The 144179-nt window shown below is 41.4% G+C and overlaps 2 protein-coding genes and 1 long non-coding RNA gene across 5 annotated transcripts; 2 read left to right on the forward strand and 1 right to left on the reverse strand.

Annotated features, from left to right (window-relative positions):
- Window positions 1–40091: 40091 nt before the first annotated feature.
- On the reverse strand, window positions 40092–52003 carry AP5M1 (adaptor related protein complex 5 subunit mu 1). Of its 2 annotated transcripts, XM_065593849.1 has the most exons (9): window positions 51433–51570; window positions 46793–46882; window positions 45451–46093; window positions 43638–43865; window positions 43183–43322; window positions 42295–42380; window positions 42085–42200; window positions 41524–41620; window positions 40092–40352 (listed from the first exon to the last, which is right to left on the reverse strand). In XM_065593849.1, coding segments are annotated over exons 2-9 (1395 nt in total). In that variant the 5' UTR covers window positions 46795–46882; window positions 51433–51570; the 3' UTR covers window positions 40092–40269. The 2 variants fall into 2 exon arrangements, with proteins under 2 accessions (XP_065449921.1, XP_005295573.2); XM_005295516.5 differs by lacking the exon at window positions 46793–46882 and having other exon boundaries at window positions 51433–52003.
- A 377-nt stretch (window positions 52004–52380) lies between these two features.
- Window positions 52381–92905, forward strand: EXOC5 (exocyst complex component 5). 2 transcript variants are annotated; one of them, XM_008170938.4, is made up of 18 exons: window positions 52381–52550; window positions 61254–61348; window positions 64634–64781; window positions 67254–67448; window positions 73029–73093; window positions 73503–73531; window positions 73673–73782; window positions 74044–74088; window positions 74212–74352; window positions 76063–76145; window positions 77388–77597; window positions 80125–80272; window positions 82541–82649; window positions 84207–84327; window positions 84917–85003; window positions 87808–87916; window positions 88532–88747; window positions 90660–92905. In XM_008170938.4, the coding sequence occupies exons 1-18, from the start codon at window positions 52524–52526 to the stop codon at window positions 90846–90848; spliced, it is 2127 nt and encodes a 708-aa protein (XP_008169160.1). In that variant the 5' UTR covers window positions 52381–52523; the 3' UTR covers window positions 90849–92905. The 2 variants fall into 2 exon arrangements, with proteins under 2 accessions (XP_008169160.1, XP_008169161.3); XM_008170939.4 differs by having other exon boundaries at window positions 52414–52550; window positions 64666–64781.
- Window positions 92906–98234: 5329 nt separating this feature from the next.
- On the forward strand, window positions 98235–100394 carry LOC135983229 (uncharacterized). Its single transcript, XR_010600828.1, has 2 exons — window positions 98235–98835; window positions 99773–100394. It is a non-coding gene; the product is annotated as an uncharacterized LOC135983229 (long non-coding RNA).
- Window positions 100395–144179: the final 43785 nt, after the last annotated feature.

Genomic DNA, 144179 nt, shown 5'->3' on the forward strand with positions numbered 1-144179 from the left:
ACCAAAAGTCCCTAATTTACTCTTCAGTCCTGGGCCATATACTGTAGAAAGTAAGGAATTAGATTTTTATCTGGAAAGACATGTGGGTAAAATAAATCACATAATGCTAAACATAAGCTGAATATCGATTAGTTGTAGACCTAAATTTCATATTGCCATGCTCCTGTGAAATGCAGACCTAAGTCTGAAAACAGTTTAAAGGAAGAATCTCTTTTAAATGGGTACAGTCAGTAAGATTGTACATAGAAGTGGACTTACCTGTTATAGTTATTATACAGGTGACAATCCCCATTTACACAGGACCAAATCCATGGTTTATTGCCAAAGTATTGAAATCCTTCGGGTCAGACAAAGCATTATGGTATGACAAGAACAAAAGCTTTCTGATAAGCTTGATGTGTGCAGTACCAAAAGCCCGAGGAACACATCTTCAACAAGTTTGGGGGCCTTTTAACATCCGCTAATTCTAGGCTCCTGTATTTCTTTGTAATCATATACTCTATTTAAGCTTATTAATTAGTACCTGTCGGGACTTGTGAGAATATCTTGTTATAGTCTTTTTCCTTTGTCTTGTTTTTAACTAGCATCGTTCCTTCAAAAATATGCTCTAAGGAACAAATGGAGAAAGCAAACTATATGTTGCTTACAAGTAAACCATAAATGTTAACTCAAGAGTTAAGTAAAGAAAAAATAATGTAATAGTAACCGAGAAAAGCAACAGATTAAAATTGCAAAGTCACTTACAAAATAGATTCTAAATGCCCGTGTTAGTGGCCAAATCCTTTAGAAAGGAACTGTGGCAGAATAACTATAAAGCTCTGCAAGCCCTCTTTTACTTGAAAGCAGCGCTCTGAGCATTTTTGTCTCATAATAGGCTGGAGTAGCACAGGAAAGATAGATGGATAGCCATGGAAACCAGCACTGCACTGATGACAGGATGCTCAACATTACTAGCAGGTATGTGATAGCCAGGCCGTATCTGAATATGTTCCATGCTTGAATAGTTCAACAGAACATATATAGTATTTAATTTTACTTACATGCATAAGAAACGTGAAGCCAAGCCATTTGAGCAAATGAGTTGGTCCAATTTATATTTTGGAAATACATGCATCTAGAGCTGTGCCTAGGACCTTATACATTATCTGAAATACGTGCTTTGTACAGGAGACAGCAGATCTGAAACCTTCAGGATTGAGAAAGAGCCAGGCATTCCAAATGAGCAATGTATCATTTTGCTTTTTGGAAGCTTTGTTGGAAGGTTGTAAGAACATTTAGAAGCAAACGTTTAGCTTTGCCTTCTGATTTTGCATGCCCACTGTTTTCACATCTGAACTGATTGCACCTGCAGAAGTGGGCCTGTGCCTAATGTGCATCTACAAATGGCAACTTCCAACATGTGTGTCTTTGTTTGCAAACATAAAGTTATAGAGAGGCCCAAACTAGAACCCTGCATCCAAACCACCCTGAACTTGGGAGAATTCATATTTGCACCCATCTCCATACTTAGCAGTTCAGATCAAGCTCTAAAATGGGTCCAGACTGGAATCCTGAATCCAAATACCTCTGGACACAGGAAAGTTCAGCTCTGAATCCAGATCCTCCAACTGAGCCCATCCTGTGGAGTTACCTGTTATTAACATTGTAAACTCCATAATGTCCGAGAGTCATTTCGAAGCTTTTATGGGTCTGTTATGCAGCACTCATGTTCACTGTGAATTGAAAGAAACAGGGGCTCAAACAGCTTGTCTGCTGGGCCTTGCAGTTGTTCTCTTTTCAATGTACTGTCTTAGTGCAAGGCGAATCTAGGATTTGCCGTACAGCATTAAATCACCCAGTATCGTGCCTCTGGTGCTAACCAGCGCTGAATGATTCAGAGCATTATGGCAAAACTGATTTATTGTGGTAAAAGATCTGAGATGGGATAAGAAGGAAACAAGCTACAGAAGCCACACCCAAAAGCTTCTTGGGTGAGGTGTTTACATTGTCAGTGCTACACTGAAACCTTTGCTCTTAAAAAGCAGAAGTGACTTGCAAATCCAGGAGGTATTGGCTTCCCTTTATTGGACCAGGGAGCCCCCAGAAGGCTTGGCACTGAGCTGAGTAGAGTCTCATTTAACACAAAGTGAATTTAGTGTGCTAGAAAAAGACAGACACACGCCAGGTCTGGCCCCAGTGTGTGTTGGGGACAGAGAAACAGTTTGGTCAAAGATCTTGAACTTGGAGCTTTACTGCTGCTTCTGCTGTCTTTGGGCAAGCAGGTAAATATTTGTGAATAAAGCCCCTTTGGAATAGAATATCCTGGGGCTGTGCCAGCTCTTCTCTTCCAACCCACACCAGAAATCCAAGACTTCTTTAATCACTCAAAGGCTGGGACAAAAGGAAGACTAAGATCCCCCAGTTGACTCAGTACATAGTGCAGTGTTGTCCAAGAGGATAAGTTCCTTCTTGAACTCTGTGGTGATCAGCTTACACCTGAAGTGCAACAGCTGATTATCCTTGTCCTAACAGGCAAATATTACTTATGGAGTCTTAGAGGGGCAGAGACCAGATCCTTCCTTCTTTGCAAAATTAGCCGCTATTGTGGAAAAATTATAAAAGGAAGAGAGATCGTTGCTCTGGGGATTCCCAGAGACACACCAAGCACTAGGGGGACAGATCAAGGGGAGGCCAGAGAGGGGTACCATATTTACAAAAGAATGACAGTGGCTGCTGGCTTGGGTCTCTGGGCTGAGCTGCCTCTGGGTAAGGTCCTGTCACTTCTACATGCCCTTGGACATACCAGGAAACAGGCGGAGTGACTTTCAAGGATCCAGCTGCCACTAAAAGAGGCAAGGAGTGTACAAAGCTTGAACAGGGGACTTGTTGGTGGGTAGTGTTGTCTGATGATTACTATTTTATTACAGAAATGTATAGAGACCCCCAACTGAGATCAGTGCCCCATTGTGCTAGATGTTGTATAGACAGAATGAGAGACAGTGCCTGCTCCCCAAAAGCTTACAATCTAACTAAACAAAAGATTAGAGAAGAAACAGACAGGAAGATATTTGCCTGAGGTCCTATGTCAGAGCCTGGACTAGACCCCAGGTGTCCTGATCCCAGTCCATCACAACTCGGCTGGATGGATGGCAGGCAAGAGAGTCAGATAAGCCTCCAAAACTATGAAAACAGCTTCAACATTTTGACAGGTGTTCATGAAATTTCAAATATTGATAAAAAAAAGAAATGTCAAAATCTTCATAACATTTTCATCTTGTTCCTAGCCCAGCTCTGATTATAGATTGATCTGAACTAAATCTTTGAGCCTTTTGATGCTCATCTATGACTAATATGTCTCAGCAGTTTAGCAGTAGTGGATAATAGTTGTGGGACATTTTATGTTCCATTGACATGAGTTTGTGTGGGTCCTGGTCTGACTAGAGCGTGGGCCTTTTGTTATGAATGCTGCTGTTCTCTCTAAAGTAGTAAATACTTTGTGAAGATGGAAATAGGTCAGAGTTATAACTTTTGCCTTTGTTTGCAAAACCCTTGAAGATAAGCTCTTCCCCCAGTGGTTTGGTTCCCATCATGAAAATACACACATGCTTAACTTTAACCACATGAGTAGAATTGGGCTACTCGGGTGCTTAAAGCTAAGGAAATGCATAAGTGTCTGGAGGATCAGGGACTAAGGCCCAGAGCCTCAGAGGTATTTAAGCACCTAATTCCCATTGAAATCAATGGGAATTAGGCACCTAAATGCTTTAGAGGATATAGACGCAAGATCATAACATCTTTATATTAGTGTATCTATTTTTGGCCCAAATTATTTGACTATGTCCCTTTAATAAAACTGAACAATAACAGATGCAGAGATTATCACAACCTCAATGGAGCAAAACACTTTTTTAAAGAAAGACGGATGGGGGCAGGTTTGTATGTCATCACTGCCGTTAGAATAAACAAATATTTGTTCCAGTATTTACTTATGGAGCTTGAATTTGATAAAATACCCAAACACTAGAGAACAGTCAGATTCAACATTTTTTTTCGTGTCACACATTTTCTCTTTTTCTTTGTTATATTAATTTAAAAATTACCTAGATATTATCTGAGAAGGGAAATGGACAGAGGAAGCGATAGAAACAAAGGAGAGCTGAAGACCGTGACAATATGTATGTGATCTGTTTGGTGTATGCCACTATTTTGTTTCTATGGTAATGCAACAAAACAGGAACTGCTGCTAGTGTGACTTTTTGTTTTTCAGTGAAATTGAGATGTCTTCTAGATGTGAATAAGTGATTAGTCTTTCTGAAACTAAGAGGAAGCGTTAATCTAGATTTCCTTTCTGTATGAAAGAACTTGTCTGTATAAACTTCGTACCATTCTGGTCCCTATTCAGATAAATCTTCATTTTGATATACCACCTGACTGCAGCAATGAAGATCCTAGCAAACTGACAATACTTAGGGTAACTCGCTTCTTGTGGGGAATAAACAGTGTTTATTGTTCATGTTGGGCCATGTTCTCCTCTCACCTGAACGTCACTGAAGTCAATGGAGCAGCATAGATGGGACTTGAAAACCCAAGGTAGCCCATTACCTATAAAGATAGTGAATTAATTCTGGTAACATAAGAGTTGACTCTTTGTACACTGCCAAAACCCTGTAAGTGTTGAGGAAATGATTCATTAAAAGACCCTTCAGGTAAGTTCTACCATGTTTCCAACTTTCTTCACAGTAGCCTCCAGCTTGCACTTATGCTCTTTCAGTGGGGAAGAATGGACTTGTGGTTAAGGCACTGGGCCAGAGCTGTGGGTTTGGTTCCTGGCTGTGCCATGGAATTCCTGTGTGAACTTGGATAAGTTACTTAGGCGCTTAAATATCTTCAAGGGTTTGGCCCTAACTCCCACTGATTTCAAAGATCTGGGCCTTAGTCTTTCTGTCCCTCAGTTCCCCCTTTAAGGGCTTATCTACACTACCGCGTGGGGTCGATCTAAGATACGCAACTTCAGCTGCGTGAATAGCGTAGCTGAAGTCAACGTACTTAGATCTACTCACCGCAATGTCTTCGCTGCGGTAAGTCGACAGCTGACGCTCTCCCATCGACTCCGCTTGCACTCCTTGTTCTGGTGGAGTACCGGAATCAACGGGAGAGAGCTCAGCAGTCAATTTATCGTGTCTATACTAGACGCGATTAATCAAACCCTGCTGGATCGATTCCGGTGGGTAGTGTAGACAAGCCCTAAAAAGTGGGGATAATAATGCTTCCTTTGTCTATTTAGTTTGTAAGTTATTTGGGGCAGGGACTGTCTTTTCTCTGTGTATGTACAGCTCCTAGCACAACAGGCTTCAAACTCTGTTGAAGCTTCTAAGTGTGATTATACGATCAATAATAACTCTATCTATTGAGAGCCGTCAAAAATCAGCCATCTCCCAGAGACCCTAAATAAACTCCCTCCCTTACTATACCATCTCCCTCCCCCCACACCTGCATACAAAATGCATTACTTGTATTCCCACCTCATTTTAAGATCTATTTTAGAGTCCAGCTGTTGTCAACCCTGGGCCACAGATTTCTGCATTTTACGACTTACATCCTTTGAATTTCGGGTGGCAATCCGAGTTACATCAAATGCTCACTGAATTTAAGGTGGAATTACACATGGCCTGGTGAAGAGGCACCTGAACCCTACCAAAGATCTTTCAAGATGGGGGAAGCTGATAGAATTACAGAAAGGGCAGAGGTCAGGTGTGAGGCAAAAGAGATGATGGCAGCCCATTGGAGAGCTAGGGAGGGTGGCAGGGTCAAGATGCGGGTTCCTCCGTGAGAAGAGAGGAAGTGTTTGTTGGAGAATAGGGAATGAAGTACAAGACTGGAAGTTTGATTAAAGTTAGAATAATCATTTAAACTTCTGGATGCTCATTAATACTGAATTCTCTCCCATCGCTAATTATTAAAACCCTGGTTCAGCAACATATTTAAGAATGTGTCTAACTTGAACCTTAAGTGTAGTCCCATCATGCTTCTGGAATTAGGGCGTAAATGAAAAGAAACCGAATAAAACAGAGGCCTACGGTGAAAAGGTGCAATCAGACGTCCAGTAAATTGCTAACCTTTTCCCCACACTGTATTGTAAAGCACACTCTTGTGGTGAAAGGGTGTTAATGCGTGTTTGAATGATGCCCTTTCATCATACTAAGGCAGTGGTTCCCAAACTTTAACAACCTGTGAACCCCTTTCACTAAAATGACAAGTCTCGTGAATTAATATTTCCAGGGATTTTCTCCTTTACCTGAGTATAAATTATAAAAAGCAGTGATCTTGGAAATATAAAATTTGTTTTTATGACATGCTTATTACACACCCTATTTATTATTAATTATTATTTATCATTACAGTATTTTTATTACATTATGAAAATGGCAACACTGTTCCAAGATCTCACTTTCGTAGCTTGTATCATTTTGAATAAGCCTGTTATAAGACAAGGCTCCTATGTTTCATCAAGGAGTATCAGATGTAAAACAGCACAAAGGTATTTAAGAATCCAACTCAAAGAGTTCCTCCTACACATGCATTCAGGTCTTGAGCAGTCCAGGCAAACAACGCATGTTACAACAAAGCTTAAACTTGTTCTTCATAATAATTTTAAAAACAATACTAGCTGCCTATTTAATTTTAAAAACAGCAAAAAATATCCACTTCCCTTTCCATTTCTTATAAGGAGTCTTGAAGTTTAAATCTCCTCAGTGTGATAGATATGCTTGCTTTGATCTGCTTAGCTCTTGGAAGTCCAGGGGCTCCGGGCAGCTGGTCCCATGCCATGGGGTCCCTAGGGACAGCTCTGTCTGCCATTAGGGATTTTTTCCCCCTGAGAACCCCCTGTAACAATTTGTGAACCCCCAGGGGTTCATGAATCCCAGTTTGGGAACCACTGTACTAAGGGAATAAATATGCAGGAACAAAAGCAATGCTGTCTGTCTTCCCTTTTTCATAGGGTGTAAGTTGGCATTGAATTTAGGCCATTGAGCAAACACCAGTTGATAGATTTTAAGGCTAGAGACAACAGTGTTTATGTACACTAGTCAGAAATATGTAGTATTATTATAATAACTCATAGCACTTATACACCACCCATCTTCTGTAGATCTCCAAATGCTTTATAAAGCTGGGTGAGCATCATTGCCCCCATTTTTCAGATGATGAAACCTGAGTTCTCAGAGAGACCGTGACTCACCCAAGGCCAGTATGTAATTCAGCACAATTATTATACTCCCATTTCTGCAGCAGAGTGTGTATTTCTGGGGAAATGGACAAAGTGGGTATTGGACAACAGAGGGGGTTATCTGGAGACCAACTCACTTAGCAGGAATTGTATGAGAATAAATGTAAGTGCTGAAATGTAAAGTCACCACCATGAATATTTAATTGTATCTTATATCCCTCATCCTCTCCAAACCCCTTGAATCTGATTTTGGGTGCCCAACTCGAGAGATCTTATGGGGTCTGTGTAATGGGGTTGCTGCTCACCACTGGTGCATCTCCTTGCATCTAGCTCTGGCAATGTATCTGTCACTGCATCAAGTGCCTCCTTGCTGCTCGCTTGGTGAGAATCTTTCTTCTGGTAACTTGGTCTCTGGCTAGGTCACCATTTAATCCACCTCTTCTAGGGTTACAAAGCCAAACGGGACCACTGTCCAAATGCCATCTCCAGATGGAGTTTAGCCCCAGCTTGAGGGTCTATGCCCCTACACCAGTGACTGGCATGGAAAACTGATCCCAGGGTTCTGGCCCAGGGATGTACAACCAGCAATCCAGGTCTGCTCAGGCCATAGACAACTGGTTTCTTCCCATACTGGGTGGGACATAATCTAAAGGGGATTGCCCCACATGTCCTCTGCCCAGTGACTTCCTCGCCCTGTGCCATGCCCAGGGCCGCCACGCTCTCCGCGCCACGTTACCTGCGGGGGAGAGGTGGGGGGAGAGAGGAAGGGCTCTGGCCTTCTCTCCCTATGCCTCCCCCCCAGCACATTCGGCTGCTCTCCCTGGCAGCCGGGCAAGGAGCAGGATGAAGCCGCTTCTGCCTGAGAGAGCCTAGCTGGGAGACAGTGGGCTTGGCTGCCAAGGACAGGGGCTGAGTGAGCTGGAGGCCCCCTCCCATCCCACATGCGTGACCCCTATCCCCAGCAGCCGAATCTGGATAGGGAGTGGGCCACTGCTGCCTCCCAGCCAGGTTCCCTCAGGCAGAAGTGACTCCCTCACACTCCCTATCTGGTTGCCATGGAGAGTGGCTGAAAGTGCTGAGGGGCAGAGGGGAGGCATACGGAGAGAAGGACAGAGCCCCTCTCCCTCCCTGCCAGGCCAATCTGGGGGGGCACTTGTCTCCCCAGCTCCCCCAACACATTGCTTCTGGCTCAGACCAAGTCCCTGTAGCTATTTCCCTGGGCTCCTTCCTACCCAGACTCTGTCTTCTTGCTTGTTTCTGGGTTTATCACTGGAGCTTACTCTACTCCCTGTGGCCACTTCACCCTTCCTATCCTTTTACTAGACTCCTTACACCAGGGCAGAATCTTAGGGCTTACTCTCCCCTCCTGGACTTCCTCCTTGTCCCTGACAGCCTCCCTTCTCCCAAGGAGTGACTGCAGCCTCCTTTTCCTCAGCCCTCTTCTTTTTCTTTTCTGAATAGCCTGTAGGCGCCACCAACAATAATTCCTCGAGACTTAGTGGTTCATATTCTCTTGCTCTGCTCTGTGTTCTTCAGGTACTGTAACAACGCCTTTGTACTACCCCATTTCCCCGATATTTTTACTAACAACCATAATGTAACTTTTGTGACCTTCAGATGGTTACATTCCTCAGAAAGCTTTTCCCTTTCTTTATCAAAGCCTGTACATACCCATAAAAGGTGTGCCATTGTTTCTTCTACCTTATAGAGTCACAGGTCATCTCTGTATCTATTTATTCAAGAGAGATTTTTGTTTAATTCACAAGGGCCAGTTAGTATTCTCAACAAAGTCACTTCATCCAGGCCCTGAAGTATGTCATTATCCTGAATTCTAGGGCACAATTAAAAAGAACCTTTTCTCTTTTGTCATTAGTTCAAGTTTGCCATTCCTCTTTTAATTTTCCTGTACTAGGCTTTTGAATTGCTGTTTACTCAAGGGTATTTTTATGCGAATCCTTCCATTTCTTACAGTCTTAAGCTGTTTGTCTGCCACTTCATTCCCGGTTATCCCGATATGCGCTGGGATCCAACCCAATGCTATGTGTACCCCACCTCTACTCACTGTTATCAGAAATATAATTTCATTGATTATGTCATTTCTACATACGGAAACACCCTTTATCACTATATGGCCTGAGATTTAATTAAAAAAAATTATTGGGTGGTACGTCACAGATCTAATTTAGTGCTACTGTGGCATAATTGCTACGACTGTAGTTCGGCTCTCATGATAGCTACAAAATCAGAAATTCTTTTAGATTCCAAATTTTGGTATACAATAAGCTGTCCCTTCTCTTCTTGTTTTTTCTTTATTTGGACCTATCTGTATATATTTGACAAAACCAACTCCACTTTTCATCCATATACAGGTACACAATTTTTAATACCTACTGTCTCCTTTTTATGCATAAGTTTATAAAATAAATATAAATCCACATTTGGACATGCCACTTTCCATCCCTAACTGATTTTCCCATTACTAAAAGTTGATGTCAATTAGCTTTTTCATGTATTTCAGCTTTCTTGTCTTCAACTTATGCAGCCATTCTTTCACTCGAATGGCATGTGGAGTTCTAACATGTTCTAACAGTTCACCTATCGAATTCCTAACAATCTTCATGCATTTGTTTAGTACTTTCACTATTACAATTCCCACTAACTTTGGTCCAGAATGTTGGTAGTGTATTTATAGCGAGCATCTAGGTGTTGTAATAAATGCACTGGGTGCAATTCATAGTGCCTGGGCTTGTATTTACCGTATCTAATTTTTTAACTTCTAATTTTCATGCTGACCCAAAAGTTTGGCAGCCATAGTCAATAACCAGTCTGATTAAGGCTCTGGATACCATCAGTGTTTTCTTATCTGCTCCCCTAAATTAGTCCCAGCAAAACGCTTAAACAGATTAAATCCTTCCTGTACATTTATCTTTAACATAGTCTATATCAATGGTTCTCAATCCATGGCCTGCTTGTGGCCCAATCAGCACACAGTTGCAGCCCATGTGACATCCTCAGGGCCATACAGGTAGTAAATACATTGTGTGGATGTGGCCCACATAACACATAGAAAGCTGCATATGCGGCCCACAGTGGTAAATAGGTTGAGAACCACTGCTCTATATGATCTTTCCAAAGTAATTTAGTATAAATTATCCCTAGGAATTTAAACCTTTTAACTATATCTATTTGTTCTCCATACAGATATAGTTTACATTCCTTTGTAACTTTCCTTTTTGTAAAGCACAATCATCTGCAAATAGAGTGACTTCTACTCTGGCATTTGTTTTGGGAGATCGTTTATCATAATATTAAATAACGTTGAGCTAATAACTCTTCCATGTTGTGTACCATTTTTAATAGTAAATGTAGTGCATTCCTCTGGCTTCACCACATGTAATTGGTCCATCCGACCAGGTGTCACCCCAGCAGACACATTGAGGACCTTTCTGTGTTGCGTAGTCCATAGAGAGTTGACTGCCAACATGTGCATTACATATAGTATTCAGCATTTAATATCTTAAAAACACTGCCCAGCCATTAATTAATTCTCTCCATTTCCCTGTGGAGAAGATCAGCATTAGAATCCTCATTTTGCAGCAAGGGAAGCTGAGTCACAAAGACGTTATGTAACTTGTCCAAGGCAATACCACACGTCAGTGGCAGAGCCAAGTTTAGAGCGCAGGGGTTCCTGCTGCCTAATCCCATGCTCAGCTCACTAGACCATGCTGCCTCTCAGGACAGTTGCCATGAACTTGCAAATGGAAACATCAAATCTTTTGCACCATTAGCCCCTTCTTCTGATGCGGGGCTCCTTGAAGGGCTAGGTATTAATTATTCTATTTAGTATTTATGAATAATGCCGCCTCACTTTTTTCACGTAGGATCTGCCTCTCAGTCGTTGCACCACAAGCATCACTTGTTTTCCATCTAGCTGAATCTACCGATTTGTGTTTCCCATTGATTCTGCTGTATTTATCTCTGGAGTCCTGTGACAAACAGCAAATAACTCCAGGCTGGGTTACATTAAACCATAAGAATAGTCGTACTGGGCCAGACCAATGGTCTATCTAGCCTAGTATTCTGACAGCGGCCGGTGCCAGGTGCTTCAGAGGGAATGAACAGACCAGGGCAATTTTGAGCGATCCATCCCCCTGTCGTCCGGTACACCAAGGCTTGGCCGACACAGGGGAAATCTCCCTTATATGTCTAATCAGTTTTTAAGCTGGTTCATCTGAACCAGTGATGCTTGTCTCACATAGTCCTTTAACTCAGGAAACCCTCTTCACTCACAACAGGGCTGGACACAATCTTTCCCTTAATTAGGTAGGAAAGATTCTGGATTGAGGCCACTGCTCAGGGCAGGGTGAGGAGGGGCTGTTTGTTGGCAGCCATGCCCTGAAGCATTGTGCCTGAGGGAGCACTGTGGGAGCAGCCTCTGCCACCTCATGCTGAGGTATGTGCTTTCCTCTGTGCTAGCCCAGCTCCACTGCCGGAATACGGGAGCCTTGGGGAGTATGGGGAGAGGGGAAGTTGCCGTTGCCTTCTTCTGCCATTTTGGGGTGTGTGGAGCCACTGTCCATGCTAAACCTCCTCAGTCCTGTAGCAACTGGGAGTGCAAGGACCAGGATGGTAGCGGGAAGGGGAGACAGGGCCGACGAGATGGGGGGGAAGCCGGTACAAATTACCGGGGCCCAACAGTCCGGAAGGGGGCCTGGGGCCCAGCTTCCCCGGCTCCCCCCCCCCCCCCCTGTCGGCCCTGTTTAACCGGTCCGCCCTTGCTGGGGGGGACGAAATTTTTTTTTCACCAGGGCCCAAACCCGCTCTCGGCGGCCTTGCAGGGAGAATGTCCCTTGCCCTCTCCCTCAACGTGTGCACCTGGACAGAGAGAAGCATTGAGAAATGGGTTGTGCCTACCAGAATGATGGGAGAACCTTGGGTGAGCAACATGGAGAAAAGCAAGGCAGCAATGAAAAGATTCTCTATAGTCTCTGTCCGCCATCTATGGAAACCTGCACAGAACATTTCCACGCTCCATCATCTCCTCAGCTGTCCAGCAGGGGCTCCCTCTACTCCTCAGGGCAGAGATCACGACAACCAGATCACCCTCAACCTCGGTTTGCACTGACAGCTAATCTGTTTAAATTAGAAACATTGATGTTTTGAACATACCGGGTATTTAATCTCATGTTACCATTAGGGATACTAATGTACCAGCTCGGCTGCTTCTATTGCCACATATATTATTCACAGACCCCAGCAAGATTGTTTGACAGTATAATTTTAGCTTAAAAAACATCAGCCCAAACAAGTGCTGAAATCTTTCCTAGAGTTATAAAAACTCCTTATTTAAAAGTGCATTTGATCAATAAACGTACCAGTGGCTTACAAAAATATCATTAAAAGATCCAAGACATTCTGAATCTTATATAAGGGTTCTACATATTAATTTTTTATTTTCCAGCTACTGGAAACATGCCATATTTGCATTTTTGAGCCTGACTAGTTTTAATTCAGTTTTTTTATTGTACAAGCTAAAGAGGAACATTTACTTTGTTTTCACTGATTAGTTATACAATTATTGCTTTCAGATACTACATGAACCATGAACCATCATATTATATTCTTTGCTAATGCATTCTGGCAGAGCTATTTACATGAAAAACACAATACACAAATGTAATGAATTTCTCAAATGAACACATTGGTAATATAAAGTAATCACTTTTTTATACAACAAAAATTCATTAAACTTTTCTCAATTAGCAAAGTGACTTTTCTAAATAAGCTAGTGAGTGAGTGACAGCCACTCACACAACCCTGCTGGATTGTATGATATTGCTTGGTGCATTATACTAGGAGGACAGGAAAAGAAAGAGTTCATCTTAATGAGCTTCAGATAATGCTGACTCCCAGAGAACTAGATACATATCAAGTTCCTTTGTTTTTTTTAATGTAGCTGCTTTTAAAGAGTGACTGGATTTTATGAGTTCATACATTGTAAGGTCACAAGGGATCATTTCGTCTGACCTCCTTCTCACAGGGTCCACTCATCACTAAGGGCCCCTCCTCCTGGTCACTCTGGGGATTAGCTCCACTCCAGTTGCTGCACCCTTCTCTTGTGGTGTGGCCACCTATCTCTGCTGTCCCTCTGTAGCCACTCTTGCCCCAGGAGCTGCAGCTTCCTGTTCGTGACTTGGCCCTCTGGCCAGGTCACTATGGTCCTCCCCTTCTGGGGTATCAAAGTCTTCCAAGGGAAACTATCCCAGGCAGTCTGTTTTCCACTGTCAGGTCTGCACCACTTCCCCAGTGTCGAGGAGGGGAACTTGGGCCCACCCTCTTCTTTGGGTTCCTGCTCAGGGGCCCTCATTTCAGCTGCCAAGGTCTGCCCACCCCATTCCTTGCTGTCTTTCCCCTGAGCCTTTCTGGCTCACCCCCTTCTCCGGGGTTTGCCAGCCCAAACTCCCTCCTCCCAGGAAGTAACTGTAGGCTACCTATCTCTACAGCCCTAAACACATCTCCCTTCTCCCAGGGAGTGACTGCAGACTGCTTCCCTGCTGCTCCTGTCCCACTGAGCCTCATTTAATCAATCCCTACTCCCTGGCTCTTCCTCCAGGTGCAGCCTGGGGAATTAATTGGCCCACCTGCCCATCTTAACCCCTTCTAGTCTTGTTTGGGGTGGGCACCCCATCACATTCCTAGAACCTCCCCCAGTAATTATGGCATCAGGCCCATCACTTTTGTTTGAGTAGATCTTAAAGAAAGCCATCCAGTCTTGACTGAAAGACTTCAAGTGATGGAGAATTCACCACATCCTTAGAGAGGTTGTTCTAATGACTAATTAATTATCCTCACTGAGGAAGGGGCAGGAGTTCAAAAATCAAAAGACAGACCAAACAGATGGCTTTTGATTTTTCAACTCCCCCTGCCCATTCCTCAGTGTATGTGGGTGTGATGACAATTCGTGTTGCCCCCTCTCCCAAATGTATTGGTTAAGGTAATTTTGGTCCCACTGAAAGAGCTCTCACCCTCCACATCTGCTCATCCCCTGCCAATCAACTGATTCTGCCCCCCCACCCCAGCTCCCACCAGTGCAGCTCCCTACCAGTTTAGGCTCCCCTCCACAGTTCACTCCCCCAACCCCTCAGTTCTGCCCCCCTCCCAAGTTCAGCCCCCAGCCTCCCCCGCTTCTCATAGACTCATAGACTAAAGCTAGCAGGGCCCATCATGATCATCTAGTCTGACCTCCTGCACCTTGCAGGCCACAGAACCTCACCCACCCACTCCTGTAATAGACCCCTAACCTCTGGCTGAGTTGCTGAAGTCCTGAGATCATGATTTAAAGACTTCAAGTTACAGAGAATCGACCATTTATGCTAATTTAAACCTGCAAATGACCCATGCCCCATGCTGCAGAGGAAGGCAAAAAAACTCCCAGAGTCTCTGCCAATCTGACCCGGGAGGAAATTCCTTCCCAACCCTAAATATGGTGGTCAGTTAGACCTTGAGCATGTGGGCAGGACCCACCAGGCAGACATTCGGGAAAGAATTCTCTGTAGTAACTCAGAGCCCTCCCCAGCTAGTGTCTCATCACCAGCCATTGGAGGAGGTATTTGCTGCTAGTAGTCGCAGATCAGCTACATGCGATCATAGGCTGTCCCATCCTACCATCCTCTCCTCCATAAACTTATCAAGTTCAGTCTTGAAGCCAATTAGGTTTTTTGCCCCAACTGTTCCCCCGGAAGGCTGTTCCAGAACTTCACTCCTGTGATGGTTAGAAACCTTCATCTAATTTCAAGCCTAAACTAGTTGATGGCCAGTTTATCATTCATTTGTTCTTGTGTCCACATTGGCGCTTAACTTAAATAACTCCTCTCCCTCCCTAGTATTGATCCCTCTGATGTATTTATAGAGAGCAATCACATCTTCCCTCAGCCTTCTTTTGGTTAGGCTTAACAAGCCAAGCTCTTTGAGTCTCCTCTCATAAGATTGGTTTTCCGTTCCTCAGATAATCCTAGTAGCGCTTCTCTGCACCTGTTCCAGTTTGAATTCATCTTTTTAAAAAATGAGAGACCCCAGAATTGCTCACAGTATTCCAGATGAGGTCTCACCAGTGCCTTGTATAAGGTAATATCATTTCCCAGTCGCTACTGGAAATACCTCGCCTGATGCATCCTAGGACTGCATTAGCCTTTTTTCACAGCCGCATCACATTGGTGGCTCATAGTCATCCTGTGACCAATCAATACACACTGGTCTTTCTTCTTTTCTGTCACTTCCAACTGATATGTCCCCAGCTTATAGCAAAAATTATTGTTGTTAGTCCCTAAATGCATGACTTTGCACTGTGAAATTTCATCACATTTCTATTATTCCAGTTTATAAGGTTCTCCAGATCTTCTTGTATTATATTCTGCTCCTCCTCCGTATTGGCAATACCTCCCAACTTTGTGTCATCTGCAGATTTTATTAGCACATTCCCACTTTTTGTGCCAAGGTCAGTAATAAAAATGTTAAATAATATTGGCCCAGACCTATCTCTGAGGAACTCCACTAGTAACCACCCTCCAGCCTGACAGTTCACCTTTCAGTATGACCCACTTTAATCTCCCCTTTAACCAGTTCCTTATCCATCTTTCAGATATCATATTAATCCCCATCTTCTCCAATTTAACTAATAATTTCTCATGAAGAACTGTATCAAACGCTTCATCACCCCCCCTCTCCAGGCTTGGGGGGCTGCAGGATTTGCAAGGAGGGGCAGACTAGGGCTGTGTGTTCTGGCCCCATGCTGCTCCTAAACCCCAAAGGAATGCTCCATGGAGCCATTGCAACTTCGCTGTGGCTGCTGCATGCCACCAGCCATCCTGCAAATAAAAGGCCTTCAAATAATGGTCATTGCTCATCCATTACTACCACAACCAAAGTGAAGGAGCTACCCAAGCGCCGGTTGCCTCCAGAGTCCCTTTCTCTGGGCCTCATTGTAAATATTGTTGTCTAAATAGTAGCATAAACCCTGAATGTAGCAACATTCCAGACACACTGCAGCTGATGAAGCAGGCCAACCCGTTGGAGTTAGAAATATCGTTTCTGGAGTGGGGACAGTTGCTCCTGACAATCTACTCTAGGGCCAGATCCCCTACTGGTATAAATCTTTGTTGCTCTATTAACGTCTGTGGAACTGTGTTGATTCATAGTAGCTGAGGATGTAGATCTACTGAGATTAATTTTTTCAAAAGTGAACAAATTCCACGTGTTTTAAAATCAGTCTTATTGGATTCAAAAGAATATATATATTAGATTTCTTTCTAAAGGCATGACTGTCTGAAACACCCCGTCAACTCACTAGTGAGAGTCTGGATTTGCTATATAGACTGCAACTTGAGTAGATAGCTATGTAAGATGCTACTTCTCGGGGAAATAAAATCTTCCATCCCGCTTTTGAACACACACACACACACACACACACACACACACACTTTACTGACTACAATAAAATACACCTCTAGCCCGATATAATTGTGTCCTCGGGAGACAAAAAATCTTACTGCGATATAGGTGAAACCGTGTTATATTGAACTTGCTTTGATCCACCGGAGTGTGAACCCCCCCCGGAGTGCTGCTTTACCGCGTTCTTTCCGAATTCGTGTTATATCGAGTCGCGTTATATCGGGGTAGAGGTGTTATTACAGAGATCACCACTTCCATCTAGTTTGCATACATTGGTTCATTTCTGCTTAACACAGAATGAAAGCAATTCAGTCCTTTCTGAGCAATATAAATGAGATTTTCAAGGAGGGAGGGATAGCTCAGTGGTTTGAGCACTGGCCTGCTAAACCCAGGGTTGTGAGCTTAATCCTTGAGGATGCAACTTAGGGATCTGGGGCAAAATCAGTACATGGTCCTGCTAGTGAAAGCAGGGGGGTGGACTCAGTGACCTTTCAGGGTCCCTTCCAGCTCTATGAGCTATCCCTATCTCCATATATTATTCTTACTTTCTAGACAGTAAATCCATTGCTGGAGTTAATATGATTGATGTTTATTGAAATCAAAATGATGGGCCAAGTCCTGGCCTCCCAGTAAGTCAATGGGAGTTTTCCATAGGAACAAGATTTAGCCCAAAGTCAGGCACAGTGTGTAAAAAGGAATAACAGCTGGTAGGAGTTTGGAGTCTTGATACGGAGAACACCTTCCTATGCCTTTTACGCAGATCATATTGTTATTATCATGGGCCTGACCTACTTTGCTTTAATAAGCTCATCTGTGTGCAATGAAAAGATAAGCAAAAACACCCTCCCGTTCCAAAAAATCTATGCTATCTATATGTGCCATCCTTTTTATGGGTGCTGATAAGGACCCGATTGTGCAGTTGTCATGCAGGCAAAACCTTCACTGACATTAAGGAAAGTTTTACCTGCACAAGGGTGGCAGGACTGGGGCCTGTAATGGGGCCAAAAAGGATGACATCATCAGACTCTGTAGAGATATTTGGAACTGGAATAATGCTGCATAACAGAATCTGTGTATAAAGCACCTGAAGATGCTCTCTACATCAAGACACAAGTGGCTTCAGGGGGAGATTTTCAAAGGCACAAGGGGCAGATGCCCTCTTCCTGTTGAAAGTCAATGGGAGTTGGGCCCCTAAATCCCATTTGTTCCTTTAACGATCCCTTCTTTTATTTTCAGAGGTGCTAAGCCCCAACAGTCTCGAAAGAACATCATTTATCTGCAACAGATTTAGGCCCCAGTTCAGCAAAGCACTTAAGCAGGTGCTTAAAGTTAAGCACATCCCTAAGTACTTTGCTGAATAGGGATGGAGCTCACCATAGGCTTACGCACTTTGCTTAATCAAAGCCTTATGCCCAGATCTTCAAAGGTATTTAGGCACCTAACTCCCATTGAGGATCTGGGCCTTAGTCATTTTGTCTAGATATGACACAACCTAACATAGCAGATAGGAATAATGGGCCAAATCCCACCTGGCTGTATGTAGCTGAGACCTGGCCTGAAATGAGTGATTAACACATGGAGGGAGGCCCCAATTCCTGAATACCCCATTACCCCCCCCCCCCCCCCCATTTGAGCCTGATCCACTCAGCATAGCAGTGCTGTACCTGAATGACAAAGGCTGGGGTTGAAGTGAGTCCTGGGGAAGCCGATTGGAGAGAGGTCTCATAGGGAATCCCAACCATATAACCTCACTGAAGTTAAGGGAATTACACCACAGAAGAATTTGGACCATCACAGTTTGACAGTGATGCGAAGCAAGGCAGAGAACTGTCTCTCAACTAGCAGAACTACAACGGGTGGCTTTTACATCAGGCAATAAATGCCCACAACACTTAAGGGCCAACAGCACCTTCACTTGCTATTCCTAATGTTAATACTTGGTACTGTGGGACATCTCTAGTTCATGTTCTTTCTAGTTAATAATAGCCTTTGTGCAGGCCTTCCTTTCCTAGGAGGGAAGGCTAATGCAATACTCACTGAGTTGCAGCTGCTGGCTTGGAATCGTCAATAGGTCATAAACCTACCACCACATAGGAAAGACAATGAGATTATATATACTCCTACTACCTCCAATTATAGTAAGAGCAACAATTATAAGGCTGTACTCCTACAGCCACCCTAGGGAGAAAATGAGAGGAAAATGTTCCATTAGCCTAATGAAGAGAGTGTACTAGAGCTACAGTCAAATTTTCTCACTATTAGCCCCTACAGCGTGCCACTAACACACAAGGGAAGCAGGAATCATAGGGTAACAATTAAAGTTCCTGACAATCGGCTCCTATGATGTACATGCCTCTAACCTGATGAGAAAATTAAAAAGGGTCACATTTACATTTTCTCGCCATTAACTTCGGCAATGTACAATGCATCATTTGCCGATGAGAGCACGAGCAAATACAAGTTCGTCACGGATCAGGTGTGCACAATGCCTATACAATGCCATCAGACCTGGGCAGCGTAGCACTGTGTGTCCAGAGTCATTGTTAAATGTTCTTGCTAGTCCTGGAGTCACTGGAAGGCACACAGAGAGGGTTACGATTTTTGTTATTTAACAGAGATGAAAAGAGTTGCTGTTAAATTTTCACCCCACCTAGTGAGGGAAAAGGTGGACAGAAATGATGTGGGTAATTTTCTGTGTATACTGCCACTGCAATAGCCTTATAAAAGAGGAAAAGCAAGAGAGAGAAGGACTAGAGCAGGGGTCAGCAACCTTTCAAAAGTGGGGCGCCGAGTCTTCATTTATTCACTCTGATTTAAGGTTTAGCGTGCCAGTCATACATTTTAACGTTTTTAGAAGGTCTCTTTCTGTAAGTCTATAATATAGAACTAAACTATTGTTGTAGGTAAAGTAAATAAGGTTTTTTAAAATGTTTAAGAAGCTTCATTTAAAATTAAATTAAAATGCAGAGCCCCCCGGAACTGGTGGCCAGGACCCGGGCAGTGTGAGTGCCACTGAAAATCAGCTCACGTGCCACCTTCGGCACACGTGCCATAGGTTGCCTACCCCTGGACTAGAGGCTTAGGAGATGGAAAAAGTTGGGCCCTTAATGTGTGCGATTAACAATGTAGGGACAATCTCAACCATCGCATAATTGGATATACTACCCATTGATCTCAATGAGAGTTGCATCCTTTTGTACTGGGGTGAATCTGGTCCATATGATAGCCAAGATTAAAAGCCAGCATTTACCAAGAATGGCCACAACACAGTACCTGACATACCCCAGTTATTACCTATTATAAAACCAGGGAAATCCTGCAGTATCTCAGATATCACAGTGTAGGTGGAAACTGACATTTTGATGGTGACTGCTAAGTGACACAGTGGATTAGGTACTTCACTTAAAAAGCCTGGGGTGAAATTGAGTCCCAGTGTTAGTGGGCACAGCTCTGTTGGGAGAGTTTCCCCGATTTACACTAACGATAAATTTGACCCTATTTTCCAGTTGCTGCTCAGGTGACAAGTTGCAATTGGCTGGATGGTTGCATCATCAAGCCAGATTTACGTCGGCGATGGAGCTGGTCCATCATCTGTAATGGCTTTATTTCCACATCCCTTAAAATGTAAAGTGGACAAACTACCATGGCAGTAAAATCAGTGCGTTTAGCAGGGGCTGAAAACGCTTCCCTGGCCAGTTAACTGGAGACTTGGCTCAACAATTAATCCCCAGAATTAATGTGTTCAGTTTGCAGTGCTCACCGCACAAGGTGATCTGCACATGTACCATTCCGTGCGGCCTGTGAAAGACTATGCAGATATCCTGGCACGATTGTAGTTCATTGTGAGTCACACCTGAGGTCTTCATTGGCAGACTACCTCTCTGATTCAAACTTGGCGGTAATTATCTCAGTGGTTGCTTCACCATTGTGAAATAAACAAAGACCGTGGCATGCTAATTTCTTTGTGCAGCCTTTGATAATAATCTGCTCGTACCCAGAGTTTTCACAGTCCTCGGTTTCTCCAGTTGGCTGATTTTTCAAAAATGGTTTGAGTTTCAAAACCGCCTAAGGGATGTAGGTGTACAAATTGAATGGGAGTTGTACATCTAAATCCCACAGTTTATTTGGAAAAATTCAAACATGGCTTGTACTTCATCATAGGACCAACATCTGGAAAACCTGAATTGGAACCAGACTTTGCTCAATGGATTGATGAAGAGTGAATGCATCCATACTAGTGCCTGTTATCTTTCATCTGTGTCTCCGGTTAACAGTTTGGAGCCATATTGCTTTAAAGAAGCTTTTTGTTTGAGCTCTAATACTGCAAAGCCAAGAGCTGCACTGACAGCTTCTGGAGAAATTATAGGGTGTAAAGAAAAAACCCTCTTCTTGTCCCCACACACCTGGAGAAATGGTGATCCACTGAGAGACCAAGGGTGAAGGTTAGAAATAGAGGGAGATGGAGCAGAAGGAAGGAGTGGGTGGTGAGAGCAAATCTGAATCCTCTCCTGGCATCTGCATTAGCTAATGGCAGTGGTGTGAAAAGCTGGCTGCCCTGAGTGATTTATGTGGTGATTTCTGAGCCAGTGAGCGCTACGTGGTAAAGCTGAATTCCACTTTTAACCCAGTTAAGAGATAAGACATTATTATTATTATAATTACTATGCTGTTACTTTATTGGTTAAATTAACATTCAGTTGTTGGGGTTGCTGTGCAATATACAATATTATTTCACCTACTGTGCCTTCAAAGTCATCTTGTCACAGCAACAGCATGGCAGCATGAAAAAAAACCTTTTAACAAATAGGTAAATACAGGCCTCTGGGGAATGCAGAGGGCTAATTATGTCAGCCTCTGTACATTTGTGGATGGAAAAAAAAGCTAAAAATAAGTTGAGCTAAAAATATTAGAAAATATCTAACATTTTTCAAAAAGTTGCTGCGATAAAAAGGTCCAGAAAATGGCTTTTATTTCCATGTTATTTAATTTAACCAGTCCCACACCTGGGGCCCACTGAAGTTGATGGGCCAGAGCTCTGGCTCTGATAACATCCCTTTAGACCACTAGACTATAAATGACAGGTTTCAGAGTAGCAGCCGTGTTAGTCTGTATCCGCAAAAAGAACAGGAGTACTTGTGGCACCTTAGAGACTAACAAAGTTTATAAATATAAATATAAATATAAATATAAATATAAATGCTACTAGAGAGGCTCTGTAGCTTAGTAGATTCTGAAGCCAGGGATAGAGAAAATTGGCGTTCTAGAACTTCGTTGAATTTTTATGCATCAGTTTTCCCCATCTGTGAAATGGGAATAATAATACTCACCTCCTTTGTAAAATGCTTCAAGAACTATTATTAAAATAATCTTAAACTTGCCCCAAATGGGCAGCTAAGGACTGATTAGTTAAAATGGGCATTACAGTCTCTTCTTAATGAAATCATACTTTTGAAAAAGAAACTCCAGGAACAAGCTTCCTCCCACTTTTTTAATGCATCCATTCTTAGTGCATCAGAAACCTGGGATTGCATCCAGTTGAATTGCAGTATATAACATATCGCAATACCGACATTAGAAACGGATAGATTTTATCAAAACATCGTCTGGATTAGAGCACAAAATAGCTTTGTATGTTGATGGTATCTTGTCATATTTGCAGGATCGAGAAGCATCATTCAGAATTATAGAATAATTGATTTTGGAATTTAGGCAGGCAAGAGGCTTCAAAATAAATTACAATAAAATCTGAAATTTTGGGAATGAATATTCCTGAAAGGGTCAAAACAAACTGTTGTCAGCTACAGACATTTAAATGGGTAACAGGATCTTTAAATATTTAGGAATAAATATTGTGGAGAAACAAAAATCTTTTTACAGCAAATTGCCCTCCACTATGGAGTAAAATAATAAAAAAAATTGGCGGGAGGGAACAAATAAGAAATTTCTTGGCTAGGTAAGGTAGCCTTGGTAAAGATGGATGTTCTCCCAAAGTTATTATTTTTGTTTCAATGCATCCCTATTGGTATCCCTGACATTAAAAACATGGCAGGATGCACTATTAAAATTCAGATGGAAACATAAAAGTCTGTGACAGGCAGGGCTTTGGAGCGGAGCCCGGAGCTGGAGCGAGGAGCAGCTCCGGAGCAGTGGAGCTGCAGGTTTTTGCCTGGAGTTGGAGCGGAGCCGGAGCACAGCTCCAAAGCCCTGGTGACAGGGCAAGCTTCTGCCCCTGCCTTCTGCTGTGTCTATACAGACTCAGAGACCTTCAGTTGTTAAACACCCTGGTGCAGTTAATTTGCATTTTCTCTTCCCACCACCTTGCTGAGCCATACACCATATTATTTACAGTTTCTCCTTGGTTCTCTGCCAAGAAAGGAGAGTCAGCCAGTTAACCCTCCCTGTGCCTTCTTATATGTCCTGTGTTAATGGGCCAATTTACTCATTAGTCCTCCCCAGCCCATTCTAATCCACAAAGTAGGCCCATCAGGTCCACCCTGTGGGGAATGAACTGATGTTTAAGTGCCCAGGGTGCTGTCTCAGCTGTTGGTTCCCAGCACTCTGTCACGCAGACAACGGGTGAGTTCTAAACGTCTATATAAGCCTACAGAGCAGGAGGGACTAGCTTTCCCTAAACTGGTTTTTTATTATGCATCACACTTAAAGATGGGATCTGTTGGTTTAACAATAGATGATCCAAACCCTGGGTAAAACTTGAACAAAACTGGAGCCCAAATATAGCTATTTATAGTCATTGTTAGGTTAAAAAGAAATTTAGAAAAGAAATTTAGGTCACCCCAAATAATAAAACACCCGTTCAACCAGACCACTGTACTAGCTTTGGATAAATGTTATAAACTCCTGCCACCAAGTCTCTCTCCATTAGCTACTTTCATTAATAATCAGGAGTTTATTCCTAGGAAACATTAAAGTGGCTATTCTTTGTGGGTAAGAACTGAGATTACTCAATTTGGACAGCTGTTCCCAGGTCCTGATTTCAAATGATACCAAGAGATATGTAGTAACGCAAATAATACAAATATCTCGTATTTTCAGTATTTACAGAGCAAACATTTTATTGTGAAATCCGGGTACAAGGCAGCTTTATCTAGACCTTTAACAACACTGGAGGAGTTGACCCAGGACCAAGCTGAAACAAAAGGTTGAATTACTAATATATGTACGATGTTGATTGAAAAAGATGTTGAAAAGAAAAGTATCCAGACGAAAAGATGGAAGAGGGATTTAGACAAAGAAACTGATCTGGATGAGTGGGTCTCTCTATGGGAAAGAGGATACACATCTTCAATTTGTGTAGCGCAGAACAAAAATGTTTATAAATTACTGTAGCGGTGGCATTTGACTCCAGTTAAGATCCATCGATCCAGGAATAAGATGGATTTTGGGGGGGAAATTATGAAAGAGATTCATCTGATGACAAAATACCAGCTTCCCAGAGATCCCCTGACCTACTTCCTTATTGTTCTAGAAAAGGATCTGCATTTTAAACAGAACGACAAATTCATTTCTTTTTTATTGTTAACAGCAAGACTTTGTATTGCACATTATTAAAAAAATGTGACCCCGCTTCCACACAGAAGTGTGGTATAGTAAAACGTGGACTGTCCTTATAACAGAAAAGCTTTCACACCATGTACGTAGGCAAGAGACGTGCCAAAAAGAGGATGGGCATTTAGAAATGTGGTCACCTTTTCTAGCATACTCAGTGGTGGAGGGCAAGCCAGCCAGCAAGCCAGAATCTTTAGTCAGGTTCTTTGAATATTAACCTGATCCTGAATAAGTAATAAGAAATGTACAACGAAGTATGGTACCATTTTATTGTACCCTTAATAACAAGTTTAATAAGAAAAAGAAAAGAAGCAGCCGATAGATTTTCAGCATGCCCAGCTCATGTGGGTTGCTGTTGTCTAAAGTGTAACAGCAGCTCTCTCTGAGCAAAGATGTAATTTGGGCAATTGGCAGCACGTATCCAGCTCTGATGGGAAAATGATGGTAATCCCACCTGTAGTGCAGCTCCTAGGATCGTGAGCCAGCCTGCAAAATGTGAAGTGTGTAACTTTCCTCATCTGAGTAGCCTCAGGCTGGGTGCACTTAAGGGGCAGGAGGCAAAGGAGGCCCTAAGCCACCTTTCTACCTCCCCTGATCCTAGGGCCGGCTGAGAGCCAAACCGGCCCCTGGCACAAGCAAGAGCAACTGAAGCTCTGTGCTGCCTGTGCCGAATCAGAGATATTCAGCACTCCCACTTCCACATTCAAAGCACTTGACAAACAGAGTAAAGGCAGGGCCAGAGCGCTAAAGGCTCTAGCCATTCCTGGCTGGCAGATGGGGTCAGACAGGATGCTACACCCCCCGGCCCTCAGGCTACTCTAATCTGTGCTGGAGCTAGGGCTGAGGCCAGTGTACAACTGGTCCAAGGATTAGGGGGCTGCAACCAGCTTCCTTTTGCTCCCTTCTCCCCACCCCCCATTGCATCTCAGCTGTGCCCAGGCTCAAATATCAAGAGGGCAAAAATGAAACTGACCAAGTCAGAATCCATCCATTTCAATTAGCAAAGACTATTCTATTTAATTAACATTCTATTTAATTAACTAAATCTTTAGAACAATGATACTCAGACTGAGGCTGGCGAGCTACAAGTGGCTCTTTAATGGGTCTCCTGCGGCTCTTTGCAGCACATGATATTAAAGCCCTGTGTGACTGAATTATTAACTAATCTAAGTTATTAACCAATCAGGATGCTTTTACTAGGTTATTAACCAATGGTAGTTGATAAAATAATAATTCTTGGTCAGTCATTTTGCTGTGAAAATTATATATATATATATATTTAAACAGCATGACAGGGCAAATATTTATTTTATATATATACATATATCTATACATACATACATACGCATATAAACTAAATATTTGCCATCATACTGTTTAAATATAACTATATAGTACTATAGTAAAGGAAACAATGACTTCATACGACTGTGGCTCTTTTAGGTAATGCTGATCGTTTATTTGGTTCCTGAACCACTGAGGTCTGAGTATCACTGCTTTAGAACACCCTAAATTAACTGTGAAACGAGGGGCACAGAATGATTTTACCAATGGCATGTTTTCCAGGTAATCCATACAGACACGGCTATAATTAAAATTGCTTCTCTCTCTCTCTCTCTCTGTATATATATATATGAAATGTATGTGTTTGCTATTGTTGGTTAAGTGCCCACAATGTTCTCAGTGCTGTACAAGATGCAAAATGAAGACAGTCTTGCCCCCAGAGGGCTTGCCATCTAATATATACAAATGGAGCGGATGGAGCACTCTAGGAAGGCCAGAGAAAGGAATAGATTTCTCTGATCTATTGTTGCAAAACACACTAGAGACAAGTGGTTCAGCTAATGAAGAACCAACCACATCACATCATCTCATAGGATGGACAAGCTCTAATGCATCAAGACACAGGGCTTCTGAAACATTGGTGAGCCAGATCTTGAGCTAGTGCAAATTGTCCTAGCTCCACTTGACATCAGCAGAAATGTGCTCATCATTATCATTTGGAGAACTGGCCTGTATATAATTTTCTTTTGACCAGAGCTGAGGATTCTCATTGTAAGATCATGGAGAGAATGGGGCAGGAGGAATAGATATTGTTACTCTAGGGCCATCCGTACCAATGCAGGATTCAGAATCTTTATTACGAACAACCTAATGAATAGTCTTTAGAATTATTATTAATGGCCATTGGTTTGGGCACTTAATATGATGCGTTTTGTCTAGTTTTTAATCGTTTTTTTTATTCTACAAGCTAACAGTGTTATTGCAATGTACAATAACAGCTGGGAAATGAATTTGGTGGAAGGACATATAGATGAGATGCTAGCTCTCGTCTGCCACACAATTCAACCCTCTACTGCTCTTTTACAGGAAAAGGGTTCAGTGTAAATTGCAGTGTAACATGCAATTATTCTTTCTACAGGCTAACTATGAATGTTTTCCCACGCATATTTGATCACTATATTCAATTACACATCCACTTAAACAACACACACTCGTTTGCATTTCTGTGAGGCTTTGATTTTTCTCTTTGAACAGATTGTTTGCTATGCATGCTGAAGATCAGCAGGACAATCGCATGAAGCATGTGTGAAGTCTTGTGTAAAATTATCTTATTTTCAAAATAACTTGATTTATTGTCTGGAAAAATCTCCTTCCCTCCCAATACGCACTCCTGAAAAGAATAATTTCTGGGGCAAGCTCTCTCTAACGTGTAATCTTCAGACCTGAGTTTGCTTTCACTTGGTTCGCTGCGGGAAATATGAGCAAAATTAGAATGCTTTGGGGTGGTTGTTTTTTTTTTTTTCAAAATAAAGTGCTCATTTCTGTTAGCAGTTCTGCACAACAAGGCAGCCCCTTCTGTGAATTTGAAGATGCAACTAATAAATTTCCAACACTTCAATAAATAGAATTTAAATGTTAGTCATTATAATGCCTCTATTGTTAATGCCAAACCTGGATTTTTCAACCTCTGACTCCCAGCAATGACGAGTTGAGTAGCAACAGCGTAGTGCTGAAAGAATTTTTCAACAGCAATTTGCTTGTTCCAATTTGCTTTTCAAGGTTGGTGATCAGGATTGCTATAGAGCCGGTAAAAGGATCTAGTTCTATTAATTTGGCCCAGTCATTTCTCTTGTTCTAGTCATATTTAGTTTCTTTGGCAGTTCCACTGAGTAAGTTAATTGAATCAGTAGTGCCACCAGTAGCCTGTGTGCAGTTCTACGGTTTCACATATAAAACCTGCTCCGCTCTGCCGCAGAAATAGATACGCTGCACCTGTTGAGAAGGTGAAGAAATGTGGAAATGACTGTTTTAGAGACATTTCTGCACTATATCTTAAGTTGCTTGTTCCTCCCTTCCTCTTCCAATAGATCATACAATAAAACAGTGTTTTACGTTTTGCACGCTATGTAATATCAATTATACCAGAGCACTATTCATTGGACAAAACGTAATGAAAAAGGGAAATGTAATAGACTAGATTTTTAGTAGAATTGCACTTTAACTAATGAAGGGATTCTGTAAAAATGGCAAGATGTCATTCCATGTTGATTCTCTCTCTTTGCTTCTAGGTCAAATTTGCCCAGTTTACTACTGCAAAGATTTTTTTTTCCAATTGCCAACTCTGCAAACTCATCTTGGAGTCCTTCCTGCTTCCACAGAACTACTAGTAATTATATTAAACCTGCCAAATTCTGCCCTTGCCTACATCATAAATAGGCTTGGAAGGATTAGATTGTTGTTGGTAAATGTCGGTAAACGTCCATTTCACCATGCACACACAAATCAATGAAACATTTCTACCAATAATAATCAAAATGTACAGATAGGCAAAGAAATAGAAAAATGTTGGTTGAGAACTTCTTAGAGGTTGATTTAAGGATCTTTACTTTGTATATTTTAACATGTGATGTTGACAATTTGTGTTTTAACAGTGAGCAAGCTTTAACTGTTTGAATCTCAGCATCTACGGTCATTAAATAATTTCTACCTGACCCTGCCTATTGTCTGAGTCCCCCATAATTTCCCACACCTGTGTAAATTTAAATCGATAAAATTGTAAAAAAAATTGTAAAAAAAAACCAACAAAAATTTTAAAATCCATAATTTTGCTAAACTGTGAAATTCAAATAGATAAATGCAGAAAACAATGCTTTAAAATATCCATTGAAAATATATAAAAAAATTCTGCTGAGCCTAATCATAGAAATGTGAGGCTGGAAGGGACCTCCAGAGGTCATTTACTCCAGCCCCTAAACTGAGGCAGGACCAAGTAAACCTAGACCATCCTGGACAGGTGTTTGCCCAGCTGTTCTTCAAAATCTCCAATGACGCGGATTCCACAACTGACCTTGGAAGCCTATTCCAGACCTTAACTACCCTTATAGAAAGAAAGTTTTCCCTAATAGCCAACCTAAATCTCCCCTGTTGCAGATTAAGCCCATTACTTATTCCCCTACATTTAGAGCCCCATCGTCTTCAAATTAAATATCTAAAACCCTCTTGCTCTCAGCAAGTTGCAACAGGTGTAAATAAGGGGAGAATTTGGCCCTACGCTACTTAATTAACAATTCTACAAGGGATTTGCAAAATCACCTATTTAGGAGCCCAAATCCCATTGAAAAATCAAATGAATTTATGCGCCTAACTCACTTAGGGCCAGATTTTTAAAGTTATTTAGGTGCCCCAAGATGCAGATAGATGCTTAGTGGGATTTCAAAGACACCAAGCTCTCTAATTTCCATTGATTTCAACAAATCCCATTCACCTAGGCTCAATTAGTCCCATTATTACCCCTGCCTTAACTGTCCCCAAGTCCTTAAGGCCTCACCACCCTTTGGGTGAGGAGGGCAGTGGATTTGGAAAAAACTCCGACAAGAACTCCACACATTTGCTTAATTATGTGCGTCAGCCACTGTGGCTCCTGGCAGGTGTAATGCTAAGTGCATGCACAAGCGTCTGCAGGATCAGAACCGTGGTGACGTGAGGCATTTCTGCAGGCTCCGCTATCTCTAAAGATAAGCAAGCTGTGCTTGTAATACTGCAGGCAAGCACCTTTCAAATGAAAGAGCAATAAATACCTGAATAAACCAAGGACGGGGAACTGAACAGCTGAACCTGGCCTGACAGAATACGTTGGCCCATTTTAGTGATCAGAGAGACATCATAAACTTGCAACGAAAACAAAACGTTCTGTGTTTGTCTGGTGTCTAGCACAGTCGTATCCTGATCCATGACTGAGGCGCTTAGGAACAACAGCAATACCCATCAATAATAAATATTCCATCGTTCTCATCACTTCTGCAGTGGACCTTTTTTTTTTAAATGAGTAGTTTTTTTCACCACCGCCAGGGGGCAGAAAAGGCCTGTAAAGAGTGTAATTTTCCATGAAAGCCATACTCCTAACTAAAATTCTTGAAGACACTACAGTTTTCCACTTTTCTAAGTAATCCCTACCCCTTTTACAAAGAATGTGTTGACCCGCCATATCCTACAAAGTTAAAACAGTGGCCTGTGTGAAGGATGATGCTTTACGATCTATATAATCCAGAGGTGTTACTAGCTGATCAACAAAGAGATATTCTAATGTCATGAACTATTTATTTCTTAAGAAATTAACGAATGTTTTAACATTAATTGGGATAAAAACTTTTAACTTAATAAGGATGGAGTATCATCCTTAACCTCGTAAGTTTATTATTATTTGTTTGGATTTATTTCTATTGGTAAGGAACTGACATGCAAATACACCTCTACCCCGATATAACGCGACCCGATATAACACGAATTCGGATATAACACGGTAAAGCAGTGCTCCGGGCGGGGTGGGGCTGCGCACTCCGGTGGATCAAAGCAATTTCGATATAACGCGGTTTCACCTATAACGCGGTAAGATTCTTTGGCTCCCGTGTTATATCGGGGTAGAGGTGTACCTTAAACACAATACAGCTGTTCAGTAACAGATATTTTGCTTCTTGATTACACATACAGTACAAACTAATGAAGCCACTGCCCCTTGCTTTCTGCTCATCTTGGAGTGGTACCGTTTGTATTATTCATATAGCTAAAATGAATTTTCCTAAATTGTTTGATTTAGTAATTAATGATCTTAATTTAGAAACGAATTATCTAACATCAGCTAGACTGTAGAAAGGTCAGCGTGGGTTTCATGGTTTGGTTTTTTGTTTTTGTTTCTTTAAGTATGTCACAATTATTAAGTCACTCTGAGTTCCTTTCTCAGAACTGAGGAAGAGCTCTGTGGAGCTCGAAAGCTGGTCTCTTTCTCCAACAGAAGCTGGTCCAGTAAAATATATTACCTCACCCCCTGTTGTCTCACAATTATTATGCAGGTTAAATTCTTGTTGGATTATTTTCTAGGTTTAATTTCTCTTCTCTCCCAAAAATGCTATGAAATTGATATCACTACAGTAAATACATAGAATACGTTGATACGTACACGCGTTTTTAACTGAATAATGAATACATGTAACATTTTATTTACCAGCGACCCTAACAGCACCCTCAGCAGCCTTTACAAACTCTCATGTAACTCCAGAATTTGGCATTTCTTAAAAAGGGATTTCTTTTTTAAATCCACTACACTGTAATGGCTCTTAAGAAGCTGTTACTGTCTAGAGTGTAAATCCTTCTTAGTGTGTGTATTATTGACCTGATAGACTGTGATGGAGCCTTCTAGGAACCATTGTGTTGATTCAGCTGTGAGGCATGTGCAGTAAGTCTGCGTTCTGAAATCCGTCTGAAATTTTCCCTCAACTGAGGCGGGGGACGGAATCCGAATGGAATATCCAAGTCAAGTTTATTCCCCGGTGCCCTAAAACACTCACGCTACAGAGCAGCTGTTTACAAATTCAGGCTTTTTCAAGTAATAGAATACTAGCCAAAAAACGCATTTTAAGAACTTTTTAAAGTTCAGCCATGAACTTAAAAGTAGCCACACATAACTTCTAATGCCCTGATTCTGCAAAGGCTTAAGCACATCGGCCCAGGCCCTCGAAGGTATTCCGGCTCCTAACTTCCATAGAAATCAACCTTTGATGATCTGGGCCAGGGTTAACTTAATTTATTGACCTCAATGGGAATGGCTCGCAAGGCATAAAGTTAAGCAGGTGCAGGATCAGAGCCTAAATCAGGAATAAAACAAATGTTCTCTTGGGCTAACCTATATGATTAACATTTATTTATGTGCAAATAGTAAAGCCTTAAAATGAGAGCTTATAGAGTGAAAATGCTAGCAGCCACCTTACCTGAAATGGCATAAACAATATTGCCTTCCTTTTCTTATTTCACTAAAAATAGATACAGCGTGAGGTCTCTGGCCTGCACTGAGAACCCACAGTGGCAGACGCAGCTACAGAATCAAGACCTTATTCTTATACTACCATCCATGTCTCATAGTTTGCAGATTACATTAGTACAAAGTTATTTAATAAGTCAGAAGAGAAGACAGAGAGAGGGACGTTAGAGAATGCGTAAGCAAGGGCGGGGAAATAGATTCAGATGAGAGACCACCAACAACTCTAGGTTTGAAATATGTGATTCTAATGAACTTTTTTTTTTTCTAATCAGTCACAATATGTGTTCCTTTAAAAATATTTTATGGCACAAAATATAGAACTATGCATGTATTGAATCGGACAATAGCCATGTAGATACAGAAGGGATTTTCCAGCCCAAGACAAGAGGTCAACACCACACTGGACTTCTAAGGGGGAAAAGCTTAATAGATTAAGATAGAGAATTGTGTGTTGCAATATCTTTTTCAAAACCGTGGATCCTTCACACACACCACATGCTGCTCGGTAATCAAATGGAAACTGGAGGACGAGCTTTGCAGAACAGAAGCACTTCTCTCATTATAAGACAAGGCCCTTCCCTTGAGATACATAATGCAGAATAGCGCATGTAGCCAAAAATACAGTTAGTTCAACCATCTTGTTTTGGAGAAGAAAAGGCCTAGATTTCCTAAAATCATTATTGTCGGAAGCAAAGAGGAGCTATTTGTCCTATTATGTAAGAAACAAACTTTATTTGGTATTCAGTTGACTTTCTAACTTAGAAGAGAGGACTTTACATCTTCAAATGCAGAAAAGAGATTGCATTCTTGGCCCTTGCTTGAAAAGGTTATGGAGAATAAACGCACACCCTGGTAGCGTTCTAGTGATCTCCCTAATCTCAGTTGCACTTTGTCAGAACGAGGTAACTGGTAGTTAAGTGAAATACCCTAGATCAAAGGGGGATTAATCACCAACTGAATCCTTGCTGAATAAACCTGTCATTCAAGAAAATTATTTCCACTGAACTTAGCAGAGGATTGAAGGTATTTGCATAACAGGGACCAACGTACTTCAGCCAGGTTAAAAGGTTCAGAATTCATCCAGTGTTTAGCTTTTTGCCTCCTTTTCCTTTCAGCAGCCTTGTACAATGGCTTCTAATCTGATAATACAGCTAACTATCTAAATGATGTCAGAACAGGAAAGTATTGCAAGGTTTGGATGAGGGATGGATCAATTTCACTTTCAGTAACTCCTAAATCTGATTTGTTGGAATTTAAGATGTAATCCTTAAAAAAAGTCCCTTAAACCTGAGGGCTGTTTATTAACATCCTTTTTTTTTTTATTTGACCTTTGTCTTAGAAACTACTATTCTGTACCTGCCAGCCTCCGAGGGTCCTTTCTGATAATTTCATATGCATTTACTTTTAATGACTTATTTTGGAGGACAGCTATAAAACCAGTAGGGTTACATATACAATTTCAGATTTTTATTTTAAAGCTTGTGTTGCTGAGTTAATGAATTCATACAAATAGAAGCAGGACGGATAGGGTTAAATAAATGAAAACAACAGGCTTCCAGCATTTTCCAGGAACTATTTTCATAAGAGTTTCAGACACCTACCTTTCAATGTGTAATCATACAAAGATTTTTAAAGCCAGTAAATTGTCTTTTTTTTTTTTTTTTGGCAGGGAACGCAACTGTGGTGGAACAGAAGATGAGGAGACTAAACTGGTTTTATACTGCTGTGGCATTCTTAGTCTGTGCTATGAAAACTTTGGAAAAAAATATGAAAAAGATGCAATTTTTGTGACTGCTTTTATCATCAGTCTCAAGAAAAACCTTTCCCTGTGCTCATTTTCAGGCGCTTTCCACCTCTCTCACCTTTTGGATACATGGCAGGAAGTTTGGATACATGGCAGACGTCAGATTTCATAATCAGATTTTGACACTAAATGGAATTTAGCCACTTTTGCGTTGAGAATACGTTTGACACCATTCAGGCTTTCAATAGACGCAGTTCATATTCATTGCAAACTCAAAGCATCTTTCAAGTTAAAAAAATGGCAAAGAATGGTTATCAAAGAAAATGAATAAAATCCATATTGAGATAATTTTTTAGAAAATGATTGAAGTTTTAACCCAAGAAAGGACTCTTAGAGTTTCTTATAGCTTAGAATAAGAACATGTCAATCACGATTAAGCTTCTGGAATCGGAATCCCTTTGAAATGCAGCTGTTTCTTCTTTAATTGTGGCAGCGGACTCAAAAGAAAAGAAAGGTCCAGCCTTAAAGATGAGTCAGGAATACAAAACAGCTCAGGATTAGTTGTGGAGTTCAAAGGTCACTAATTACACTAAGGAGTTCCCAGACACAGGGAAAACATTAAACAGGTCACCTACCAAATGGGAAACAGACTTTGTCTTCAAAAAAATTATCTTGAAGAGATAGGTTTCTAGACAAAATCAAAAAGCATCGCACAGTGAGACCAGCTGATCTCAATGGGATGAGAACTGGAATTGGTTTTAGTTCTCTACTGTTATGGATGGCTACAGATACCCTGAAGATTAACAAAAATTGTCTAGATTTCACCCAGCTTTCTAGAAAACTCTATTAAGGCATGGGGAAAGGCCTTAGCATGAAAAAGATGATTTTTACTTACTGCCCTTGATCTGCATCAGTGAAATACAAACCACCTCTAAGATCAATAGTTGACCTTGGCACTTGGCTCATTTAATTTTACTGAAATGCCTATAAAATTGTTCAGCTGGTAGAGAAATTTTAGCCTAGCCTGTCAGATGACTCTGCTGATAGCGCTATCACACAAGAGATGCTAGTTCAGGAATGACCTCCGGGGGAGTCTTTCTCCACCAGTGGGGGCTAGAATCGGCTGGAGGGTAATGGTTTCCCTCAAGGTCTCTTCCCAAGAGAAAAGTCCAAGGAGCATTGTTTGTTGGCTCTGCCTAGCAGTTGATCAAGGGGAGGAATAAACATCAACTGGGGATGAAGACAGCTGTTCTGCAACCAGGTGTGTGCAGCAAGAATTAGGAAATCATGAAGGGAAACGGGTGACTAAGAATGACAGTGGGTGGAGGCAACAGGGAGATTTTAATGACCAAGGCCCAGATTCAGCAAGATACTTACGCAATACCCAACTTTAAGCATTGACTTCAGCTGGACATGAGGAATCCCATTGATTTCAACTGAAATCCATGAGACTAATCACATGCTTAAAGTCCAGCACATGGTTAAATACCTTGCTGAATCAGGGCCCAACAGTCCCTTGTTGTCAAAAACTGCTCATTGTCATTGCAAAGATTTACCACGACAAGCTATGCCTCATTCCACGTGGAAGGCCATTCCTTCCCTGGAAAGCCTTAGAGCATTCAGTTTAAGGGGGTGAAGGCAGGAGGAAATCTCTCACTCTCTCTCTCCTTAGTTTATTGATTAATAAAGTTATTTACATGAGAACAGGATCTATTTCTTCAGTTCCCACTTTCCCACCTGAAGTCACAGTCCTGTTCCTGATATTGCAATCGGTGGATCTTAGAGCAGAAACAGATTTGTGGTTTCATGGAAATAATGCAAGAGAATTGCAGAAAATCTGCTAGGTGCATACCTTAGTGGTTTACAAAGAGCCCGTACTTGCTCTTGAAGTCAACTGAAGTTTTGCCATTGACTTCTATGGAGCAAGATTGGGCTCCAATTGTGCCATTATCCCCTCCCTACACATTATGTGGCAAATTAAGAGCTGGTGCCAGGGGAGCTAACCCATAAACAGGCTATGCAGCTGCAATGCAGCCCCTCCGTGGCAGTTATCGACTGTAAGAGCAAATGCTGCATCTCTTCTGCTGAGGTTTGGAGTTACTGCTGTGACGGCTTACCCCTGGGGTGCCACTTGGAACTGAAGTACCCTGAGCACACCTGACCCACCAGCCTGGGCTCCCTTTACACTGTACTGCTGAGGCAAGCCAGCCAAGCCCTTTCCCAGGCTTCAGACTACACTTTACCAGCACACATACAGGTAGGGACACACCCAGCTGCAGCTACACAAACAGATGCTGAGATCAGCTCTGCATGGGAAGGCTCAGCTAAGGAACTGCCCAGTTACTCAAGTGCACACCCCCACTGCTGGAGTCTAAATCCAACATTATACGGTCTTGCGCTGCAAAGAGAATTGTACAGCATGAGCTCATGAGATTCGCCCCCTCCCTCAATGTGGAGAGGAATCAGGGCTGGCTCCAGGCACCAGCCCAGCAAGCAGGTGCTTGGGGCGGCCAAGGGTAAGGGGCAGCACGTTGGGCTTGAATCCCTTGGTCCCTCTTGGAGGGAAGGACCTGCTGCCAAATTGCCACTGAAGAAGAAAGCGGTGCGGTGGAGCTGCCACCGATCGCGGCTTTTTTTTTTTTCGCCGCTTGGGGCGGCAAAAACCCTGGAGCCGGCCCTGAGAGGAAATAAAATTAAAATAAATTAATGGAGATATTCTATATCCTAGAACTGGAAAGGACCTCGAAAGGTCATAGAGTCCAGCCCCCTGCCTTCACTAGCAGGACTAAGTACTGATTTTGCCCCAGATCCCTAAGTGGCCCCCTAAAGGATTGAACTCACAACCCTGGGTTTAGCAGGCCAATGCTCAAACAACTGAGCTACACAGCTTTCTGCACCCCAGTTATGATTTCCACACACTGGTTTTAGACAAAACAAAAACAAGTTTATTAACTACAAAAGATAGATTTTAAGTGATTATAAGGGATAGCAAACAAATCAAAGCAGATTACCTAGCAAATACAACAAAAGCAATCTAAGCTTAATATACTAAAGAAATTGGACATAAGGAGCAAAATCTCACCCTAAATGTTGTTTTAGGCAGGTTGCAGACATTCTTGAGGGCAAGCTACACTTGCTTGCAGCTTAAAACTCCTTTCACAGGCTAGGAAACTCTCTAGCCTGGGTTCAGCCCTTCTCCCCCCAGTTCAGTCTTTTTTTCTTAGATGTTTACAGCAGTAATCTCAGGTGGGGAGTCAGTGAAGAATGACTCACAACCACGTTACTCCCTTGCCTTAAATAGCTTTAGCATATGGCGGGAACCCTTTGTCATCCAGTTTGATTCCCATGCCTGGTCAGTGGAAAAACACTAGTATTATGATGGAGTCCAGGTGACTTGGTCACATGCCTCTGTAGGGCCATAGCAGCCATGAGAAAGAGGCTGTTTGTAACGTCCTCAGGAAGGCTTCCCAGGAAGGCTCCCCAGTGGGAGATTAGCATCTTCAAAGTCCTATTGTTTTCCCTAAATCACTGCTTCCCAGGATAGAGTCCTCCATCCTGTAAGTATGGCCTACAGTCTTTGTTCCTAGATGTATGGCTTTACATTTGGCCACATTAAAACACATATTGTTTGCTTGTGCCCTGCTTACTAAGCCATCCAGGACGTTCTGTAGCAGTGACTTGTCCTCTTCATTATTTACCACTTGTGCAAATTAGGTGTTATCTGCAAACTGTAGCAGTGATGATTTTATGTTTTCTTCCAGGTCATTGATAAAAACATTAAACATGAGCCCAAGAACTGATCGCAGCAGAACATCACTAGGAACACACCCAATCGATAAGTGCCCATTTACAATTACATTGAGATGTACCAATTAGCCAATTTTTAGTTCATTTAATGTGTGCCATTTTGACTTTGTATCGTTCAGTTTCTTCATCAAAATGTGCAGTACAAAGTTTATTACAAAAACACTAGTAAGCTTGTTTAATAAAAGTATGTAATCAAAACAGATTAAGTCAATTCCATTATTTTGCCCCAGATTGATGTCAGGCTGATAGGCCTATAATTACCCATGTTGTCTCATTTGCTTTTTTAAAATATTGGCACATTAGCTTTCTTCCTTTCCTTTGGAACTTCCCCTGTGTTCTCAGACTCATTGAAAATAAACATTAATAGTCCAAAAGCTCCTTGGCCAGCTCTTTTAAACTCTTAGATGTAAATTATCTGGACGTGCTGATTTAAAAATGTCTAGCTTTAGCAGCTGTAGCTGAGAGAGAGGTGCACATATGGAATCACGAGAGTCAGGTCTCTTCCTCTGAGAAAGAGCACTTTGTATAAAAAAAGATTCTTAAAACTGCCCTTTGGTAGAGAAAATATTGAGTAATTATTTGAAGTAATTATTAAATGGATGACCTTATCTTGAAAAAGAGGCTTGGTACATTATTAAGCAACTAAAGGGACATCAACTTGATGTCTAGTTAACATCAGAACAAGTTAGTAGTAGTTGCAGGAACTTTTTATTTTGTGGGTTCACAATCACATTTTCCTGATATAAAAAAAGTTTCTCTCGCCGTTATTGTGTCTGAAAGACCCACACAAATGAGGAAAACTGATAGGGAAACAGTGAACCTGGCTAAACACAACATACCATGAAATACACAAAGTAAACAAATTGAGAAAATAGAGAATTTTTTCTCTAACCTCTCCTGTATAGTAATCTCACTGGGGGCATGACATTTTCAGATAGCATTTCCATTAGGTATCATGGGGGATTGTGGTGGTTATAATTAGCAGTAAAAAATCAACAATACTGTTTAACATTGTTCATGCTGTGGCTATCTCACAATCACCACAACAGAGAGAGGTCTTGTGACTATTAAACAAAGCTGTTTAGCTCAGACATGCTTGGTCTACCTCCGTTTGTCTTTTACGCTGACTAGTTCATAACTGCTTTCCAACATATGGGCCAAATCATGCTCTCAAAACATCCCATTGAAGGCCAACGAGCCACATTTTGTCTGACTAGGAAGGATTTTTCTGCCATGGGATGTCCATGGTTTCCAGTGAGGTGAGAGAGGCTGGTCATGGCCTGAGGAGAGACACCACCTGCACTATCATCCCCCTCCAAACCTTCACTGACATCCGCACGTAAATTAATCCTGCCAATCACTTTCCCTTCTTGCACACTGAAGTCCTCCTCACTTAGGGAGATTTGGAAGCATGGACAGGAGGTGAACCAAAAGGAGCATAGCTTGTGAAGCAGCCCTGCTTTCATGGACAAGGGAGCTTCTCCTATCACACAATGAATTCCTCAGCCTCTGTTGATACTCCAAGATACACAGATTGTCCTGGAGATTCTTGGACATCTGTGAATACAAAGGTAATGCCTGCTATGAAGGGTGAACAAATCCCCTTTCCCTCTACTGGGATGGTGCAAAGCAATCCCCACAAGGTGAAATTCAGATTCATGGCCTTTCTGTAGCTTTCTTGTACATAGGGAGGCGGGGGGCAGACCATGCCCTAACTTAAAAAAAAAAAAAAAAAAAAATCTTTAATTTTTTTTTTTTAAATTCTCTAGCCTAATCTGAGCACAGTGTCGGTCTGTATGTATGACAGGGTCTTTGGAGGGCAAGGGTGGGGGTCAAAACTCTAGGAAATTTATGAATGCACTCTTTGTCCAGTAGTAAAAATGAATGCAGCATCTTTGTAAAATGGGTCATTTTAATTCCACCATACTGTAGCTGTCCTTTAGAAGTTTGCATAGCAGTTTCAGCTGAGCTGCATGGTTCACATAAATTAATCTACTCTTTAGAACGTTTAACCAACCAATTAGATTACTATCTCAATCTAAGCATATTTAAATTATAGCTTAAAACTTTCCTCCTTATATAATCACTAATCTTATTTATCACACAGCGTACAGTTAAACAAGAGGTACTGTAGCAGCAGCCCCGGTGCTCAGTTATTAGAGGCGGCATTCTTCTCTTCTTTTGTGTTGCTCTCCAGGTTCCCATCTTTTCCCCCCCAGCCTTTCACAATTTGCTCATTTCCTGATATCTCTCTTAAAGTCCGGTTCCTGTGTTCCTGCAGATACCAATTTTCTTCTCAAAATTAGAGGTCTGCCTCTGTAAACTCACACTCCCTTGCCTTTAAGCCCAGTTTTCCAACGAAAGTGGGTTAGTGATACTTTTCAGCACGTTAACAAACTTGGATAATTTTGTTAGCTATTTTTTGTTAATATTCTGTGATTTGTTTTTTAAACTGTATTTGCATCTCTGTATCATCTTTGCTACTGTCTCCTATAACAATGCTATCTAAAAGGTAGATTTCCAGATTATTGCTATCAATGTAATTATGTGGTTATTGTTCCCAACTTTAAAAGCACAATACAATTCATTTGCCACTACTAAAATATAAATGAGCTAAAGTATTCATATGTACTTCATACAGAACCACACACAAAACAAATGGGGAAGAGCAGCTGTATGAAGACAAAGATAAAAAGGATTCTTTGCTATTGGACTGCCCTATTAACTTAGGGTCCAATCTGACTCCAACTGACTTCATTATAGGAGTAAGATCAGGCACTTTATGTGGGCCTGTAAGTCTGTGTGTTGATGGACGCTGGCGCCTACGCAGAAACTGAAGTCAGTGGCATTCTCCATCTGAACAGGGCTCATCCATACCAACTTGCAGCATTGGATCTTTATTTTGTAAAAGTTAATAATAGCAGGAAGATGTGTGTGGGGTAGAGATGGAGGGGTGGAATCAGATTTTAAAATGTATTCTTTCAAATAGTATCTAGGACTAAAAATTTTAAAGCAAACAAGATAAATTTAATTTAATTGAAATGTTTCCCCCCAAAACAGGAACTTAAATACAAATATATTCATTAAAAATACTGCTTTCCCACCTCCCCCTTTGCAATATATTAACATCACTTTTGATAGCGGTCTTTTTTTGTTCAAATACAAAAATTCTTCACAGGGAAATTAGAAAAATAATGTTCTGTACACTACAGGTGCTGGGGCTTTGGAATTCCAGATGTAATAATCGGAGGAAATCAATTCCCGGGCTAAAAAAGATAGACAAAATAAACATTAAATGGTATCTTGCATTAAGATATTACTTTATTCAATTTAAGAAAATATTGATCCATTCTTACTAATTGACAGAAAAAATGTAATGGTCTCTTTACATTGTAATACCCAAATTATTATTTGAAAATTGTTTCTGAAGAGGAGATATTTAAAGTCTCAGCTTCAATTACCTCTACTAATACATTGGTCACAAGCTAATAATTCAAACAGAGGTTAACTCAAATTCAGGTGTATGGTTTGGATTTTGTTTAATAAATATAAACTGCGTATTCAACATAAATATATATGGTATAACAATTAAGTGCTGTGATGAATGGTTTGGCACCACTAGAGTTCTCATGAGGAATTTCTGGGCTTCTGCTGAGGTACTTGGAAGAAATTACAAAATAAAGCAGCAGCAAATAAAACAGTGACTTTATTAGTCACCGCTGTCTGCTCACATTTAATGAGTGTCTAATATTTGCCCAACAGTGGTACTTTTTTGGTGAAGACTCAAGAATCTTAAGTGTTCAAACACAACGGAGAAAGAATGGCCCACTGTTAATTGGGGATGACAGCACTTTCCTACATCACAGGCGTGCAGCGAGGATAAATATATTAAAGAATATTAAAGACTGTGAGGCACTCAGATACTTTGAAATGGTGGCCATATAAATATTTAAAATACAGAGATTATCCACTTATGCCATGTGCACATTGTTCCTTCTATAACCCTTTTTTATTAGGTACATGTTATAAGAGAGTCTTAAAACAGACATAATTTAGATTGGAGCTAGAATACAGTAGCTATTCTACATGGAGTTCATAATTCAGTTTCCAAGTGTAGTTCATAATGGTGTATCTTGTCAAAAAGACTGCACTATTTACTGTAAGAGCGGGTATGATATTTCTAGTTACCATGTCACAAAATTTTTACATTCTTGTCGGGCTCAGTCACATCATTTGATTAAAAAGGTACATTAAAAAAATAAAGAGTTGAGAGAAGTTTTTGGCTTTAGTGACTTTTACACTGAAATTCACTAACTTTGAAAATCGTATTTAATAAAATCAACAAAAAATAATCTAATTTTAAAACTCAGCCAGTTATTTGTACTTCACGACTCCACTTTACCGTTTCAACTAAATAATCAATAATTTTGAACTCACATGTACTTATTTTTGGTTTTCCTGATGAAAAGACCTGAACAGAATGCTGGTCTGCATAACATCCAGTAAGTGTGTAGTCTGGGATCCTAAAATAAAGCTACAAAAATATGGAGAAAACAATCAGATGCATATTTTTATTCTTACTTCAGAAATGCTGGCAATCTAAGTTATGTCACCCTTGGTGTGCAAAGATATAAAATTGATAGGAAAGAGCATCCTAGAGAAAATAGAGAACAAAGATATTGATTATGTGTGATGCAAATCAATGTAGTTTCATAGCCAATTTTAGTTATAGAAATAGAAATTAGAAATTAATGGAGATATCCCATCTCCTGGAACTGGAAGGGACCTTGAAAGGTCATCGAGTCCAGCCCCCTGCCTTCACTAGCAGAACCAAGTACTGATTTTGCCCCAGATCCCCAAGTGGTCCCTTCAAGGATTGAACTCACAACCCTGGGTTTAGCAGGCCAATGCTCAAACACTGAGCTATTCCCGCCCCCACACACCCACTTTTTAGTTAATAAAAAGTGATTACTAATTCTCATACAGACTACAACTCACTTTTACATATGCAGTACTCCCACTGCAAATTGGATCAACTGGTTGTTCTTTGCTCATAGAACCAAAAGTCACAGTTCCAGTCAGAGAAATTTCTAATGATTTGGGAAACTTTTGTCCTAGAAACAAAAACAGCCTCAGTAAAAATGTAGATAAACAAATGTACACAAAAATGACTCTAGAAAAAAGAAAGATGTATTTTATTCAGCTTACCTATCACCCAAACCAATAAGCTTTTCTCTCGAGATACATCTAGCTGACCATAACTAACTTTGTACTCCAAATGAGTGACTGGACCCCTATTGTAGAAAAGGGAGTAAAATGTCATTGGAACGAACACCATACAACTATTTATTGACAGGTATTTTATTGAATAAAGCAACAAATGTATTAAAACAAATGCCACTATTTATGTGTACACAGACAAATCACACTGAACTGAACATACTGCTATCTTGTGGAAAGAAATTACAGCGTTTTAACGTATTAACTGCAGTAGAGCTTTTGGTGATTTTATTTCATTGACAGCATTTTACCACTGCTATGATCAATGTCAGCAGCTTTGTAGAATAAAATGCTAATTATATGACAATATACTCATAGCAATTGTCAGATAGGCTTAATAAAATTGTAGTTAATTTTAAATAACTATATTTGGATAAGCTGATTTCTGACTACGATTAGAAGTCTCTACAACTGGGAGATCCTGGTTCGGAAGCAACCTCAAGACTTACTCCACCAGGTGGGTGGTGGCTGAATTTGGCACAAAGAATGGTAGAGGAAAATAGGATATTCAACAAAAGTGCTCGAAGTTATCCTTTCAGAGTAGTAGCATAAATCTGGTTGGAGAAAGCATCTGTCCTGACTGTTGGTACCACTGATAAAAAAAAGAAGGCTTCCTGAATCAGGATCCAGGTGAATATCCTGAGTATCTCATTTGAGTTTGAGTACATTTTAGGTGATTTCTTAACTCTCAATGACAGCAGCCTTGGGCACAAGCTTGAGGGAGAACAAATCCTGATATGTTGATCCATGAGATCCCCATTCTAAGAAGACTATTAGGGAGGTGAAGAAAATTATTTAGGATTTCTTTACTCTTACCTGTTAAAGAAAGGTATACGAGCTTCACAATACTCAAAAGCATTTTTTACACTTTCATGAAGTTTTAAATTAACTGTTAATTTTAATTGCAATTCTTCTTCCTTCAGCTGGTAAAATCCCAAAATTGGTGGTACAGGCACCTGAAGAGAATACATTAAATTTTAGGAATAATTCAGCAATACCTTCAAAAAGTTAGTTATGCTCTTTAATTTATGTTGAGAACTGTATATTTTTAATGAACCTGCAAGCCAGGCTTCTCATGTCACTTATGCTACATAGATTTGTGGTGTGCCAGGAACAGTTCTTGGCACCTTATCTTTGCTCTACTGTGTCAGAGTAAAGTTTGCTAATCCCTGAGGAAGCTCACTTAAACTTTCTCAAAAATATAGATTTTCTCCCACCTCCAAACCCACTTGAAAGAGTGGTAAGTTATATGCATCAGGGAATGTAGTTACCTGGGAAGTATAGTAGCACAAATTGAATAAGTCAGAAGGAGGAGTGAAAGGAAGTTTGTATGGCCCACTAAATGCAGAATCATCCATGACATCAACGCTACAGGAAGTAAGAATTGCAGAGTCAAGGGAAGTCACACAGGGATGCACCAGGATATCCTGGAGTGGAGAGCCATTGGCAGGGAGGTTCAAGCTGACAGTCACATTTGATGTAGCTCCTTCCAAATCACACTTGGAACACAAAATGTCAGGAAATTACTCAATAAAATTTCTAAAATCAGAACTAGACATTTGAAAATAAAACAAAAAATAAACGATCCCACTAAAGAATTTTAAATCGACTCGCATGTGAAGATTGACAGATATACTTTCAAACCCATGTCTTTTTCCCAATTTTTAACCTTCTGATATCCTAAGGAGTATTAACAGACTCTTTTATAGAACAGTCTTTTAATTAATAAGCACTCCTTGGCAAAAGATGCAAATGAACCAAGCACATGCAGTAACAGATACATTATTAAGAATTTGATAGACATATTCAATAATTGTATGTCCAATTAATTCAGTTATTCATACATCATCAGTTTAATAGATTCAAACATGCTATTAATGTCCACTGAGATACCATTTCAGCTTTCTCACACTGATGGCCTGCAGTGCTATCCACTGTCTAGTCACTTGGTGCGCCAGCTCAGCAGTGTGTGATTACGCCAATACTTTCTTTTTATGGCTGGCTCTCTACTCTGCAAAGTGACCCAGAAACCTGCCCTACTGAGAGCAAGAATCTCTCCACCAAGATAATCCCCACTAGCACAACTGGGGGGGAAAAACCCAGTCTTCAAGAGCAGTAGACTTTGGTCAGCTTCCCTATGAGATGAGCATGTTAACACTTATTGCTAATAATTAAATTACCATGATGCACTTTATCAGAATTTCTTTTCTCCTTATCAAACAATAGCAGCTAAAAAGTGGTTAGTTATAATAATGTCACACACTTCTCTAGCACAATTTATGACAAAGAAGAGGAACTTTAAATCATTTGATACAGCTACTGGATTCACTATTAAAGATACAAATATTAGCATGTTTCATAAAAAATATTATTAATCTACTTAACCAACATGCTTCCTCATTTTTACTAATAAAAATAAACACCTGAAACACACACAGAAGCTATTTAAAACAATCATAAAACTGTTTTCTTTCATAAGACTCTATGTCCTTAGATTTAGCAATATTAGGAATTACAGTATAAACAGCATGTGTGGATGCATGGTTTTGTTTTAATAGAAGAAAGCAAGATATAAAATTAAACTTTCATTTACTAGAAACCCACCAGGCAATTTTTAAAGTGCTAATGCAAAGACACTTGTAACATTCTCATTTAAGAATTTTGTTTTTGTTGATCATTACTAAACAAGACATTTATTAGATGGCTGGGGTAAATTTAGCACTATAATTGTTATTTCTCATTCCCTGTCCTTAAATGCAAACACTTACCATTTCATTTAAAATAATAAGAACATTGTAAAATACTTTGGAACTGGATGATGCTTGAGAGGAGTGTTGGTTTTATTTCCCATAAATAGCTAGTGAAAAAAAAGTGTGAAGAATGCAAGAAAATAACAGTAAAGCAACATTTTTATTCTGATTTAGCTCACTAATCTAATAAATATCCTCTGATATACATTTAGGCATAAAAACTATTTAGTTCGATTGCCCCATATGCCAAGGTAAAATGAACTGAATTTTTACTTTTCCTAGTGCGTTCATATGCTAAATAGGTCAGTCAGATTTGTACCAGAAATATCCTCACCTTACAAGTCACAGTTCCATAAACTTGCCACATATCTGCAACATCCCTTTTGTCATATTGCATGGACTTGACTTTTTCAGTGATACAAACATTAACCTGAGGTTTGCCTTTGTATGTGCTAATTCTCCAAACTGGTTGTTTCTGTGTGTGGTTTGTAGAAACATGAATGTTATCTAATAAGCCATTCAAGTTTGTATCTAATGGGGTGCCAAGTGGACAGGCCTGCATGAGCAAACTTGGAAGTTGGCCCACTTTTGCACTCATCTCAGCTTCATTCTTCTGACTGGAGTTAATGAAGACCAGCAATCCTGATAAGACAGCGAAGGCTGGTGAGATTCCACTAATGCTAATAAGGGGTGGGCGTGGCTTCAAGGATTGCTCAACTAGGGGAAGACAAACATATATCAAACCACTCTTCTGAAAGGCCAGGACAGGCCAAAGGTCCCCTCCTCCTGTTGGAAGCGCATACACTGAAGTCTTGTTGATTCGAGAACAGCTATCCCGATATTCCACAAAGTTCTTGTCTGGATCTGTCAGCTTAAGTTCAAAAAGTAATGCTTTAAGAAAAACACTGTCCTCTGGTACGGTCACATAGCTTGCTCCATTGAAGGCTTTTGCTCGTTTTTCAACCGTGGGGTAACGCCTGTAATACAGAAACAGAAATTCATTAGCATTACTCATCTTACCCTGCCCATAAAACAAAACACACACACGTCCTGATATTTATTGTCTGAGCTATACTTTGTCTTTTCTAATTAGCTAAACGCAGAAATTCCGCTGCTGCTCTGAGAGGGAGTATTATAAAGAACTATGGAAGATAGATATAGTCAGGGTTGAGGTTCAGTCAAATATAAAAGCACAGACAGAACATTTGAAGGCCCTCATCCTGCAAATTATGCTGTGCTCACGGACCGCTATGACACCCCAATGAAACATGTGGGTGAATGGGTCTGCCCACCCGGAGCAACTTGCAAATTAGAGCCTAAATCATTGCTAATAATATAGAAGATTTTTAGCAACAAGTGGATTTTTATTGGAAAGTCTGAGCAAAAGTATTCACCCATTTTTGAATAAAGATATGTATCTTTTCTGTTATAAAAAGATGCAGACTATTTAAAATAAAAACAAGCATAAATAACACCTGTGCAACAGAACTTTAAAAGTTAAAACGTTCCAGGAAGCTAGATCTCAGTCACTGAAGACTAGTTTCCAGACAATTTTCCAGGAAAAATGAAAAATAAGTTTTGCATTTGTGCAATACAAAATTTCTGTTTTAGTGTTGTTATAATAATATTTATAAGACTACAGAAGAACATAAATACATAATATCAACGTTACTTACATACATGTAGTTTTGCATTGCTATTCCACTGTGGACTTTCATAATTCTGTAATTCCAAAACTGCACAGGCAAGAGCTTATATAATAAAATCTGTAGAATGGTGATTACTTAAATTAATCTAATATTAAGGTTAGACAGCAACTTTTACTTTAATATACAGAGGACTTTCAATAAAAAAAAAAGTCCATTGTTTTCAACAGGAGTTGTATGGATTTATATGTGGGCAAAATTGGATTCTAAATTGTATGGACAGTGCATCTGAAGAAGTGAGGTTCTTACCCACGAAAGCTTATGCTCCCAATACTTCTGTTAGTTTTAAAGGTGCCACAGGACCCTCTATTGCCATGTACAGTATGTGTAATTTAAGACTACTGTAACAACTTACTGTCATATATGCATTTCTTGACTGTTTAAAAAGTTATAATCTTAATATTGCATTAAAAGATTTTATATATTTTAAAATTTCTATTTTATATCAATGTTCTTTGCATATTTTTCTCTGATTCTCTAGTGAGAGTATTTGAGAGAAACCAAGCAGCTCTTTTATCCTCAAGCAGTATTAATTTATGTATTTGTTTTAGGAGGGGGAGGGAAATCCCTATTTTCTTCTTAGGCTAATTTATATCCACCAGGAACAATTGAGGATTTGACTTTTTAACAATTGACAAAAGAGGAAGAGTGTTGTCACTGTGTTCTTTTTTTTTTTTTTTTTGGTTCACTCCATCCCCTAATCATCCTGAAACGGATTCCTATTTGGGCCAAAAGTTTTTTTTGTGTGTGTTGTTCTCAGCCCCACCTAAAAGACCGCTTTAAGCAACAGGGGAGCAAAAGTTATTTTTATAGATTAAAACAGACTATTTACATGATTCTACAGAAATTAAAAAGATAGGATGACAGTCTCTCAGTCTTTTTGCACTTCATTTTATCTGTGCCTTCCATGTGTTCTTCTCCCTTTCTCCCTTTGATTCCTTGTTCCTCAGGTCATTGTTCTTTAGTTGGAGGGTTCTTCTCCCATTGGCTGGCAGACAGCTCCAGTCCCTTTTGGTTCCTCTCTTGGCAGAAGCCCTCATTGGAGGCAGCTATGCTGGCTTCTCCTGGTTGATTTCAGCTGTTTTTTACAAGCATCTAGGCCTTTGTAGTGAAGAGCCTGGATGCCTGGATAAGAAAGCATAACAAAAAGAGAAGCCAGAACTGTGTGATTTACACATGGGCCACAGGAAAAAGTTTGAGAATCATCTCTCCAAGTGGTCTCATATACATGATGAACAGTAAGGGGAATGGATCTGTTTCACAGCTTGAATTTTTCTCGGGACTTGTTAAACATAATTGAATAGGATGGGACCAAATTCTGCCTTGGAGATTACCTCTTGGTTTTGGCTGCTTTTTTGAAAATATGGGAAGAGGAAATGCTTGGGGTGTAAAGTTTTGCATCACTAATATCCCAGTCTTCTGCCAGCACACTTCATCTGCTTGAAGTTTGTCAGCAAGCCACAGTGATCTCATTCTATGCATGGGGAGTAGAGGCTTGGATTCAAAGCACTGATGGTGTTGACCATCAGATGATTATATTGCTTTACTGACTTGCTGGTCTCTCAGCCTTGTGGTTTTCCCTTCAAGGACATGCTGACAATTTCATGGATTTAAAAGTTTTCACTGGTGAATCAGCTGTGGTGGTGCACCTATCTTTATAAGATACTGTAGAGTGAATGCTCTGATCTTTGCCTGGATGTGGATGTGATCAGAAAAGAGAGTGGAATGTTTGTGATGTCTCCAATGTCCTCACTTATGCTGAACATCAGATCCAGCGTGCATCCAGCTGAGTTCATGAGTCTGGAGATGACTTTTCTGAAACCCAGGGTTTCTAAGCAAGATAGGAGACTGGATGTTAAGACATTCTTTGTATTATCTATGTTGAAGTTAAGGTCACTGATGATAATGAACTTGGGTATTCCAACACAACTATGCCACAGATTTATTAGTTCCCCTAGAAAACTGACAGGATCTTTGTCTGGACATCACTAGAAGTCTAAGATGCTCTTTGCCTCTTCCATGCAGTTAACTGGGAAACAAAGTGTTTTCATAGAAAGCAGTATAGTCTACTGAATAGGGTACTGGACTAGGATTCAGGAAACCCGAGATCTATTTCCTGGCTCTTCACCTCTCTCTCTCTGTTTACTCTCTCACCATTGTCCAGCTTGTCTGTTTAGACTGTAAGGTTTTCAGAGCAGGGACTGTTTCCTACTATGTGTTTGTACAATAGAGCCCCAATCTTGGCTGAGACCTCTAAGAACTACTCTAATACATATAAGAAGAGAAATTTCTAGGGTAAAGCAGTCTTCATCTGAGGTTGGAGGTGACTACTTTCTTTTTGTCTTGTTCTGGATTCTCTCTTGATTGTGTTGAATTGAGTATAAGATTGAAGCCTTCCACTTTTACTCGTTCTTCAGGCCCCACAATTTTTTCTTATCCTCAATACGTCTAGGTTCCCATCTTTCATTCTCTGGAGAACAACAATCCTCTAGAATCATACAGATTACTCTCAAACAGGCAGGAGACTTCCCACAAAAACACAACTGGCTTTTCTAGTCAGAAGCCTTTCTACTCTCTGTGCATTGAGTTCTAAAGGATTAAGAGTCCTAAATAAATAAATTCTTCTTGGAAAATGCCCCTTTAGTACCCAAAGAACTCTCTCTATATGAAGGTTACAATCAACTTGGGCAAAAAAATCACACTTCTGTCTGAAAATACTTTAACTACTCTCCAGTTACAAATAGAAGAGTACTAAAACTCAAAGAAGTTATCAGAAATGTTTTTCTACATTTTCAGTTGTTTGCTTTGATCATTTGACAGCATTCTGTAGAGTCATCTTCATGGTTTTCTGTGTGCCACCAGACACTGTAGTTGGTTTTTCTCTTAATGAAAAGACCCTCATTAACATCAGAGGAACAAAACAAAAACCAAAACCACCACCACTATTTTTAAAAAGGAATTTAAATAGTATGGGTTATTTTACTGCTCTCTCAGAAATCGGAAATTTTAAAAAATATTTTCTAAAATTATAAAGAGACATTGTCAACTTGAAGTACAATATTAATAAAAAAATATTTAATTGGCATCATGCAGTTTAATCCCAGTATGGCAATTGGTTTTATTTGTTTATTTTTGGGAAGGAGTTGAAACGTTCCATATATCATCATTCAAGCTGTTATGAAAATACTGATGACCTTACAATGCCAATTGGTGATTTTTTTTGTAAGAGTTACTATTAAAAAATAAAGCAAATGCAATAAAATTATGACAAAAGAATAAGTAAGCAACCACAGTCCAGAAATATCGAATATCTTTTCACTAATGTAGTAATACCAAAATTTTACTGACATAACTGTATCCAATCACATCACTATATTTCCACTATATTTCATCTAGTTATTGGTATTCACTTTTTAACCGTCCTCATACTTACCAAGCTTTACTATGGCATTTGATCAGTCACATAAGTTGTTTAATGCTTTGTATACTCTTCTGCAATTAATACTAGTCTTTAAATAATGCAAAGAGTCCAACATAAAGAAAAATTCAGATTGTTTCTCACTCTATTGTACCCAATAATGGGTAATGTAATGCATATGTACTGAATTACCAAGCTTCAGGTGAAAGATGGAGTGGGAGTCTCAGTTTAGCACTTCATTGTTTTTGTCTGTTCAAGTCAGCCCCTTATCATTTGAGCAGTTATTTGAGTTTCCATGCATTACTGGAAAAAAGTACCGGCTCTCTCCCCCAAAGGAAAATAGATTTAAAAAAAAAAAAATCCTTATCTCTTTTTTAAATCTCAAATGCTACTGGGAACAATTATTTCATTTTGTTATAATCCAGCCCTGCAACAAGCACTGCATGGGCAGACCCATGCACCAGCATGGAGCTCTAGTGAAATCAGTGAGGTCCAGTGAAGGCACAGGGGTCCATCCAGCCTGTACATATTAGCTTGTAGAACTAGGACCTAAATAACCTTTCAGCATTTCTCTCTTTCTTAAGTGAGGATGGCTCTGCAGGGCAGTGCATGTGTGTTAGTTATTCTCTAGAGAATGGATGATTTTGCTGTTTCAATAGGCTTGTCTTCACTAGAATATCATGTTAGATCATAACCTTGAGGAGTCATGATAAATAATATAGTGTTAGACAGGACTTTGCAATCAGTATAAACTGGGCTAAATCACATTTACTACTGAGCCACTGGTCATGGGCATCCCTATTAGGGCCATGATCAGTACAGAGGACATTAAACACTATTTGTCCCCATCTATGCTGACTGCAAAGTCATGTTCAACATTGTGACAGTTAACGTGCCTCTTCTAGGTGGTGTACCAACATGACCTGATTTTCCGATGAAGCAAAGACCAATGAGAGATATTTACTAGCCCTGTCAAGGTTCCCTAATGCAATGAGATTCACAGTGGTTAATATTATTGGGTCTATCATAATCTGGGAGGATCAATTTTAATAAAACCGTATTTAGAGTAAATCACTTGATGACCTGGCTTGATTTTAAATTTTTTTTGTTTTGCCAGGTCTGCATGAGCCACCCTCACGCACACACTTTAAGCAGTAGAGACTGGGATTAACACAGACTCAGGCAGTGTTACCTGGAGAACAGCACGGCTCCACAGGCCCCTTGTTCGCAGCTGATTAGCCACAGTCCCCTCAGGGCCATCACAGACAGCTAGGAGGCCAGGGCCACTGCACTTCAGTTCATCATGCTGGACAGTTACCAGAGGTGCCTGGCATCCCAGGCCAACTGGCTGCTAAGGGCATTATTGAACAGTGACATTCCTGTCTGTCCCCCCCAAGTCCCTCCCCAGCCTGAAGCAGGCACACGTCCTTCCCCCCTCAGCAACAGGCACCCGCACAAGCCACCCAGGCGACCACCCCCTTTGCTGGAAAATGCCCCCCCAAAATCAGCCTACCCCCCCAATCTCTCCGTCCCCTCCCCACCCAGACCAGGAACACCCTCTTCCTCTGCTCCCCAGTAAGAGCCTACGGCCCCAAACCCGGAGCCCTTCTCTGTCTCTGCCCAGCCCCCCAACTCAGAGCAGGCCCCTCCCCCTGGCCTCTACCCAGCCACAGCCCCCCCAAATCAGAGCAGCCCCTCCCCCTGGCCTCTGCCCAGCCACAGCCCCCCCAAATCAGAGCAGCCCCTCCCCCTGGCCTCTGCCCAGCCACAGCCCCCCCAAATCAGAGCAGCCCCTCCCCCTGGCCTCTACCCAGCCACAGCCCCCCCAAATCAGAGCAGCCCCTCCCCCTGGCCTCTACCCAGCCACAGCCCCCCCAAATCAGAGCAGCTCCTCCCCCTGGCCTCTGCCCAGCCACAGCCCCCCCAAATCAGGGCAGCCCCCACCCCAAACCGGAGCGGGCCCAGCCGCAGCCCCTAAGCCAGAGCAGGCCCCGGGGCACCCGCGCCCCACCGCCGCTCTCTGCCCCGCGGAAGAACTGACTGAGGCGCCCCAGCCCCGCCCGGCGATGGCGCAGCGCGAACGCGGGGGGGAGGGGGCGGGACGTTCCCGCCCTTCCGGGCGCTGCGCGCCGCGCGGGCTGCGGCTCCTCTGCGCAGGCCAGGCCCGTTTCCGGCGGGCGGGGGCGGTGCCGCGGCGCTGGCCTGTCAGGGGCACAATGGGCGGCGGCGGCGGGGTGTGAGGGACGCGGCGAGGAGGAGCCGGGGGCAGCTGCTGCCGCAGACATGGCCGCCACTGCCGAGCTCTTCGAGGTGGGTCGGGGCGGCCCTGGGTGAGGGTGTATGTATCCGTCCGTCCGTCCTGCCTCCCTTTGGGGCCTACGGCTGGAGGGGCAGCGGGGCCGGGGGATGTGGTGAGGCTCCACAGGCTGGCAGGCAGCGGTGGGGGAGGTCTCGCTGAGCTACACTTGGTGTCCGAGGTGAGGGGAAGCAGAGGCTCCAGGGGGTGGGATTTCCTCTCCCAGCGTTAGGATTTCCTCCCACGGGCGGCGGGTGCTAGACTAGCTGGCGGGGGCTGCAGCCCTCAGCAGAGGAGTGGGGGTGAAAGCCGGGACACTTGAGTTCCTGGGGGCTGGTTTCTTTCTGGGCTAGGCCCTGGGGTAGCTGGTTGCTGGAGGGCCGGAGATGTGCAATGTTGTGAGCTCAGCCTAAACTCAGTGCTGTCTTGGTTGTCAACAGTAAATTCTCCCGTCCGACTCTAAAGAGCAGGCGACTTTCAACTTCAGACACAGGTGCTGGAATGGGAAACAACAGGGGAATAAAAGCAGAACTGAGACGGGGTTGCTGTGCTGGGAGAAGAATAGATATGAAGGGATGGGAAAATGGATATAAAGGAAAAATAGTGGGGGCTGTGTTGGGTTAGGTGCAATGGGGCATGTAGCTGCTGGTTCCCCTCAATGACGGCTCCAACAAAGACATTCCTATTGTGTCTTGCTTTATACTGGATTGTAAACTGTTTGGGGCCAGGAATGGTCTCTTTGCTATTTGTTTGTATGGCACTTAGTCCTGTGGTCCAAGATTAGGGCTTCTAGGTGCTATAAATAATATAATTTTTCCATGGTGTGAGCACTGTTGTAGTAGAGAGATTTTGTTCTTATAAACCATCTCGATGCTGACTTGACTCCATGCAGTGGCAAATGAAGTACCCAGCACATGCTTCATACATCACCTGGAAATGTTCTATGGACCAGTTTGGGAACATTTGCATTAAACCTTCCCCCTGGCCAAGGGAATAGTTATTCTGCTACTGTATTTGAATCAGATACATTGTGAATCATTATTATGACCGATCCATGTTATAACACAGTTTTTTCTGGCTTGTATCAAAAGAAAAAAGCAATGTTAAAACACTATGTTATAACTGCATTAAGGAGCCATATATTCACACCCTTTACTTTATAATTGTTTGGAAAAATATGTTTGGCCCTCAACCTGAAGACAACGTGGTTGCATTTTGTAGTGTAGCTGTTGGATATGCATAAAACACTAGGTCTTTTCTGCATTACAAAATGGAATTGGTTGTTACATGACAAAACATGGTTTGCAGTGGTGGTTTAGCTGTGTTGGTCCCAGGATATTAGAGAGCCAAGGTGGGTGAGATAGTATCTTTTATTGGACCAACTTCTGTTGGTGAGAGAGACAAGCTTTCGAGCAATGAAGCGCTCTTCTTCAGGTGTGGGGAAGGTACTCAGAGTGTCACAGCTAAATACAAGGTGGAGCAGATTGTTTAGTATAAGCAGCTAACACATATTGTCAGAGACCATTCAAAGGGAAATGGCCTGTTAACAAATCTGCAATCATAGGACAAAAAAGGGGTGGTTAGATTATTGTAATAAGCCACAAATCCAGTGTTTTTATTGGGTTCATGATTTTTAGTGTCTTGCAAAGTTATGAATTTAAGCTACCAGGCTCATCTTTTGAACTTGTTGTGCAGGTTTTTTTTTTGTTTGTTTGTTTTTTTGAGGATGAGGACTGAGAGGTCAGCTATGGAGTGATGGTTTTGTGAAAAGTGTTCCCTCTTGGATGACTTATTTTTTATCTTTTATCATTTTTCTGTGCGAGTTCATTTGCGAGTGTAGTTATTGTCAGGTTTCACCTACATAGACATTTAGTGCACTGGATGAGCTACTCCACATGTTGTGATAGGCATCTTGAAAGATGTCCTGTGGGAGATATTGATCATCATGCCAGTGGAGATATGTCTTCCAGTTTTGCATCTGTTTTGGTAGGGTCTGTTGCTGCTTTCCGTTGGTCCTAGTCTGTGGGGAGGTTGCTTCTGATGATGAGCTTGGAAAGTTGAGGGGTTGTTTGAAGGCCAGAAGAGTGGGCTGGGGAAAATTTCTTTCAAGATGTGGTCCCTATTGAGTATAGGTTGTAACTGTTCAATGATACCCCATATGGGTTGCAGTGTGAGGTGCAGGTGACAACTAGGTTTGTGTAGTTGGAGTGGTTTCCCACTCTCCTCCCCCCCGACCCCCACATTGAAGCAGATTCTCTCTGGGTATTTGGGTGGTCCATTCCATGTTGGGATCTACTTCTCTGGTGGAATGTCCTTGTTCAACGAAGGCAGTTTTAAGTATGTTAAGGTGTATATCCTGGACTTTCTCCTTAGAGTAAGTATACTCTGTATTGCCTGGCTGTAAATAAAGGATTTCTTGGTGTGGTTACAGGATCTGTGAAGGTAAGTGTGGTGATCTGTGGGTTTATTTTATATAGTTCTCTGTAGAGTTCCATTGTTGAAGCTGATTTTGGTGGCCAGGAAGTTGATGCTGGTGCAGGAGTGTTCTAGAGAGAGTTTGATGGATGGGTAGTGGTTGTTTTTGAAGTTGTGGTGGAAATCTATAACAGATGGACCTACACTCTCTCCAGAAGATGAAAATATCATTGATGTATCTCAGGCATATCATTGATTTCGTGGTATATTTGGCCACAAATTCTTCCTCAAAGTGGTCCATGAAGAGAATGACATATTGGGGAGCCATCCTAGTATCCATGTCTGTTCCCATGGTTTGGACAAAGTGTTGCTGAACGTGAAATTGTTATGGGTGAGGATGAAATGGATGAGTTTGGTGGTGTGTTTGGAGTGGTTATCTGAGTGTTGTCCATTGTCTTGTAGATATTTGAGGCAGGCAGCAATGCTATCATTGTGAGGGATGTTGGTGTGACATCCATGGTGCAAGGATGATGATTTGGGGGAAATTATTAATGTTGTGGAGTTTCCGCAGGAAGTCAGTTGGGCCCTGGAGGAAGCTGGCCTTTTGTGCGGTGAGTGGTTTGAGGATGGTTTCTGAGTCCTGATCATCTGCCAATAAAAGTGCCATGGCCAGATAAGATGGATCTGCATAGGTTCCCTTGTTGGTGTATCTTGGGAAGCATGTGGAGGGTGCCTCATGTGACTTAATGGGAAATGAAGTTGTAGAGTTTCTCTTGGAGTTGTTTATGGAAGGATTTGGTGATGTTTGTTTGTTTGTTTATTTATTTATTTATATGCTTAAGTACCTGTGCGAATTGTGATATGGGGTCATCTTTGACTTCTTCATAATAGGTGGTGTCGGAGAGTTGTTGTTTGGCCTTGTTAATGTAGTCATCGCGGTTGAGAACTGCGATGTCTCCCCTTTCTCTGCTGGTTTGATTACTGTTTGATGATTTCAGGGACTGTGTAGTTGTCCTCTCAGCGGTAGAGAGATTGTGGTAGATGTGATGTTTACGGATTTCACAATCAATTTTCCTAAAGCAATCAATGTAATGATAAAGTGTGTGATTTTATCACTGTGGGGTATCCAGTCAGATAATTCTTTTTTCTTATGACTATTGGTGGAGATGTGTTAGTTGTGGGCTGTGTCTTTGTTGTGAAATAATTCTTTGAGGATGGGTCTGCGAAAGAATTCTAATTCTCCATGTTAGTAAGGTATCAGTTTCTGTGATGGGGCAGAAGTTCAGTTCCTTGGAGACTAAAGATAATTCAGCTCCGATTAGGGCTGGTCTTGATAAATAATGATGATGGGGTGTTGTGTAGTGTCTATATGGTGAGTTCTGGTGCCACGGTTTCTCCTGGAGTTGGGGTTGTGGAGTTGTTGTAGTTGGTTTTGCTTTTTGTTTTTGTGTTGGATGGCTGTCATCAGGTTTTTTGATAGATGTTTTAGTTGTTTTGCATAATCCCCAGGTAGTTGTCCTGTTGTTTTTTTTCCTTCCAGTGTATGGGAGTATGTGATGATTTCTTGTTTGAGATGGTCTCCTTTGGAGTATGTAAGGTACAAGAGATGGTTCCTAAGCTTTTCTGAAGTCCTTCTGCAGAGCTGTTCAGTGTATTTGGAGTTGTATGTAGTGGTCAGATTGTTATTGATGATGTTTTGTTTCTTGCATTTGCCCAGGAAATAGATGTCGCTGTTAAGTTTTGCTTCCTTTTTCTTTGTGTTGTGGAATTTCCATTTCAGATGGCAAAATTTGATATCGATCATGTACCAGAATTTGATACCTATATAGCAGCCATGTTGAAATTGTAGTGTGTAGATGAAGCCTTACCCTAGATACCAGGTTTGAAACATTGTTCCCTAATATAGGTATACAGTCTATTTTTGTCCACTTAAGCAAATAAGTTGTAATAGCTTTTTAAATAACTGTTAGTCAATAAGCTGCTTGTGGGACCTCTCCTACTAGTGTTTGAATTTGAAAAGTGATGTGTATTATGTTGGTAACTGGGTTGAACATAGATAGAGGAAGATGTGTTACTGCTCATTTGGGCAGAACTATGTTTGAGAGATATTTTGAACCTGATTATGCACCCTGGTGTGGACAGAGAGTTAATGAAAATTGATGAGCCAGAGGGGACTTGAAGAATCGATCTGTCTACTGAGTCAAAATAGAGTTCAGCTATGATTATGGCTGAACTGGATTTTAACATGGTTTGATCCAGTTTGGTTCCATTTGCCCAGGCCAGACCAAACTACGTTATTGCCCAATTCAATCACAATTGTCATTAAATTCGGTTGTTTTGGCACTGTAGATACAGTCCCATATATTGCTTTGGTGCTAGAGGGAGGTTCAAAGCTGTACAGAAAATGCCTGTTAGAGTTCATCTGATGATATCACTTTTACAGATTGGGTGCTTAGAAATGACATTTACAGTAAATGTTATTTTCTGCAACTGTGGAAAGGAAATGTAAAATGCTTACTCAACCATCAGATTGCTCTAGATACTCTTTTTTTATTGTACAGCTGTTTGAGCTTTTATGTAATACTTTCCACTATTCTAATTCTTGCCAAAAGAGAAGCAGCAACAGATAATTCAGTACTAATATTCTTTTTGTTGTTGATAATGTTAAAGAGCTCTTTTTTTGTTTGTTTGTTTCTAAAGAGACAGAAAGATTGGACAGCGATGCTTTACGGGGATATTTATGTTCAGTACATGTTAACTATCTTCATACTATAAAGGATGCACAATTTGACATGTACTGTATAGTTTCACATTCCACCAAAAAAACTGGGATATAAACTACTACAGTAGATTATTGTTCAATACAGTTGTAATAATTTAATCTATTTTCAATAAATGTTTTCCCTTCTTATCAAGCTTATACATTTGCAGTTGAATGTGTTACGTAACTCTCAAAGTGACATTATCAATTTCAAAATCAGGTATCACTTACTGCAACATCAATCAAATCAATATACAATTCACTTACTGTAACTTCTAAAATTACTATAATTTAAAGATTGGAGAAAAAAACTATTTTCTAAGTTTACATTGATCAATACTTTGTATTTCCCTTGTGTGTGTGTAACTTTCACACAACAATGAGGAGAGGAAAATGTGAATGTAAAATTACCAAATTTGGTCAGGAGGTAAAAGGACTTATCTGCTACATTAATGTAGTTTTACCTTAAATCAAAAATATGATTAGATATCAAGTTGATTTCCCTTGAAAATGCTGCTCTGAAGAATCAAAAGACACCCACACATACAATATTGAATGATTTCAGATTAAATACCGTTTGTGGGCATGTCATATTATACATTATATATTGATGTGCATTTTATTCCCTGCAATATTCTCAAATGTAAAATGTACTGAAACCTATATATAAATCATGATTTAAATCACTAGTCAGGAAGACTCGATTTATTCATGGATTTCTACATAAAAGTGCATTTTTGTTGGTTGTTATAACCTTAATACATATTCTTCACAACTCAGAGATAGATGTAGGTTTCATTTTTAGAAGGTACACACTATACGTTTTTAAAGTGATTTATTTTGAAAACTTTTCAGATTAGTTTTACAGCTAAATCAGAAAATGAATGATTGGTTATTTCATTTTCCAAAGGTAATTGAAGCAGATATTTCTGAAGTTATTGGGAGGTGAACTATCTCCAATTCAACAGGTTAATCGTTAATATTTGAAGGATTTTCTTGCCATGCTGTATTAGGAGGAGAACATCACCAGACAGACATTTAAATTGTTTTATTTAACTAAAACAACAACGTTATGTATTCTGGATTTTTTTTCTTCAACAGCAAACACATAATATTTTAACAAAAGAAGCATATGAATTTTTGAATTTAGTTAAACATTCAAGTTTTTTAAAATCAGGTTTGTTTTTGTTAATCGTTTTTAACTAAAATAGTTAAATGAAATATTAAAAAAAAATTAAATCAAGTCTGGTAAACATGAGGAACTTAAAATATCAGTCATCTTCACCTTCATTTTCCTGTTTCTTCATAATCTGGAAAAAAAAAAAACAAGCTTTCCTGCTTTTTCAGGTCCCAAATGATTTCTCAATTTGGAATGAATTAGTCCAAAGAGAGAAAATATTCTTTCTACACCGGCAGAAGAAGCTACTGTTGTTAAAAGTGAGATTATCACTTCAACACTGAATCCAAGTGCTTAATTGACTTCCACCAGTTCACTGGTGTGACTTTCTTTAAAACATCATCAGCAAACATATATTTCTTGAGTATATGAAGTTTATTATAGTTGGCATTTTGGAGGGATGATTGCTGGATATCCATGTCATAGCCAACTCCTCTTCTTCAGCAGTTAAGGTTTGACCCTGGTACTGAGTATTGAGAATATTTGCAAGAAAACGAGCTGGAGATAGTGCTTATCCCATTCGGTTTTTTTAATGCTTGTAATTTAACTCTGTCATTGCATATTTCTCTTTTTAAGATCTCACTCAGTTCCTTCCAAATTTCAACAGCATCTGCAATAAAACAGCTATTTCCCTGCATTTTGTTCAAGGCTGCAGAAATAGGCTTCAGGGTACTCAGGATGTGTTCAACATTTCTCTTAAGCCCAATGTTGAGAACTTTGGCTGTGACAGTGCCAACTATTTTTTCACGGTTTTGTTCACAAAATGTCATCAGATTAGGCCAGTTCTTGATATAGTGCTCAAAACAGTCCACTACTGAGTTCCATTGCATGTCTTGTGGGAGAGTTAGCTTGATTCCTCCAGTTTTTTCAGAGCAGCTGCTGCAAAGTGGTTGTTATGGAAGTATTTTGCAGTTTCAACAATATTAACCTTTATTTCTGGAACATTGAAGTCTTTGGCTAGGAGGTACATTAAATGAGCACTGCAACTGTATGTTGTTAGCTTGGGACTCTCTTCTAAATTTCTTCTCATCTTGGATACATTTGCAGCATTGTCTGTGACCAAGCTGCGTACTAGACATTTGAATTTTTTATTCACAGTTTGTTATAGCTTTTACTGCTACTTGTAAGTATTCTGCTGCATGTGCATTTCCTGATGTATCAATTGTTTTTGTAAGGAAGAGATTCCCTTCTTCTGTTGTCATGCAAGCACATACAACAGGATCATTATGGACATTGCTCCACTCATCAACAGTCAGGTTTACAATTTTACCCTCTAGACCTTTTGCACGCTGCTCAATTTCTCTTTCATACACTTTATCCAGCAATTTGCCTGTGACATCTGCTCTGTTGTGTGGACTGTATCCTGGTCTTAATGACTGAACCATGTTAATGAAGTGTGAGTTCTCAATCATAGGGAAAGGAGAGTTTGTTGCATAAACAAACCGGGCAATTTTTTCATCAATTTCCTTTTCTTGTAATCTCCTGGTTCTTATCACAAACTTATTTATGGTTTCAGAGCAGCAGCTGTGTTAGTCTGTATCCGCAAAAAGAACAGGAGTACTTGTGACACCTTAGAGACTAACAAATTTATTAGAGCATAAACTTTTGTCCACGAAAGCTTATGCTCTAATAAATTTGTTAGTCTCTAAGGTGCCACAAGTACTCCTGTTCTTTTTATTTATGGTTGTTTCTGAATGATGGAGATTTTTATTTTTTATTTTTGCTACAGGCGATATACTGTGGCTATGTGACATAGATGATGTGACTGAAACACTATGATTGGCAGATAACTCTGAAACTGTAGAAAATGAAGGTGGATAGTCTTAAGAATTCTGTATGTTGAGGATGGATTCTCCTAAACAAAATAAGTCAGTGCAGTTATTTAATTATTATTACCATACTGCTCATTTAGTATTCCTCATTGCATTCACTGACACTCAGTACTACTTTAAAGGTGAAATTGTAAAAGGAAGATCTGCCTATTTCAGCTATTTATTTTTTATCACAATTGCATCTAAAATTATAGTACAATAGAGTAACAACTATATTTTTTGCTCAAACATGAGAATTTAAGAATAGTCCAGAAGGAAGACAGGCGGTCCTTAAAGAAATATAAAATAAAAAAGTTTACCTACCTGAAGATCCTGCATCTTCAGACATGTTCCTTTCATCATAAGAATGGCTGTCTGGGTCAGACCAAAGGTCCATCCAGCCCAGTATCCTTTCTACCGACAGTGGCCAATGCGTATGTGTATGGCCTTTATTGCAACGAAGTTTTTAACCACTTTCATAATGATGTGTAAACAGCAACTTAGTAAATTACCCACTGTGGCACATTGTAAAGAGTCTTTATTCTATGGCTAGGAGCCTTTTGTGGCAGATGAGTACATTGAACGCCTGGCATGGCGAATTCCTGGAGGAGGTTCCAGAGGTGGAGCAGAAGCTTTTGATCCCAAAAGGTAAATGAAAATGTGTAATTTGTTTTAACAATCTTTAATTATTCAATTTTTTTTTTTTTTACATATGTAACAGAGCTATATGCTGTGTCGGCATGTATCCAAGAAGATCTCCAACTGGGAGAATTGCTAAAATATGTGACCACAGGCCAGATTTTTAATGAACTTTCAGAACAATTTTATTTTCCCCCCTAAATATAGCAGTAAGAAATGAGTGGGGATATCCCTTTTAAAATAAAAGGGAATGGCTTCTACTTGGCTTCGTGCTTTGACAGTGGTAATTTTTTCTGGTCAAGAGGGAGAGCTGGTTTGAGGAGTGTCCCTGGGCAACAAGGCCAGCCTTCTTTTTGATGTGTTTAATAACTTTAATCAACAAGTAAACACAATGAACACAATTCTATGCAGCAATACCCTTGGGCGGGAGGGGAGTGAAAATATTCTGTACCATTTTGGTTTTTAGAGGATGGAGCATTGTTGTGGTATCTCAGCATCTTCCACAAAATATTCATTTGTTACCTAGGTTAGCATGAGAGAGGCCATGTTGGCTTAAGCAATTTTGATTTTCAGATATGTTGAAAAGAATCTGTGTTTCAATCAGTGCTGTTCATTATGACTTTACTCTCACCAGTACTATTCTTAAAGCCGTCATTGACTAGAGTATGAGTATTTTGGGGCTGGGTGGATGTCCCTTCTTCCTTTTTTAGTCACAATTTAGGAGTGCTCAGTAGGACTAAATTTAGGGTAGACCTAAATTAACTTGGATTAAGGTAGAGTGTGCATGTAAAACACAATAGCTATTCCTAAATAATTCCATGTGTGAATACCCTCATTCTGGATTAAGAGTGTCTTGTGCCTGTTTACCTTAATCTACAGCAGATCAAGCGGAACAAGACACTCTTATTCCACAATAAGAATGTCTGCACATGGAATTAGATATCTCCACATGTGGACAAGCCCATACTAGCCAGAGGTAGATATGAAGGACAAAGATAGAGGCTTCATAAATAAGGTTCAGTGACAACCCCCTAGTAAGAAGCCCAGTCCTTTAGACATAACATAAGAAAGGCCATCCTGGGTCAGATTCAAGGTCCATCTAGCCCAGTATCCCGTCTTCTGACAGTGGCCAGTGGAGGTGCTTCAGAGGGAATGAACAGAACTGGTAATCATCCCCATCGCCCATTTCCAGCTTCTGGCAAACAGAGGCGAGTAACACTGTCCCTGCCCATCCAGGCTAAAAGCCAGTAATAGACCTGTCCTCTGTGACAGCTGCAGCAGTTGGGATGGGGGTTTCTAGAATGATGCTGTCCCTGGAGTTAGACTTCAGAACTGAAGTTACCCATTGAAATGAATGGAAGAGGTTCACACTTCTGAGTCATTGTTTTTAAACAGTAGTCATTGTGTCAGTAGTTTACATTCAGGCCACATTTTAAAGATTACTTTCATAACCATAAGCTTAGATTCTCAAGAACAGTAATGTGGCCGCATTACCATATTGCTCTCTATAAATATATCAGAGGGATAAATATCAGGGAGGGAGAGGAATTATTTAAGCTCAGTACCAATGTGGACACAAAAATAAATGGATATAAACTGGCCATCAGGAAGTTTAGATTTGAAATTAGACGAAGGTTTCTAACCATCAGAGTAGTGAAGTTCTGGAACGGCCTTCCAAGGGGAGCAGTGGGGGGAAAAGACATATCTGGCTTCAATACTGAGCTTGATAAGTTTATGGAGGGGATGGTATGATGGGATAGCCTAATTTTGGCAATTAATTGATCTTTGACTATTAGCGGTAAATATGTCCAATGGCCTGTGATGGGATGTTAGATGGGGTGGGATCTGAGTTACTACAGAGAATTCTTTCCCAGGTGTCTGGCTGTTGAGTCTTGCCCACATGCTCAGGGTTTAGCTGATCACCATATTTGGGGTTGGGAAGGAATTTTCCTCCAGGGCAGATTGGCAGAGGCCCTGGGTTTTTTTGCCTTCCTCTGCAGTGTGTGGCACGGGTCACTTGCTGGAGGATTTTCTGCACCTTGAAGTCTTTAAACCATGATTTGAGGACTTCAGTGGCTCAGACATAGGTTAGGGGTTTGTTGCGGGAGTGGGTGGGTGAGATTCTGTGGCCTGCGTTGTGCAGGAGGTTAGACTAGACGATCATATTGTTCCCTTCTGACCTTAAAGTCTATGGCTCTATGACTCTCCTGCTTGCCATGGGTAATATGGGCAAGTTTCATGAACTTCTGCATAATCTAACTTTAATAAGTTAAGATTCTTTTTTAGTCCTTACAGTTACAAAGATGGTTTTTGAAATCTGAACAGTATATAAACTAATGCAGTCTGCACAGACAACTCCAATACTGCTGCTGCTCATAGCTTTGCGAAGCTGCAGCTAAGTGAAAGCTGGTCAGTCTTAGCAGCAGTAAACACTGACATTTGGAGCAGTGGTGAAACTGACAAAAATCAGGTCAGTTTCATGCAGCTGCTTGGTGGGAAAGCTATAAGCCTCAGAGGAGGTAGGCTCTGGAGCTACTCACTGGGAGGAGGCACAGGAGGGGTAGAATAGCAGAGATACCACTCTTCCTTCACTTCACAGTTGCCTGGAGACTCTTTGAGATGGGAGTAGTGAGCAGAAAGTGTGTGCTCCTTCTCCTTTCTAGTAGTTGGATCAGGTTGGAAGGGCTTCAAAGTATTTGGACACTTACTTGCCAGAGGCTAATATGAAAAAATGGATCCTCCAAACAGGGTCCAGGAACAGCATCCTGGAAGAAATGCCATCACCTTCTCCTCTGCTAATTCAGCATTTCCCCAGATGCAGAGTTCCCTGATCTTTCATTTGTTTTTGTTATTAGGGTTAGTCCTGTGGCTGTTTTATTCCTTAAATTGCAGGGGATGAGTTGGCACTGGCATTTTTTACCTTGGTGAGAAGGCCTAGTGTTTGTCTACATGAGGAATTTTTGCATTGGTATAAGTAAACCATTGTAAAAATCCCTAATGGAGACAAGTCCTTGGGCTAGTAAGTGCTTGGCAGTTTTTTTCCAAGCGGCTATATCTATATAAAAATATGAAATGCACAGGTGTAAGAGCTACAAATGTAACTTTAAAAAAAACCAGAAGCTTCAATTCTACAGAGATTGATACCTTAGGTTCAATCACTAGCCAAAGAAAGCGTCCCGCTTCCTGCAGGTGAGTGGATTTCTTAGGCCTGTGCCTTTAATACGTTTTTACTGTAGTAAGATAAACCTTTTCATATTAAAATCTGCTTTATCAAATCATCATTTTTTAAATCAGATTATTAGAAGAATTTGTAAATCATATCCAAGAACTACAGGTAATGGATGAAAGGATTCAAAGAAAGGTGGAGAAGCTAGAACAGCATTGCCAGAAAGAAGCCAAGGAATTTGCCAAGAAAGTACAAGAGCTGCAGAAAAGCAACCAGGTAAGAACTAAGGTGTATAGTCAATATTAAATTATAAAAGCTATTGAAAAATGTGTTATCCTATAAAAAAATTCTCAATACAGTGGGCCCATAATTTGCAATCAGATCTCTGTAAACAGTTCCCTTTATAAAAAAAAAAAAAAAAAAAAAAGGTGGGGCGGGGGAGGGTGTCTTATCTGTAAAACAGGTCTTTACTTCAGGGATTCCTGGGCTCTTCAGTGCCTCCGGGAGGTATTGGCAACTGCAGTGGTTCTCATGAAGGCCGTATGCTCAATCACTGTGAGTAGCTTTAACAAGACTAGCTCCTCTTCATTCCTTGCTGGGAGCCCCTGCAACAAGACCAAGAACTAGGAATTCCTCCCCACTCTCCTGGGAGTTTTTGGCAACTATCTGCTAGGGGAGAGTATTAAAGGGGAGGGAAATAATATCTTTTAAATGCAGTACTTAAATTATAGTTGCTAATGGCTATGTACTAGAGTGAAACCCATTTCTAGTGGAGTGAAGCTTTGTTGAGTAGCAAACCCTGTCCTGCTTTCTAGAATGCATGAGGACTGGTATGGTTCCACAGTGAAGTGAGTACCAGGGCGAGGTGTCAGTAGCCAGCCATGTCAAGTAGTAGGAGCATAATTACGTAAGAAGTGGTGAACAGGAGTGACCACTATTATTGAGCGGCTCAGGAACATGCAGAACAAAAGTCAGGGATAACTTTCCGTCTATGTGTGCAACTCATTGCCATGGGATGTTGTGAAGGCCAAAAGCATAACTGGGTTCACAAAAGAATTAGATAAGTTCGATAGGTCCATTAATGACTATTAGCCAAGATGTTCAGGGATGCAACCCTACCATTCTGTCGGTGTCCCTAAACCTCTGATTGCCAGAAGGTGGTTTTACCAGTCTTGTTCAATTACTTCCCTCTGAATCATCTAGCAACGACCATTATCAGAAGACAGGATACTGTGTTCGATAGATTGACCCAGTATGGGCATTCTTATGTTGTTACAAATCCAAATTTTGGGTGCTAGTCTGGGATGTGAGTATCAGTCAACTAAGAATAAAATTATAAAATATGTACCTTATTTGCAGTATCTTATGCATAACTTAAAATGTTCATTTTAAACCATACACATATGAAGTGTGTATGTTTTGTGTGTGGATTTGGCCCCGTATCTTTTAGCATAGAGAAAGGCAAAGTTTAGGGTACAATACATATTTGTAATTAAAGTCACATCTGGTTTTGGTACTTTACAAGTTATGTTTGGTATTTTACATAAATATCTCTGCTAAAAGATATGGGGCCAGATCTTCAGCTGGTGTAAATCAACATAGCTCCACTGATTTCGGTAGAGCTACGTCAATTTACATCAGCTGAGCATTGGGCCACTAACCTGTTTTATTAGTTTTAAAATACTAAAATTCCAGGTCTGATTATAGACTATTGCCTTTCATCATCAGTGTTTGCTTATGTCAGTGGTTCTCAACCTATTTACCATTGTGGGCTGCTTATGCAGCTCTTTGTGTTATGTGGGCTGCATCCACACAATATACATACTACCTGTATGGCCCTGAGGATGTCACATGGGCCGCAGCTGTGTGCTGATTGGGCCGTAAACCAACTATGGGTTGAGAACCACTTGGTTATATGGCTCTTCAGAAAAGTGTAAAGAAAGTAAGTGAACTCTGGGTAATTAGGGGTACACTCTAAATGAAGCATATACAGTAACTCCTCACTTAACGTTGTAGTTATGTTCTTGAAAAATGCGACTTTAAGTGAAACGAATCCAGTTTCCCCATAAGAATAAATGTAAATGGAGGGTGGGTGGTTAGGTTCCAGGGAATTTTTTTTTTTTTGCCAGACAAAAGGCATTACATACATTTTAAACAATTTTAAACAAGCAATTTAATACTGCAATCATCATTGCTGAGTATGAAGCAGTGGGAACATCATTGCTGAGTATGAAACAATGGGAGGTGCCCCTGCCTTACCCCACACAGGCACAGCCCACTGGCACTGCAGGATGCTGAATGCCGCAAAGCAGCTGATTGCCGCAGGCAGGAGGCGAGGGGAGCAGGGGGAAGGCGCTGATCCGCGTGGTCCACCGGCAGGCGGGAGGCGTTGGGAGGGCGTAGGGGAGCTGATGGGGGGCTGCCAGCTGCGGACAAAGCAGGCAGCCAAATGACGTTCTAGCGGAGCATTGCATGACTTTAAACGAGCATGTTCTGTAATGGAGCAGGGACGTAAGAGTGAAACAACGTTAAGCGAGAGGACGTTAAGTGGGGAGTTACTGTATCTTTCCCCATCACAGGAGTTCTCTCTAGCTGTGAGCGCTGAGCTTGTAATTTAGTTGTCCAGTTTGGTTTGCTTGTCATTGTGACTGACACTAGATAGAATCAATAGTTTACTTTTATTTTATTTTTTTAAGTACAGTAAGTGGAAAAATTGGGTATTTTATAGGCATGTCTGTGTTCTCCCAGGTTGCCTTCCAACATTTCCAAGAATTAGATGAGCACATCAGCTATGTAGCAACTAAGGTCTGTCACCTTGGTGACCAACTGGAGGGGGTAAACACGCCACGGCAACGGGCTGTGGAGGCTCAGAAACTGATGAAATACTTTAATGAGTTTCTGGATGGAGAGCTGAAGTCTGATGTTTTTACAAACTCTGAAAAGGTAAGAGCTGTCAGCGGGATAAAAGCAGTTCAAAGCAATAAGCAGTACTGCCCTAATTACAAGCTGCTACCATGACTTACCATGGTCAGACTTCAAACCAGTGAGTGACTGACTTCTTAAAGTTTCATTGTTCTGAAATGTAAATTAACAACACTAGCCTGCAGATTGCTGATAAAGCATTTGTATTCAGTGAGTCTTAATTTGGCAATGTTGGCATTTTTCATTTTATGAAATTATAAGAGATTTGAAAAATGCTGAGAGGGCAGCTTTAGAATGCACACAGAAATCTCTTGCCTTTTTTCTCTGAACCCCTCCCTCACCTCAGTTCCACCCAATAATCCATAAAGTTTTTGAACACAACGTCTGAGATTTTGTTGTGCTGGGCCAGTCTACTGGCCATGGATACTTATAATTGGAGTGTGCTTTTGGGGAATGTACAGCCTATGGTGGTGTATTCTCTCCCCTCACCAAGATTTGGGGGAATTAGGCATGAAAGCTGAGATACTTCTTAAAAGAATTGTAAAGAAGAAAGTTTCTAGTTGTCCTTACAGCATAAATCAGTACAAACTGACTAGTGGGACTGAAAGGAACAAACTGCAGAAGTGGAGCCCAGCTGCTGCAGGAAACAGGACACCGATAATTCCTTGCAGTACGTAAAATGAATGTTACATTTGAGATGTATCCCAAAGAATCATCTCGCTAACCCAAAGTACTGCACATGGTGTGCATGGTGGATAGGAATTGCTACATTTGGGATGGGAAAATTTTATTTTGCAGGCCTGGCAAAAACGTTAAGGATGGCTGGCTGTACTTGAAATACATCCTATAGGAGAGATGTGTCATAGCTCAGGGTTAATAGCCATCCCCTTACTGCTTAGCTGAAAACATATCATAGCGAAATTAGAAACTAACCATTTCATATGTCCATACTCCGTAGCAGCCAGTTGCACAGTGTTGTTTGGATCATTGTCTGTGGATATACAGTAATTGCTGTTTGGCACTCTGCATTAGTCAGTGAGTGTGTGTGAAAAAGTGCTCCTGTCCTTCAAGAAAAATGAGAACAGATTTAAATAAAAAAAAAGGCATCACAAGCAGACAAAACCTTTTCCAGATCTGTATATAAAAGTTATCTGTAGTAACTGTCTAAGCTAGACCCAAATAAAACTTACATACATTTTATTTTAAAAGTGCTTACCATACACCTCCATATAAAATCCCATGTAGTAACATGAAATTTAAATAGTAAAGTGCAGGTTAGAATAGTTACTTTGAGCCTACTGCAGTGTAATTGTTAATTAGGTAGTATTTTCATGCCATTTATAATTAGAAGTTCTGTAGCACTTTCCACTGGAAGATCCCAAAACATTTGAATAGATTTTAAGGTGAAGAAAGGATTTGATGAACATGAATTAATTCTAGCACCGCCCAGTGAAGTAGGATCTGCATCTTACAGATGTGGGTGTGAAGGAGAGAAATGAGGCAGAGGCCAAACGCTTTGCTTTAGGCCACAAAGGAAGCCTGTGGCAGAGCTGGGAGTAGAAACTAGGTTTTCTAGGCACAAGTAATCCTATGTAGATACCAGGTAAGTCTGGTGCTTGAATATTGATTGTGCTCGGTAACTTTAACATTACCTCCTAAGTCAAATCATAAGTAGAGATAGTATTTATAGGAATAAGGGAGAACCTGCTTAGATATGTGCTTTACCATCTTCTTGTACCCACAACAATTTAAGTGCAATCCTGTGTGCACTCTAAAAGTAAAATATCAACATTTCTTTGTCAGTTATATGATCTTGGAGCCCAAATGTCTGTGTACATTTCACTGCTTTTGGGGCTAATGGCACCTCCTGGGTTGCCCTTGCATTATCCCCACATAAATGCAGGGTTTACTATAACATTTTTACCACAGTGTTAAAATAATTTCTTTCTTGGACACTTAATGATTGTGCCTTGATGATTTCCCTGGGTAAACTATGTTATTGCCTTATTGACCTCATGCGTGCAAATTCTGAAGTCTAGTTGGATTTTTTTCTCTTTTCTACTTTTGGATTGTTCTTTCAATCTTGCCACTTGTTAACTACTCTGAATAATTCTCCCACATTTATATTTCTGTAATATCATATCTCTGCTTTGCAGTCTGTTCCCCAAACTATATGTATCCAATTTCTTCAGCCTCTTCATGAAGGCATATCTTCTGTTCCTCATCACTTCTGTTGCCCTGCTTTGGAGGGACTGGTTAACCAATCCTCTTTCTGTAATGAGAAGCCTATAAGTGAGCAAAGTGCTCCAGATGTCACTTTTCTAAAGATGGTTAAAATAATCACCTTCTTAGTTTTATCAGTGATACCCAGATTAGTGTTTGCTCTTTATGCAACATCATTTTAGCATGTGCTCATGTTTAATGTATTTGCTGTCCTCTTCAAACCCTTCTCTGCATTACTGCTCTATAATCAACATTTTGCTGTTTTGTCCTTTACATGGATTAAAATATATTACCTTGAATTTTTTATTAAAACTTCCTCCTGTTCATCTCAGTCCATATTTTTCTAAATTCTTTAGGTACTTCTAGTCTTTAACTTGTGTGTGTGTTTTTTAATAGCATCTGTATTTATTTTGATTTAACACAGTTCATTGAGATCTGATTCAATTAAAAACTAAGTGTGCGGATTGAAGTAGAAACCATGGAAAATTGATTTGTCATGGCTTCTGTTGTACACAGGTGTTATTGAATTCTGGACCTTCAGTTAAGAAGTTGGTTAATAATTGTGAAACAAATAAAAATATTTGTATTATTGTAGTGTCTACAAGGCGCCTTCGAGCTCACAAGAACAGAACTGGCAGGGAGACCACATGATGTTCATATCTTCTTAATCCTGTCAAATCAAGCAGCATTGTTTTGTTGGTGGTTTTAACTAGGGCTGTCAATTAATCACAGTTAACTCGCGATTAATCACGATTAATTTTTTTTTAGTTAATCATACTGTTAAACAATAGAATGCCAATTAAAATTTATTAAATATTTTTGGATGTTTGTTTACATATATCAGTTTCAATTACAACACAGAGTACAAACTGTACAGTGCTCACTTTATATTTTTGATTACAAATATTTGCACTGTAAAAATGATAAACAAAATAAATAGTATTTTTTAATTCACCTCAAACAAGTACTCTAGTGCAATCTCTTTATCATGAAAGTGCAACTTACAAATGTAGTTTTTTATTACATATTGCATTCAAAACCAAAACAATGTAAAACTTTAGAGCCTACAAGTCCACTCAGTTCTCCTACATGTTCAGCCAGTCGCTAAGAGAAACCAGTTTGTTTACATTTACAAGAGATAATGCTGCCCGCTTCTTAATTACAATGTCACCTGAAAGTGAGAACAGGCATTCACATGGCACTGTTGTAGCTGGCATTGCAAGATATTTACATGCCAGGTGCACTAAAGGTTCGTATGCTTCTTCATGCTTCAGCCATCGTTCCAGAGGACATACTTCCATGCTGATGACACTTGTTTTAAAAAAAACAATGCATTAATTAAATTTGTAACTGAACTCCTTGGGGGGAGAGTTGTGTTTCTCCTGCTCTGTTTTATCCGCATTCTGCCATATATTTCATGTTATAGCAGTCTCGGATGATGATCCAGCATATGTTCATTTTAAGAATACTTTCATTGCAAATTTGACAAAATGCAAAAGAAAGCTACAGCACTCAACCCAAGGTTTAAGAATCTGAAGTGCCTTCCAAAATCTGAGAGGGACGAGATGTGGAGCATGCTTTCAGAAGTCTTCAGAACAACACTCTTATGTGGAAACTACAGAACCCGAACCACCAAAAAGAAAATAAACCTTCTGCTGGTGGCATCTGACTCATGATGATGAAAATGAACATGCACTGCTTTGGATCATTATCGAGCAGAACTCATCATCAGCATGGACGCATGTCCTCTGGAATGGTGGTTGAAGCATGAAGGGACGTGAATATTTAGCGCATCTGGCATGTAAATATCTTGCAACACCGGCTACAACAGTACCATGCAAATGCCTGTTCTCACTTTCAGATGACATTATAAACAAGAAGCAGGCAGAATTATCTCCAGCAAATGTAAACAAACTTGTTTGAGCGATTGGCTGAACAAGAAGTAGGACTGATTGGACTTGTAGGTGCTAAAGTTTTACATTGTTTTATTTTTGAATTCAAGTTTCTTTTGTACACTATTCTACATTTGTAAGTTCAACTTTCATGATCAAGAGATTGCATTACAATACTTGTATTAGATGCATTGAAAAATACAATTTCTTTTGTTTTTACAGTGCAAATATTTGTAATAAAAAATAAATATAAAGTGAGCACTGTACACTTTGTATTCTGTAATTGAAATCAATTTTTTTGAAAATATAGAAAACATCCAAAAATATTTAAATAAATGGTATTCTATTATTCTTTAACAGCGCTATTAATCGCATGATTAAAAAAATTAATCACGATTACTTTTTTAATCGCTTGACAGCCCTAGTTTTAACACCGTGGGTAGGATTTTCTTTACCCCACTCAAGGTGCCCTCCAGTCCTCAGGGCTGCAATAATGAAGCTTCCAAAACCATCATGGAGGCATTTTGTTTGGGCCTGTCAACAAACTTGAGCTTTTAAAGGGCTTCAGTAACATCCAGCTGTAATATTTACAGTTGCAAAAGCTGTGATTTGCATTTTCATAATTTTAACTCAGCCTGCCAAAACTGTCATTAAAATCTGTACAGCCGCCCTTTATCATGATGACTGACAGTGAAAAGACAAATTATCTTAGTCACCTGTCAAAAGTTTTCCTGCCCATGGGCAAATAGGAGTTTGCACACTGTATTAACTGCACTTGGTATTTTTTTGTAACTAAATATTGACAAGGGTGTTTGTTATAAGATGTTATTTTATAGCCCCAGGATTAAATTCCCTTTAATCTGAAACATAGCCTCTGCCTTAGAGGAAATAATTGATATTTGATTTCTTCCCCACCCCCTCCTCTAGCATGAATTTAGAAACTTTAGAGATGCACTACTTTAACCCTCCAGGCATCGTGTCATGATTGCCCTTTCTAGTTGAAAAAAAGTCAGGGTGCAGCTTTACTTGGGACTTATTCGTGCTCCTTCTGACCTGGCTGGAACGGTCACTAGCCACTTTACCCTGGGGTTTAGCAGAACGTCACAGCATTACTCTCAGACCTTTCTAGTTCAGGAGTGGGAGATTGAGCTAAATCTTGAATTCAGGTCCCTTGCACACTGTAACGTTGCAGTAGCACTAGACACATGAGCTAGCTGTTTTTATAGGTTTAAGATGCTTTATTGTGATCTTATAACAAAGAGGCTTATGTTTACATGAAATTGTATGAACTACTAGTATGTAAATGAAGATTGATCTGACATAATAAAAACATGCTGAGAGTCCTGAAGCGGGTATTACTTTCCATGTGGATACCAAGCAACTTTGAAAAGAGTGGAGAGGGGGAAATTGTGAAGAGAGAGAGAAATCTTATAGCCATAACTTTTAGGGTTTTTTTAGTAAACTTATGACTTTCCTTCCCTAACAGATTAAAGAGGCAGCTGATATTATTCAGAAGTTGCATCTGATTGCACAGGAGTTACCTTTTGACAGGTAAAATCCAATTCAAACATTTTAAATAATATTTGGAAGAGCTATAACTTTATTGTGTAACTTCAGTTTTTTTCTTGGTGCCTGGCGTCAGCTGATTTCTTTAGTAGTTTTTGACATGATGAGTGTATTTGAGTATTTAGGTTCACCTTTGAACTTACACCTCAAAGTACTCGATACATTTTGCTGGAAAAAACCTAATTTGAGTGTACTTATTTCCTTGTAAATTGTATACTAATTTATTATAGATTTCTTACAGATAAAGCTTGAAATATCATTGTCTTCCTGCTCCATACGTTGTTAAACCCTAACTATAATTGACAGCAAAAGTGTTCAATTAACATGTTAATACTTGTTTGAATTTTTGTGTGTGTGTGGGTTTTGATTAATAGGACGTTTTTTGATTTAACAGGTTTTCTGAAGTAAAATCAAAAATAGCAAGTAAGTTTCCTCCCCCATTCAACCAATTTTGCTCAATCTTAACTTGTGTTGCTTGGTTCTTTAATCTGCTTTTATTGACAACATTCAACTCTTTGTCAAAAAGTTCCTTGCAAAGCCTGATGGATATTTTTTTCTTTTCAGGTAAGTACCATGATTTAGAGTTGCAACTGATTCAGGAGTTTACCAATGCACAGAGAAGGGGGGAAATCTCCAGGATGCGAGAAGTAGCAGCTGTTTTACTTCACTTCAAGGTAAAGACTGAGTTTTTAACTCTAAAAGCACATGCTGCATTAAGTACCTGTTGTGAATGAATACAGTAATGAAGCTGGTCTAGACTTCTGAAGAAAATGGGTCTGAGAAAGTTCATCCTTTTGATAAATCTTCTATTAAAACTAAGCAGACCGTTTTCCATAATTGCTGCATTTTCTTTATTGAATTGTCTGTATTTAATGATATTTCACATACTGTAAGCATAGAAAACATATTAATTCCCATTTTTTCCCATCCCACAGGGCTATTCCCACTGTGTTGATGTATACATAAAACAATGTCAAGAGGTAACGTGTTTTAAAACCAGATATACCTTTATATTTGGGTCAATTATTTGTGCATGCATTTTATTATTATTGATATCTATTGGTTTGGAGATCTTACGTTGTAATTGTGCCTTTAATCTCTAGGGAGCTTACTTGAGGAATGATATATTTGAAGATACAGCCATCCTCTGTCAGCGAGTGAACAAACAAGTTGGAGATATCTTTAGTAGTCCAGAGACTGTATTGGCCAAACTTATTCAAAATATATTTGAAGTCAAACTTCAGGTATTTAAAATTTGGCGTATTAAAGTTGGTTGTTAAGAATGAATAAGAAGATTCCTTAAGTACTTCTAGTAACAAAATCCCAAAGAATCTATATTGTTTGTAATATTTTGAGTAACCTTAATCATGGAAAAATCACATTTAACTGCTCTTTAAAAATTCCAACAAAAACTATCAATTAAGGATGTTAAAGTAGCTGTTTGTGTACTATAAGCACAATGTAAGCAAGAATACATAAAATACAAATATACGCAGACTTAAACTGGAAGAATAGATGTATTCACTAATTATTCTGATTGTCATTCAATGTCAGGCACATACTTGGTTTATCTCTGCAGCCCCAGCATCAAAAATTTGGGAAAATAAAAATTTATGTTTAGTAAATATCTTTAATCCTTTCACTCTTGGAGTCAGATTTCCAGTGTGAGGCTAGCATTGAATATGCTAAAATAATGTATGCCAAGGAATAGGGTCCCACAGCTAATACTTGCTGTAGCTGAAAATGACAGTCCCTCATTCTGCAAATACTTATATACGTGAGTAAAGTCAGTGTGACTACTCACATGTGTAAAGCTACTTCTCTGTAGGTGTGGAAGATCTTGTTCTTCCTATCTAGAACAATATTGTTAGAGCCTAATCATAAAATTGAAGCTTCCTTAGATTTAATTCTTGGGCTTTCTTTGAAGGAGGAGTGATCTGTTTACTTACATGATTGTAAGTGGATCTAAATTATTCACTTGTTCATCAGTTGTGTTCATTTACTCTGTTTGTGTACTAAGAAGGCATGTAGACTGCCAGTCTTTTTGCTTTGAAAATCAGATGCTTTGGCTCTTATATCTTATAAACAGCAGACATCTTGCATTTCCAAACTAGTTTCCTTAAACTAAACACGTTTATCTAAAACCCTGGAGTTAAATGTAAGGTATCTGTAAATTGAGATAAAAAGTAAATATGTATGACTGTGTTACATAAGATGCGGTACTTTCTTGAGGGTTTATTGTTAAGGCTAAGTTTTAGTCAGGGGTATTTTTAGTAAAAGTCATGGACAGGTCACTAGCAGTAAACAAAAAAATCACTGCCCATGACCAGTCCATGACTTTTACTAAAAATACCCCTGACTAAAACTGGGGGAGGAGGGGGGTGCATGGGTGCTGGGGAGTGGAGGGGGGTGCAGGTGCTCAGGGGAGGGGATGAGGGTTTGGTGAGGCTGGGGCAGGCTCCCTACCCAGCTCCTGGGAAGCGGCGACCCTAGCTCCACATGCTGCCTCTGCTCTGCCCCAAGCCCCAGTTTTGCAGCTCCCATTTCCTGGGAACCACGGCCAATGGGAGCTGCAGGGGTGGTGCCTGGCTGCCAGCAGAGGTAGTATGGGGAGCTGAGGGGGAAGCCCCCCCCCACCAGGTAAGCACTGCCCCGCACCCCAATACCAAGCCCTGACAACCCCCCCCCCCAAACTCCTGGGGAGGGGCGAGGGGGAGCCTGAGATTGCCCCAGCTGCTGCTGGGGCACCTGGCCCAGGGGCAGCCAGAGCTGTTCAGGCGGCTCCTGGGCCAGCCTCACCGGGCTGCTGCAGAAGTCACGGAGGTCATGGAAAGTCACAGAATCCGTGACTTTCCATGACCTCCAAGACAAACATGGAGCCTTACATATTGTAGATAATATGAAATGTTGATTTTTCTTATTCCATTAACTGAGATTATGCCTCCATTTTATAGAGTAATGTAAAGGATCAGTTAGAAGAACACAGGAAGTCAGATGCAGAACAGTATCTTAAGAATCTTTATGAGCTGTATACAAGGTAGCTATCATTTGATTATCAACATTTTGTTGTGTAAGTAGCATCTTGTGAAAGGTTCATTTGTTGTTAAGAGGTGGGAAGAAAGGACAAAAATTCCAACTTCCTCTAAAAATTGGACGACTACTTTGCTGCCCATCTGCCTTGACAGTTTTCCTTTTTAAATTGTGTGACCTTTTAGAAAACAGCTGTTGTACTTTTAAAGAAAGTATCTAGATTTTTGAGGAATCCAGAGACTGACATTATTATTAGCAAAGTATATAACACCCTACTCTTGTAATATGAAAAGTGTAATTAACAATTTGACTGCACTTGTACCATATGTAGAAAGCTGTAAGAAAGTTGTGAATTTTGGGAGGGGTGGGGGTGTCCAAAAGTTGTGGCCACAATTTGTGGAAGTTGTGGTTTGGGGTGCAGCTGTGTGCGTGGCTGGGGTTACAAGACCAAAACTCTTGCTTTGTAACTGACTAGATGTTGAGTTGGAAGCACACCCTCCACAAGGAGCTGGATACCTCCCCATTCCTCCAATCCCCAGGGTGGGGTAAAGGGGCTCAAGCCCCTGCACCCTAGAGCTGGCCCTAACTCAGAAACCCCTAGAGATGCTGTGGGTGGTTGGCACTGCTGGGCCTCCCCGTCCCAGCCCCGCACCCTGCAGGAAGCATAAGCTCCTGCCTGGCGCCACTCACTGGGTCCTCCCCAAGTGTGTCCCCCAATGCATTCCAGCAGCTGAGGAAGGCAAAATCCTTGAGGTCACACAGGAGACATGGCTGGTCAGCAGACCCAGCCCACTCCACTTGGCAGAAGTGAAACTTGGCAGCACCAGTGCTGGTGGGGCTGAGTGCAGGTGGTAGCACTTGATGCAAAGGGGAGGCAGCAAGCGGGATGAGCCCCCAGGATTGTGCAGCCCTCATCCGCACAGGTCCCAGGCCCCACTGTCCTTCTCATCCACTTCCCCCATGTCATGATGGAGCGGGGTGGATGGGCCAAATCTGAGTAAGTGGCATTGCAAAAAAGTTGTGGTGAGTGTTGCAAGATGCAGTTTCCACAACAAAATCACAGCCGGCCATTTTCTTATAGCATTACATATGTGCATAAATTATACAGAGTTCTTTGTCATTTAAATTTGGTAGTGCTCAGATATCCCAGTCAGGATTGGGACCTCATTGTTCTAGGTGCGTTGCAAACATGTAATACTGTAATTCATACAAATGCAACATTTTTTTTCTCTGTTTCCTTTGCATAAAGAACTACTAATCTTTCAAGCAAATTGATGGAGTTTAACTTGGGTACTGATAAGCAGACTTTCTTGTCTAAGCTTATCAAATCCATTTTCATTTCCTACTTGGAGAATTACATTGAGGTGGAAATTGGTTATTTGAAAAGTAGGAGCGCTATGATTCTGCAACGCTATTATGATTCCAAAAACCACCAGAAGAGGTCCATTGGCACTGGAGGGTGAGTTTCTTTTTAAAGAGGAGAAAATATAATAAAGGGCAAAAATATAGTGAACATCACTTAAACTGTACATTGATCATCTGCATAAAAGCTGGCTTCCAAAACCATCGTTATTTTCTGTATTACTTGTGCTGTCACATTATATTACCATATACTAAAAGGTTTGTTCCCCTGGATACAAAGGAAATGCTAGATAAATCCATTATATAGTCGCATGAAATTAAACTAAATGTTTTGAGCAAGTAAGTTGAAACTTAAACCTTAGTGTCTAGCAGATCTTTCTTCATCAAATATAATATTTTTATCTAATATCTTTCTCAGGCTTAGTGTGAGTCTTATTACTGTAATAAGGCTAAAGACTGACCCACCCTGAAACAAATTGGCGTCACACTATCACTTGTGCAACAGTCTACTACTAGAAATTGGATAGGAGTAGTTATCATACAGTGAAGAACCTAAGGTGATCAAATTGAACAGACTCAAAGTGGGATCTTTGAAGTGTAGACTCTGTGCACAGCTGAAAGTGTGTTAGCAGTTATGCATTCTTTCCTTTTGTTTATGAAGGAATCAGGTTTTTTTTAATGTGTATGTTTTAAGACAGTTTTGTAAAATCCCACTCATCTGGGGCAAATAGGAAGCTTTTGATCTAAGTTTTCTCTTTAGTTGTTTGCCCTCGTGGCTGCAAAAGCAAACGGAATGTACCTAATACTTCAGTTGCCAGGCGGTGAATGCAGCGGCTGTAGTTACACTGTTGGCCTGAAGGAGAGCTCCAATAGGCCCTGCTGGATCCTTCAGCCTCCCTCTCTTCTGAGTGCATAGAGGGAAGGGGATTGAAGACCAGCAGTTGTAATGCCCCCTCCCCAGGTCATGTCTGTTCCCTCCTTTATCCCTGCTGGCTGGAGCAGGAATTGGAGTCGTCCTGCTGTTCTGCCCTGTATTCTTCTGCCCAGCTCTGGCGGTCCCGTGCTGAGACAAAAGAAAGGGAGGAGAAGAGAGTGAGTTCCATAAAATCCTTCAAAGAATCCAGCAGCAGAGAGGGCTAGAGCTGAGCTCTTGGTTCTCCTCCTCAGCAACAACCACACGCTTAGACATTGAGGGTCTGTAGCACCGAATGTGCATAGCCACATTGTACAGCTTTATTTCAGGCATCTAAAAGCTCCACAGGGTTATTACTGATCTGGTGTAGCTAGGGTGACCAGACAGCAAGTGTGAAAAATCGGGACATGGGGTAGGGGGTAATAGGAGCCTATATAAGAAAAAGACCCAAAAATCGGGACTGTCCCTATAAAATCGGGACATCTGGTCACCCTAGGTGTAGCCAGGTTAATCATGGACGACCCTGTGGCTGCTACCAGTCTGTGCCCAGGCATTGTCCCCTCCTGGTCTCCAGTCTGATCTTCAGGGCTCAGTATGCAGGGATTTTATCTCCAATGTGGGCTATATGACCAGAAAGTGCCACCCGGTGGTGACCAATGATGACTTCAGTCCTCTTAAGCTCAGTTCTCAAATAACACATCCCTATTACTAGAGCCCCGCAAATCTGCGGACATCCTCTTTATATCCACAGACCATGTTTGCAGATCGTTGATCGGCTGCGGATACAAATTTTGTATCTGCGAGGGCTCGATGTGTTGCTGATCAAATCAAACCATCTTATCCCAATAGTCCTCTTCGGGAACTGGGAAACTGTGGTGCTGCAAGTGGAGCAGCTAGGGGCAGGGGAGAGGTGCCTGCCATCAGGAGAATGCTTGAAACTTAGCTGCGGGAGAGATGCTGAGGCTGCTGAATCTTTGAAGAGCTGTTGTTGAGGTGTAATGGATTTGGTGGGTCACCAGAAGAGAACTGATTTGGGGGAAGGGAAGAAAGAGAAAAATAATGCCTTGGCAGGAAGAGATCTGATGTTGCAGGGGAGAGAATAAACAGACTGAGATGACTGGAGTGCTGGCTGAATTGGGGGGGAGTGTGCATGGAGGTGAGTCTGAGCATGTGAGACTGAGCCAGGGCTACCTATTGAGTGAATGTTTGGGTGGTGTCATTGTCAGGTGTGTAAGAGACAGAAAAACTGGTGAGAAGAGAGTCCAATGGGAGTTGTGTGTGTGAAGTGAGAGTCTCGGGGGGCGGAGGGGCTAAACTCCCACAACAGGATATAAATATACACCATTGAATTCACTGGGAACTACTTGTGTTATGCAGTGGGGAGTACCTAGTCCCCAGGGTGTGGAGGGGCATGGCAGAGTAGTGTGGGTGTGGTCGTGGTTGTGGGACTTGAAGAGTGGGTTGTGCATGCAAACATGTTTGGTAAGGTCAGTAGGTTTTTGTCTGCTTTAGTAAGTTTTTTTTTTTTTTACCACTTTGCAAGGTTTTATTTGTTTTTAAGTTTTATTCAAAATATAGATGTGCACCTATTAAGTTATGTTTTAGGCTTCTGTTTACCATGTTAACTATTATAATATTCCCAATGTATTGTTAATCGTGAACATTAAAATTTCCACTCAGTGAGATTACCCTCTGGTGTATTGAATTCTAGTATTCAAGATCTCAAAGAGAGAATAAGACAACGTACAAACTTGCCATTGGGCCCAAGTATTGATACCCATGGAGAAACCTTCCTCTCCCAAGAAGTGGTGGTTAACCTTTTACAAGAAACCAAGCAAGCTTTTGAAAGATGTCATAGAGTAAGTCTGCTTTCTGTGACTTCTATAAGTAGATATAATTTGAATGGTACACAAAAACAAAATTGAGCTAGAAGAAGCAACTGTTTACACCCTCAATTTTAAGAACACGTCTTGTTTTACCATTAGTTGAAGTCTAATAGGAGATGAGTGGACTTGGTGCTGAGGCGAGGACTTGAGTCTCCATTTAATGAAATGAATTACCTTTTTAAAATCAGGGTCATGGTGCGGTAGCGTAAGACAGTGTTTATAGACTTTTTGTTTAACAAAAGTGAGTTACAGAAAACTTATGACCATTTGTTTTAAAAACACTATTTATAACCAATTGGAATAAAAATAGCTTTTTACATGTTTTTTGTTTCTAAACCAGTCCTTATAATTGATTAGCATTTGGTATAACAACTTTGATATGTTGTACAAATGTCACAGAGTTTAAAACAAGAAGTTACAAAAATAAGATTAATTTAGGTAAGATAATTTCCCTACAAACATTCAACTGCCACATGTATCAATCTTCTATTATTAATTAATACTACTGTTGAGAGGCTGCGGGGAATAATCTTTGCTGTTGCATTGTTTACCTTCTATTAATCCTTTACTGTTTTCAAATGTTTGTGCCTAATACAAAATAGAATTTTTACTATTAATATAAATCACAGGTTTTTCTGTGGCTCATTGGCTGTGTGAGTGTAGTGCTTTAAAGGTTTAATAAGAACCTTAGATTTAATTACAAACTTTAACTTAGAGAAGCTAAAACCATGTTTTGCAAATACTTATCTATTTATAAGAATTATCCTTAAAATGAACAAAACAGAACTCCAAATATTTTGCTGATCCGTCTCAGTGTGTTAATAGCTTTTAATATATTAGATATTGAGAGGATACAATGTAACCATGGTTATAGCAGAAATAGATACAACACTGGTTAATATTCACATAACAGCCGATTTAGCATTGAGAATGTCAAAGTGACGGCATGATGCATAGACAAATTAGTCATTTTATCATTATAGTGGTCATTGGTAAAAACTGCTGTAGTTCTAACTCAGTTCTAACTTCTGTTCTAACCTTCCTTTTCAGTTGTGCATAATTTTTTTTTTTTTTTTTCCAAACACGTTCCTTTTGGGATGAAATTTTTCAAGTTTGGTCTCAGCCCAAGATTGAGTTGTTTGTAAAGTTAGAGTAACATAAATTCAGGTATTTCTGCATGCATGAATAAATGTTGCACTTTCATAACCAAAACAGATGAAACTAGAAACTTTAAAGCACAATTTATCAGGGAGACATAAAATAAAAACTTCTAAAGGTAAAGAATATTCGAAATTAGTAACTTCATGGGAATGCGTTTGAAGAATTAGAATGTGTAATTTTTATTTTATTTATTTGGACATCTAAACTAAGCATACATTTGACTCCAAATGCCAGTGGTCCAAATCTCCTGTGCTGCAAAGGTCGATAGTCCTACTTTTGCAGATATTCTAAACTACAAAGGACCAAAGTCCAGTTGCTGTTCAGAGAACTTTAAGAGCCACCTTTTTTAAGTTCTAAAAGCCCAAATAGTGTTGGGTTTTTTTTGTTTCGTTTTTTATGAAAAAGAAAAGGCAGAGCATCGGATTTTGCTATATAAATATCTAGGACAAGATTTTAGAATTATGTGCATATAAAAATGTACTCACACATGCAGTTACTGAAACTGTATTTGTGCGCATGATAACTGACCATGCAAAAGAGGAGTTAGAGGTGTACTGTTACCCTGACACTGCATACAGTCATAGTAACTATGTATCAATTATTCAAACATGCAACTCTAAAAAATCTGAGCACAACTGCCTACTCAAACGTATGCATGAAAATGTCAACATGTGATGATTGTCTATAGTCCTATATTATATATTGATCTATAGGGGCAGATCCTCCGCCTGAGTAAACAGTCTCACTTTATTGACTTCAATGGAACTATAACAGTTGACACCGCCTGAGGATCTGTTTTATTATTTTGAAAGTGCGCTGTAATTTTAAGTCTTCTGCGATCACTGTTTATATATTTTTAAAAAGCATGTGCAAAGGACTGTCTACACATGAAGTTATTCACGAATAGCTCTGTACGTGGTCACGTTGTTATTCTGGAATAAGTGTGTCCACATATGGAGTTATTCTGAAATGTCTTGTGTGCTTTAAATTCACATCCTAACCTAATTCAAATAAAACTTCCGAGTGTAGACAACAAGTTCTAACACTAAGTATCAAAATATTTGTTGTTCTGTTTTAAAGCTCTCTGATCATTCTGATTTACCGAAGAATGCATTCAGAATTTTTTCTATGCTTGTGGAGTTTTTGTGTATTGAGCATATTGATTATGCCTTGGAAACTGGACTTGCTGGTAAGCATAATTCTGTTTTTTGTTTTCTTAAATGTGTGGTATTTCATTATAAAATAGCACATACTAATGTTTCTAATTTCATTGGTCAGTGCATTCAGAGCACTTTATACTCTTCAGTGATTGGCCTTGAGATCTATGCAAGTTAATATTGTGCAAGGTATGTTGATTAAGGGAATTAATTTATCTCATTTATTTGGAAGCCATAAATAAGCTTCTGAAGCACACCTTACATATGGGAAATCAGTACAGATTGAAAGACAATGATTATTCAGAAATATCTGGAGGCTTTATTTCCTGCATCATAAGAATCTGAGTATAATCATTCCCTTCCTACCTCTTTCACCTTCTCCATAAAAAGAGAATAAGGTTTTTATAGAGTGTGTTTATTTAGAGTGTGTGTGGTTTTACATGTATATTTTACATAGAGGAACACTTCTTATATAGAAAACTTTTCTCATTGTATTTACTGTTTTAAAAAACCTCCTTTGTTTGTGTGTGCATATTTTAATATTTTAGGGAAACGTCTCAAAGTAAGATTTTTTTCTGTGCTTCAACTGTTTTGAAGAATAAACTAGATGTGGTTACAGAGTTATAAGTCTTTCGTACAATTTGCTGCCTTTAATTGATAAGCAGAATTCCTGTTAATATTAGTGGGAGTCCATTGAAGTTACCCTTTGTACTATCTGCATACAAGGAATATTGTATATAGACTTTTAGGGTAATGATGAAAAAAAACTCCTGTGATTTAGGCTTGGTCTACATAACAGAATTAGGTCAACATAAGGCAGTTTCTGCTGACCTAATTATGTCAGTGTACATACTACATCCTTGTTCCCCCCGATATAAGTTCCCTATTACACCGACATCATAACTCCACCGCTGCAAGAGCTGTAGGGTTTATGTTGGTGTAGCTAGGATTACTTACCTTGGCAGTTGGCTGTCATTCTTGTCAATTTCATGGCTCCATGCTGGAGCCATGAAATTGACAGGAAAGCTGGGGCGAGTAGCGGGGCTAGCTGTCCCCACTTCCAGCTGGGCTGTACCCGTCCCACTCAGAGCCTGGCTGCCCCCTGGCTCCCAGCCCAGCTGCTGCCCAGGCTCCCTGCTCCCCCTGTGCCTGCCTGGCTCCCCATGGGGAGCCCTGGTGCTGCCCAGCGGCAGGGAACTGAGAGCCAGGGGTGCAGCCGGGCTCCCGGCGGGGAACTACGTGTGGAACTGAGAGCCCAGGCTCTCAGTCCTCCACACTGCCCCTCTTAAGTCGGCGGAAGCGCTCCTGGTGAGGATGTGCACCACTGACAGAGGAGGGTAGTGTGGACATGAACCACTGCGGAGGGTGTAAGTCGCCCTAACATAGGTCGACTTATGTTTCTAGTGTAGACGTGCTCCTAGATGCCTAACTCCTGTTTTCAAAGTGACTGACGTTCTTAGGAGCCTACATCCCATTGATTTTAACTTCAGTACTTTTGAAAATTTTACCCTTATCCTTAGAAAGGACAGTGATACAGATTACATGCACTATATATTTTTTATGATCCTAAATAAATGTTTCCACCTCAGGCATTCCTTCTCCTGACTCTAAAAGTGCAAACCTTTATTTCCTGGATGTTGTACACCAGGCCAATACTATTTTCCACTTGTTTGACAAGCAGTTTAATGATCATCTGATGCCATTAATCAGGTATGTCAGGTGTTCTGTTTTGCATTTCTTCTGTGAATATGTATGGTCATCATTGCTAGAAATTATGAATTTCATTTTTGTTCCTATTAATATAGTTAAATATTTTTATTAAAAGAAATTTGCTTTAAAAATAATTCAAATTATTGATGATGGAAGATGTAGAAAGCTTAGTGTTTATTTAAATCTGACTTCTAATCAGTACATTTGGAAGAGGAGTCTTTTAGTCTATTATGCTGATGTGCAGCAAATGGGCATACACATCAGTCTTGGCTCACTCTTTGGTCCACTGGGGATTGGCAGCAATATGGAAGCAGAGTGCTCAGTCCAGGGGCAACTCCCTCTGAACTACAGCAGAGTGTCGCCCACCTCTGGGTCAGCAAATACAGTTGTGGGGTCTTCTGGTTTTTGAAGTAGCTCCATCCATCAGTCCTTGCTTACAAAGACAGATAACTGCATACAGTCTGGTACTTTCTGGGAGAGAATGGGTGGGGAATCCTGAAGTACTCCTGTGTTCGCTAGCAACCAAAGCAAATAGATTTGATTTGCATTATTTTGACTATGTTATGATTTTTTCCCTATTGTTTTCTAGCTCTTCTCCTAAGTTATCTGAATGTCTTCAGAAGAAAAAGGATATAATAGAGCAAATGGAGATGAAACTGGATGTGGGCATTGATAGGCAAGTGAAGTTTTAAACTTTCCATCAATCACTGCTCTACTTACCATTTTTAACACAAAGAAGTTTTGCCTTAGCTTGTTTTTCCTGCTGGGAAGTAATCATTTAGAATCACAGAATTTATTTCCTTTGAAATCCAGACAGAAAATCAGAGATCACACTGAACTTTTGTCAAGAAAAAACTAATTTTGGGAGGCTGAAATTTTTCCATGCTTGATTTTTTACCTGAAATTAATATTTTTGGGAAGAGTGAGCAAAATCTTTCATCACTTTTGTGTTGAGGGAATGAGATAATTCACAATTTTCCTGTCTCTCTAAAAAACAAACAAACAAAAAAACCCCAAAACACTTCCTGCTTTGGGCTGCGGGGGAAAAGCTCACATACTTGAAATTTTAAAGTATTTAAAGAGCAGTATGTGTGATTAACTGACTTGCTTGAGTGGGACTGTGGTGTAATGCATATCTTGGGAGTCAAGAGAATTGAGTGTAATTCTGGGTTTGACATTGACTTGCTCTGAGACTGAGTGATTCATTTAATCTCCGTCCCTCAGTTACCTCCTATATAAAATGGTGTGATTTTTATGGATGGAAAAAGCATTATAAATGCAAAGTATTATTGTCATTTTGCAGTCGAGAAAACACAAGAAAGAGGTAATGCTTAATGTTAGGGAGCAGAGCCACAATGTAAGTACTCTACTTACAGAGTATGTATATGTTTACTTGTACCAAGGAGATTTGTATTATTCCCATATCTCCAAATGATTTGTTGTTTGACCTTGGACCAGTCGCTTAACCTCTGTGCCTCGGTTTCCCCTTCTTAATGTAAATAATACATCCCCATGGGAATTGAAAATTAATGTCTGTACTGCCTTGAAAAGTGCCATATAAGCATTAATTATTAGGTGTCCACTCCATCCTGAAGGAGCAAAGAACAGAACTGTACAAGAGAAAACAAGCATTGCTCCTTGTATCCTAGCTCTGTTACTGTCTGATCGGTGAGGAAGAGTCTCAAAGTCTGTAAATTGCAAAGGAATTGAGGGGTGGTTTGATAAAAAATATTTGCTGTGGCGATGGAAGGAAAGGAAAAACGGGAGAAAGTACAGAGTTAACAATGGAGATTTTACCCTTTGCTGCTGGAAATGCCGTAGTGGTTTAAACATCAAGTCTGAAATACTTAGACTCTCTGGAGCCACTGGTTCAAACCTAGACAGGATTGCCTGAGCCCTCAGTGTTGGAGTAGATGAATTAAGTTCTGTGTACAATAAATAATCTCTAAAGACTGTGTGGGGATTTTCAAAAGTGCCTAAGTGATGGAGAAGCACAAGTCCAGTTGGAAGTCAGTGGTACTGTGTTCCCAAGTCACCTAGGGTGGGATTTTCACAAGCCCCTATGTGTTGCAGATAACTACATGTTTGTGGTGGCTCTGCAAAAGAGAGACCAGTTTTGAGACAAATCACTTATATAAGAATGTGGTTACTTGCACACCATTTTGTCTACATGAGCACCAAAATACCAGAAAGAACCCCAAGAATAGGTCACGCTGGACTTGGGCACTCTGGTAACAAAGAAAGGTACATTCCCAGGCACTGTTGGTTTCAATATTCTCCAGAATCTGACAATGTCTGATAGCAGACCCTTGAAGGGTATTCACAGTGATGGTTTCTTCCCCGGTAATGATTAGCAGAACTGATTTTAGTCCTTGGGACCATCCTAATGAACTAGCATTGCTGTTATCTATATCCATATAGATTGCCTTACATGCATGTATATTAAAAATGGGAGTTGGAAGAGCAGGGGGATGTAACTCTGATTTCTGTTATTGACTGGGGCAAGGTTGTAGAGTGAAGTACAGCCAGAATGGGAGTCTGAGCTTCATAGGCATGGAAAATAATTAATTTGATTGCCTGTTTTGGGATTAGGTGTATTTTTCCCTCCCTCAAATCATATGGCGCTTTCATAGTCCAAGCAATGTAGCTTCATTTTTGCTGATTACGGTCCCTAGAAAACAGTGAGAGAATCTGTTCTGAACAAATGAGTGTTCCGGGGAGAGTCACTTGGGAGAATGAGCTCTATGTATTGCAGCTGCTTTGCTCTTCAAGCACTCCCTGGATCGGCTTTGGGACTGACTGTAAAATAAACCATTTCTGACTTTAGATAATGTTCAGGAAGGATAACTGCTAGGGGGAAGATGCAAGTAAAATTGCACTGGACCTTTTAAGACAAGTGACCAGATTCTTTCTTGTTGCAAGTGTTTTGTGATGCTGTTTCACTTGAACTGTGTATTATTCTTTATAAAGTTACTGAACTAGGTCTAGAAAGTTCCCTTCAGAGTCTTTCTGGTTTTCCCCAGCAAAGAAGAGTGCCTGGCTATTCTGAAGAGCTGGCTTTAAATGGGTTATGTTTCAATTCAATTCTCCTTTAAAATCAGCTGGCCAGCACATACTGTATTGCATTCCAGGATAAAGAGAACTTTGGAGCAGAGACTTCTCAAAGGCTTCTATCTAACTCTCATGCCCCTACCACCTTCAGAAAATCAGACTTGTCTTGTGTACTAAAATTGTATTGTATAGCAGTTTCAAAAATATTTTTGGTCTTTGCAGTTCATTTTAGCGTGAACGTCTTTTTATATTAAATGGTGAAACTCATTTAATGTTCATGAATTTGTAGAAGCGGTGGATAATGGATTTCTACTTCACTGTGCACTAATCAGTTATATTTTATGTGGGATCACTTCAGAATTTTTAAATGTTAAAACCAAGTAAATGAAAACTTTTATTTTAAAACACATGTATATTTTAACTTTAAAGGACACTGAATTGTATGATTGGTCAGATGAAGCACATCTTGGCTGCAGAACAAAAGAAGACAGATTTTAAACCAGAAGATGAAAACAGTGTTTTGATTCAGTATACTAATGTGAGTAAACAAATAGAGATTTGTCAGTAATAGACAATAGCATTTTGAAGATAATTTGAGCAGTGTTGGCAGTTTGATAGTGTATGTCCAATTACATGTACATCTGATTAACATTCAGGCTTGTTTCACTCTATGCCAAGGATTCTCAAACTCCTTCACAATGTGGATCCTAAACTTGGCGGGAGTAGTCTCAGTTTTGTTGTATAATAGTAGTGGCCAATAGCCCCAGTCAGACTGAATGAGGTGCCGTACAAACACAAACTCCCCTTCCCCCAAAATACCATCTAAATTAACATGGACCAAAACTTAATAGAGAGTTTGTCATGGATCTGCCTTCCCATTTGCAGGTCTTTCCAGTGATAATGGCAACAATTGCTTACCCAGAAAAGTAATATTAGGGCAGTATTTAATGAATTTATGGATGTCTTTCAATGCAATTTTTCTGCTGAAAATGAGGAACGCCAGCAGCAAATGGACAGCTGGTGATCCACAGACCATTATGTGTGAGCCAGTGCTCTATACGTTGCTCATCATTAATCTGAGACTTTGCTTTCCAAATGTTTAAGAGGGGAAGCTTCTCTCTAATCAGTTAACTTACAAGCAATCTTTTTATAGGCCTGTGTCAAAGTATGTGGCTATGTCAGAAAGCAAGTGGAAAAGATTAGAAAGTCTATGGATGGTAAGAATGTGGACACAGTTCTGATGGAGCTTGGAGTCCGTTTTCATCGACTTATTTATGAACATCTACAGCAATATTCCTACAGTTGCATGGGAGGCATGTTAGCCATTTGTGATGTGGCTGAATACAGGAAGTGTGCCAAAGACTTTAAGGTTAGTGTATGTATACTTAATATGTATGGTGTTATAGAGGCATACATAAAATGCCAGGATAGCAAAACAATATTTTTGTTGGAAAATGTCCTCCTTCATGTAGCCACATTTCACATCTTTTGCCTTCTATTCACAACCTACCATAAATTTTAGACTTTAGATTGCCTGAGTACCATGGCAGCAGCTTTAAACATTTAATAAATGATGCCAGCAAGACCGTCTTTTCCGAATAGTCCTCATATCTATCTCCTAAATTCACTTGCTTTGTGTCATGAGCTTACCTGAGTCAGTTGAGCATCTCACAAAGCAAGCTTGTCCTGATTCTATAAATCATAATAGCCACCTGGGATTTAAAATTCCAAAACATAAAAGTCCTTTGGTGGCTTAACCAAATGGTGTAGTCAGAGTTAGGTCCCTGACCAAGCCAGACTTGGTTAAAGCAGGGGAAATCCTTCCTCCTTGTTCCAGCTTCAACCAGAACTGGCCCTTGGAAGAAGCAGTCAGACCATTTTATCTTGCCTGCTGGGCCTTGATTGGCTTCTGTCTGCTTCCAGCCCTTCTAGCTGCTGGAGAACTAATCCTTATTGGTGCTGCAAGCAACTGACCTTGAATGGCCTCTAAACAGTTCTTGTAGGTTCAGACTTGCTGCTTTTTTTCTCACAGACATATTCAGGTGGAGTGGGTCAAGGTGGTGGTGGGGATTTCAACAGGGATTAGCAAATGCCTGCTACACACCAACATGCATTATTTTGAAAGTAATTCAAAAACACACTGAGTGTTTTCATGTGTATGTAGGATTGCACATTGAAATAAGTTAGGAATGTATGCACTGCCAGACAAGACAAGACCTGTGATCCATCTAGTCCAGTACTCTGTCTTCAATAGTAGTCAGAGGCAGGTGCAAGAAACTCTGCATTAGATAGATGTAATATAATCTGCCCTGCATATTAGGTGTCGTCCTAATCCCTTTTAGTTAGAGATTTAAGACCACAGACATCTAAGGATTAGACTCTTGCAAAATTTGTTACCATCCACTATTATAACTCTGGATATTCTTTTTATCCTAAACATCTCATCCCTTTTTGAATTGTGCTAACTTTTTAAACACAACTTCCTGTGGCAATGAGTTCCACAGTTTACTTTCATACAACATGTAAGTAATTTCCTCCTGGATTTGAATTTGCCACATTTAATTTAACTGAACACCCACTCATTCTTGTGTTTGAGACCAAACAGAAGCTCCCAGCCATCTACATATCATTCATTATGTTATATGCTTTTAAAATATTATAAAGCTGGCTCATTTTTATTATTTCCAAACCAAGCTTCTTCAAATAGCAGAAGCACTTGTCCTTAAGGAGAGTTAAGTTCATGGCAATTTTGAAGCTTTAATGAATCAAGGCCATGTCATTTTAGAGCACACAAAAAATCTGAAAAAAATTCTTTGTGCAAACGATTTTTTCATGGTGAGATAACAAAAATAAAACCGAACTTTACCAAAAATAAGAAATAAGTGGGTAACTTCTTCCAGAAAGCTATAATTGCATGTAATTGGGTATTATAAAAATACCACCTCAGTCATAAGTAGTGTAACTGTAATATTGGTGAGTGGTAGTGGTAGTTTGTTGCGGGTGTTTCTTTGAACAATTTTCAAACAATTTTCAAATTCTCTGAATGGTCACATGTCACATTTGTTCTAAAACAAAAGTACCCAAATTCATATACATTTTTAAAAATTAAATCTGGCTTTTGAAAATTGCTTTAGTCTGTTTTTTACAGGAGACACAAATGAGTCTCCTGTGTGGAAAATAGCACTGACATTCTAGATGAACTTTGCAGCAGCTATTTCATTATAAGACTTACACTTACTTCGAGCATTTTTACTGTTTTTTTTTTCCTCTCTTTCAAACAGATTCCATTGGTGTTACAGCTTTTTGACACCCTGCATGCACTCTGCAATCTTTTGGTTGTAGCACCAGATAACTTAAAGCAGGTCTGCTCAGGAGAACAACTTGCTAATCTGGACAAGAACATCCTTCACTCCTTTGTTCAGCTGCGAGCTGATTATAGATCTGCTCGGCTTGCTCGCCACTTCAGCTGAGCGTGCAGACAAACACGTTGTACCATTGCCAGGCCGGGGGTGTTAGAAAGCACAGGGAATAATTTCTTATTAAACAGCAGTTGTAATTTTTGTGGGACAATGACTGTACAGAACAAAACAGCAGCCATATTCAAACCAGAATTTATTTGAAGAACGTGAGCAGATATAATCCTTAATTCATATTCCTTAAACTACAGTTCCCCCAGATATGAATTTCTGCAAAACTACTTGCCACTAATTTTCCATTGGAAAAACGTTGGTGAAGGAAGGCAAGCGATAAATTGAAAGTATTTCAGTCCTCAATCCTGAATTACCTGCTACCATTTGTTAGACTTTAACTACATAGCATAGCGTAGGTAATGGATTACATAGAATAAAACTGTGTAAAAACATTCATCAATTTTAATGAGTTACACTTCAGCACAGCTAATCATAATCAAATTATCTTTGCTGATTGGTGTTTCTAAATCATTTCATTCTTTCAAAATGTTATCCTACACTATACAATTTCTTGCTTTAATTAATTAGCTTTGAATTTCTCTGAGATGTAGGAGTAACAGAAACACTATCCCAAGAAAGATGTAATTTATTCATTGTATAGAACTTTAAGCTAAGCTAAATTGGAGAGGGGTTTTTGTTGTTGTTGTTGGAGCCCACTGGAATGTATCAACTTCGTATGAACTCATGGCACTCTGTTTATTATCTGTCTGATAATGGCACTTTTAATTTTGAATATGTTCCTAAATGAATGCAACCACCTTGTTTTAGATTTCATTACTGTGAGGTGAAGATGCTTGTTGTCGGTTTAACATGGAAACTTGTTTGTTTTTTATTCTGTACATAAACAAATTGAGATTGTAACAGAAGTGAAAGGATGAGATATAGCCCACACATTCGTCTGTAGAAGCGGAAGAATTTGTATTAAATCTAGCCAAAATCCAAAGCTGAAACTTCCTGTCCTAAAGTTAAATTATTTTCAATACCTGAGCAACATAAAATAGTTGAAAGTGCAGAAACTTCTCTTCCCCCTTATATATCTAATGCTGGGGATAACTATTATTGTATGTGTATTTAAACAATAGGAACTTACTCAAGGTGCCTTTGAGATGGATCCATGTTGGGTACAGTAGCTGAAGTGAAGTAATGGGGATGATGAAATATTTGGGGTAATATTTCCCAACAGTTGAAAATTCTGTAGTAAGTGGTGACATTTTAGAGCCAGAGAGCTCCTGTGGAAACCAGAAATGAACTGCATTGTTTCCGTGTTCTAAGTTCCACTCATCACTGTGCGGATCATCTGTAGCGCTCTCTTAATTCTACTCTGCAGGCTTGGCATATTTTCTGCAGAACTTTCTCTCCCTTCTTCAGAATAGGTTTTCCTAAAATCTACTTTGTCTCTCAGTTACAGCTATCCTCTGCCAAATTTTTTAAAACTTCCCAGGCTCAGTCAAAATTGATTTTTTTTTCCCCTTTATTTTATATTGAGCACAGAATTATATTGGTAAACAAGAGAAATCAAGTATGCCAGGTTTTCCTCCAAAGCATTCTGGGAAACTGTGGCTGCTTTGTCCAGATGTATAGCTCTATTCCTTGGCCATGGCAGAATCACAAAGAGTTCTGGATACTGGAGGAGGCACATGCTTGTACTGTTGCCATTTTTAGAAAGCTCTGATGTGAATTCAAATTATACCTCTCTGTTACCTCTGTAACTTAAAGCCAACAATTTTAAGATAGTGGCTTTACTAACCAATATAAAATCTTTGTACAAAAAGTGTCAATTTGTAAACACTTCAGAACAGTAAACAAAACCACTAGGCATCATTTTAAGACTGCAAATTACAGAAGTGCTTCAAAATGTCTTGTGTTGTAAATTTCTTGTTTTGAATTATATTTTAAAATTATATAAAATGTACTCACCAGATTGTTTACTTTAACTGTGGTGTTTTCCATGCATAAGTTCAGTGCAATATTCTCTATTATGTCTATTAAAATAATGATGAGATAACAATAGGTGAATACTTAAACATGTAAACACTCAATAAAAAATATTCCCTCCATATGCCTTTTTCATTCCATTCCATTTCCATATTCTTATCTTTATATGCAATTGTATAAATCCCTTTTATTTAAAAAAAATCAATAAAAGTAATTTTACTGATCACATTTATCGATAGTGTGGGCCTTCCCTTCCCACTTTTAAACAACAAAATAAAAAACATAACACAAACCTTTTATATAAGAGACTATTATTACGATGACATTTACTGTAAAAATAAATTTTGGGTTGGGATGGGGGGGGGAGCTATAATTTTTTATACATTTTGAAGTTTATAGCTTTTATAGCATGTAATTTAGGAAAATATTTCCAGGAGTTTCCGAATATAATAGCAGTACTATCAAAAATTCAAATATGCTTTTTTATGTGTATGTAATGAGTTAAAAGTACTACTTTTCTAATGTTCACTCTTGGAACATTAGCTTTTAACAGGCTGGCAGCCAAGTGAATGTTAAAGAGGAGGTATGTGTATGTGCATGTAATTATGCTGTCTCCAATTGGTTAAAATGGTTTTGCAGTAAATTATTGTAGGTTGGAAAATAAGCTGTGTTTTTACAAGTCCTATAATTTATTAACATGACTTGGTGTTGTATTGTATTTGCATAAGTGCAGAGGGCAGAAAAAAGCAGGCTCTTCATAACAATATAACTCAACAAATATAAAAGAAAAAACAAAATTCAGGAAATGGAGGATGTGGTGGATGAGGATGGGAAAAAAGGAAGTTCTAGGTGGTTAGAAACAGAAGATAGTAGAAAGACCATGAAGATGGCATAAACTAAAAGGATCTGGAGAACAAGCAATTTGTAAGTAAAAAGCCCAGCACCTGAAAAGGGAATGCTAGAGTCCTAAAATATGATTTAACCGGGCCCATATATCAACAATATGGGAGAACAGACAGGATTGTGATCAGAATACTTTATACAAGATCCCATCCTTATTAAATGAGATACTGCATTCTGCAGGAAGTGGGAAATATACCAGCAATCTGCAGTTTAATTGGAGTGAAAGAAATTTTTCTGGAGCCAAGCTTGTTTTCTTTTTCAAGGCTATCAGTGGTCTGTAGAATGGTACATGGCTGTTTGAACTGCAAGATACTGACATGCAAAATGTCAGTTTACTGTGGGTCTCAAGGAATCAGTAAAATAACTTGGTTTTTCTACCTATCTCTAAGTGCGTATAAAGCACCTACCATGGTTTTATTTAAGTGCTGCACATAACTTACAAATACAGTGAGAGGTGCCTCAAAGGCAGTCCGACGTCGTCCGTATCTAACTGGTGCCCCTGTGGGTGGATGTTCAGTTTCCATCCTGCACTAGGTTGTATTCTGCTTCTGTGGGGAATGCAACGGCAAGGAGGTGCATCTTATTTGATGACCGAGAGGCTAGGACTCTTCCTGCTCTCCTTTGGAAGTGTGCCCTGTTTGGCCTGCTGGCTCTATCCCCAGCTTCCTCAAGTCTATCTCTGGGTGCCAATAAACCTAGTGCGCAGGATGATCTTCTCTGCCATGGAGGATTCCTGGAGGAAAGATGACCTTTGAGATAACGTTGGACTGTTGTGGCAAGGGCTTTGTCAATCTGTATCAGACCCCTGAATTGACTCAGTAGTGCAGGAGGAGTGAAGCTGTTGGGGGACAGACACCAGCTTCATTGCCCTCACCTCCTCAAATATCAGGAGAAAGAGCAGGCAACTATCCTCTCCGCTTCCTCTCTCCCGCTCAAGAAAACCCTCCCCCCCCAAAAAAAAGTACCTCATCTGAGGGAGTGGGAGTTTGAGAGTTCAGTTACTGCTGACCACTCGACACTTGGCTATGATCTTTCCTGATCTGCCTGTGGGTAAGGCTGCACCTCACAGGGATAATTCCCTTCTGAGCATTGCAGGCGGGAAGTGGAGCTGCAGGCTGATTTGTCCAGCACACACTCTCCTCGCTGGAAAGGTTTGTCTTCATGCATAGTGCTACACTGGTGCAGCTGTGCTGCTGTAATGAAGACACTACTCTGCTGATGGGAGAGCTCCCTCCATCAGCATAGTTAATCCACCTCTCTGAGGTGAATTTAATAAATGAAAAAATCGTGGGAGTAACGTTTGCAGACCATCACTGCTTATCCCTTTTCCCCACTACCATCTCTGTCTTGCCTGTTTAGATTGTAAGCTCTTTGCAACAGGAGCTATTGTCTCTTACTCTGTAAATGATTCCTCACTCTTGGTTGGCATTATCCTAATACTAATAAATAATAGTAAATTTGCAAGAGTTGGCAATGCTGCTATTGAGTGGATTTCACTTCCCAATCCCTCTTTACTCCTCTTGCATTAGAGTCAAGTTTCTTGGGCTTTAAATCACTGAGTAGATTTCACCTTTTGATTAACTCTCAAACCTGCTTCTGCAGCTTGTAAGAAAACGTTTGTTTCCAAATGCCTTTGTATTTTAGTGAGCTCTAGAAGAATTGCAGTTCTGTAGAAATTAGTTCTTTTTAGTGGTCTCCAGAGGAGGATGGCAACAGCTAAAAGTGGGTAGTCTAACCTGATGAGTGAAGGTGTGGTCAATCAATATACAGTGTGACAAGATCATACTGTTTCTAAATCAAAATGAGTTAGGCATTGCTTACTGAGGAGAATGCGTTGCTGGTCTCCATTGAGCCGAGGTTAGACTAATGATCTTGCCAGTATAAGTGCAGTCGTTTCGAACTTAGTAAAATACTGAATATTACAATGCAGCCATAGAAAAGCCAGTTAACGTGAGCTTTAATCTGAAACCTTTTTATAACATTCATTTTATTGTAAACAATTCATTAAAATAACTTGCTAAGGCTTAGACAAGTGGATTTTTGAAGGCTGCTCATTCTACTTACCTATCCATCCAAAGTCAATTTGAGTCTGAATATATAACATTTTACTTATAATAGCAAACAACTTCAGAGAAGACATTTATTCTGGAGGCATAGATTCAAACTAGACAGCAATGATGCATTACAAATATATAATTATTTGCACTAATATTTGAGCAGGTGGAATGGATTAGTACATGGTCAACATTACATTGCTGATAACATGTATTTTTCTGTATTAATATGTACTGTGCAACATGTATTAAAATGGTCAATAATTCATTTTAACAGTGATACCAATATTTATATTACTGTGTTCTGCAGACAGCAGAACGAATTGGTAAAATTTGCAAAGCTGGGCTAGATTTAACTTTTAAAAATATTTAAATACCAGAATTAATTCTCTCCTTTAAAAAACAAAAGACCTTGCTATTTCTTTTTAAATGTCAGGAAAATTGGGAATTAGCAAAGTATGTATAATATCCCCTCATTCAGACAGTGGATATTTAAAAGAGGGTGGCAGGGTGGGTGTGAAGAGATAGAGACAAGTGACTTACATAAGCTATTATCTCTAGGACAGGTAAATAAAATATAGAATTGAGTAAGCAGGAATATTTACTGCAGATATAAAGGTTTGTCTACATGGGGACACTCAGGAAAATTAATCCAAATTAACTAAAATTGGGAATTTATAGTGGATTGGTAAAACCGCATAAAACCCTTGTGTGGACACTCTTATTTAGAATTAAAGTGGCCTTAATTCGATTTAGTTGGTCTTCACTTCCAAAGTGACTTAATATGAGACACCTTAAAAGGACCTGAGCTTTAGAAAGTGCTGAGCCACCCACGCTCTGAAAATCAGGCCCCTGTAACATGTCTGAGGTTGGGCACCCAATATGAGAACTGGTCGGAAACCTTTTCCCAATTTCTTTTCCATCAGAAAATACTGACCCATTGAAATAAAAACTTTGCAAAGACACTTACTGGTTTTGATTTAAACTTTAGTCAGGAAGATTTCTCAGGGCACAAGTAGTAATTTAGAGGTAGAGGGTTAAGTGTCGCTCTACTGGTTGAGACCACAACTATCTGACTGTTACCTAGGCAAAATAATGCAAATTGTGCCAAATTCATTGGTAGTGTAACAGGCACAACTCCATTGACTGGAATGAAGATATTTAATTATTTTATAATCATGCACATTAGACGCATACTTTGGGCTTCTTATATAATGGGAGATTTCCTTTGGAGCATAAATCCAGCATGACTTTGAAACCACTAATGCTGCTTCAATGTAATAATTCCCATACATTTGAGATAAAATAGATAAACTGCTTGGCTGAATTCTAATTTAGGAGAAGTGCATCACCATTTTCAAGTTGGTCTATTAACCCCTGCCCCCCGTACATTGCTAAATAAATTCGATAGCTGAGGATCAAAATTAGTTAAAGTAGTATGTAGGCATTACAATTTCTATTTAGCTGCTTCTGCTCAAATCACAAACTAAGCCCTGGTCTACAGTGGGGGTGGGGTGTGAGGAATCGATCTAAATTACGCAACTTCAGCTATGTGAATAACGTAGCTGAAGTCAACGTACTTAAATCGACTTACTGTGGTGTCTTCACCGTGGTGAGTCGACTGCTGCTGCTCCCCCGTCGACTCTGCTTGCGCCTTTCGCGGCGCTCGAGTACAGGAGTCGACGGGAGAACGCTCGGGGGTTGATTTATCGTGTCTAGACTAGACTCGATAAATCAATCCCTGCTGGATTGATTGCTACCCGCCGATCTGGTGGGTAGTGAAGACATACCCTAAGATAGAAGCTACCAAAATGTCAGATACGTTGCTGGTACATAAACTTAGTGCTAACCTTAGGGTATGCAATTGGATACAGCTTACTTTTTGGTGACTTGGATACTAGGATGGTACTTTAGTTAGAAGTTGGAAATTATCCTTTTCTGGGAATTGAAAAGTAGCTCAAAGTTACTTTTGGGGGGTTACAAACATCTGCAGTATGAAATACAGTAGACAGTAGTTCCTGTAAAGATGAGGTAAGGGTTTTATGAAATTAAAACACTTTACCTAATAAAAATAAATTAATATTTGGTCCAAAAAAGTGCATAAGAAATCTGGGATGAATGGAGATGCAGGATTTATAGGAAAAAAGCAGTAAGACTAAGGCCTGGTCTACACTACGAGTTTAGGTCGAATTTAGCAGCGTTAAATCGAATTAAGCCTGGACAGGTCCACACGACAAAGCCCTTTCTTTTGACTTAAAGGGCCCTTTAAACCGGTTTCTTTACTCCACCTCCGATGAGGGGATTAGTGCTAAAATCGGCCTTTGCGGGTCGGATTTGGGGTAGTGTGGACGGAATTCAATGTTATTGGCCTCCGAGAGCTACCCCACAGTGCTTCATTGTGACCGCTCTGGACAGCACTCTCAGCTCAGATGCACTGACCAGGTAGACAGGAAAAGCCCCGCAAAGTTTTGAATTTCATTTCCTGTTTGCCCAGCGTGGAGAGCACAGGTGACCACGCAGAGCTCATCAGCACAGGTAACCGTGATGGAGTCCCAAGATCACAAAAGAGCTCCAGCATAGACAGAACGGGAGGTACGGGATCTGCTCGCCATATGGGGAGACGAATCTGCTAGCTGAACTCCGTAGCAGTTAACGAAATGGCAAAATATTAGAAAAGGTCTCAAAGGCCATGAAGGACAGAGGCCATAACAGGGACGCACAGCAGTGCCGCGTGAAAATTAAGGAGCCAAGGCAAGCCTACCACAAAGCCAGAGAGACAAACGGAAGGTCTGGGGCAGAGCTGCAAACATGCCGCTTCTACGCGGAGCTGCATGCCATGCTAGGGGGTGCAGCCACCACTATCCCAACCGTGTGATTTGACTCCGTCAATGGAGAAACACGCAACAGGGAAGTGGGTTCGGGGTACGCGGAAGATGATGATGATGAAGACAATGAAGATAGCTCACAGCAAGGAAGCGGAGAAACAGGTTTCCCCAACAGCCAGGATATATTTATCACCCTGGACCTGGAACCAGTAACCCCCGAACTAACCCAAGGTGTGCTCCCAGACCCTGAGGGCACACAAGGGACCTCTGGTGAGTGTACCTTTATAAATATTACACATGGTTTAAAAGCAAGCGTGTTTAATGATTAATGATTAATTTGCCCTGGCAATCGCGGCCAGTACAGCTACTGGAAAAGTCTGTTAACATGTACAGGGATGGAGCGGAAATCCTCCAGGGACATCTCCAGAAAGCTCTCCTTCATGTACTCCCAAAGCCTTTGCAAAAGGTTTCTGGGAAGGGCTGCCTTATCCCGTCCGCTATGGTAGGACACTTTACCACACCAGGCCAGTAGCACGTAGTCTGGAATCATTGCATAACAAAGCATGGCAGCGTATGGTCCTGGTGTTTGCTGGCATGCAGACAACATCCATTCCTTATCTCTCTTTGTTATCCTCAGGAGAGTGATATCATTCACGGTCACCTGGTTGAAATGGGGTGATTTTATTAAGGGGACATTCAGAGGTGCCCGTTCCTGCTCGGCTGAACAGAAATGTTCCCCGCTGTTAGCCACACGGTGGGGGGGAGGGGTGAAGTGATCATCCAAGAATTGGGAGTGTGTGTTGAGGGAGGCGGGGGGATAGTTGGATTTGTGCTGCATGTTAACCCGGAAACCCCAGCCCCTCCTTTTACATTACAAACCCATTTTAAATGGCCAACCCAATGGGTCCTTGGTATGGGAAAAGAGGGCGCTGCTGTTTGAAACCATTCCCACATGTTATGAAGGTTAAAAAAGCCAAAACACTGTAGCTTACCATGGCTGCCTGCAAGCCGAATTCTGTTGCCTGGCACCGCGTGAGTGATCTCTCACACCAAACCGGCAGGCCCTCAATATAAGAGGAAAAATACGACCTTGTAACGAAAGCACATGTGCTCTGTAATGTGAACAGCAAAATTTAACGTGAAAGAGTGTACACATTGTTCTCTAAAATGTGTCTTTTTTAACCACCTCTCCCTTCTCCTCCACCAGCTGAAAATGTTTCTCCTTCGCAGAGGCTAGCGAAGGTTAGAAGGAGAAAATGGCGGACTCGGGATGATATGTTCACGGAGCTCCAGATGTCCTCCCACGCTGAAAGAGCACAGCAGAATTCGTGGAGGAAGTCAATGTCAGAGTGAAAAAAAGCACAATTTGAATGAGAGGAGAGGTGATGGGATGAATCGCGGGCTGAACAGAGCAAGTGGTGGGCTGAAGATGATAGGTGGCGTTAGCTTGCAGACAGAAGGTAAGAGTCAATGCTCCAGCTGCTGGGGCATCAAACTGATATGCTCCAGCATATGGTTGAGCTGCAGGAAAGGCAGCAGGAGCAGAGACCGCCACTACAGCCCCTGTGTAACCAACAGCCCTCCTCCCCAAGTCCCATTGCCTCCTCACCCAGACGCCCAAGAACACGGTGTGGGGGCCTCCGGCCACCCAGTCACTCCACCCCAGATGATTGCCTGAGCATCGGAAGGCTGGCCTTCAATAAGTGTTAAAGTTTTAAACTGCAGTGTGTCCTTTTCCTTCCCTCCTCCTCCACCCATCCCAGGTTACCTTGGCAATTATCCCCCTAGTTGTGTGATGAATTAATAAAGAATGCATTAATGAGAAGTAACAATGACTTTATTGCCTCTGCAAGCGGTGCTCAAAGGGGGGAGAGGAGGGTGGGGTGGTTGGTTTACAGGGAAGTAGAGTGAACCGGGGTGGGGGGGGGACAGAGGGTTCATCAAGGAGAAACAAACAGAAGTTTCACACCGTAGCCTGGCCAGTCACAAAACTGGTTTTCAAAGCTTCTCTGATGCGCACTGCGCCCTGCTGTACTCCTCTAACCGCCCTGGTGTCTGGCTGCGCGTAATCAGCGGCCAGGCGATTTGCCTCAACCTCCCACCCCGCCATAAATGTCTCCCCCTTACTCTCACAGATATTGTGGAGCGCACAGCAAGCAGCAATAACAATGGGGATATTGGTTTTGCTGAGGTCTATCCGAGTCAGTAAGCTGCGCCAGCGCGCTTTTAAACGTCCAAATGCGCATTCCACCACCATTCAGCACTTGCTCAACCTATTGTTGAACAGGTCCTGACTCCTGTCCAGGCTGCCTGTGTACGGCTTCATGAGCCATGGCATTAAGGGGTAGGCTGGGTCCCCAAGGATAACGAGAGGCATTTCAACATCCCCAACGGTTATTTTCTGGTCCGGGAAGAAAGTCCCTTCCTCCAGCTTTCGAAACAGACCAGAGTGCCTGAAGACGCGAGCATCATGTACCTTTCCCGGCCATCCCACGTTGATGTTGGTGAAACGTCCCTTGTGAACCACCAGGGTTTGCAGCAGCATTGAAAAGTACCCCTAGCGGTTTATGTACTCAGTGGCTTGGTGCTCCGGTGCCAAGATAGGGATATGGGTTCCGTCTATCGCCCCACCACAGTTTGGGAATCCCATTGCAGCAAAGCCATCCACTGTGACCTGCATGTTTCCCAGAGTCACTACCCTTGATATCACCAGGTCTTTGATTGCCCTGGCAGTTTGGATCACAGCAGCCCCCACAGTAGATTTGCCCACTCCAACTTGATTCCCGACTGACCGGTAGCTGTCTGGCGTTGCAAGCTTCCACAGGGCTATCGCCACTTGCTTCTCAACTGTGAGGGCTGCTCTCATCCTGGTATTCTGGCGCTTCAGGTCAGGGGAAAGCAAGTCACAAAGTTCCATGAAAGTGCCCTTACGCATGCAAAAATTTCGCAGCCACTGGGAATCATCCCACACCTGCAACACGTTGTGGTCCCACCACTCTGTCCTTGTTTCCCGGGCCCAGAATCGGCGTTCCACGCCATGAACCTGCCCCAGTAACACCATGATTTGCACATTGCTGGGGCCCGTACTTTGTGAGAGGTCTATGTCCATGTCAATTTCCTCATCACTCTCGTTGCCGCGCTGCAATCGCCTCCTCGGCTGGTCCTGGTTTTGCTTTGGCATGTCCTGGCTCTGCATATACTCCAGGACAATGCGTGTGGTGTTCATAGTGCTGATAATTGCCGCGGTGACCTGAGCGGGCTCCATGATCCCAGTGCTATGGCGTCTGGTCTGAAAAAAGGTGCGAAACTGACGGAGGGAGGGAGGGGCGACTGACGACATGGCGTACGGGTACAGGGAATTAAAATCAACAAAGGTGGCTGTGCATGAGGGAGAAACACAAACAACTGTCACACAGAATGGCCCCCCCAAAGATTGAACTCAAAACCCTGGGTTTAGCAGGCCATTGATTTCACGGAGGGAGGGGGAAGCAAATGAATACATCTATTTTTTTACATCTTAAGCTGGCAGCAGACGGTGCAGCAAGACTGATAGCCCTCGGCATCTTCTGGGTGCTTGGCAGAAGATACTGTACTACGACTGCTAGCCATCATCATCAAGACGGTTCAATAGGACTGCCGGCAGGACTGAGTCTCCAGGAGACAAAGCATGTCTGCCCAGGTGCCTCTGATTGAACTGGAATACGACGATGACGGATACCAGTTGTAATACATCATCTACTGCCAAAAGGCAAGGGGCTACTGCTGTGTAGCAATGCAGTACCACGTCTGCCGGCACCCAGATAACATATGATGACGGTGAGCTGAGCGGGTTCCATGCTTGCCGTGGTATGTTGTCTGCACAGGTAACCCAGGTAAAAAGGCGCGAATCGATTGTCTGCCGTTGCTCTGATGGAGGGGGAGGGGCCTGATGACATGTACCCAGAACCCCCCGCGACACTGTTTTGCATCATCAGGCATTGGGATCTCAACCCAGAATTCCAATGGGCAGCGGAGACTGCGGGAACTGTGGGATAGCTACCCACAGTGCAACACCCCGGAAGTCGACGCTAGCCTCAGTACTGTGGATGCGGTCCGCTGACTTCATGCACTTAGAGCATTTTATGTGGGGACACACAATCGACTGTATAAAACCGATATCTATAAAACCGGCTTCTATAAATTCGACCTAATTTCGTAGTGTAGACATACCCTGACTCTCTAGGAAATTATTCCAAAGTGTACACTCAGATTATACCACCAGGGGGAGGATGCCTTTTACATTAGTGAGATGATCCAAAATTTATCCATTACTTTTTCAAGACACCGCACGTGTTGAGAAAACCCAAGGAATTCTTTGTGCAACTAATAATGCAATCCGCATTGCTGTTTTCAATTCAGACCCACCGTATGAGGTAGAGTACATGGAAGTGGGCAGCTTCGTGTTTTGTTTCATACAAAAATGGTGCATTTTAGAAACATTAGGGGCCTAGCTTAAAAGGAGAAGGGAAAAGAAAAACCCTAAGTGGATGCTTAATACTCAGCTGTGAACTCATGTTGTGAAGGCAGAAATGAACAGCAGCATCAGCTAAGGGACAGCGTTCATGACTCCTTATTTCCAGGTTTTTGGTGGTTTGAACTGGATCATTAAAGCTTATAAAAAGTGTTTTTCCTTGGGAATTCTTAAGAGAGTGACTGGGGGTTGGACTGTCAAGCCAAGCTAGAAAATGTGTATTAGTTACACAATGTGGCATCAGATACAGGATTTTGCACACACATTGTGCTTTTAATCGGAAGCATTTATTATTGTTTGGGTTTTTCAAGTGCCAACAATCTACTTTGTGCTGCACAAGACAAAAATGAATATAGTCCTTTCCCTGAAGAGTTTATAGCCTGTAAAAATAAGCATAGAAAAGATTGGATGTACTGGGGAACCAAGAAAGGGGAATAACAGGGATTTTTTAGTTTCATTTTATTTTTGGACATAGAGCTATATGAATTCTAGGAAGGAAATGGAATGCAGCCAGCTCAGGGAGGAAATGTGTTGTGATGCAAAGCAAGCAGCTACATTCTCCACCACAATGTGTGACTGAAATGGAACCACTGAAAGAACGGGGAATATAATTACCCGTATTCTGGGCAGGACGCTAGGGCTAACAGCCCTGCTCTTCAGAAAAAAACTTGCTGTGGATAGTCAGCATCTGACCTCTCCTCTGAAAAATGAGAAGAGTGCCACCTGCTGAATTTAGGTAAATGTACTGTGTATATAGGCATTTATATAAACCCATGCAGACCGAAAGGTTTGGCTAGATCCCAGTCAGAGGGCACATCTCCTTTAAAGGTTATGCTCAAGAAGGCCATGGAGAAATTCTGGCTACCACTAATTCCATACCCAGAAAAGCTCAGTTAAAATTGTATTGCTTCTGACCTTCTGGTGTATTACTGTCTTTATGATTATGCGACACACACGGTGAGAGTGAGTGCTAATATCAAAATATATTAAATCCGCCTTCTTCCTGGGTACAGTATGTGGGAGAGTCTGACTGGCTAGGAATTTTCTCTTCTGGCCAATTTTTCTTTGACACAATGCCAATGAATAATGAAGTTTCCTACACAATTTATGAAAGTTCAACTCCTTTCTTTAGAACAGGCTGAAGTCTGGGCAGTGTGATCATCTCTCTTCGGGTGGCAAAGAATCAAAGGCGTGCCGATACCTGCCTGATCATGTTTAAAATCTTGTTGAGCAGTCACAGAGGCATGCAAGGCTCCCCATAGCTTATGGACATTAAATGGTGGTTGACTCCTCAGGGCTTCAAGGTAGACTTGGTGGTGGGTAAATCCAGGCCCTCAGTGAGGAACTGGCCCTTCTCCAAACGTTGTTAACATACAAGCCAAGAAAGTCACTTTAAACCAGCTGCCCTCATTGCTTTGACACCTGAAAATTGCCTGGCTCCCAGGAGGGCATTTGGGTTTCATTTTTTCCACTGCAAATGGAAGAGTCTATAGCTGGCATAATTTCATTAGAAAATTCTGTGAAGAGAGGAAGGCTTGGATTGAGTGGACTCCTTCCTATAATTGTTCAATGGTATCTTTATCAGGACTGCAAGTACAGTTGGTTGTATAGGCAGGGCCTGGCATCTGGGTTTATCTCCAATGAGAGTGATGTGCCCAGAGGTGGCTCAGTGCAGAGGGTGATGCAGGCATGAAAACGTCATGTGCTCGTGGTAGTGCTGATCTGGGGCAAGGGGATAAGCTAGAGCAGTGGCTCTCAACCTCTCCAGACTACAGTACCCCTTTCAGGACGCTGATTTGTCTTGTGTATCTCCAAGTTTTACCTCGTTTAAAAACGACTTGCTTACAAAATCAGACCTAACAGTACAAAAGTGTCACACTGAAAAAATGCTGATTTTTCTCATTTTTACTATATAATTGGAAAATAAATCAATTGAAATATAAATATTGAACTTACATTTCAGTGTATCGTACATAGAGCAGTATAAACGTCGTATGAAATTTTGGTTTGTATGGACTTCGTTAGTGCTTTTTATGTTGCCTGTTGTAAAACTAGGCAAATATTGGGAGGAGTTGATGTACCCTTGGAAGACCTCTGAGTACCCCCAGGGATACACGTACCTGTGGTTGAGAACCATTGAGCTAGAAGATAAGCTGTTCTGGTTTTGACGATTTTGATTAGGGCTGGTCATAAAATGGTAATGAAAGAAAGATGAGAGGGGGAGACAAAATATTGAAAAATGTTCATTTTCAATTCCATTCAATTTGATTCAAAATGAAACATTTTCATTAATCAAATGCTGGAAAACGTCAAACAATATGAACGCTTTTTGTGAAAGACATTTGTATAATTTGAAAAAGCGTTTTTCAATCGGCCTGAGTGCTAACCAGCAATTGGTAGTTTAGTGATCTGCACAAGATGATGAGATGAATGTGCATTTCTTCCTGGGAGGGTTCATATTATTTTCACTGCTAGGCATATGCTACTGTTGAACAATAGCACCCTCAGCATCTCTTGTCTTCCTCTGAGTCCCTCCCTCGGTGATGCCCCAGTTCCTCTGGCCCCTTAGTGTGTAACAGCTTAATTCATTATTACCCTGGTGAATCAAGACGCTGCCGACCTGCCTGTTTATAATTCAGTGAGAAAGCTGTGCGTGCACGTTTTGCTGGCTACACTACTCCGTTTAGAGAGGTTTCCTAACCTGCAGGATGTAGGAAACTTGTGTATGCAGCTCTGCCACCAAAGAACACCCAGGCTGGTCCAGATGCCCAGAAGCCTTTCGTTCCGTTCAAGGAGTGAATTCCATGGCAGGTAGGAACACCTACATTTTGGGCGGAGGAAGCTGTTTCCAGGTTTGGCACAGAACACAATAGAACGTTTATGATCTCCAGTTGGTGGATGGTGTAGAGACAAGGCAGGTCATCACCATTCACTTCTTGAAGATGGGGCGCTGTGATCCTGGGATCTCAAGTCATCCTTTGGGAGAGGGTGGCCTTTCTGCCTGGTAACGTTTAAGAGCTTATTTGATGGCGCAGTGAATCAATGGGTGCTCCTGCTCCAGATGGGAAATAAGCCCCTAGCCCCCAGTACCGGTTTAATGTGATCCCAAAAGAGAGGCTAACCTTTATCCGCCTGAGATCAATGTAATATAGCACAGACACCTTTAGAATTTGGTGTAGCCATCTCAACAACAGGACTTGCTATGTGACCATTGGGATGTTTGGGCATGGGGAGGGGAGGTCGTCTTACTGCTTTTATTCCTATATATGCCAAAAGCAATGAACTTGGCATCCCCAGGTTTGCTTAACTAGGTTTCCTTTATACCAGACTTCTGAGTGTTCCTTCACCTCCTGCAGTTTGGATTTGTGGCCGAAGCATCATCCACTGGACAAACAGGTTGGTGGATAATGGAAATACAAGATTGCAGTTGACAGTTGGTGCAGCCCAGCTTTGGCTGAATTGTCCTAGCATTTGTGGCACATGGTAGGAGCACCTCGCTCGTAATGCTATTTGCAAGGGATAGAAGGCTGGATCCACCACGAGTTTTAATTATACGCCCGAGCGTGGATGATTTAGTGGAGAATTCCGGGGTTAATTTCTTCATTTGAATCTTGATGAGACCTCTGGCTGCTGAGAACCGGGTGAGCACTGTGTGACCTAGCCTACTTCCGCCAAAGGGGAGGAGATAGTAAGTCTCACCTCTAGTTCAATAAGATTAAGTATCTATTTTTTTATTACCGTTGCACCTAGAGGCTCTAGTCATGGACCAGGACCCCGTTGTGCTAGGTGCTGTACAAACACAGAATAAAACATGGGGGGGGGGGATAGCTCAGTGGTTTGAGCATTGGCCTGCTAAACCCAGGGTTGTGAGTTCAATCCTTGAGGGGGCCACTTGGGGATCTGGGGCAAAATCAGTACTTGGTCCTGCTAGTGAAGGCAGGGGGCTGGACTCGATGACCTTTCAAGGTCCCTTCCAGTTCTAGGAGATGGGATATCTCCAAAACAGTCCCTGACCAGAGGAGCTCACAAACCAGAGCTCAGGCACAGAGGTGTCTCACACAAGCAGGGTGAACCCTGTGATGGTGGCAAGCTTTGTTAGTTCCATGATTCTTTCATAGAATATCAGGGTTGGAAGGGACCTCAGGAGGTCATCTAGTCCAACCCCCTGCTCAAAGCAGGACCAATCCCCAGACAGATTTTTTTACCCAGATCCCTAAATGGCCCCCTCGAGGATTTAACTCACAACCCTGGGTTTAGCAGGCCAATGCTCAAACCACTGAGCCTATCCCTCCCTCTTTCCGCTGGGTTTAGTTAAGAAGGAAGGGAGAGGGGGGCAGGGAAGGGGAGAAGAGTGCGAGAGGAGTGATACTGAGGTGAAGAGATGCAGCCAGGAACACCCCCCCCCCCCCCCCCCCCGCCAATGCAGCAGTCCCTGCTCTGGCTGCTTCAGCCCCTATCAGCTGGAGTCTGGCTGGCTGCTCTCTGCAGCTTTCTTCCAAACCCACTTACAAGTACTTACAGGCCCTGAGCACCTCCGGGGAGCAAATGAATAATTATTCAGCACTGCTGACCTGAAAGTTCCCATTAGTTTGGTGGGAGGGGAAATCCCTTTAATACCATGTGTGTAGTCCAGTGATTTCTAGGTAAACTAATTTCTATTATAATTTGAATATTCTGTTGGAGAGGGAACTGGGGATGCAAACCTAAGAAATCCAGTCAGTTCAGATCAATTCTCCCTGTGTGTGTGTGTGTGTGTGTGTGTGTGTGTGTGTAGCAGAACTGGTAGAATAATTGCAAATAGTTTATTTCGCCTCGATGAATTTATTAAAAAAAATATTTGCAAATCAAATATTGTCAGCTCTATAGATGGTGGAAATATATTTCTCAAAAACATTATTCACCACTTACTCCTATCAGTTGGCAGATACATTATTTGTGAATACCGTTTTCATTAGGTAAGCAGCTGTAATGTATGTGTATGTTTAGGTATATGTAAATATGTACATGCCCATACAGGAAGAAGGGGAATCTCTCCACTAGGTTTTCCCTCAAATACACCCCACTCCTGTGGTAACTGGGGGGAGATGAACTGGTGAAAGCAACAGGGGAGCTCAGATGTATACAAGGCTTAAGGCAGCGGCTGGCATGTTAAGCACCATGCCACCAGACACCACTCAGAGCATTTCTACCTGTTATCAAATGCCCCAGGGCAATAGACCAGCTTTACAATGTGAAGGCCTTCCCAGTCAGGCTATTTTGAACCAAGGAAGGAAGCAAATTCAAAGCCTCAGGACCCTCATACAGAATACCCTGCCCACAGCCCTTTCTTGTACCACTGGGTCTGCACCTGGAGCGCCTCTCCTGATTCAGCTGTGGGGGTGTGGCACAGAAAGGAAGGCGCGCTCTCAGGCAGCGAAGTCCTAAATCGTGTAAGGCTTCTTACATTTCACCCGGAAATTCGCAGGCAGCCAGTGCGGACCATGGATATACTCCTGGGGAGACCCCCCGCTTACCCACGGTGCTGCGGCACAGTGCAGACGCTTCAGCTTCTGGATGAGTTCAAGGTGTCACCCCACATAGAATGCATTGCAATATTGCATCTGGAGGTGACGGAGGCCTGGATGGTGGTGGCGAGGTCGGCAGCCGAAAGGAAGGGCCACCATCTCATATACCTCTACCCTGATATAATGCTGTTCTCAGGAGCCAAAAAATCTTACCGCGTTATAGGTGAAACTGCGTTATATTGAACTTGCTTTGATCCGCCGGAGCGCGCAGCTTCGCGCCCCCCCGGAGCGTTGCTTTACTGTGTTATATCCGAATTCGTGTTATATCGGGTCACGTTATATCGGGGTAGAGGTGTACATAAAAGCTAACGAGCTGACTGGATTGTTGCTGTTACCTGATCTGCTAGTGGAAACTAGGTGTCCTTTTAGATTGTGGACCTGATCAACACAAGCTGGACGCACACCTTCAGTTAATGGCACAGATATTACTCAGGCCAGTGGCTAACCTCAGCCAACTCAGCATCACCTCAGCCTTGTTTGGAATAAGGCTCAGTGAGCCAGCACCCCTCTACTGCCCCAGTTTCAGTCAAACGCTGAGTGAGATGACTGGCCATTTTGGCTGCGGCAGATGGAACAGAGAGACAAAGCTGCAAACAGAAAGTGTCTTGGCAATAACAATTATTGTTCTCTTGGGCTCCTGTGGGGGCTGTCAAATTTGTATAGTTTTAGACCTTAAACTAGAAGGCAGCCATGCAGGAAAAAGGTGAGCATTTTTCCCCCCTGAGAGCCTGATTCTGCAGTGAGCGCTATGTGAACAGATTCTTACAACAGCATGGAACTCCTTACAGGATTGAAGCCATGGGAGTAGTTTGGAGGGGAGGCATGGGGGAGTGTTGCCCCCCCTCCCCAAACTGCAAGCCTCAGGCAGGTGCAGAATTCCTCCCCCCATCCCCACGACCTGTTGGCCTGGCTGGAGCTACCTCCCCCCCCCGCCCGAAATCCATAAGTCAAACTACGCCTAGGATTGAAGCCTGAGTGAGCTAGCTGGTGCAACCTGGCTGCCTATAGTGGCTCCGTGAGTATGTAAGCACGGAATGAAATCTGTATATTTCACATACATAAATATGTAATATTGTTTGAATCTTGCATGTTTTTCTAAAAGATATGCTCTTGTTCAAACAGAAACTATTTTAGCAAAGCTCTATGGCCTGTGATAGGCAGAAGGTCAGACTAGATGATCATAGTGGGCCTTTCTGGGCTTGGAATCTGGGAGGCTACGAGGAGAGAAACAGTTAAGCATCTTAAGCTGTGTAAGCAAAAAAAGAAAAAAAAAGTTGCCAACATATTTTTTTGACAAAAGACAGGAAAATGACAGGCTGTTCTGGGTATGCAAAAAATGTTCCCTTTCATACATATTGACAGCCAGAGGGGGGTTATTATTGAGAATATGGGTAAAGTTACTGCCAGTTTCTGCTGGTACTCGTGTTTAAAAAGAAACTATGGAAACCAGGAGTAGGAATATTAATTAAGTTCAAATTTGGAATGCCTTTGCCAGGAGAGGCTGCATGAATTCAATGAAGCAACCTGTTGGGTTGCAATTCACTATGTTGTTTGCAATTTAATAGAATGCTGAACTTTTCATAAATTAACATGTTGTTTCAATAATCTGATTAAAAGGTTATATGTTGATAAGATTAGCCTTAGCTGTGTTTTTCCCCTTGTTTAAAGAACCAGTGTATATTTTCTTGTCTTAAATCTCTGTGCAGCCATAAACTGTATCTTAAGGGCTGGCTCATCAACTTGTTTAATCATTGTAGCTCAATGGATCTGTGACCGTTTACACCAGCTGAGGTTCTGATCTTAGTCGTCAGTTTCTGGACAGGATCTGATGAATTGAAACTATTCTGAAAAAATGCGTTTTTTGATTAGTTGTATGCCTATAGCATAGATAACAATAATGATACTTTCCCTGCTTGGTCTGTTGTGCCTCACTTGCACATTGACTGTATTAGACCTGATGTGTTAATTTTTATTTTTTATATATGTTTAAATATATATGAAAAAAATTGATACTGGTCAGATCCTATGAGGTAGAATGACCCCAACCCTATCTCATAGAGCTGGAAGGGGCCTTGAAAGGTCATCGAGTACAGTCCCCTGCAGGACCAAGTACTGTCCTTGACAGTTCTCCCCCCCCCCCCCCCCCCCCCCCCCCCCCCCCCCGATCTCTAAATGACCCCCTCAAGGATTGAACTCACAACCCTGGGTTTAGCAGGCCAATGCTCAAACATCCTTCCCCTCCTATTAACCCCCATTAATAGGAGGAAACTAAGAGCCAGATATAAGTATTGTTACTTCCAGGATGCAGATAGGGGAACTAGAGCACAGAGACAAGGAAGACCAAGGTTTTCAAACAAGGTAGGCACGCAGTTGCACTCTGTAAGGATCCCAGTTCTACAGCAGAAAGATCCCATTGGCTGCAAGGGTAACTTGGCTGGGCCAATCTGATGACACAGTTGTGTCATCAAACTTGTGCACAACTGTCCGCCTAACTTGCACATGCAGACATGCCAGTTTGTGTTTGAATCAAGCAATTAACCAGAATCAGCCATATGCATGTGCAATTATCAGACTTTGCACACACAGTAATGGGTGTTGTACAACTATGTGCCTGACTTATTTGGAAAATCCAGCCCCAAGTGTTGAGTTGTTACAGGCCACACAGAGTAGCCAGGATTATATCTCAACAGTTTGTGGCTCCTGAACCTGATCTCAGATCACTGGAGCATAAAGCCATTGAAAAAATGCCTAGCATTTGACATTAGCATCTGATAATTGTCAATAGTCCCATATTTTTGGAGTAAAGTAGAAGAGATTTTATGTGCAACACACGTAAGTGGCATCTCTGGTTGTGGAAAAGCATCATTCAATTCAACCATAAGAATTTAAGAAAGGATGGAGGGGAAATGGAAAGGTTATATTCATGTATTGTATGTATTGAAACACGCAGAATTATTTGTGTGATGCTCTTGTTCAGTTTTTAGAAATGCAAGGAAGTAAACTGCAAACTGTTATCTCAAAATTCTCAGTGTAAAATATCATCACGTGTAAAGGAAGGTTGCCAATGTTGTATGACAATAGGTCGGCTACATTGATTTTTAACTACCGTACATCTTTGTGATAAGAATGGCTACTGTGTTCAGAAAACGCTTATTAAGCCAAAAATAAACCCCATTTTTATGTGAAAAGCGAATCCTAAATATAACCACGGTCAGCAATAGATCTCAGATCTAAATTGTACGCCTTGCTGATTCTTATTCCAAATCCAGGGCAGCAGATGGTAACAATGCACTTCCCTTAGATGGTAGAAGGGAGGCACTCTTGTTTCAAGTAATACTATTTCTGGGCGATAATCCAAAATGCACAGTAGGCAGAAGTTAAAAGGAAGTGCTTGCTTTTAGGTTTTTAAACTATATCCCTTAATCCCGGGTGATGATTGACAATCATGATTTAGAGTACGAGGTGCCCCTCTCTAATCCAGCAAGTTTGATGTTATTTGCGTATCTAGGATGCTTTATTCAACTAAAAGCAAATTGGAGCCTGTGCAACTGATGCCACATTTCAGAGATGAGTCCTGGACTGGGAGTCTATTTACAGATTAGTGGATACACAGTTCCCATCGTTGTCATCTTTGTGTGTGTGTGTGTGTGTGTGTGTGTGTGTGTGTGTGTGTGTGTGTGTGTGTGTGTAAACAGTGCCCATTGTAGTCTGTGTAATTTAAAGACTCCAAAAGGCAAATTTATAATTAAAATGTTTCTTGCTGGGTAAGAATACTAGTAGGAAACTTTTTACAAAATTTGCTTCCCTTATGGTGATTTAATGTACAAGATTATATTAATCCTAATTTGATCATTATAATAAAATAACAAAATATCTTTGTATTTACTAGTGATTAAAAAGCTATCCTTCACTGACTTTTTTTTTTTTTTTTACACTATAACATGCTTGATATTTATCAGCGGGGTAGCCGTGTTAGTCTGAATCTGTAAAAAGCAACAGAGGGTCCTGTGGCACCTTTAAGACTAACAGAAGTATTGGGAGCATAAGCTTTCGTGGGTAAGAACCTCACTTCTTCAGATGCAAGTCTGCATCTGTTAGTCTCAAAGGTGCCACAGGACCCTCTGTTGCTTTATGCTTGATATTGGTTTCCACAAAAATGTCGTCTTCATCCTGCTGGCATTTAAGTGAACAAATGCAAGATGAAGATGGGGTAAATGACCTTATTTCAAAACGTTTGTTATTTTTAAAGGCAAGGTGATACTTGCTTGTGTTCTGTGATCAGCAGCTTTTAAGAGCCGTTTTGCGTAAAGGATAAATGGTAACCGGTCTCTCTTCATTTCAAAGAAATGGAAAAAAACCCAGCACCTATTTAAAAAGAAAAACTACAGAAAGACACAAACAAACTGATTTATCGCAAACATTTTCATGTCTGTTAAAAGGATGGGGCTTTACCGTTGATTTACCAAATACATGGTTCCTAAGCTGTACACTTCTGTAGATTGAAAGCTGGTATCTATTTTTGAGCATTAATCACAAGCAGGTGCAGTGGAGGGAAACCCCCTTTATGGCCAGCCAGATTATATTAGATTAAAATGATCCATATGTAAGGTGTTGAGATGCCGACTACTGGGGTGGAGGGAAATCACATTAGACTTGTGACTAGATTAACACATGGTCTGAGCTGATTATTCTTTCCTGGCCTTTTACTTTGCTGGGTGGGAGAAATAAAATGTACCTACACAAGTGAACTGCCGCAACAAGGCATGTTTCTGTAATGGCTTTGGATACACATACTGGTTCCTCGAGTCAGCAGAGGATACCAGCAGAGTCAGATGCCATAGGATGCATGTCTGTAAACCCCAGTTACATAACCCTTTCTGTTGCAAGTACATCCTGGATGTATGGCGTTGTGTCAGATAGTTGATGGAGTTGTATTTATTTTGCATCTCCTAACTGTGGAACCAGACTCTCGGCTCATGTAAATCAGCGCATCTCTATGGACTTGAGTGGGGCTATCCCAGTTCACACCAGCTGGGGATTTAGGCTGCACTAGACTGTAATCTAGTGTACTGTACATTATAATATTTTGATATTGCAAATGCAATCTAAGCACAAGTCCTGGTCTGCAACATTGGTTCTTGAGTTCAGACCGTGCAGGAGATCATCACTATAGGATGATGCGTGGGGTTCAATACTGTGCTAGACAAAATATAGCGTAACCCCCAAACCTGATGAAATATTTTATTAAACTCATTTCGCATAGCTCCAGTGCTTGGAACGGAGCTGCCAGATGGGAGGGGGGCTATTTAACTCATTCTGTCTTTCTCCCGTGAATGGCAGTGGGGGCTCCTTCTTGAACTGCTGGGGCAGAGCCCTGATGGACCAGGGCTTTATTCCAGTACATATTGTCACAGTGGCAATTCCCCACTCCACTAGCTGTGCTTGAGTAAAGAGTGCAGGATCAACCTCCAGATCGTTCCGCTCTTTTCCTAAGGGACCTACGTCACTGAGTCATTTACAGGGTGATCTTGGGAGCGTTTTACCGTTTTCCAGAGGGGTTCTCTCTAATGCAGTCTCATTGCAGGACTCCACCTGGCTTCTCTCTACACAAGACCTTGCACCCGATTCTGATCTCTACTGCTAACCCTGTACACGGGCTCTGAATGTACAGAAACTGCAAAACCAGAGCTTCTCATTACTAGGGAATATAACCCAGTGATAGCGGAGGGAATTCCCTGTGGCATAGGGCTTGCCAGGCATCCGGTTGCCAAGCATCCGTTTTTTTTACCAGAATGCCTGGTCAAAAAGGGACCCTGGCGGCTCCGATCAGCACCACTGACTGGGCCATTAGAAGTCCGGACAGCAGCGCAGCAAGGCTAAGGCAGGCTCCCTGCCTGCCCTGGCTCTGCGCAGCTCCCTGGAAGCGGCCGGCATTTCCCTCCGGCTCCTAGCACAGGGGCAATCAGGGTAGCTCCATACGCTGCCCCCAGCACTGGCTCCACAGCTCCCATTGGCCAAGAACCACAGGGGCGGCGCATGCGGGTGTGGGCAGCGTGCACCGTGCAGAGCAGCCTGACTGTGCCTCCGTGTAGCTGCTTCCGGGAGCAGCGCGGAGCCAGGGCAAGCAGGGAGCCTGCCTTAGCCCCGCTGCACCGCCGCCTGGGAGCCGCCTGAGGTAAGCACCTGCCCAGCTGGAACCCGCACCCCAACCCCCTGCCCCAGGTCAGAAACTCCTCCCACACCCCCTCCCTGAGCCCCCTCCCGGAGCCTGCACCCCAACCTCCTACTGCAACCCTGAGCCCCCTCCCACACCCAAACTCCCTCCCAGAGCCTGTATTCTGCACCACCTCCCACACTCCAACCTCTTACCCCAGCCCAGAGCCCCCTCCTGCACCCCAAACCCCACCCCAGAACCCTCACCTCCTCCTACACCCCAACCCGCTTCCCCAACCAGTGAAAGTGAGTGAAGGTGGGGGAAAGCAAGCAATGGAGGGAGGGGGGCTGGAGTGAGTGGGGGTGGGGCCTCAGAAAAGGGGTGGGGGCAGGGGCGGGGCCTCAGGGAAGGGGCAAGGCGGGACTAGGGTGTTCGGTTTTTTGCAATTAGAAAGTTGGCAACCCTAAGTGGAATGACTGTATGTCACCTGTCACAGCTCCTGGCATAGAACCATGTCCGGGGGGCTTGAGAAGGAAGGGGCAAGGCCAAAGTGCTCTGTTACTGCTGGACAGCCACTTGAGGGGCTATTATTTACAGCAGGGCCAATCTGATCTCTGGCCGCCTCCAGAACCCAGGAGGTGCAAAGGTGCTTGGCCACCACCTGGAATCATGGCCCTTGTCTCGTTCTCTGCATCTACAGCTCCATCTTCTGCTGCTAGGTCTTTCCTTCTGCTCTTTCTCTGTTGGTTTGCACCAAAGTCCCCCACCACCTCCACTAAGCAGCATTCTCTAGATTTTCTTTTTGCTGTTGTGCTTCCCTCCAGCTCTGCTTCCTCTCACTGTCTAGCTGCTCTCGGGCCCCCCCTCTGCCAATCCTTGGATTTTTTTTCCTTTTTCCCAGTTGACCTGCCTGTGTTTAAGAGTTCATGTAAAGAGTGCACAGAGGAAGCCATTTGCTATGCACAACAAGTGGTATTGGTCCTTACAAAACCACGCCCCAGGAAATGTACCAGGTGTTCTTGAGCGCCATCTTCTGGCATGTTTATATCTACAGACAGAGCTCTTGTAACAGTCTCCATGCTACGTCAGTCTAAACGCTATATTTCCAATGTGCTCTGCAATGATGAATTTGGCAATGTTGCCTTGACTTTACGATGCCTTCTTGGAATATCAGCCCTGCTGCAACTGCAAAGGAGGTTTGCTCATGGAATGCGTGACCCTTCAAAAGAGTCAGTTCACAAAGTGCACCTCAACTCACTATATTAAAGAGGGATCAGACTGTATTTATTCAAGTAGATTAGGGGGCAGGGACTGTCTTTGTGTTTGTACAGCACCTAACACAATGGGGTCTAGGGTGACGAGGTGTTCTGATTTTATAGGGACAATTCTTATTTTGGGGGCTTTTTCTTAGATAGGCGCCTATTACTCCCCATCCGTCCCAATTTTTTTCAATTGCAATCTGGTCACCCTAATGGGGTCTGATCCCTGAATGGGTCCTCCCAGACAGTACCACTGTACAAATAAATAGTAATCATAGATGTCAGCCAAACACCTAGGATTGTATTTTTTTTTACACTGGATTCAAAGAATTGGGGGGGTGTGGCCATTACGTAGTTGATTGCTGAAATACATGGGTAGGAATTTTAAAAATATTGGAAAGGGAAAAGAACTTGAAATTTCCAGAGAGATCACCAGTGTTAGGTTAACGAAGCTTAAGTAACCTGTACCACACTGTGTCTCCATGTGATCCTGATTGTAGGCCTGATCCAACTCCCACTGAAGTCAAGAGTAAACCTTCCACTGATTCCCCTGGCTGGTGATTTAAGTGTCAAATAAAGGGGAAACATTTCAGTTCAGATTCGGTTTTGGATTTCTGGAATAGCTTTGGGGCAGTGACTGCAATTTATTTCATGGCGGTACAATGCACAGGACAACAGATGGAGGCCGCTGAGTTACTGCGATATAGTTGTTTAATACTAACAATGCTGCAGTTGTATGGTGGGATTTTCAAATGCATCTAAGTGATTTAGGAGCACAAATCCCATTGAAAGTCAATGGAATTTATGCTCCTAGTTCACTTAGGAGCTTTTGAAAACCCCACCTGTAGAGCTCACCCAAACCATTTCTTTCCAATGAGTACCATGGTCACTCCAAACTCATGTCAATAAAACTTTAATAGCACATTGCACTATCATGTGTCTTATAATAATTATCTTTACCTGTATAACATAAGAGAATGCAGGATAATGGGGTATGGTATAAAGGTTTTGTTACGTTTTGGGACAGCTACATTATTCAGAAGTGAAATATGACCTCCCGTCGACTGCTGATGAAACATATTTTCCACATTACCATCACATATTTTGTTTATGCTGCATATTTCACAGAAATACAGTTATAAAATAGCATTCACGTTATTTGGATTGGTACTGTTTTTATGTACCCTTTTGCTTGTAAAATCAACCGCTTTTGTACTGAGAGGCATCCATCAGAAGATTGAAATTATAATTAACAGCGTTTAGAACCCTCTAAAAAGAATCCAAAGCGGCTTCTTCTACCAACTCTAATGGGGCCTATTTAATGTCTGATCTCTCATGACCCGCCAGGGCTAGAAACAAGTGCTGTATCCCATTGGAAAGGGAAATTCAGAGCTCTCTGACATTAGAACATAATTGTTTCTTGCTTGGTGGGTTCACCAGACATTGCCCTTTAAACCTGCCACTATTCCAGGATTGAATATTGCCATATGTGGGCTTTGACCATTGTAATTTTATCGGAGGCACTTTCTGTATGCAGACACGAAGGAACAGGCATTTTTTTTCTTGCAGGTTTAGGTTTTTTTATAGTGGTCTGAATAGCTGGTTTCTATAAGTTGGTTTGTTCTGTGTATCTCAGTGAGACTTAAAAAATCAAGTCAAGTCTGAAAACTATGTACAGTCTACTATAACATGTTGGATGCATGACTGTACAAGAAATGCCAGATTGTATTAAGTGGCAAATAATTGCATAAAGAGATCATATTAAGGCATAAGATGAGGAAGCCGAGTTAAGTCTGAGCTTTTGTCTTTAATTCTGCATTTCCTGACTTTTAAAAGCTTGTTTTGTCAAATTCCAAGTTGTAGTTGACACTCATATTTTGGGTACAGATCTTTTGTTTAGAAAGAGAGAAAAAAAATTGCCAGCAGAACATCAAAGCATTAAAACAATGAGCATTAAGGGAAGGAAAAGAGATTTTTAAGATGAGGTTAAAATGATGAGATGAATGAGGAATGCGTGATATATATATATATATATATCATAAAATTAGAAAAGTAAACAAATAAAGACGATGAAAATGAACTACTCTCAGGAGAGATGGGCCTAATCAAAAAAACCCAGATCTAAACTTTCACAGATGTATTTGAGTGCAGAAGGGGAGGGAGTTAATAGCTGAATCCAGATCTGGCCCTGGATTTCTCATCTCCCATCTTTCTCTACAATGGGCTGAAACCAAACTCCAGATGTGGAGGAGTCAAAGTCTGGATCAGAATTTTGCAGCTCAGACCCATTTCTAATTATAACATCATTAACTCAAACACAAGTATCATCCAGTACCTGACTCAGTCTAGGGCTAAAAATGTCAAAGGAGATAAGGACTGAACCATGCAGTTTGGATTTACAGATGGAGGCAAACCAGCCCCCTTCAAGTTCGCTTGAAGGTATGAATTCATCCAACTCCAATCTCCAAGTGGAAACTCTCACAGTTGTTTCCTTTGGCTAACTACATAGTTAAAAGCTTGAGTTGAACCTGAGAGCTGATTAGAAACCATTGCAAAGCAGGAAGCCATCAGCAGTCTTTGCTCACATCATCCCAACCTCTGACCCAATAGATGAGTGGCCACTTTCTGTACTAGATGAAGCTACTGAAGTGTAGCCCTAGATGTGGTGGGACTGTGGTGTGGTTTGCATCAGAGAGGGAAAGTCACCATTTCCTGGCCAGCTAATGATGGTAAAATCCAGGAACTGCAATAGATGGAAGAGGCCCAGTTACTGAGAGTATGACACATTATTACTCATGTGACTACTACAGATAAACAATATTAAACACAATGAATTCCTTCAATACTAACCCTTGAAGATTAAGACCCTGAGTTCACAAACACTTATGCGTAACTTTAGGTTCGTAGATTCATAGATTATAGGCCAGAAGGGAACACTGTGATTGAGTCTGATCTCCTGTATAACACAGGCTACAGGACGTCTCTGAATTAATTCCAGTTTGAACCAGAACATCTTTTAGAAAAACATCCAGTTTTGATTTTAAAAATGCCAATGATGGAGAATCCACCACAATAAATTGCTCCAATGGTTAATTACCCTCACAGTTAAAAACTTGCATCTTATTTCTAGTCTGAATTTGCCTAGCTTCAACTTCCAGCCATTGGATCTTGTTATGCTTTGGACCTTTGTCTGCTAAATGGAAGAGCCTTTTGTTATCAAATTCTTGCTCCCCATGCTTGAGCAGTCCCCTTGCACACTACTCATGTGCATAAAGGGAAGCACATATCGCATACTCCTAGTTGTGTGCAGGACCAGCTCCAGGGTTTTTGCCGCCCCAAGTGGCAGGGGGGTAAAAAAATAAGCTGCGATCGCAATTGCAATGAGCGGCACTCCAGCGGCAGCTCCACCACGCCACTTTCTTCTTTGGCGGGAATTCGGCGGCAGGTGCTTCCCTCCGAGAGGGACCCACCTCCGAATTGCTGCCGAACAGCCCGATGCGCCGCCCCTTCCCCTTGGCCGCCCCAAGCACCTGCTTGCTGGACTGGTGCCTGGAGCCGGCCCTGGTTGTGTGCAAAGGATATTTTATTGTAGATTATCAAGCTCTTTGAAAGTGTTGGGAATTAACTCTAAATGCAATAACCGTTCATAACTGGGTAACACATCTGTGATCTATTTTAACGATCTGTTTAATTGGCTACGGTCTCGGTCTTGCTTTCTTCAGAGCAGCATGTATGTGTGTAAGTAAGGCCTAAATTTGTGGATGCCAAACTTGCTACAAGCGAAAGGGAACTAATTTTTAAAGTGTGGATGCTCAACGCTTTAAAAATCAGGCCCCTTGAACGTGTCTCAAGTTGGACCCTAAACAGTGAGGCACCCAAAACCACTATTCACTCTTAAAAACATGCACACCTGCTGCTTAGACTCCACTAATAAATATATCGGACTGAATCGGCCCTATTTAGGTCAATGGTAACACTTCCATCGACTTCAATGCCAGCATTGGCTCCATGATTTTGATCTGTTCTATTATCATCAAATAGAAAATAGTCTTAACTGTCAATTTCATGTGTGGCCCTCTTCCGCCCCCCCCCCCTCCTGCCACTCCTCCCCAGGCCAAGGAAACTTGTGTGTGTTCACACCTTCTCTGGCTTGGCACTGTATTAGAATACTTGCAGTAAAGAGAGGAAAATCTGAAAGCTGTGCTTTTACCGGCAGCTTGGCACCATCCCTTCAGCTTTCATCCGCCGACTGGAGTGTGCCAATCTCACGCTGGCACAAACAGATGTGACTCCAGAGCTTTAAGTGTCCAATGAAAGAGGCATTGCTTGCGGAACGCCGCGCTGAAAACAGCCAAATTCACCAGCCTTAGGATTTTCCGTTGAGATGGACAGTGTCTCAGAGCTTTGCTTCAAGGTTCCTGGATGTTGATTCTCTTTCTTTTTTTTTTTTTTTTTGGTTGGTGAACTGACATTTTCCCAACATTCAGTGTGTGATTTGTGTCATAAGAATGTTTTCATTGTTTCAGAAGTGTGTTTTCAGGCTAGGCGGAGTGCTAAGAAAGCCATTTGATTCCATCTTAAAGCAAATGCTATATATTATTTATTATATACCTGGTAACTGATTAAATGTATTGCACTTGCCCTGAAAGCTCACATGTATTGAGATTTGGTGCAACAGGTAAAATATATTTTGATTTCCACAGCAGTAGCCACTTTTCCTGCTGTTTGAAATGTATGTATTTTACTGCTTTAGATACAGGAGAGTCCATGCCGCAGACTCCCAAAAAGGAGATGTTTAATTGGCAAAAACCGCTTAATCCAGACATCTACAAGGGAAATTAGGTAAGCCCAATGATGCTTAATGGCAGTGAGTGCCACTTAATGGGGATTGTAATTCTGCTTAACTGGGACACCTTGAGGTAATTTAGCGAGGCTTAGTGGAGCTGGGTGAACAATTTGCAGAGCTTATTCTGCAAAATTTAGGCTTTTTTCCCCCTGGTTTGCAAATACTCAGTGAACAGACTGCAATTCCTAAAAATATGTTTGTTTGTCACAATTGTCTGAGGCTCAGATCATAAGTGGGGCCTTGTATGTTGGGGGAGGGGAAGGGACAAGAAGTCCCCCCTTCCTGGAGTGGCCTGGGCAAGGATCAGTCACAATAAACTAATAGATTCTAAGGCCAGAAGGAACCACAGTGATCGTCTAGTCTGACCTGCTGCATAACACAGACCATAGAACTTCACCCAGTGATTCATGCATCCAGTCCAACAACCTCTGGTTGGACGAGAGCATATCCTTTTAAAACATGGCCAGTCTTGATTTAAAGACTCAAGTAATGGAGAATTTGCAGGTGGGGAACAGAGCCACAGAGAGTTAAGTGAGTTGTGCAAAATCCCACAAGAAATCTGTGACAGAGGTGGAAATCAAACCCAGATCACTTGAGTCCCGGTTGAGTGCCTTTATCACAAGACCATCCTTCCTCCTGAGATAAAGAAGAGCTTATGGTAAGATCGGTAAATGCTGTGTCCAAGAATTAGAGGCCTGGGAAAAAATTTCATGGCAAGCAGTATCAAAAGATGTTCTTGTGAATTTTTAAAAGAATTGGCCACGAAGAACACATTGAGTGAAAGGCAATAACCTGGGGTAGTCTGACCTACATTGTGCTAATTGTTTGTTGTAGTTTTGCAGCTCTTGGAATGGGTCTCAAATGAAAAATCTGTTCTGTAGCACATTCCATATTATATTCCCTCAAGACAAAGCATTCTGTCAACTCATGACAGTGTTATTCCAGGCATTTCTTCTTGGAATGAATTGACAATAACCCTAATATTTGGCTGGAGGGAGGTTGCTGCTGGGAAAGAACGGGATGGCTCAGCTGGTCACAAACTGGTAACTGTCTGTTTAATTATTATAATAATTCAACATTTAACGTTTCCCACCAGACAGAGCTTTTAGATCTTCTAGAAAGCAACTCTCTTTGGCAGAATAGCTTGGGACCAGGTAATTGTAGGTTGCTAATAAAACTCTTGTTCCTTCATATTTTCCAAAGCACAATGATTGAATGCCATCAGTGAGAGAAATGTTGCTCTTTGGGGAATTAAAAAGTGATTCAATGATTAAGCCTTGACTTTAAAACAAAAGGTTATGCAATGAACTCCAAGAGTTCTCTTGAACTAGGGAAACCCCTGAAGTGTAGGGTGGAAGGTATCGTTACACAAAGATTCTAGGGTGCCGATTCAGCAAAGCGCTTAGGCACATGCTTAACTTTTAAGCATGTGAATGACCTCATTGGCTTCAATGGGATTATTCACATGCTTAAGGTTAAGCATTTTCTTAAGTGCTTCACTGCACAGAGACCTAATGGCCTGGTCCTAAACCCATCAAAGTCAATGGGAGTCTTTCCTGTGACTTCAGTGTGATTTTTAAACAGGCCCGCAGTGACTAAGTTGGGATTTTAAAAAAGCACTAAGTGACTTGGGAAAACAAGGGCCATGGAAAGTCCCATTGATTTCATAGGGGTTGGATTGGATGCTTGGCAAGGAATAATATGCATGTCCATTAGATGTCACAGTTTGTTTTTAAATTGCTTTTACACAGTTGTAATGTTCTGCAGCACTATGTTTTATGTGTTCTGAATAATGAGCTAGAAGCAAATAGCTTTTAGTGTCCTTAAGGTAAAACAGGACTAGTAGGGAAACTGCATTTAAGCCCAATTGATGATTTTTCATGATTTCTTCACAGCCAGGAATAAACCTCAGCCGTAAGTCTATCATGGAGGGATAGTTCAGTGGTTTGAGCACTGGTCTCCTAAACCCAGGGTTGTGAGTTCAATCCTTGAGGGGGCCACTTAGGGATTTGGGGCAAAATCAGTACTTAGTCCTGCTAGTGAAGGCAGGGGGCTGGACTCAATGACCTTCCAGTTCTAGGATATAGGATATCTCCATATATTAAATACCTAACTCACTTAGGTTTTTTGTTTCAAACTGGAAATGTTTCTTACCAAAACCAGCCACAATTTTTTGTACTTTAAGGACCACATTTTCAACCCTGGCCTATAACTTTGCATGCCTCCCTTGGTGTATGCAAGGAAGAGGTTGTGCTGGCAAAATGGATGCATGTTAGTTTTATGCATATCATCACAGCCTTTTGCGCATTCACATTATGCAGTTGAGTGGGCAACTTTACAATGTGTGGGTGGCCATTTTTGTGGTTGCCCTTAGTTCCATGGGCCCAATGAGAGTCTGGTCAGAGACTGGCAATATAGTCATTAAAGCTGCATTAAGTCTGGGAGTGACACAGGTTCTCAAATCAAAAACCTCACAGCAGTTGTAAGTCAGCAACACACTCTTTCATTAAGTTTCCTCAAATGGATGCTTTTAAGATGGTTGCTGGTATCCCATAATATCAAAAGAGGTCTCTTAAGATGGCCTATTAATTGTATGCAAAGCCAAATAGAATGCCAGTATAAAAAAATAATCAAGGCACATTAAATATTTGTGTTTATTATTTATTCCATTTATTACACTTTTTAAAGATTCTAATTAAAGCTTCTCATTTGCTGTGTGTGTGTGAGACACACACATGAGATGATTGTGAGGAACTTCAGAAGAATCTAGCCTGGGCGACCGACTGTGCAATGCAATATATGTAGACAAGTGCACATTGGAAGGAACGATTCATTCACATTGCTGAGTTTTAGGTTAACTGTAACCACTCCAGAAAAATATCTCTGGGACCGCTCAGTGAAAACAACTGCCTGGTGGTGATTTTAAACCACTCCAAAGAGCAAGAGATTAAGTGAAAATATTATGTTATTGCATAAATCAATGATTCCCCCCCACCTGGAGTACAATGTCCATTACTGGTCACCATGTATCAAAAGGACATACAAGAAACCTCTAACGTCTAAAGAATGGCAACATCAACTCTGTGCCCGGAAGCATGAAGCCAATTACTTAGTGCCTGGAGTTAGGAAGGAACTTTGCCTATGGGCTGATTTTTGTATACTTAACCACCATGGTGTTCCATTGCACCCTTCGCTAAAGTATCTGTCACTGGCCTCTGTCACACAGAAGGATATTGAACTAGGTAGTTCACTGGTGTGATCTGGGATGGCAAATCCTCGCTGGGTGGATGTAGGAGTGCATGTTATATATTTGTTGCATACCGATGTGACCAATATTCCCTTTTAGTGGAATTACTCCTGCATTCCACTGGCATAAATGACAAGAGAATCAGGCCCATTATAGATACATATAAGTATATGAGCCTGTGAGACTACACAAATACATACATATGTAGGGCCCTACCAAATTCACGGCCATGAAAAATGCAACATGGGCTGTGAAATCTGGTTTCCCCCAGTGAAATCTGGCCTTTTGTGTGCTTTTACCCTACGCTATACAGATTTCATGGGGGAGACCAGCGTTTCTCAAATTGGGGGTCCTGACCCAAAAGGGAATTGGGGGCGGGGGAGGTCACAAGGTTATTTTAGGAGGGTTGCGGTATTGCCACCCTTACTTCTGCGCTGCCTTCAGAGCTGGTGGCTGGAGAGCGACTGCTGTTGTCAGGACACCCATTTCTGAAGGCAGCGCCCTGGCAGCAGCAGCGCAGAAGTAAGGGTGGCAATACCATCCCATGCCATCCCTACTGCTGCTGGCGATGGCTCTGCCTTTAGAGCTGGGCTCCTGGCCAGCAACTGCCTCTCTCCAGCTGTTCAACTCTGAAGACAGCACTGCCACCAGCAGCAGCAGAGAAGTAAGGTTAGCAGTACTACAACCCCCCCTACAATAACCTTGCGACACCCCCCCGCACACACACATCTGCTTTTTGGGTCAGGACCCCCTACAATTACAAAAATCTGTGAAATTTCAGATTTAAATAACTAAAATAATGAGATTTACAATTTAAAAAAATCTTATGACTGTGAAATTGACCAAACTGGACCGTGAATTTGGTAGGGCCCTATACATATGTACTATCAAATAGAGGGGTGTATAGTGTGCGTGTGTGTATAATATAGAAATCATAAATATATAAACTATTTAATTTTTGTATGTTTCAGCAATGAAGGCAATGATTTATAGCAGGATGGTCATAACTGGTGTATAATTGCCCTAGTTGACTGCACAGACATTTCACAAGTCTTTTCATGCGCAAGAGATATTTTTTTCTAACATGACTGCGCAGTTGAATCATGTGAACTCTAAATTACGTAAAAGCTGGTGTGTTTGAAAGCCAACTACTTCACAAGCCGTTCGGCTAAAGGTCTCCCAGTTAGTCCAGAAATGTTTTTTTTTTTTTGCTGTCATTTCTGTCCTGTTAATTTGAGCAGAAACTATAATTAGATGTAAGTGGTCCTTTTCCCACAGAAATGAATGGCAGCATCTGGAGAGAGACTACCGTTCCAAATACTTTTGGCTACCGGCTGTCTACAAGTTAGCAGTATGGAGCAAGGGCCTGAATCCAGACTTCTGTCGGCCTAATTTTGTATCTGTGGAAGCACAACACTAAATCCAATATTCTAATGACGTGCTGTGATGGGTGTAGAGCAGAGTACATTCCAGACCTTAATGCTGCCCGCTCCTCCTGGGAGGCAGACGCTGCCTGTGTCTCCATGTGGGATTGTAAGTATTTTTCTGAATCACCTGGGCTAGGAGAAGGGAAAGGCATTTTTTGTTTTGCATTGCATTATCAGACTTGACAGTATCTGGGCTCCGTTTCCCCAGACAGGAATCAAGCCGTGTTTGCAAACCAGTAATTGAGTTAAAAGATGTTTTGTGTCTGAACTGAGCCTGCTTCGTCATTTGCTTTCCCTGCAAAAGGACTGAACTGCTTCTGCAGGAAGGTGTGGCTCTTGGCACCACATTTTTCTGCCATTGAGCACAGGGTTGTCCTGAGGTCTCATGGCTCCTTATCGCCACCAAAATACGCCTCCAATGAGCCTTTATCGTAATCAGCACTAGGGTGTTAAATTTCATCAAACTTTACATCCTCTACAGGAGCATCAGACTTGAAATATTTCCATTCGGCCTTTCAGTTAATTGAAATCGGATACATTTCTTTCCTTTCTTCATCTTTATCTTTCTTGGACCATATTCAATAGGTCTTCACCTTTCTGTGTGGGGAGGGATAGCTCAGTGGTTTGAGCATTGGCCTGCTAAACCCAGCATTGTGAGCTCAATCCTTGAGGGGGCCACTTGGGGATCTGGGGCAAAATCAGTACTTGGTCCTGCTAGTGAAGGCAGGGGCTTGGACTCAATAACCTTCCAGTTCTATGAGATAGGTATATCTCCATGTATTATTATTTATTTGCAGCATTGTCATCTCTGGCCAAGTACTATACATATTTGAACTTTTTCTTTTTAAACACAGCTTCACAGTGTTACATAATGGAACTGGTGGGTCTGCATATGCAGGACATGCGTGATGGCAATTTTAGAAATGGGTTATTTATTGTTTGATTACTAAGTTAAGCCTGTCTTCTTTATTTTATCTTGCTAACATTCATAGCTCTGGTAAAATGATCTTTCTGCTGTTTTATTTTCCAGTATTTTATTGTCTAACAAACTTTTGGAAATATAGGGGGGGGGGGGAATGAATTTAGCCTGAGGTTTTCAAAGCTGCCTAGAAGAGTTTGCAGGGGCGGCTCCAGGCACCAGTGCACCAAGCGCGTGCTTGGGGCAGCAAGCCGCGGGGGGGGCGGCCTGCCAGTCGCCGTGAGGGTGGCAGTCAGGCTGCCTTCAGCGACGTGTCTGCGGGAGGTCCGCCAGTCCCACGGTTTCGGCGGCAATTCGGTGGCGGGTACACTGAAGGTGCGGGACCGGCGGACCTCCCGCAGGCATGCCGCCGAATCCGCGTTACCAGCGGACTTCCCGCAGGCATGCCGCCAAAGGCGGCCTGACTGCCATGCTTGGGGCGGCAAAATACATAGAGCCGCCCCTGAGAGTTAGATCCACAATTTCCACTGAGATTGATGAGCATTGTGTGTCTAAATCCCTTAGGTGGTTTGCAAATCTCTGCCTTAATTTATTATGGAGGCATCAGTAGTGACTTGCGCCATTGAGGCTGATTTGAGTCTTGCACTTGTAGCAAGGATTCAAACTCTGTTATGTGTGAAAAATACAGTGTATTGTCCCCAAAATTACAGCACTTATTTTTTAAGTACAGAATTATATTTCTGAGCATTTACAAGTAAATCTTTTCATTAGTTTGGGAATTTAAATTAAAAATTGGTCTTTTAAGAAATGTAGTTCTCCGCATCAGACATTTTTTTTTGTTGCTCTTAATAATCCCAGTTACAGAGTAACACAGACCCTTCAAACTTCCCATATAGCTAAACCTCACTGAAAACTTTTCTATGGGCTATATTTGATTTTTTTTTATTAATAGTATTTTTCCTGTTGTTCTTCATAACTGAAGGTTTCTCCTTCAGTAGAGACCAAAGAATGCCAATGGTTGGCTACAGAGAAATCAGTTCTTTGTGGAATTCTTTCTAAATGTCTGCCATCTTCTCTTGTTCTCAAAGGGATTATTGAAGGCACAGCTACCCTCAGTTGGTGGCCATTTTGAGAAGGGTGTCTCTTTCTCATGGGCTTCACAACCTGAGCTCCAGTCTGTGTCTACACAGCTATTTTTAGTGCTGTAACATGAACCTGAGTCAGTTGACCCGGGCTCTGAGATTTGCTGCCGTGGGCTTCTGCTTGCCATATGGGACTGAGTGTCCCAGCCTGCTCACAACATACAGGGCTGCCATCTTTCCTGTGGCATCAGACCTATTGAGAACAATGGGAGATGGTGGCCATTTTGAAAGGAAGCAAGTTTTCCTGACAGATAAACGTTGTGAAAAATAATGAGGGGAAAATACCATTAATTACCATTAATTGCAGTTTCTCCTCTGTGACGGGTTGGATCACAGAAACCCCCTTGGGAGCTGCCACCCGATGTGCAAAGACTACCCCTGCTCCTGTTTTCCCTGCCAGCTCAGGACTCCAGCACCCTGTCTTGCTGAGCCAGACACTCCCGTCTGCTCCAACACAGATCCCGGGTCTGAATCTCCTGTCCCAAAGCTGCAAGTTTACCTGAAAACAGCTCGCAGTAGCGTGCTTGTCTTTAACACTCAGATGCCCAACTCCCAAGGGGGTCTAAACCCAGATAAATCCGTTTTACCCTGTATAAAGCTTATACAGGGCAAACTCATAAATTGTTCGCCCTCTATAACACTGATAGAGAGATATGCACAGTTGTTTGCTCCCCCAGGTATTAATACATACTCTGTGTAAATTACTAAATAAAAAGTGATTTTATTAAATACAGACAGTAGGATTTAAGTGGTTCAAAGTAGTAACAGACAGAACAAAGTAAGTCACCAAGCAAAATAAAATAAAATGCGCAAATCTATGCCTAATCAAACTAAATACAGATAATCTCACCCTCAGAGATGTTTCAGTAAGTTTTTCTCAGACTGGACACCTTCCAGGCCTGGGCACAATTCTTTCCCCTGGTACAGCTCTTGTTGCAGCTCAGGTGGTAGCTAGGGGATTCTTCATGATGGCTTCTCTCCCTCTCTGTTCTCTTCCCGCCCTTTATATATCTTTTGCATAAGGCGGGAACTCTTTGTCTCTCTGGGTTTCCACCCCCCCTCACTGGAAAAGCACCAGGTTAAAGATGGATTCCAGTTCAGGTGACATGATCACATGTCACTGCAAGACTTCATTACTCACTTGCCAGCACACACATATACAGGAAGACTCACAGGTAAATACAGCCATCTGCAGACAATGGGAGTCCTCAAGATTCCAAACCATCATTAATGGTCCACACTTTACACAATTACAATAGGCCCTCAGAGTTACATTTTATATTTCTAGTTTTAGATACAAGAGTGGTACATTTATACAAATCAGATGATCACATTCAGTAGATTATAAGCTTTGTAATGATACCTTACAAGAGACCTTTTGCATGAGGCATATCCCAGTTACTTACATTCACTTATTACCGTATTTTCTCTAAAACTATCTCAGTTACATTATATTGACTTATTATCAAGTTTTTATAAAACCATATAGACTGCACAATGTCACATCCTCCCTTGGTGTTCACACCTCAACTGCTAGCAGAGCACCTCACCCTCCCTGATTGAACTAACCTTGTTATCCCCATACTGATTTATACCTGCCTCTGGAGATTTCCATTACTTGCATCTGAAGAAGTGAGGTTCTTACCCACGAAAGCTTATGCTCCCAATACTTCTGTTAGTCTTAAAGGTGCCACAGGACCCTCTGTTGCTTTTTACAGATTCAGACTAACACGGCTACCCCTCTGATACTTGACACTGGGGAAACTGGGGGTATAGATGCCAGCTGTTTTACTCTGCAGTGGTAAGACAAAGCAGCTGTAAACTAATGTATCTGGCCTGTATGGTCTCACTGTTTGTGCTATTCCAGTGGGGGTTAAAGCAACCAGAGTGAATCTGGTCCTAAAAATTAAAGTTAAAAACTGGTTTGAGGTTGATACCTCATAACTTAAAATCTTTAGAAATATTGCATTAATATTCTTTTTGAGTTTATTTTGTTCATATGTACATTTTTAATTAAAACAAATCCCAAAGAAATTCCCACACAAAAACGACGTTAAAATGGAGTTTACAGCCGCAATTTTGGAAAACTACATTACAGGGGTGTTGTAATCATTGCAAAACCAAGTGTTCTAAACCTTGGAACTTCACAATTAAGGTTAATTTATTATTATTATTATTATTATTATTTATTTCATTTTATTTTATGTATTTATTTTATTAATAATAATTGAAAGTTTCTCCTTAAGCTGAAACCTTATCTCTGCCCTGTAATCACACCACACAATTATGATTGAGACATTTAGTGTTTGGGCATAGGTCCCAGCCCCTCCATGGGGAAAGAAGCCCAAGTCCCTCTCTCCAGTACAGGGCCTCCCCTCAGTTCCCCAGACCTTGGTCACCTCTAGGTTGGAATACAGCAATATTCTTGTTCTTGGGACTGCCCTCAAAGGTCACTTGGAAGCTTCAGCTCCCTGTGTGCCCACTTAGGGTGTTTCTCATTGGGGGCATGATTCCTGTTGTCCATAACCTCTACTGGGCTCCCAGTTCCTTTCCAGGGGTATCTGAAAGGGCTGCTCTAGTCTAGACAATATTTTATGGTTTGAATCTTGGCTAATTTGGAATCTGCCTTGCTGTCTGCTTGCTAACTAGAGGGCCCTTGAGCTAATGGCCCTGGGATGGAAAGGGAAATGGCTGTTCAGTGAAGGGATGCCAGGACACAGACCACAACTCATATTCTGACACATCCATTCTTCCTTCCCCCTTAGAGTATTCAACTTTAAAACTCTAACGTGCGTCTAATCCTTACATGCCCTCTTTATTTTTTGCTCATTGCTCTTTTTTTTTTTATTTTAACCGTAAGGGCATTCTGAAAATATCATTTGTTAGATACAGATTTTTGTCTGTGGGAGGTGCTTGGAGAGAGTTAAATGGTTTTTAATCTTTGGGGTGAGGTAGAGGGCTGGGGTAGGAATCTTGGCAACAGGGGCTCAAATGAGTTAACTGTCATTTGACCGAGGTAACCATGTATGTGGTGTTGTCCATGAGTTTTGATCAGCACATTTTATAAAGCTCAGTACATAACATTTGGTGGTGATGTTGCAGTTCCCCCCCCCCCATCCATGCAAAATTACAGCAGTGGAAGGATGGGCTTGTGCTTAAGGCATTTAAGGAACCAGGAGATCTGGGTTCTGTTCCCAACTTTGCTTTTGGAGAGCACCTAGACCTTCTCTTCCCAGCAGTCTTCACCAAGCTTCTGAGACCCTGGAAGTAAAGGAAGGCCCCAGAACTGCACTTGCAAGTTTTCCATACTTTGAATTTTTAAACAAGATTCTAGGAATCAGAGAGTAATTTTGTGTTTTAGGCTCAGTCCTGCCAGCGTGTAGATGGGGCTGGCCAGAGAGCAGAGCTGAGCCACCGATTGGGCTGCTACGCATGATGCTTTGTTATGAAGTAAGAGGAGGTCACTGCACACTCGAGGTCTAGCTCATGCCCAATGTACACCTTGAGGCACCGAGCAGCTGTTGTTAGAGCTCAGTGGAGCATTTCTGTGTCAGTGGTTGGCGCTCATGGATGGCCCGGCTCTCTGTTACTTATAAGGGCAACTTTTAAGAGCGCTAGAGTGAGCTACTATTCCTGGTTGGCAACAATAGTGACAGCTATGGCGGTTGTACACGATGGCATTTCAGCATCACAGGTGGAATCCTGGCCCCATTGAAATCAATAGGAGTTTCTCCACTGATGTCTGTAGGCCCAGGATTTCCCCCCACTATCCTGGCCATGCATCTGTTACTAGGGTGACCAGACAGCAAGTGTGAAAAATCGGGACAGGGAGTGGGGGGTAATAGGAGCCAATATAAGAAAAAGACCCAAAAATCAGAACTGTCCCTATAAAATCGGGACATCTGGTCACCCTATCTGTTACTTATATAGAAACATCTCTTGTACATAGGTGGCAGCCAAGATTACAGAACATAGTTTCTGGGTTTTGTAGGGCCAATAGAACTCCTTGTTGCTCTGACCAGCAAATGGTTTCCAGCTCTGAACATTATGGTGCCCCCTCACTTCATCTTCTCTACCACCTCTTGGCCAAAGATTAGTGACTTGAGATGCATACACTTATTTTAAAGGAAAGGAGATTATTACAAAACAGAGATGAGCCCAGAACAGCCAATGGCTTCTTTAAAGGTTCTGTAAAGCCAGCCCATCACCACTGCCATCTGTTGGAGCCACGGGTACGGTGGCGATTCTTATCTGCCCCTCCCCTTGCAACCATTGGAAGCCTTGAATGCAGCACAGCAAAGGCGTGGGAGACAGCAGAAACCCGGGAGAGTGCCTAGTGAGTGCACAGCCCTGCTGCACCTCTCCCTTCCCCGCAGTGAGGGATGGGGGAGTGGGAGGTGCGGCACGGCTGGTGGATTTGCCCTCTACGTACTGTATACAGGGCCAACACCTTAGCCACAGCCACAGAGGAGGACCCAGTAACCGCAAGAGGAGCTCTCGACTGCATTAACAACCATGAATCCACTTAGCTACTCGCCCCACCTGCTTCTGCAGAGCTCCCCTGGGCAGAGCCCGTTTTCTCAGGGTCTATGCAGCATCTGGATGTGGCTCTATGTCTGGGTGGTGACCAGTGGAAGAGCATTCTCTGAAGAATAGCGGAGTGTCTCCACAGCTGGCAGAATCACTGACTTGTAGGCTACCACCAAGGATCTATTTTTACTCCACAGAGGGATCGCTTCCATGCGATAGGGGCAGACGCTTGCGGAAGTCAGCATTTGACGAGTGGAAACCTTTTCGCTTTTGGCCCGGTTTGACTAGCATGGAATAAAAGTGTGAATCCTTTCAGGTCTGGAACGTGCACTCATACATGCAGCATCTCCTGGGACATATTGTTGAGCTGCCCTTCCTTCGGAAACAAGGAGTGTTAGCCTAGTAGTAGCAATAAACTTTAAAGACTAGATGCTCAGCTGTTGTAAGTTATCGTAGTTCCATTGATTCAAAGGACCTATGCAGATTGAAACCACCTGAGGATCTGTTCCACGCCTCATACAATCCCTTACTGACATCCTTTGAAAAATGCTTTAAGATCTAGTGATGAAAAGTGCCGTGTAAGAGCTAGGTATTAGTATTTATTTAGCTTTTTATTCTACTTGTCCTGGAAGAATGGTGGTTAAGGTTGGTCTAGGTGCAAAATGCCGTGGGTATAATAAAGGATAGTTTGGTGGGGAGAGGTGCCAGTAAGTTGGCCATTCAACCTCTAACCTGGAGCAGAAAGTGACCAAACCCAAGGATGAGCCGGCCCTTGTTCTCTCATGCCCATGTAGTTTCTATATGACTTTTCCAGCCCGTAAGCCATTGGTTCTCCGGGCTCACTGTCAGTCTCATGGACCAACTCCCTTCCCTGCTTTCCCATTGCTCGGTTACCAAGATGTTTTATTTTGCAGGCTGCCAGGCACGGGATTCACCAATAGCTTGGGGATCACTGTCTTAAATCAACAGGAGTACTTGTGGCACCTTAGAGACTAACAAATTTATTAGAGCATAAGCTTTCGTGGGCTACAGCCCACTTCTTCGGATAGCCCACGAAAGCTTATGCTCTAATAAATTTGCTAGTCTCTAAGGTGCCACAAGTACTCCTGTTCTTTTTGCGGATACAGACTAACATGGCTGCTACTCTGAAACCTGTCCTAAATCAATAATGCATCCTTGGGCTGCCTTCAACAGATTTAAAATGTGGTGGTGGTGTTGTTACTGTTCTATTCTATCACCACCTTTTAAATTCTCTAGTCAATTTATTTACCTTTGGATCCTGGAGAATTTGTAGAAATTTTGGAGATTCTTTGACCTGGAAGGGTTCCCCTGCCCTCCTCAGATGGCACAATCTTCAGGGAGAAGAGCCCGTTTCAATTTGCAGAACCATCCAAGGACCTGTGGTATATGAGGTATCTTGAAATCCTTCATGCTATCTGTATTCTTGGCAGGGGCCATGTACAATAATAAATTAAAAAAATCCTGTAGTCATGGAAGCATCGTTTACATCAGATTTCTATTTGCATGCTTTCATCCATATACATACAAATATTTCATGTACCAAGTTAAATAATGCACAATACTTAAACTATGCTTACTTTTTATCCTTTGGTTATTGTAATTACAAGTCATTTTGTGAAGGATTTTCTATTTTTAAGAAATCACACTTTTGTACTTGATCCAGCTAACAGGATTTTCTTACATTACTTCATAAAGAGACCATCTTTAAACTTCTAATGTTATTTCTTATTCATTAGTACATATGCCTGTAGGGTATGTTCATAAATGGGTTAAAGTTACAAAGTTATGCTTATAAAAGCTCATGGTAATTTGGAGTATCAGGAGGATTTATTAATTTTGAAATCTTAAAAGAGCAAAAGCTAAAATGAGATTGGATTAAGTATATTCTTGCATGCAGTTATTCTAAACACCCTTAAGGACCGCAGACTAACTTACAGAGGACATTATGCAAATATGAATATATCTCTAAGTGCCTCATAGGCTTGCTAATGTAATATTTTACATGGTTAGTTAAGTACATCAAGTAAAAGGTTTGACCTTGGTATACTGTAAAAGGTACTCATCCCACAACACCCAATTGTTTTCAGTGCCACTGTGAAACGTATCGCTGAAACGTGCAAACAATTTTGTGCATAAATCTCATTAAATATGATTCAGGCAGCCAAGCAGCTGTCCACAATGCCCAGACTCTTAGAAGACTGAAGATCTGCTTTATAATTTATCTTTATCGCGATGCTGTTTGCATTTATTGCCAGCACCAGGCGGTGGCTATGCGATGAGATGACTGTTTTTATGATGTCCAGTAGTTTCTGGGCTTTCTTTCTTTCTTGCCAGGTTACGATGCCCTTAAGTCAAACACTGTTTGGGGAAGGGACGTGAGCTGGAGTTTGTCTCAGTGCAGACTTTGGCCAAATACTTGGATTTACTGCCTGTTACATTGTACTCAATAAGCCTGACTTTAGGGACTGTAATGTTACACTTTCCTATTTTTATCTCCTCCTGCCTCCACCCCATTTTATATTTTTTTTCTGTTGAGATGGCAATGGAACAGAATAGAAAGGTGGTTTGCTAAATATGGCGCATTATCTTTTCTGTGTGTCTGTTTGTCTGAAGGGGAGATTGGTTGATGTGGCACCTGCTGATTACTTCAGGGTAAATCCTTGTTTGTTCTGTTTAGCATTTCTGTGGTTATCACTAACTGAACTGGAGGTAGAAAGTCTATAGATGGACAGTGATTTGCATGTGGTCTATAGTATGAATTAGATGGAAACATAGATATTCACTCCTGCACACCAAGATATCAAAACCCTTTAAAAATCTGTATCGGATCCAATAGTTCCTGTGGGGCTCAATAAGTAATGAGTATAATCTCTCTCAAAGCCACTCCAAAGTGACCCAACTGCTCCAAAAGTATTATGGAACATTATATTACTTAGACTAGGAATACTCTCTTGAGATTGCTCCTACAACCCCTATGGAAGAAAGACAATCGAACAGCTAGGAATATAACAAAGTGAATTAAATAGTGCACTTTCAGATGTAAAGGTGCAAGAGGACGATGCTGAGTTTTGCGCTATTATTATGAAAGGCTAATGGTCTATAGCTGCCAGCCCCGTCCTTTCTATTGTAATTTGTGGATTTGACCTCTTACCCCTGTTTTAGGCAAGTTTTATATCCTGTGTCGTGCAGGAAGTCAGACTATGATCACAATGGTCCCTTCTGGCCTTGGAAACTAGGAATCTATGAAAACGTAGCTGGTTCTTGGTCCCTTGAGCTATATATTTATTGCCACTGTACACTATTGCTGTGTATGAAAGGGAGCTAGATGAATCACTTGATAAGCACTAACACAAACAGCAAAGGAGTCAGTATTGATATGCACATATCTTGTACATACACACACACACACACTGCACAGTACAAATGCACATAAGACAAGTAGAATACCTATTTCCAAATAAGGCTAATTTTATACTTTTATACTGCCTACTTTTCTTCAGTCTTCTCACAAAAAATAGCATGTGACCGGACACCTAGTGAAGTTAACACAGACAATAAAGGGGAAGGGATGCAGATTAGGATAAGTAAAGAATAGGTCAGAGATCTTATGACCAATTTGAATGAATTCAAATCAGCGGTGCCGGATGCTATTCACCCCAGGGTATTGAAAGAATTAGCAGAATAAATCTTGGAGCCACTGGAAATAATATTTACAAACTCATGGATGATAGGAGAGGTCCCAGAAGACTGGAGAAAGGTGAATGTAGTGCCCATTTTTAAAGAGGCCGGGGGCTGGGAGGGAGAGGAGATACAGGGGACTATAGACCAGTCAGCCTGACTTTGATACGTAAGAATGGCCATACTGGGTCAGACCAAAGGTCCATCAAGCCCAGTATCCTGTCCTCTGACAGTGGCCAATGGCAGGTGCCCCAAAGGGAATGAACAGACAGGTTATCATCAAGTGATCCATGCCCTGTCACCCAATCCCAGCTTCTGGCAAACAGAGGCTAGGGACACCATTTCTGCCCATCCTGGCTAATAGCCATTGATGGACCTATCTTCCATGAATCTATCTAGCTCCCTTTTGAACCCCGTTATAGAATTGGCCTTTACAACACCTTCTGGCAAGGAGTTCCAGAGGTTGACAGTGCGTTGCATCATAGGAATCTTGTGTTTGTTTTAAACCTGCTACCTATTAATTTCATTTGGTGGCCCCTTGTTCTTGTATTATGAGAAGGAGTAAATAACACTTCCTTATTTACTTTCTCTATACCACTCATGATTTTATAGACCTCTATCATATCCCCCCTTAGTGGCCTCTTTTCCAAGATGAAATGTCCCAGTCTTATTAATCTTGCCTCATACGGAAGCCATTCCGTACCCCTAATCATTTTTGTTGCCCTTTTCTGAACCTTTTCCAATTCCAATATATCTTTTTTGAGATGGGGCGACCACATCTGCATGCAGTATTCAAGATGTGGGCGTACCATGGATTTATATAGCGGCAATATGATATTTTCTGTCTTATTATCTATCCCTTTCTTGATGATTCCCAACATTCTGTTTGCTTTTTTGACCGCTGCTGCTCATTGAGTGGATGATTTCAGAGAACTATCCACAATGACTCCAAGATTTCTTTCTTAAGTGGTAATAGCTCATTTAAATCCCATCATTGTATATGTATAGTTAGGATTATGTTTTCCAATGTGCATTACTTTGCATTTATCAACATTAAATTTCATCCACCATTTAGTTGCCCAGTCACCCATTTTTGTGAGATCCTTTTGTAGCTCTTTGCAGTTTGCCTGGGACTTAACTATCTTGAGTAGTTTTGTATCATCTGCAAATTTTGCTACCTGGGAAGCAACTAGAGCAATGTATGAAATATTCAAATTGTGAATACTTGGAGAATGAAGGTGTAATCAAATCCGCTTGATTTCCTTCTTTGACAGGGTAAATGATTTGGTGGATAGGGGGAATGCAGTGGATGTAATATACCTGGACCTCAGCAAGGCTTTTGACACAGTCCCACATAACGTTCTGATAAGTAAGCTGGAGAAATGCAGGCTCGGCAGAACTACCATTAAGAGAATACATAATTGATTACACAATGGCAAACAAAGAGTAACTGTTAATAGAATGATGTCGGATTGGAGCGAGGTCTCAAGTGGGGTTCCATTGGGATCTGTTCTGGGTCTCGTTGTTTAACATCTTTATTAATGACCTGGATGTAGGTATAGAGAGCATACAGACCAAGTATGCAGATGACACAAAGCTGGGAGGGTTGCCAATAGTTGGGAGCATAGAGCTAAAATTCACAGGGATCTTGATGAATTGGAGAACTGAGCTATAGACAACAAAATGAGATTCAACAAAGACAATGTAAGGTGCTACACTTACAGAAGAAACCCAAAAGTACAAATACAGAGTGGGGGATATCTGGCTTGGCAACAGCACTGCTGAGAAGGATCTGGGAGTTGTGGTGTATCACCACCTCATAATGAGTCAGCAATGCGATGCTGTTGCAAAAAAAGCAAATGCAATTTTAGGTTGCATTAACAGAGGCATAGCATGCAAGTCACTGGAGGTGATAAGACCGCTCTACTCAGCGCTGGTCACTCCTCAGCTGGAGTACTGTGTCCAATTTTGGTCCCGAATATATGGAAAGGATGTAATGAAACTGAAAAGGATGCAGAGGCAGCGACAAAGGTGATCAAAGGGATGGAAGGCATGCCATGTGAGCAAAGACTGAAGGACCTGGGTATGTTTAGTTTAGGAAAAGAGGAGATTAAGGGGGGATATGATAGCCGTCTTCAGATACTTGAAAGGCTGCCATAAAAAGATGGAGAAAAGTTGTTCTCTTTTGCCACAAAGGGCAGGACAAGAGGCAATGGGTTCAAACTACACGACAGCATAATCTTCCTAGCTGAAAGAACAGTAGGACAATGGAACAGACGCCTCGGGAGGTTGTGGAAGCTTCTTTGCTGGAGGTTTTCAAAAGGAGGCTGGAGCCATCTGTCTTGGATGGCTTACACACAAAAAATCCTACATTATGGCAGGGGGGTAGAGTAGATGACCCTTGTGGGTCCTTCTAACCCTTTGATTCTATGTTTAGATTTGTAATAAAATGCCATTGGAGAGGAGATTCCACTATTATGCTATTTTGGTTGTGTTTCATTGATTTTGTATATACAATGCAATAATGATATATGTATAGGCACATCAAACTGAAGCTCATAAAACACGAATATGTACAATGCGGTACAGCTGGATCCAGTAGCGTTGTGAGAAGACGTTCACATTTAATTCAATGTTTTGGTCTTAAAATATTATAGAATTTTTCATCTAAAGAATTGTTCTTAATGTTGAACCTAATCACAAACTGCAGGAAGAAATAATGAATCCACCTAAGTCAGAGATGCAGCATGGGCTAGTGGCTTGGACACTGGACAAGCCATCAGGATCTCTGGGTTCTAATCCTCTCTCTGACGCTAACCTGATTTTTGACCTTTGGCAAAACACTTCTCTTCTGTGCCTGACTCCCCTCCCACCTTTTATCTGTCATGTCTATTTAGATTTTAAGCCCTTTTGAGTAGGGGCCATCTCTCACTAAGTTTGTACAGTGCCTAGCACACGGGGCCCTGTTTTCAGTTGGGACTGCCAGGTGCTACCGTAATGTAAATAGTAAATAATTTTTGAAACGTTGCCAATATTTTCATCAAATTTGAAAAAGTCAGTAAATTTCCTAGAAGAAAATGCCTGTTTATGCAAATAGGTAGTGCCAAGGGCCTTTGAGTGAGTCTCACAACCCCATTCAGGTAGAGCAAGTCTATTGTTACTTTCCATTATTCGAACTCTTTATGTTCAAAGAACTCAACCTCTGCTTGACTGTGCTGTGTGCCCAACACCCCTTTGGTTTGGCTGATGGTCACATCTTCAGCGTCACAGTCTCCAACACCCATTTTCACCTGCCTGGACCACTGCTTGGACTGTCATTTTATGGAGCAGCTGGTGGCGATTTCCTAAGTGTTGGGAGGAGTTCTAGTGAACTGTGATTACCGTTGTCTCTCTTGAGCCCGTCCTGGGGCATTGCATTCATTGTTAAACACAAACCTCCACGTGGGTGTTTCAAACCCATCCTCTCTCCTGTTCTTGCCAGTGGAAGGTTTGTGGGTGTAGAGGGGTCAGTGCCTAATAGACAATCTGTTATCCCGTGCAGAAGCACATTCAATGCATATTTCTCTGGTGATAGGCAATAGTGGTAGTTGCACAATGACTACTCACTAGCATTTGTGGGCATCACTAAGGGACTGAGCCCACAGTGGGTAGGAAGTCTAGCTGGTAGAGAGAATTGGCAGGTGTAGAAATGATGCGGAGGTGAAGCTGGAATTTAATTTCCTACAGACCCCTTCTCCACAAGCTGTGCAAACTTTCTTTAGCTAAATAAATACACTTTAAAGACAAAGATTTCCCATTTTCATAGAAACACTCATGGTAACAACTGCTTGTGCTTACTCTCCTGCAGCCTTAACAAACAGTCCGCTCATTTGCATTTTCTCTATTGGTTTCAGCGGTAAACTTCCTTCCAAAAAGGAGGGGCGGAAGAGGAAATCTTGTGTTCCCTGAATGCAGAATGAAATGACACATTTTCTTGTTCACACACAGACAGAGTTGAGCACTTCACATCTTCAAAACACTGTTCACATAGGAACTAAATCATCTTTGTAAATTCTTGCTTCTGGAAATGAATTCAGATTGGGTGTGAGTCCCGAATGAAATGGTGATGGGCTTAATGAAGCCCATTATGAACATTTACCATAAAACCACAGTGTTGTTTGGTTGCCCTGAACTTTATTAGTTTAAATTTCAGCACGCAGAAGCCTCAGCCAATTCAGAACCCCATTATTCTCTCATCGATACACACAACACATGGAGTCATCTATTGAGTCTGTGTGTCCAAAGATGGTAACTGAAGGATCAAAATTCGAGGCCAGCTTTGAAGATTTGGCCCAAAACATGAATGGCCAAACAATGGAGCGAATACTTTAAAAAGTAGAGCTAATAAAAATATGCTACTCATTGTCAGCAGTAAAAGAGAGAAATGCATAGTCACCTTAGGGCCATGTTCTAATCTCAAATGCACAGTGCACATTACCATATAGCTGAAAAAATCAGATATTTCCAGGCTATTATGTGAAGGTGTGTGTGTGTGTGTGTGTGTGTCCATCTGACAGAAACTAGAATCTTCCATGAGTCTGAAATGCACTTAACGCCCCCCCTCCCCCCCCCCCCCCAGTAACTAGACAGTGTTTGGTCCTGCCATGAGGGCAGGGGACTGGACTGGATGACCTCTCGAGTTCCCTTCCAGTCCTAGAATCTATGAATCTATGAAACTGATCATTCTCAAACCACGATTGGCACGACTGGTGGAGGGGCAGTAGGGTGAAAAGGAGGAGAGGCATGACCACAAGGCTGAAGGCAAATGAAAGGTAAAGGAAAGAAAATAGAATATGACTAAGCTGGAGCTGGCAATCATGCCAGCAGCCTTTCACTTCCAGGTCACCAGTGCAACTGCAGCCTCGGTAAGTAGTGTCCAAAAGTCATTTTTGTCTTGTAATGATTCAGTTTGGTTTGAGAAGTCTATGGATTGGTCTGGTTTGGGGCATGCAGATTTCTGCATCTTCGCACATGCATCACTGTGGCTGGCAGTGATGGATAATAGCTAGATTTATAGTGGTCAATGAGTGGACACGTGATTGTATAATAGTTCTCGTTGTCTATGCAAGCATTGGCAGAGCATACATGGTACAGTGTAAAGCATAAGTACACTCCACTCCACACAGCAGGATAGGGGATGCTCAGATCACAGTACACAAGATGCTATTTTTCCTAAACTTGTCCCTATTTCAGTGCTCAGAAGGAGGTTGGTAGAAGGCCTTGTGCAGCTGAGGGCCTTGTTCCGAGAGCTCCTTGCTCCTGAGAATTTCACCATAGGTCTGCTCAGCCGCAGAGTCCCCACTGATCTTACACGTGGTTGTGGATTGAGAGGCAGTGGCTGCCATAGTGGGGCTAGCCCAACGAGGGCATTGAAGATTAGTGCCACTTAAAACTGGTTCAGGGCTCCTGCATAGCAGCAGAAGGCTGCTGTGGCCTGGGCAGGCGTCTGGCGCCAAGTAGATTCTCTTAGAGATTTAACATAGACGCTCCATAAAAGGGGAGGCAGGGCTGAGCCTTGGGAGACTCCACAGGTGAGAGCTCTTGGGGAGGAGGAACAGCTGCTAGGTGTGACCCTCTGAGAGCTATCTGAGAAGAATGAGCAAAGCCATCTTAGCATGACTCCACTCGTCCCTGCCAGGTCTGTGAAGCGAGTCAGCCTCACCCTCTGATCATCTGTGTCAAAAATGGCAGAGACAAGGTCAGTGAGGTAATATTGGCGAAAATGTTGGTGAAAGTTGGTCCAGTCAAAGATATTACTTCATTTACCTTGTCCCCCTAATAACCTGGGAACAAGAGGGTTACAACAACACTGCAAGCCATCAAAATCTTCTGTTAGCTCTAAGAGAACTAGTATTGCAATTTGTCCTCAGTCCATAGCTAAGAGGTGGCCATTCACCAACGTGACCAGAGCAAGTGCTGTAGCAGAGTGGTTGGAGTGTTTGAATGCAAGATATCTTGCATCGACCTTGTACACTTAAATTTCACTCTCACCGACATAGCTGCCCCGTTACGTTGACTTAATAATACCACCTCCCCAAGCGGCATAGACTCACAGTTGATGTAGTTAGGTTGACGCAGTGTCAGTGTAGATACTGCATTACTTATGTCGACTGTTATTGGCCTCCAGGAGGTGTCCCACAATGCCCCATGCTGAACTCTGCATTGCTACAAGCAGTCCTGGTGAGGACGTGCACAGCTGACCCAAGAAGCATAATATGCACACTCACAAACAACGTATGTGGTGGTTATATGCTGACATAACGTAGGTTGACGTAATTTGGTAGTGTTGACATGGCCTTAGTGAGAGAGTTTGCTACGTGATGGCTTCTCAAGCACTGGCTGGACTATTGTATATTTCAAGATAGCTGCTAGGCAGATCTTTCTGAATGGGAGACATTGAGGTTCTTGGCTAGCAGTGGCCCCAGGTCTCTTTAACGCTTTTCTCCAGCCATGAATGGCAAAATCTTGAGTTGTTTGTACATTGTCATTGTCTCTTTGAAAAAGTTCACAGAAATAAGTAAGGAAAGCGAATACCGTTTCTGTATAAATAATTCCAATGGGCTATGTTTACAGAAGTATTTAGGCTCCTAAAGATACAGATGGGAGCCTAGTGGGATTTTCAAAAGCATCTAAGTGAATTAGGCACCTACCTGCCATGACTTTCAATTGGAGTTAAGTGCCCAACCTGCTTAGATGCTTTGTGCGATTTACAACGGTGTCTCGCTGCATATTTAGGAGCATAAATACCTTTGTAAATCCTGCTCATCATGGATAATCCCAACCTGGGGTTGCTGAGTACTGTAGTAGCTGTCAAATGTCTTTGCCTCAATTTTCAATCGCTCAGAAATTAAGCACAAAACAGTGTTTGGTGATGACCTCACAATATTTTTATTTTTCTAGGCCCTGGTCCAGAAAAAGAAAAAAATATGAAACGAGTGGGAAAAGGGTCATATAATGAAGCTACCAAAGAAAGGAGACCTCAGTCAGTTTAAAGACTGAAGGGGCATTCAATTGCTGTCTAGTCCAAGAAAGGTATTTACACATATTGGTCTGGACAGAACAAAGAAAGAGGTAGATTCAAGGTTACAAGAAGAACAGGCAGGGTTCAGGCTGAAGAAAATATGTATAGGTCAAATAATAACCCTACGTGTCACCATAGAACTGTTGATCAAATGGCCGTCACCACTTTATATGAATTTTATAGATTTCCAAAAAGCCTTTGATACAATGGATGGAACAGTTTTATGGAAGTTGCTATGCTGCTACAGAGTCTCTCAGAAATCTGTGATCTTCATTCAGAGCTTCTGTGAATCTATGACATGCCAAGTACTACATAACAGGGAACTGACTAAGATATTTCAGGTTACCATGGGCATCAGACAAGGACGTTTTGTGTCACCCATGATCTTTTTACTGGTAGTGGATTGGGTAACGAGAGATGATAGAACAACCAAGGGGCATACAATGAACTTTCACACAGAAATTAGAGGAGGACTTTGTAGATGATATCACCTTGCTATCCTGTACCCATAGGAACATGCAAATCTAAACAAATAATTTCCAGGCCTATCCACAGTTAGTAGGGTTGAAAATCAACATAGAGAAAACTAAAACTGTGACAATCAACACACAACAAGAAACACCAGTAACGCTGTTGGGACTGACATAGCAGAGGTACGATACAATGCTGCGAAGCTATGCATAATAAGTACAACAAGTGGAACAGACACAGACATTAAAGCCAGAATGGTGAAAGCTGGACATGCATTTGTAACTCTGGAGGTGATCTGGAGAAAAATGAATCTTGCCCTCCAAACTAAACTTTGAATCTTTAACACCATTGAAAAGTCATTATATGGTGCTAATGCTTGGAGACTTATTAAAATCTTACTATCTAAACTCCAATTTTGCATAAATGTCTGCCTTAGGAAAATCATTAATATCAGATAGCCAGAAAAAAATCACAAATGAAGGACTCTGGAGGATGATGAAACAGAAGCCTAAAGGACAGGAAGTTATGGAATGAAGATAGACATGGCTAGGACATGTATGGAGGAAAGACCCAAGTAACATAACATAAGACAGATGTTGGACTGGAACCTGCAGGGCAAGACACAATGAGGTAGCCCAAGGATAACATGGACATGCACAATGGAAGCAGAATTGAAAGGTATCAAAATGACATGGGGAGAAGCTAAGACTGCAGTGGGAGACCAGCAAAGATGGAAAGACAATGGTGAAGGCCCTTTGTTCCCCATGGAACAGAGAGGCACAAGAG

This window comes from Chrysemys picta, chromosome 4 (assembly GCF_011386835.1).
Source record: "Chrysemys picta bellii isolate R12L10 chromosome 4, ASM1138683v2, whole genome shotgun sequence".
Classification (NCBI taxonomy): domain Eukaryota; kingdom Metazoa; phylum Chordata; order Testudines; family Emydidae; genus Chrysemys; species Chrysemys picta.

Excerpts from the sequence above, each read along its gene's own strand:
- EXOC5 (XM_008170938.4), top strand. The coding sequence starts at position 52,524 with ATGGCCGCCACTGCCGAGCTCTTCGAG. Across the intron at positions 76,146-77,387 it reads CTTTATGAGCTGTATACAAG|AACTACTAATCTTTCAAGCA; the intron begins GTAGCTATCATT and ends CTTTGCATAAAG. Across the intron at positions 87,917-88,531 it reads TTTTGATTCAGTATACTAAT|GCCTGTGTCAAAGTATGTGG; the intron begins GTGAGTAAACAA and ends ATCTTTTTATAG.
- AP5M1 (XM_005295516.5), bottom strand. The coding sequence starts at position 51,500 with ATGGCCCTGAGGGGACTGTGGCTAATCAGCTGCGAACAAGGGGCCTGT. Across the intron at positions 43,323-43,637 it reads TGTGCTACTATACTTCCCAG|GTGCCTGTACCACCAATTTT; the intron begins GTAACTACATTC and ends TATTCTCTTCAG. Across the intron at positions 40,353-41,523 it reads AAAACCAAAAATAAGTACAT|CCCGGGAATTGATTTCCTCC; the intron begins GTGAGTTCAAAA and ends TATCTTTTTTAG.